Raw genomic sequence first — 126344 nt, forward strand, 5'->3', positions numbered from 1 at the left:
AGACTAATGAGCGCAGCGCTGAAAAGGGGCGGGGCTGATAAAATATTTCAGCAGTCACTCTCTCTCCACTCCACCTGTAGCTGGCGTGTATGAGTGCGCGGACTATTGATAAGGACTTGCGATTTAAAAGTAGTTGGTCATTTCACCCAAACTTTTAGATGCTGTTATTAAAATATCGTTATTGTTATTACTAATAACTTAGTTTTTTCTAAAAGTATTAATTTTCTTTCTGTTCAAACCCTGTGACGTTTCCTCCACCATAAATAATTGTTTGATCTTTCTGACATCATACATGTTTATATATTGTTTATTATGCTTGACAGCATTGCTGAAAGATACGTTTGCACAACAAAACAACTCAAAATATTGGCCATATTTGACCTACACAATTTGACCTATACAAATTAGAGCCCATAAGATAATTTTTTTGTGTTGCTGTTCTTGTTTGAGTTAGTTACAGAAAATGCAATTCAAACATTACAAAAAATGCCGTAAACAGGGTCTTTAGTTTGAGGACTGTTTAATTTTTATTTTTTACTTTGTCAGATACAGTAATAAAACAGTGAGATTGGCATGAATATGAGATCAGATGTGTGATGATCAGAACTTTCACTTCACATGTATCAGGTGACTTATATTCTCTGTATTTTAACTGTTTATAACACATATAAAAAACCTTTTCATTTGTTTTAAATTGAATCCATCTGCTGCCTGATCACCCTCAGGGAATCCATGATTTGAGAGAGAGAAAGACAGGTAACTAATGATTCTTAACACACAGGTCATTACTTATTTGAAGCACTACACTTGTATATCTCTAAACAATTGATCAAAAAAGTTCAAACGCTTAAAATTCAGTCCGAAAACTAAACGCAATATTTAAAATAAAATAATTCACTTTTTTTTTCAGAATTTGTACAACTATCATTAAAATCGTTCAATATTAAAATACCTGCAGAGAGTAACCAACCCAAACACAGCAATCTGAAATTCTCAAGCAAAAACTGAAACACAATATAAAACTATTCTGAAAGGATTATTTACAAGAGCAGTTTCTCTGCACACTATTCAGCTTCAAAATCCCCTCCAGGTCCAGCTTTACTTCTCCTTCTACACAAGAGACAGAAATAAAATAAGCAGACAGACAGTTATACAGGAGAACTAAAGACAGCATCAGAGAAATTAAAAAATGTAATTTGAGACAAATTAATTATTAACAAAATATGTTATTTACCTTATTCTCTAATTCAGTGTCACTGGAGTCTAAATGAAAACAAAAATTGACATGCTTGTATATTTAATACATTCCAGGGCATTTCATATTACAAACACAATTCTAGTCTATACCCATACACAAAAGAAATATATTTGAAATATATTTTCAGTATATATTTTGGAATATATGCAAATATTTGAAATTGGCCTAATAAACATATTTCACACTTAACATCCATATATTTTTGTTATATTTCAGAATATATTTCAATGTATTTGGAATATATGCCACATATATTTTGACACGTTTGGGGACCCATACAGAAAAAAAATACATTGAAATATATTCTGAAATATAACAAAAATATATGATGTTAAGTGTGAAATATATTTATTGGGCCAATTTCAAATATTTGCATTTATTCCAAAATATATACTGAAAATATATTTCAAATATATTTCTTTTGTGTATGGGTATACTGCAATATGGTAATTCTTTTTTTACAATGGATCAGGTCATTTTATCATCAGTCCACTTGTAAATATCTCTTCTGTGTTGCAGTGATGTTAGAAAACCGACTCACCAGAAGAGCTGAACGTCCAGTAGAGAAACTTGATCATGCCGTAAAGCAGCAGAGCAACAGCGACCATCGCCATAGAGTCTTCAATAGAAGGAGCGCTGACACCTGATATCAACACAATATCAAATCAAGAGTTGCAGAACATTCTGACTGACATAAATATTCTTTTGGAAATTAAAATATGAATCAGACTGTCATAAAGACTGTCACTTGTCGCCGCCTACTAGAGTATCACTGAAGTATCAATAATCACTGAAAATCCCCACCATTGAAATATAGACAATTGAAGTGGACGTGAAATTATTCAGGGTTAATGATTGATCATAAACACTGTCTGAAAATGATGTCAGTCTAGGACAGTATAACTCACCAATCACACTGAGTGTAGCGGTAGCTCGCCGTGTTCCTCCAGCGTGTTTGGCCACACAGGTGATGTCACCACCACGACCCAGCCTCATCTTACCCGAGTCCAGCTCCAGACGACTGCTCTGACTGAAGGTGCCGTCAGACGCCTGTCTGTGACCCGTTACACCACCCTGACCCAGAGAGCGGGACTTCCCATCAGCCCCGGTGAACTCCCAGCCCAGATCCAGAGTGTGAGGAGCAAAACCAGACGCTTCACACTGGATCAGCAGCAGCTGCCCAGGAACCAGCAGAGGAAGAGGAGAAGGGTAGATGGAGAGGGATGGAGGCTCTGGAAAGAAACGAGGCAGTGATGGTTACTAATAAATAAATAAATAAATAAATATATCAAACATCATATCCATAATAATTTATGCAAATCTGACTTGGTTAAAGCAGGTTCAGAATATACAATCATCTCACCAACTATCTCCAGGTCCACGGCTACCTGAGCCAGCAGATGTGGAAGATACACTGTGCAGATGTAAGTTCCTGAGTGTCTCACTTGAGATTCTTCCAGAATCAGAGATGCATTTCCTGTTTCATAGAGGCCTGTGATGTCAATATCGGCTCCGGTCTCTGATGTCTCTGCAAACCGATCGTTCTTGCCATCGTAAGCGAGGACCAGCCGTCCTTCACCCCGAAACTGATAACGCCACTCGACAGAGAATCCAGAGCCGTGAACTGGAGAAGACGGGTCGACCCAGAACCCACAGTCCAACAGAACCGGTTCTCCCAGTCTAGAGCGGACCAGAGCAGTTTTACTGGAGACACTGAGAATGACTTTAGGAAAGAGAGGAAAATAGGATGCATAGTGAGCAAAGAAAGTGTTTAACCATCATTAGAACAGAAAGGTTAAAAAGAATTTAGGTCTTATTTAATTAAAATATAAGATACATGAACTGCAAAATAGAATTGGAATGCAAATTAAAAAAATTACAATGCAAATAAAATTTAAAACAGCACATTGGGCCCTATCTAACACCCAGCGCAATGCAGCGCCTAGCGTGAAGCAAGTGTTTTTTGCTAGTTTCAGTCCGACGCACTTTTCATTTTCACGTCCTGCGCCATGTTGTTTAAATAGCAAATGCATTTGTGCCCATTTGTGCGCCCATGGCCGTGCTGGTCTGAAACCGAGGTGCGTTCAGGGGAATTGTTGGCGCGTTGCTATTTTGAGGCAACAGAAATAGACTGCATCATTGACCAACTGAAACCTGGTTTAAAATCAATGGCGCAATATTGTTTTTGCTATTTAATGAGCGCGTTAGTAATGTGCGCCTAGAGGCGGGTCCACAACGTGCATACACTGTCTGTTTATTAAACACACAGGGACGCACAGCAGCACACAAACATGCCAAATGCGTAAATAGCGAATCTGCCATGGCACGAGCGCAACTGGCTTTTAAAGGGAATGGGAGATGAGACTCTGATTGCTTGAACGCACGTAAATCCCAAAACACACCCATTACTCATTATGAGAATAGGGACAACCCTTTTAGACCATGCGCTGGGCGCGCCGACCATTTTTCCCGTTAAACTAACAAAAGTGGATTTGGGCACGACCTAAGTGAACTATAGACCATGCACTTAGATTGTTAAAACAGGGCCCATTATGTATAACTATGTATAATAATAATTCTTAATATTATTAATTATATAATATACATCATTATTATGTATTATGGAAATATAAGTAATATTTTTCTGCCAATATATGAGTAAATTTGTTTTTTTACCGTTTGGCTCTTTAGAAGCTGAAGGCGCTCGCATGATATTGGACAACGTCAGCTGCTCGTCAAGCCCTTGTGCCGCCACTGAGAACCAATCAGCTTGCAGGTAGACTGGACTTTGGGCGGAGTCAGTGAGAGCTGATGTCCATCTGACCATGGAGGCGTGAGGCATGAAAGGGTTAATCTCACACTTTGGTTTGTTCACAGAGCCTTTGGGTGGGTTCAGGGCGGCACTACAGAACGTGCCAGCTGGATCTGGAGAAGAACAGTACATTAAAGTTTAGTTACCATCTAATTGTTATTTTGCACTCTATAACACGTGATATTACACTATATGACATCTGTGGCTGTTGGATCTGGTCGGTGTAGAAAAGTGATTTAAATAATTTAAATACAGTACATAGGACTATATATTGTTGAACAACATAGACTATATTATAGGCTACTACTGTATCATAAACATTACAGTATTTATTTAAATTAGTATCAAGTGATCACAACATTACGTAAATCTTCTTTGCCTTGAGAATGGACTTTTTGACATCTTATAGATAGGCAAATTATAGATTATATAGACCAGAAATCAACACAAATGTTTTTAAAAGCACATGCTGCATTGACACTGACCAGTCACATAGTAAACTCTGGATGGGCTGATGTCTGCAGGAGGATGAAGATCAGACATGATCTCTTCACTGTAAGCTTCAGTTCTGATGAACATTAGAGATTTCTCTTGACTCATTGGTACTGAGAAACCTCCTCCTCTATGACCAGGCTTCTCCTGGACAAACCAGCACTCCAGAACCGGACATCCAGAACCAGAAGCTGCAAGATAAGAGAAATCATTCTTAATTATGTTTAATGATCCCACATAATTAAATGTATAGTTTCGAGTAGTTTTGAGTACCAAAATGCAGCAAAACTTACCACCAAAAAACAATGCAAATGCGATAATAGATATCTTATATATGCCCGAAATATAAGACATCGTTGCTCTTTATGTTAAAATGATAACTCTGTGCTCACAACTGCTTCTGTTAGACGTGTTTAAGATCTATCGGTTTTCCCCTCACAACAACTTGAGGTTTCACTTTCAGTGCGCATGTGCATTCATGCCTATGTTGTTTGTTTTGCGCCACATTTGTTCCAATCGAAAATATAATACTCCGTGGTCGCTTTTGATGTAAATGTCTTTTAACCACTCACTGTACCAGAATATACACTAAAACCACTAAAATATTTATCGACAACGTTCATTTTAGCCTTTCTAAGATATTATTAGTGTGTCCACTAGGTGGCAGTCCAAGCCAACAATAGTCTTCCAAAATCGGCCAAAAGTTTTTTTTAACCATATCACATGGTTTCTCGGAACAGAGTGCAGTTCAGGACAAATAGATAACTAAACCTGTATAACTAGTGTAGTTTTATGCATCATTTACATATCGTTTTTGCAAGTGGTGAAGACTGTATAGGCCTACTGCAAAACTTGCTCGAACAAAGGTTGAATGATTTTTACAAAAAGGTTACAGAGTTCAAATTAGGCTACTTTATAATATAGACAATAACTAAATCATCAAGCATTTGCAAAAAAAAATAAATAAATAAAAAATAACTGATAAACACATGAATGCTCTATAACAGTGTGATGGGGCCCCTTGAAATCTGCTGCTCTGGCCCCCCTGTACTCCCTCCCTATATTCTGTCATATAAAAGGAGACTTGCTAGCCACTTCATTTATATAACTAGCAAAGAGCTTTAGTTTTAGTACGATCTGCATAATTTCCATTCCACCACAAAATATTAGGCTAATTAAAACATCTCTTTACTGTTTTGTTCTTTAAAGTCCCCCTGTGGTGTTTGTTGTCTATTTGTCTATAAATATAAAAAACTTTTATCATTTTGGTGATCAAAGGTGAGTTTTAAGTGATAAAATCGACTGCAGGGGGACTTTAACACATAGTCCATGTTTTATGTCTTAGCTTAGCAGTGCCTGTGTTACTGTGGATAAATTAATTCCACTTTTCCACTTTTGTATCAAGTTTCTTTTGGATATCCACCAGAATGTATCTCTTAAAGTCAATGGACAGTCATTCCCATTTTCCCATATTTCTATTCTATTCCAAGCTATGATCAAAACATTAGATCTGTTGCCACTATCACATGCACTTGAAAAAGTTTTTGTCATTGAGAATGTGGATGTGACACTGGATGTGAGTTTATAATGATAGTAATACAAAAGACGAAACCTCCTTACTGACATGTAACAGTACACTGGTACAGTGTGGCTCTAAACAGTACCAAATGGCTTCAGCTTAATAGCCTAACCTTACCCGTATCCCACCTCTAAAGTGTTTTTTTGGTAAAACTTTATTTTACCGTGTCCTTGTTACACGTTACATGTAGCCTAGTTACTGTAGTAATAACTATAAATTATGCATAATTACATGCAACTAACCCTAAACCAACCCCTATTCCAAACCCTATAAGTACATGTTGTTAATTATTGTTAATTACATTTTATGTATAATTGTATAATTGTATATTGTATAATATAATTACACTGCAACACAGACACCTTAAAATAAAGTGTAACCATGTTTTGCTATAATACAACATGAACACAAAAAGTACATATTTTCTGACGTAGCCTAAGATAAGTCAAATCAGGTTAAGTCACCTTTATTTATATAGCGCTTTTTTAAATACAGATTGTTTCAAAGCAGCTTTACAGAGATAACAGGAAAATAATGCAACAAAGTTTGTTTCTGGTGTAAAGCAGATCTAGAAGAAAATAGTGTCATAGTCCAGCTTAGTTTAGTGATGGTTAATTTTTGTTGTAAAAAAGTTATTAATTTAGTTAATTTATATATTAATTTACAAGTACATACTCCTCATATAAAGTATGACCAAGTAGGCCAATGAAGACCAAGCTGACCAGTGAAATAGCTTCACCTATATGGGTGTTGGTGTAATTGAGAGGCAGTTTCTCTCTGCAGATGATGAGGTTGTGACATGTGACAGCCTGGGAAGAAATACACAATTAAGTTTAGAGTTCTAGTGGGTCTCTTCAATTTATTTATGTTAAAATTATTGTTTGAAGGCCAAAAGTAGCAAAAATAGACAATGAGCCATTTACAATATTACAATAAAAGGAAAAAGTGCTATAAAGTCATGGCATGTTTTTCTTTTTTCTACTGAGTATGTTTACGTCTCTGTTTTGTCTGCACTATCTGCGATCAGCACAGTTGAGGAGCACATGCTGTTGACAAATCAAACATTATGTACATAATAATCTATGAAAATCTGACCTGGCTATGTCAGAATCAGAGTATACCATTATCTCACCAACTATCTCCAGGTCCACGGCTACCTGAGCCAGCAGATGTGGAAGATACACTGTCTCACTTGAGATTCTTCCAGAACCAGAAGCTGCAATATAAGAGAGATTATGAGAATTGCGTTCATAAGTCACATATATAGCCTACATGACTATATGTGACCACGCCTTGACTGCTCTTTAATTTGGGCCAACATGTAATTTAGGCCATTCATGTAATGTAGGCATATAACATACATTATTAATGTAGCATCGTGCAAAGACTTTGTGATCTCTCACATTATTTAAAGTAAAAATAAATGTATAAAATCATATTTCTCTAAAACGTGAATTTTAGCCTTTCTAGTAGCTACTAGAATCCACTAGGTGGCGTTCTAAGCCAACAATAGCATTTCAAACTCTCGTGGATAAGAAGCTGGGGGGTTTTGCCATGATATCACGTGGTTTCTCGGAACAGAGTGCAGTTCAGGAGGACACAGGGGAATACCATTTCTTATTGTCTCTTGTAGTAGCTATATTCATCATATAAATTTGCACATAATTTTCCAATGTAACCTATCATTTTCCAGTGGTGAAGTCTGTGTACCTTGTGTAAATTGCTCACAAGTTGGTGGATTTGTACAAACATTTTTGAAAGAATGTCCACTGTTAGACATTTTAAGGGGTTTTTACAGTAACTTACTGGCAACAGTGTTATTCAGTGTAATTAAGATTTACAGCACCATTACTGTATTTCAGTTTTACAGTAACTATATGGTACTGTAATTGTGTAATACAGTGCATTACTGTAAAAAACAAGCTAATCACTACACTACTGTAATTATTTTTATTTGTGCTAAATATAAATTAGGCTTCATAATTTTGATATAGAATTATTTTTATTTTTATCCTACATAAGTACTACTGACATACAAATCAATTAGACAAAAATATTGCAAAATAAAAAGAATATATTTATTTAAAACATTTCATATATATCACAAAATAAACAGTCTGCCAAAGCTGGAAATGATGTGTTACAGTTTTTACACATGAATGGGTGAGTTTAGGGACAGTTTTAGTTTTTTGTGTTAATTTGAACTCATTCATTGTGTTAATGGTTTTAACAAAGTAAATATGTCAGAAAGGTTAGCACAAAGATGTGTAAACGTGTTAAATTAACACATTATGTGGTGTCCTTCACTGCACACATTGTTAAAAAACATGCATAAAATCCTAAACAAAATGCTAGCATTTGACAAAATGAACGTAGAGTCATTGGTTGTTTAGCTTATACAATTATTATAATCAAATATCAACCATGACATTCATAAAACTGCAGAATATAAATACATTTTTAAGCAGTAAAAATGGGAAATGTCCAACACAGGAAAAAACACAGTTCTTTTCACAATACAAAAAACCTGCACAAGAGAATGCCTTATTAGACATTCTACAACCCAGTGTATGAAACTCATAGTGACTGATGACGTCGATTCTCTCCAGAATATCTATTGGCTGTCGCTTCATATATGTGTTCTCACCATAGACAGTAGTCTATATAAACGGTTCACACAGGGACATTCGCCACTCGCCGGTTTACAGACAGGCATTAAAGCGTCTAAAACCAGACAAACTAATTCCTGTAGAAGGTTTTTTTTTTAATTAAAAAAAGTAAACATGCGGTCCGTTGCTCTTCTGCTCATCGGGATACACCTCGTTTATGCTGGTGAGTAGGCTAGATGGTTTGACGGTTTACTGGAATTCCATGATTTCATCCATAAAGGTAGCTACTAGTAATAAACTGAAGTTTTAACGTTGCGATTGTCACTGATATAAATGAATCCTTAATTATTATTATTATTTTTTTTTTTTAAGTCATATGTAGGCTGTCTCTGTTTGCAGAAAATGTTAGCCTATACTGTTTTTAAACAATGGGATTAAATTTTTGATGACTGGACTAACAGATTTAGTTAATTATAGCCTACTGAGAAGTTATTTTTCATATTCTAATGAACATAAATATTTGTAGTGGAAGCAATGCTTTTGAATTTGGCTTTTCATGTGGCGTGCTGTGTGTTTTAATGTTTTAAGTTAACTACAGAGAGGATTGCTACCATGATGAGCAGATTGTCTGAGAAAATATTTTTGTGCAAAAAATGCACACTAATGCCTATCTGTTTCCATTAAAATATAAATCAATTAAAAATACTTTTGGCCAGTGGAAAAGATTGAGAAAAACTTTCTCTGAAAAGTATTTTATAGCCAGCTATTTGATTTATTTATTCAAAAACAAGGCGGCAAGCATAGGCTATACTTAATGATTTTTAGCAATTTAATGTGAAACGAAAACGAAAAAAAAAAAAAATTCCGCTCTCACTCCACATGTTCTCACACAGTGAAAAATATATTGACAGTGCGCCAACAGACAAGACAGAGCAGGCTACTTTTGGTATGAAATAAAGTCTCAGCTTTCAAATTTTGAAATTTTCAAACAATAAATACAGATTTGTGGTGGTTTAATATAGGCCTCAGTGCAAGCAGCACGTGAACTGATAATCTCTTCTAGTTATAGCACGAATTAAACATGAATGAACATCAGAACTGAAAAAAGAAATCACACCATTTTTCAAGTTCAAGTCCACTGACTTTAATCTACTAACTGGTTTGGTTTGTTTTCAAATTCCAGTGAAAGGTCTCAACACTGAGATCTTAAATTAATATTTTAAACCTCACAAAATAATTGCAATGTATAGTTACAATAATACGTTTATCTTTAGTACATCTTTCAGAATCTGTAAGGTAATGCTCAAGAATGCAACACGATGCATTAAGAGCCAGGGGGAAACTTTTGAGCAAGATGATGGTGATGTTTAAATTTTTCTTATTTTGTTTTACTTACTAATATCTTATTTAGCCTAAATTAATTAATGCATAGAACGTAACTGAATGCTTTTTCAAGTGCCTCCCTACTTGAAAAACCATAGAAAAATACTTTTAAACAGAAAATAACGTAATATTTACATACATATTTACAGCGGGTCTTTTTGCACAGGATTAGTTTTACCTGAGGTAATATATCCAGACCTTTTTACGGAAGGTAAAAGTCGCCGTAATCTTTACTGACAATACGAAATCTCCAGAAATAGGAGATGGAATCTGCGGCTCCAAGGTCTGCACGAGCAACCAGCTGCTTTGATTCAACCCTTATTGTAAAAAGCACAATACAATTATGTTTGAACCGAATTAAAATATTTGTTATTTTGTAATATTGGGTAGTTTTGTATGGTGCCCATGGTTTCTCAGCCTGTATATATACTCAGAACAGAAGTATATGCTTGTGACGGCTCCCTTTACATCAGCAAGAAATGTATATGGAAAATTTATGTATGTATTTATTGATTTATGCTTACATTTCAGGAATGTATTCCCACATTGATATCCACACAGCAAGTAAGGGTGTACCAGTTCTATCAGAATTTGTGCCTGCAACAATGGTTAACGGGACACAGGTCAACTCTGAGATAAACCGAGACTGGTTTAGAGGAGCAGTGGATGAACAGTTCCAGCAAAATAACACACAAAGTCCACCAACTATGCATCAGCCATTCAAAGACAACAAAAATATTGCAATGGAACGTTTTAACCAAGCAGAAGGTAAGATTCTCAAATTGAAATGAAAATGTTTACGTTCATGTAGTCTGTGAACTTGAGCCTGCCAAGAGACACTTGCAGCAGCATGATTTATATGAACTTCAGGATGATATTAATTAAAAAAAGATTTATGATTCACACTTTACAGCCCCTAAACAATCATGTGTGACTGTACAAAACTAAACATGCAGTACAGTCACTTTCCATTCTATATTAAATGTCAACACAGAGATGAGATGAAAAAATGAATGAATGGATGTTCATTGAGACAGCAATGCATCAGCAGTCATTGATTAAATACTGTACAGATCAACGATACGAGCATGAAGGACACTGAAGCGTCCCACGGTGCTCATCACAGTCTCTGTCGTTCAGTATGCCTATGCACCAACGACCAACGGAAGTGCTCCGGAGAAAGAAAAAAAGTTGATCGGGAAGTCAATAAAACTCTTTACCGTTCCTTTAAGATGCAAAAGTCCGGACCGCAGTGTCACACGCTGTTCATCTCACACTCGTAAAGTATTCATAAACGTCTGGTCAGGCGTCTGATTGCACACTGACCCGTCAAAAGTGTGCGTTTCGACAGCCAAACGCGTGTCCTCGACGTGTGATCTGCTATTTAAAACGCACGTTCTCGACGTGCGCTTTGGGGTCACAGAACGTGTAAACAGGTAAACCAAACAGGCAGTGCAAACGTGTGTGAAGTGTCCAAACAGGCGAAAAGAACGTGCTCGTTCCCTATAGTGTTCTGAAATCGCACGTCTAAAGCGTGTGCTCACTTATTGCTTGAGTCTGTCATGCTTTTGTCCATATATGTGGTTTAGGACTCTTGTATTATCATTAAACCCAAGCAAAACAGCATGGAATTATCGGTTGCAAATTTGACAGAGGAGAGGATTATGATTGGTGAGTTTTTACAATCCAGTAGTTATCATTTAAGTAAAAAAAAAGAAAGAAAGAAAGAAAACAGACAGTTTTGCGTATGAAAACATGAAACTTTTCATTAAAATGGTCGTGGGGGTGATGACAGTGGATAAATAAAGCTATGTCTTCGGCCTAAACTTTGTAAGGTAGTTGTAAGCTACTCAAAACACACATATTAGACGGCCATTTTTGTTACGATAAACGCGCGTCAAAAACGTGCGTTTTAAATAGCAGATCACACATCGAGGACGCACGTTTTAATGCAAAACCCGCGCATTTCAGACGCGTGTTTTCCGTGACCACAAAACTTTTTTTTTTTTGGCTGTCGAAACGCATGCTTTTGACGGGTCAGTGTGCAATCAGACGTCTGACCAGGCGTTTATGAATACTTTGGCTTGCCATAGGCACGCTCAGATCTGATGATCTGAAATGGTCACGGCACCAGGTGTAACTGCTCTGTTGTCTGCGTTGTGTTTTGTGCATTGTGAAGAACGGGACAGCAGTCGGCAATTTTGCTGATCTTTTATACCTGATATAGGCTAAAACAAATGAAAGCAGCACCTCTTTTAGTGTGAGAGTTGCCCTTGTTTTATCTCTCCAGTGTATCACCAATGCAAAGAGGAGTTAAGATAAATCACGTTAAACAAGAAAATACATGTAACAGAAAACATACCTGGGATGTACACTTGTCACATGTGCTCTCATTTCCACATTTAGGCCTAGATGCAAAAATATAACTTAAACTGGATGAATTGACAAAAATAACCACACAAATAGGTAAAATAATATTATATACATAAATTAGAGTGAAAATATAGACATAAAAGCAATAATTAAAATTAAGATTAAAGGAGCTGTATGTAAGAAATGTATTTCAATTAATCATAAAATGGCCCTGATATGTCACTAGACATTAAGAAATCATGTTCATTTCAAATACTTATATCACTGACAACAGTAGTCCGGCCAGGATATTGTCATTTAAAAAGTGAAGTTGCAGCCCTCAACTGATGTTGATGTTGTCATCTTCTGTTTTGGCCTGAAGTGCCACCCTCCACCTATCTACCAATCACGAAGTCAGTAGTGTTTTGGCATCCGGGTTGCCAGCTCAGCTCTAGTTACCACAGCTGCAACTACAAACGTTCCTGCTGGATCCTGCAGCCTATCTGGCAACCTCGAGTCAGGGGGGAGGGGGAGGGGATACACCGCTCTACAGTAATTTGAAAGTGATTGCAGTACCAGTTTTGGCCACAATCTTACATACGGCTCCTTTAAAAAAGATTATCAGGAGCCCAAAATAACCTCACCTCTCCAGTGCATCACTAATGCAAAGAGGAAGAGGAGGGGACAGAACAGGAAATGATGTTAGTTTATGACATCACTACAATTAAAGGGGAAGGCACTCACCCTTCAATTAGGCAGTCATATCAGGTGTATGTAAACAAACAATTTTGTGTGAATTCTAATAAACAATATGCATTTAACCGGAAACTTTCTGTACCTGTTACATTGGCAAATATTGCGTTCACTTCCCTTCAGCAGCTGTGATAAAGTATGCAAACAGTGCGAGCGTCATTCACTAGGTGAAGTAGAAAGTGTCCGACTTCATGTTTGCATTTTCAGCTCCTCCCGCCTGTATGCTGCAACTCTCGCCGATCGGTTTCATCCAGCCACAGCCAATGTCGAAGACCTTTTTTTAAAGAGAAAGGTATAGTCGATTGCGTCATCATTGCGCTACGAAGGCTGTCCCAATTCGAAGGTCCTTCGAAGGCTCCTTCAAAATGCGGTCTGCAAATGCGTCCTTCTTTTCCCGTGAAATGAAGCCTACATCAGGGCTGCGTTCCAGTCCACTTTTAGACACGCACTTGCGAACTTCCCTAAGCACTTCCCCTCAAGGGAATCCCTGCCTCCATTTTGAAGTGCGTTCCACTTCGTGAAGTGGATGAGCGAAGTTTATATGGACAGACCCTCGTTCCCTCAATTTTGACCGAGGGAGCGAGTCTATTTCATATGTACACTTCAGGCACCTATATGTCCCACAATGCAGTACGATTGTGACGTCACCACAGATCTCGTCTAAACACCACCACAACAAACAACTCTGATATATTAATTATGTATATTTTTTTATTTAAAACAACCCAAACACGCCTATATACATTTGGATGCTGCATTAAACAAATTCCTAAAGGGAAAAAAAAAATCTATAATAAATCAACTCTATAGCTGATTCCAAGTGATCAAGGGCTTAGGACGTTCAGCCCATTGCAGTTTCCCCCAGTAGTGGGCACTCATGCCACGTAAGCAATGATGTACATCCAAGTGAACAAGACGGAGGGAAGTTAGCGAGTGAAGGGCATGACAATTTTGGACTGGAACGCAGCCCAGAGGGATCCTTGGCCGCCTTTCCTACCCCAGAATTCATTGCGCGCCGCAGATGACAGATTTTTTTTTTTTTTGAGAAAATGTCAGATTACACGTTTAAATTTAAGTATTGTAAGGGTTTCAATTTAATCGAGTAATTTAATGTATCTAATGATAAAAATGAAAAAATACAATGAAGCCTCAAATGTTGACTTTAATTATATTACCAGCATGTGATTTTATATAGTTTATTATACTTTATTATGTACATAAATGGACAATGGAGAACATTTTTAGATAGGTTTTCAACCCCGTTTTGTTTTTAAGAAGTTATAACTTTAAAAATTCCAATACAAATTGGCTCATTTGAGATTTGCAAAATCTACGCAGAAACGATCACCGGTGAACACCGCAAGATTAGAAATGTGTCCGAGTGTGGTCCGACTTGCTCTGATGTCATGCTGACGGCCGCATGTCAAAAAACTCTTGCAACGGCGAGGCGGACATGTAGGATTCTGCTGTCCAGCGCAGTTGCTCTCCTCCGACTGCGCTGATCAAAAGCACGATAGGAAACGACTTGGTTTAAACAACCATGATGTATTGATCTCTTTTAAAATGTTTGATTTTACAACTCTGATATCATGTTTTTATGCGTATAAATTATGTGTGAACTTCAAAAGTCTCTGACAGTGCTATCTCTGTGGGTTATGTGATTGTTGTCATTTTATAAAAATAAAAACATGTTTGTATTAAAGTAAAAATGATCGATAAACACATATTTTGAATGGAATTAAATAAGTACTTTGGGTTCATATAAAAGCAACAGAACTTAAATTACATTCAGTTTATTAGCAACTCCGTACATGAGCGTGAAAACCGCGATGTCCGCCTTTGATCTCGTAGGTGTCTGATCTACTGCGAGAAGAGAGAATGGTCCGTCTTTCCTGCACTTTTTCCACTCCTCCCCTCACTGCAGCAGCCTACTCTAACCCTTACATTTCAGGCGAGACGAAGCGCATCTCAAACGAGCCTAACGTTACTGCCGCTCGTCACAGCGGCTGTCAAAGTTGCTAGGCGACAAAAAAACAGAACTTATCATAGAACAACTCTCGGGACATAGCTTGAAACAATTGGTAAAGTGGCAATTTTTTTTAGTGTCATTTTCCAAATAACCAGTGGTGGAATATAACGACATTAAATGTCAGTATAAATTTAATAAATTTATAAAAGTACTATAGATTGTTATTCAACTCATCTCTTCATCTCAGAGGCAAATATTGAACTTTTTATGAAAAACTGACCTTTACATGGATATTAGATTTTGATATTAGATATGGTTTAATAAAATATAAATATAACAGTATAGAAACACTAAAAATGTCTTATAGATTTAGAGATAGGCAACATCGGTCCAGGAAGGCCGCTGACATGCAGAGTTTAATGTTAGATCATAGAATGGTTTTGCATGTTAAAATATTTTATGGTTTGATTTTGAGGATGTGAGTTAACTTCATTTATTCTTCCCTCTTTCTGAAATCATCTCAGTGACTGACAGCCCACGCGCGAGTCAGCCCAGCAAACCTGTTGGTATACAGCAGAAATCTGTCTCACAGGAAGAGGCCTTACAGGAAAAGGCCTTAAAGGAAAAGGCCTTAAAGGAAAAGGCCTTACAGGAAAAGGCCTTACAGGAAAAGGCCTTAAAGGAAAAGGCCTTACAGGAAAAGGCCTTAAAGGAAAAGGCCTTAAAGGAAAAGGCCTTACAGGAAAAGGCCTTACAGGAAAAGGCCTTAAAGGAAAAGGCCTTAAAGGAAAAGGCCTTACAGGAAGAGGCCTTACGAGAGTCTGTATTGTGCAGCCCATCCCGGTCCAGCAGCACCAGGAGGAGACCAGCTCAATAAGTCTACAGAAAAATGTTTTCTTCCAATCTGTTTTATTTACAGGGTCCCAACACCTCAGGCAACAACAACAGCACAACACATTTCAATAAAGATCTGTCTAATAATTTTCATACTTTGTATTTTTTTTAAATTGTCATTGTTGCTTTTATATGAAATTAAATATGATGAACAACACACCCAAAGTAGGCTACTTGTTATTTAATTCCATTCGAAATACATGTTGTTGTTTTTTTTTTTTTTTTTTTTTTTTTTTTTTTTTTTACTTTTAATGAATCTTTTTTTTATTTTTATTTTATATGACCAACATTAAAAAAAATAACAAGACAAGCTTCAACCCCCCCACCCACCTCCCCATACATTCATACCACAACATTCATAGTGTTATGACAAGAAAGCAAAATAGAAGGAAGCACAAAGCAAACAAAATTAATAACATAAGAAAATGAAAAATCAATAATACTGATCAAAAAATCAATAAACAAAATACAATAGAATTAGCAAAACATTTATGCCATAACACATGGCGCACCTAAGATAGTACACCTATTTATATCTCTAACTCAAGTAAGCAGACATTCCATTTATCTTCATGCTCAGTTATTCTGTTGTTGTTTGTTGCTATTATTGTTAGCATATACTGATGAAACACTCTATTCTTAAAGTGTTTTATACATAAATTTGATAAAGTTTTAGCTTTACAAATAAAAATTTTACCCATCAAAATAATCATATTCAAAAAGTGTGTGCATTTTCCCTCAAAGACACATAACAAAATATTCTGAGGTGTGATTTGCAAAACAATATCCATAGACCTTAACCATAACTGTATACTGACCCAAAACTTAGCCACATGTGGGCAAAAATAAAAGAAATGCATCAGGTCCTCCTCCTCATCCCCACAGAACCTGCAACAGGGATCCTTTTCTATCTGCCATTTGAACAGAGATTTTTTTGTTGCAATCATTTTATAAAAGCCACTGTATTAAATGTTTCCCAAAATTAAAAAAGCTAAGACATTGTTTTATGAACTTCTATTGAACTTTATCAAACGCCTTTTCAAAATCAGCAATAAACAATAAAAAATTTGAAATACATGTTTATCAATTATTTTTACTTTAATTAAATTACAGACACGTTTTTAAATATTTTTTTATAAATATGACAATAATCATATAACCCACAGAGATGTCAGAGAGTTTGGGAATATTCATACATAATGTATACTCATAAAACATGATATCAGAGTTTTAAAATCAAACATTTCGGTAGTTTAAACCAACGAGCATTAAGCTGTGTCATCAGAAAAATCGTTTCCCATCGTGCTTTTGATCAGCGCAGTCGGTGAACTTGAATAAAGGTGTTCGGAGAGGACCAGCCTGCCACAACACTAATATCCTCCAAGGAAGAGCCCATTCCGTTGGTGGAAGGAGCACGTACACCATAGAGGCGAAGTCAAACCACGCGATTCATAGGCTGCCGAGATAGCACCCAGTGTGACATTCTCTGCTTAATGACCGCAGCTCCTTTGTTTTTCCCCCCAAAGCATACAAAAAATTGCTCCGATCTACGCCACTGGGTTGAGCGGTCGACGTAGATCGAGGCCGAAAGGCTGCAACATCACTCCCAGTCACTTGAGTCAGAAGGGCCTACCCTGGCCTAGGTCACAACAAGACTTTAACCAGCCCCGGGGCAAAGTCCATTCAAGAAGGACTGAAAAGAGCCTGCAGATCCCCTATTTTTTTGAGAGAGGATAGAACCACTAAAAGGACCATCTTAAGTATTAAGAATTTTTCTGCCAGAACGACAGCTAAATCCTAAAAGCCATCTAGTCCCTTGCAGAAAACGAAAAAACCAGGGGGTGACGTCCTACAGAAACACCTCCCAAGGGCACATGCTAAGCAGATATAGCCACCACATAAACCTTTAGAGTAGCAGGGGCTAACCCTGCTGAAAAACGACTCTAGGAACAGTATTGAACTCACAGGACTATGAACTGGGTCCAGGTTGCGTTGGTTGCACAAGAGGCGAACATTTGAAAGCATACAGGCGCCTCGTCGAAGGGGCCCTAGAATTAAGAACAGTGTCGGGAATCTCAGCTGAGAGACCGGAATACATTAGCGTCCCCCGCCCAGGGGCCACACCCACAGCTGAGCTTCCATAAGTCCGGATGGGGATGCCAAATCGTACCTCGGGCCTGCGTCAGCATCTGAGGGGAGCCTCCCAAGGAGGGCTGACTAACAGACTGACCAGGTCTGAAAACCATATCCTAGTGGGCCAAAATGGGGCCACAAGCAACAGATGTCTCACGTCGACTGTTCTCACTCTGAGAGTAACCAAATCAGTGGGAAAGCATAAAGCCTGGCTCTGGGCCACTCCTAATCACTTAACAACCAGCTGAAACATTCTTGCGCTCAGGAGTAGAGCGGCTGCGGGCGATAAAAAAAAAAAAATTAAGCAGCTGCTAACAAATTCTTTCTACGCGCACACACAATATGATGTCACACTTTAACATATAATAGTCTTAACACTTTTTAAATGTCCCACTTAAAGTGTTTATCACAAATAAATTACTAAACGCTTAAAATAAATAAATGTAAATGAACAAAAAATTGTGTTACATTTACAATCCTGTGAAAAACAGGGTGCTGCAGCACCTCAGCACCCCCACTTCCCGTGGCCCCGATCATATTGTGTCTTTAATGTGTTGTGTTCTAATTACAAAAAACAACAGATGTAGTTAGTTAGACTAACATGTTAAGTTAGAGTATTTGCTACCTAAAGGAAACATAAATTGCATTTACATTTTTTCAATAAGTTGTAATTTTATAATGGATATATTATATTAATATAAAAACACTTATCTGCTTGTTTTACTCTGCTGATTATATTATACCAGTAAGTTTTTTTTATTGTACAACAAGCTCTGAAGCCTCTTTTCCCTGGACATGAAGGTACTATCTCATGAACTTGTAACATTTTCTACAGATTTTTAAACAAATAAGAAAACAAATTTTGAAACTGCTCTTTATGACTGGTGAATGAATTTATCATCTATCCACTTGTCTTTGTTCCAGTTGAATGAAGCCAAGAAGTCTTAATAAATTTCAATCTTGAAGATCCTTTTAATACTGTTATCGCAAGGTTTGTTTGGAATGTGTGTGACGGTTATGAACTGCTCTGAGACAAAAAGGTTGAGGAACCAAATGCAGTATTTATTGAACAGGGTAATCCAAAGTGTAATCCAAAGTACAGGCAGGATCAAACACAGGCAGGCAATCCATACAAACACAACTAGGCAGGGAACACGGGCAAAAGAGTAATCCACGGAACAGGCAAGAAATCCCAAAACCAAGAGACATGAAACCAGAGAGAATGCTCGGAAAAACAAGACTTCACAGGGAATGAATGTGAAAACCAGGCTATTACTAGCTGTGTCCCAATGTGAAGGCTGCATCCTCCGAAGGCCGTATTTGAAGGCCGATTGGCCGTATTTGAAGGCCGATTGCGTCACAGCGGCGCGACGAAGGACGTCCCAATTCAAAGGCTGCATCCTTGGAAGGTCGCATTTGAAGGCCGATTGCGTCACGCAGCGAAAAAGCTAGCAAAAAAGAGTTAAAGTTTATTATAAACTTCATCTTAACTCCTTCGTCACCATTGCATGGCTTCATTTGTCAGGTAGTTTTAGGCAAAACTTGTGGTAATAACGTTATTAGTTTAACGACCTATTTGTAATATTTGCACTAGTCTATCTCACTTGTGTATTATAAGAAATATCATTCACCCTATAAAGCCTAAAACAATAAGAAAAGCAGTAGATAAGGCAATGGGGTTTCACTTTTATGTGTTTTTGTAGTGCTGTCATGCAAGCTATGTGTTTTTAACCAAATTTGAGTATACAGAAATATTAAGTATATTTTGCATATATGTACATAATCTTGATGTGTCATATTTAGCAGTGTTAACAATGCACTTAAGATTGCACCCCTGTGTTAAGTACCCTTTTCTGCTTTTTTAGAACAATTCAGGGAAAAATGGGTCTGGGGAATGTAACTCCCATATATATATTATTTTGTGCCTGTATGGGAGTTACATTCCCCAGACCCATTTTTATTTATTTTATATATATATATAAGAAAATTAATACACACGTCTATGCTGAAATGTATTGTGCTGTTGTTGTTAACAAGCCATGATTAATTTGCTCTGCCTTAGGATTGCACGTGTCCTGGGACAGGAGAGGGTGTAAGTGGGAAACCCACTCCTGAAACTTGGCCCTGGTTTGTCCTCATGGATGAGGTGTTGGGACAGAGGCATTGCCTCAATCCCTGAGGACAGACCAGGGCTGAGTTCAGCAGTGTGTGACCAAGAAGAGGAGGAGCCAGGGGCAACACCAGCACCCGCACCAGCACCAGCATCAGCACCACAAAGAAGGCGGGACAGAGAGGACGAGTTTTTGGACTTGATTAGAGAAGATATGGGACTGCAGAGGTGAAGAGAGCACTGGAGAGTAGGGAGAGGATGGACAGGCTGTTTTCTCTTTTTGAAAGAATTATTGAGAAATATATATATTTATATTCTTGTTTAACTTTTTTTCACCTATATTTTTTAAAAGGAAAAAAAATCTGTACATTTATTTATTTTTATGCAACTTTAAATGTGTAAATAAAAGAGAATTCATTGCTCTGGACATTGTTTATTTTTGTAATGACAGTCATAATTTCTACATGAAACAAATTCTTCTATACCTCCCCCCCCCCCCAAATATTTACAACATACGTTAAACATATCAATATCAACATAAACATTTAAATTTACAGTACGTAAAATAAGAAAAATTATGTAGACTTTTATTCAGCTGAGTGGGAGACCCTTGTGTGCTGCTGGACCGGGATGGGCTCCACAATAGAGACCCTGGTAAGGCCTCCTGCTGGTAGGACATCATCTGGGATGGTCTCCAGAGTGTTTGACTGCATATTTTCACTATCCACTAAGTTGTCTACCAACAGGTTTGCAGGGCTGACTCATGGAATAAATATTGAGATACTTTATTACACTAAAGTACTTTTAATAACCACTAATACCGCATTGGCGAAAAACTACTAGTCATATATTTTAAACCTTAGTTAAACAATTGGTTTTTATATATTTTTTATTATCTTGCATACTCTAATGTACTTAAGATATCAAGAGTAAAAGTAAAGGAATTCTGCAAAGAAAAAAAAAAACTCCATACTTCTGTCTCCATAGCATATCAAATTAATTGTCAGGATGGCAGCATACTCTCGCACCGTTGCTTGGCGCCTGGAGCAGTAATCGGGAACACCTGGCTGGGCAATTAGGAAATCCTACGGAGGTTACATGGTGCGTCCTTCGGAGGACGCATAGGCTGCATCCCTGAAGTCTTCAGTCCTTCGAAGGATGCAGCCTTCACATTGGGACACAGCTATAGTGTGAGTTAAACAAGGTAATGAGACACAGCTGAAAACAGTGAGCGCTGATGAGTCCAGGCCAAGAATAATGGGAGATTTGTGAGGGAATGACAATATCCAGATGTGGAGTGCCCTCTGGTGGCTCTCAAGGACACTGGTCACTCTCCAGCTGGTGACCATTACAGTGAATATGCCAATGAACTCCAGGAATTTTCATTATAATTGTATAAATGCTTGTATAGTAATGACTTCATGAGTTCACGACTCTTGCTTTTCATTTTACGTACTACACACTGGTCTCTCACCACACCACTCTTACTGACATTAGAAACATGATGAGCAGTGCATCAAAGCCTATGATTCAAAAACTCTTTATGATAAACATTTTTCCACAACTCATGAGTTATACTGTATATGTCACATTTATGACACGTTTTCATTTTCAAGGTGACATAAAGTGTTTAACAAATAATATTAAACCATGCTGTATGATCCCTCTTACTGACTTCTGGGTTATTTTCCCATCCTCCTCTGTCTTTTGTATTAAAGTCCTGTGATTAAAAACACTGAGTGGCAACCACAAATGTTATTACTGAAATAAGCAGAACATATGATATAGTAATGATGAATTATTACAAATATGACTGATATTCTCTATGGCTAATATTCACATACATCACTAACCTCTTAATCATTTGTCACCTCACATAAATACCAAGCCCCTCTCCGAAACAACAGAATAGGAAATGCTTTATTGTTTACTTTTTTTTCTGACCTCTTTAACTAAAAATGACACAATGGTCAGTTTTATAAATAAAATGTAATGGGTGTGGGCCTCTTTTTATGCAATATACATTTGAATTATGCCGGTTCTCTTCATTTGACTAGTACCATGAATATCAATAACATATTCTCTTCCCTAATTCACCACATCACGTGCTTTCATTGTTGTTGTCTTGTTGTTGAGTCGGACTATACAGAGCCAGAGAGAATATTCTGTATGGAGACAGAACATATATTTGTTTAATTATGGTTATAACTTATTTGTGGGGGTGGTGTGGCGCAATGGATAAGACACATGCCTTTGGTGTGAGAGACCTGGGTTCGAATCCACTGTGAGACACCAATGTGTCCCTGAGCAAGACACTTAACCCTAGTTGCTCCAGAGGCGTGCGACCTCTGACATATATAGCAATTGTAAGTCGCTTTGGATAAAAGCGTCAGCTAAATGAATAAAAATTTAAAAAAAAATTGTCGTCTTGCTTTTATCCACTATTAGTACAAGCCTGAGAGGACTCCATCCAAATGATGGTCAAATCTTTACTGATTTTATTACATTTATTTTCACACAAAAGATGAAGCGTCCGTTTTACTCCAGAAAATCACAGTAAGAGCTGAATAAAACACAGTAACCTTACTAGTGCGCATTAAAGTCTTATCCATAAACTCTCTCTCCCTTATATTATCATCAACATACGAATTACACAAAAACACTAGTTATATTTTCACAGCCTTCTTTGATCATATTTACCAAGGGTGCCAATAATTCTGACCATGACTGTGTATATTAGAACCCTGAAGATTTTTTTTTATTATTTTTTTTAAGTTTGTTAGAGAAAATACAACTCAAATCTTACAAGAAATGCAGCAAGAGTGTGTTTAGTTTGAGAAACACTGTTTGTTAGTTTTTACTTTGTCAGATACAGTAATAAAACAAGGAGTTTGGCATGAATGTGAGATCAGATGTGTAATGATCAGAACAGTCCCTTCACACTTATCAGGTGTCTTTACATTACATATATTATCTGTATTTCATCTGTTTATAATAGGAGCAGAGCGCAAACAGCATCACACAGCTGCAGGTGATAGGTGCGTGGGGAAAAAAAGACCACATGGGCAGGCCAAGTAAAACAAAAAACAAAGAACTCCCGCATTTTTTGCTAGAACGGATAGTGTGCAGGAGTTCTTTGTTTTTTTATCTGTTTATAATACAAATAAAAAACTTTGTTTAAAAAATGTAATCTATCTGCTGCCTGATTATCCTCAGGGACTTCATGATTTAAGCGAAAGGCAGGTAACATCCAAATGGGATATCACTTATTTAAAGCACTACTAGTACATCTCTAGACAATTGAGTTTATGTGATTCATAAATCTCTGTTCATGAAAAAAGCTCAAAGCTCAGACTCACAAAACTAAAAAATGGCAACAGTCCTGCAGTATTTAAAATACAATCAATTTAATTTATTTATTTATTTATTATTATTTCCAGAATCTGTACAACCATCATTCAAACTTTTTAATATAAAAATACTTGCAGAGAGTAACCAATCCAAACACAAATACAGCAATCTGAAATTCTTAAGCAAAGACTGAAACACAATATAAAACTATTCTGAAATAATTATTTACAAGAGCAGTTTCTCTGCACACTATTCAGCTGCAAAATCCCCTCCAGGTCCAGCTTTACTTCTCCTTCTACACAAGAGACAGAAATAAAATAAGCAGACAGACAGTTATACAGGAGAACTAAAGACAGCATCGATGAATTTTAAAAATGAAATTTGAGAGTGTGATTTAAAAAAATATGTTATTTACCTTATTCTTTAATTCAGTGTCACTGGAGTCTAAATGAAAACAAAAATTAACATGCTTTGATATTTAATACATTCCAGGGCATTTCATATTACAAACACAATTCTAGTCTATATACTGCAATATGATCATTATTTTGCAAACGGATCAGGTCATTTTGTCGTCAGTTCACTTGTAAATATCTCTTCTGTGTTGCAGTGATGTTAGAAAACCGACTCACCAGAAGAGCTGAATGTCCAGTAGAGAAACTTGATCATGCCGTAAAGCAGCAGAGCAACAGCGACCATCGCCATAGAGTCTTCAATAGAAGGAGCGCTGACACCTGATATCAACACAATATCAAATCAAGAGTTGCAGAACATTCTGACTGACATAAATATTCTTTTGGAAATTAAAATATGAATCAGACTGTCATAAAGACTGTCACTTGTCTCCTACTAGAGTATCACTGAAGTATCAATAATCACTGAAAATCCCCACCATTGAAATATAGACAATTGAAGTGGACGTGAAATTATTCAGGGTTAATGATTGATCATAAACACTGTCTGAAAATGATGTCAGTCTAGGACAGTATCACTCACCAATCACACTGAGTGTAGCAGTAGCTCGCCGTGTTCCTCCAGCGTGTTTGGCTACACAGGTGATGTCACCACCACGACCCAGCCTCATCTTACCCGAGTCCAGCTCCAGACGACTGCTCTGACTGAAGGTGCCGTCAGACGCCTGTCTGTGACCCGTTACACCACCCTGACCCAGAGAGCGGGACTTCCCATCAGCCCCGGTGAACTCCCAGCCCAGATCCAGAGTGTGAGGAGCAAAACCAGATGCTTCACACTGGATCAGCAGCAGCTGCCCGGGAACCAGCAGAGGAAGAGGAGAAGGGTAGATGGAGAGAGAGGGAGGCTCTGGAAAGAAACAAGGTAGTGATGGTTACTATTACATATTATATATATATATATGTAACATAATATCCATAATAATTTATGCAAATCTGACTTGGCTATGTCAGAATCAGAGTATACCATCATCTCCCCAACTATCTCCAGGTCCACGGCTACCTGAGCCAGCAGATGTGGAAGATACACTGTGCAGATGTAAGTTCCTGAGTGTCTCACTTGAGATTCTTCCAGAATCAGAGATGCATTTCCTGTTTCATAGAGGCCTGTGATGTCAATATCAGCTCCGGTCTCTGATGTCTCTGCAAACCGATCGTTCTTGCCATCGTAAGCGAGAACCAGCCGTCCTTCACCCCGAAACTGATAACGCCACTCGACAGAGAATCCAGAGCCGTGAACTGGAGAAGACGGGTCGACCCAGAACCCACAGTCCAACAGAACCGGTTCTCCCAGTCTAGAGCGGACCACAGGAGTTTTACTGGAGACACTGAGAATGACTTTAGGAAAAAGAGGAAAATAGGAAGCATAGTGAGCAAAGAAAACGTTTAACCATCATTAGAACAGAAAGGTTAAACAGACTTTAGCTCTTATTTTAATTCGTTAAAATATAAGATACATGAACTGCAAAAATCTAATCGGAACACAAATAATTTTTAAAATGAAAATGCAAATAAAATGCAAATAAAATGTAAAATTGCATACTATGTAGAACTATGCTAAATTAATATTCTTAATATATAATTATATAATATGCATCATTATTATGTATTATACAAATATATGTATATATTACTATGTTATTGTATGTAATGTATGTAATATTTTCTTCTGCCAATATATGAGAAACTTGGGCTCTTTACCTTTTGGCTCTTTAGAAGCTGAAGGCGCTCGCATAATATTGGACAACGTCAGCTGCTCATCAAGCCCTTGTGCCGCCCGCCACTGAGAACCAATCAGCTTGCAGGTAGACTGGACTTTGGGCGGAGTCAGTGAGAGCTGATGTCCATCTGACCATGGAGGCGTGAGGCATGAAAAGGTTAATCTCACACTTTGGTTTGTTCACAGAGCCTTTGGGTGGGTTCAGGGCGGCACTACAGAACGTGCCAGCTGGATCTGGAGGAGAACAGTGCATTAAAGTTTAGTTATCATCTAATATCTGTTTTGTACTCTAGAACAGGTGCTATACAGTGCCGTCTGTGACTGTAGTGTTGGATCTGGTTGGTGTAGAAAGGAATACAGTATTTTTATTTGTCAGGACTCAGGAGTATCATACTACTATGCTATATGAAACATAACAGTAGATACAGACAACCAAGTGAGCACAACATTAAACAAAATATTCTTAGACTTGAAGATGGACTTTTGTGAGTTATTTTAGAGATTATACAGTCCACAAATGTCTTTAAAAGCATATGCTGCATTGACACTGACCAGTCACATAGTAAACTCTGGATGGGCTGATGTCTGCAGGAGGATGAAGATCAGACATGATCTCTTCACTGTAAGCTTCAGTTCTGATGAACATTAGAGATTTCTCTTGACTCATTGGCACTGAGAAACCTCCTCCATGACCGGGCTTCTCCTGGACAAACCAGCACTCCAGAACTGGACATCCAGAACCAGAAGCTGCAAGATAGGAGAGATAATGCAAGATTAGAAATATTATGAGAGTTATGTTCATTGGTCACACACACAATTTAATGTATTAAGCTGTAATCCTGATTACAAACAGGCAGCAAAAACTTACCACAAAAACACAATGTAAATGCGATGATAGATATCTTGTATATAGTCGAAATCTCAGACATCGTTGCTTTAAAAGTTTAAGTGCTATCTCTGTACGGCTGTAATTTTTGGCGTGTTAAAGATCATTCGTCGGGTTTTCCCAAAATCTTTCGTGCAGCTTCCAGCGTTTCACTTTCATTTAACTGCTTGTTTACGCGCATGCGCTTTAACAGCAGGAACAATTTTTGTGACAATTGAAAATACTCAGATGTCGTGTGACATATTTTTCATTTATCATCAAGTAAACATATTTTGACCTCTCAAAATAGAAAAAAAGCACTGAATCATACATTTCTCTAAAACGTGTATTTTAGTCTTTCTAGTCTCCACTAGATGGTGCTCTGAGCCAACAATAGTGGCATATTCCAAACTCACCATGATGGTTTTGGTTTTTACCATGATATCACGTGGTTTCTTAGAACAGAGTGCAGTTAAGGACACAGGGAAATACCATATTGTCTCTAGTATTGTATTGTGTTGATAACAGATAGCCGAACCTGTATAGCCGGTGTAGTTTTATGCATTGCGTATTTGAATATCATGTTATGAAGACTATAGCCTACAACTTACTAAACATTTATTTAAGGATTTGTACAAAAAAGTTAGTGCAAATGTGCATCACATTGCAGTCGCAACATCATACTGGAAAAGTGGGTAGCCTACATGAAAAGTGCTGTTGCCTAGTAGATGTCAGTTCCAAGCACCATACTAAATTTAAATTTGTGTTTTGCCTGTATTTATTATTAAGTTAGTTGATGGTATGTGAACATAAATTTCGGTAACACTTTACAACAAGGTCTCATGTGTTAACATTAGTTAATGTTTTAACGAACATTAACAAACACATGAGCTATATACATTTGTTACAGTATTTATCAATCTTTGTTAACATTAGATAAAAATAAAAATACAACTGGTCATTGTTTGTTCATGTTAGTTCACAGTGCATTAACTAATGTTAACAATTACAACTTTTGATTTTAATAATGTTTAAGTAGACTAAATGTTGACATTAACATGAACTAAGATTAATAAATGCTGAAGAAGTAGCTATTGTTCATTCTTAGTCCATATTAACAAATGATAACACAAACCCTTATTGTAAAGTGTTATAATATGACTAAATAACAAACAAGGTAAACTAATACAATGCACCCATGAAGTGAGTCTAATGAAGTGAGCTGTGACTTGTAACACTATTAAAAAAGATGGACATTGGTCTATATTTTGTACATGCATTTATTTCTTTAATCAAATTAATTGTTCAAAATAATTTGTATACAAACTCCAATTAACCCCTTTCCCCAACCCCACCCCCACCCCATTTCATTCTGTGCATTTTGTTTCAGAGTGGTATTGCTCAGTCTTTGTGGGTCCAGTAGAAGTAAATATGGAAATAGGGTTACAACCCTCCTCTGCTCAGACATGATGTTTAGTTTTAGGTGAAAGTTTTGAGTAAATATTATATAATAAATTAAAAGTGAGTTTTACTGTGAGTGAATGAGTGATAGATTCCTGAAGTGGCGAGTGTCTTTATGATGTAAGTGAAGTAATGCTTCCATGTATTATTCTGTATATATTTTATGAACTTTTGTAAGTATAACATCAACCTGTCCAGGGACTGCGGATGGAAATTAGCATATTTTGCTATAACCTGGCACATGACATCTCTTCTTTTTTTAGACTAATGTTTTTTGTGCATTGTCCCTGATCAAATAAAAAGAAAACCTGTTGATAAAGATGAAACCAGCATGCTTTAACCTGATCAGAAAATCAGATACAATAACCCTGAGGTGAAATGATGACTTATTTAGGCTGTTTATTGTTGTTTGTCCTTTTATGTATGTTTATGTATTTTAAAGACTTACAACTTCTGCTGTCACCTCAACACCTTCTCCTACAATGAGAATATTAGGCCTATTATTATTATTTTTTATTACTATTGCTTCTACGGTAAACTTCCTCAATGGTGTCCTCAGAAGCATGCATTTAACAGCAAATACAGAAACGATTATTTGGAACTGTCTGTAATTCCACTCTACAACTATAAGTCAACTATAATATTATAGACAATTTACCAAAAATGTTATGGACACAAGACTAGTATTTTCAAGAATAAACAATGTCTCAATGCATTCTATTAGGACACTAATTAAGAGAAGAGAATATGTATCTCATATATTAGGCCTGCTATACATCCAGAGATTCTCCGTTATCCTCTGTAGAGTCGTGGACTATCGGGGATGCTGGAGCCCAGCCTATACCCCACCGTATCGTGCCAGTCTGGGCTGGAGAAACTCTCTGTTCTTTTTTCTTTCTTTCTTTCTTTCTTTCTTTCTTTCTTTCTTTCTTTTTTTTATTGAAGAAATATCAAAACAAACAATAGGCTAAAAGTACAATACAATACATTTCAAATGCTTGGGGGAGGTAGGTTATAAACAGTATTAGAGGAATACTTTAAAGAGTGTAGCCTACATGCTTGTAAAATTCAAATAGCTTTTTGTTTCTTCGAGGGCAATATTGACTTAATATAATGCTTTACTTCATTTTTAAATGCAATAAAACGTTTTTTTCCCTGAAAATTTGCATTTATGAATGTGAAATTTAGCCATCAAAATAAAATAAAAAATATGTAAAATAAGTGCGGGGTTGTTTATCTTTGGAGTTTATAATAATACAGACGGCCAGTCCATCAGGGCTTACACACAATGTGACACAGACTCATTCTCCCTTTCATTCATATACGGACAATTTAGCATCTCCACTTTACCTAAATGCTATGCTGCATGTAATTTGTGGAGGAAAACCTGAGCCCTCTTATAGCTACATATTCCCCTAAATAATATTTTGCTTTCACTTCCATGATCAACCCAGTTAAGGAAGTACCTCGTAGTAACTTGTGACGTTGAAGGTATATGGAATATCTATTGGCTGGAATTTCAGAGGCTATTTAGCCGTTCGCTCAGAGTCAGAGTCCTCAGACACATTTCACCAGTTTACAGTCGACAACTGAGACGTCTAGAACAAATATTCCAAGTCATTTTTCTAGAACGATTCTTACTGACGAAAACTCAGGAGACAGCAAGGATGCGATCTGTTGTGCTTTTGCTCCTCGGAGCTCATCTTGCCTATGCTGGTGAGTAAATTATTTTAATATGACAGTAGAAGCTGCATTTATTTGTAAGATTGAAGTTTGGCGAATTATTCTATTACACTAAAAATACCTCCATGAACAGCCCATGTTGAGTCAAAGTAATGTGTTATTGTGTAACTTTGAACTTTGTATGACATTTACATTTTGATAAATAAGTATCCTTTACTGAAAAAATATTCTTAGCTGAAAAAATTGTTAAAGGAAAGGAATTAAAGGAAAATAGCATATAGCTGACATAACATAATTGTTGTACCAAAATCATTGTTTGTTGGTTTGAGGTTTGTTTGTGTTTTTACTAAAAATATATTTTTTAAATTAAAAAACACATAGCATTATATAGACATATAGCACGCAATAGTTTGTTGTATCAGATGCATCAGTTTCATTTCTGACCTGAGAAACGTTTTTCTACCCAGAGGCCGATGACGAACTACGTGCTAAACGGTGGTCTACTTTTAATTAAAAATATATAATATTTATAATATTTTAAGTATAATATATATTTTTTTAATCATGTATTGGAATAAAGCCCATTAATAGAGAAAATCCCAAAAAAGGAAATCCTCCCGTTTAAAAGAACCACTGGGAAAAAAAAAATCTTCTGGGAGAAATTTACTTCGGCTTTTTTGTCCACTAGATGGCAATATAAGGCCACGAATCAACCCTTCCTTCCGGCCAATAATAATAATTATTATTTTTCTGTGAAATAGCAAAGAGTATAGAAGCCCAAGAGGCGAAACTCAATAGAACGCTCCATAGCAACAGTTGCCCCCATGACGTAACGGCGCGGCCGCCATTATGGACTGAAAACTGAAGAAAAACGCCGAAAAATAATGGGACTCAATGGCACTGAAAAACTTGACATAACAAAAACATAACATAACTTTTTTTTTTCTGGCCGTCATATCTAAATATGAAAACAATTTAAAATACATTAATGAGGATGACCGACGTTAAATGACGTTAAATGACAGAAAATATACGTCTATGTGTTGGTTATGCATGGCCTAATTAACAGTTACCCTTAGGAAAATACTATTTTGGGACAAACTATTACTATAGAAGTACTATAAGACTACTATAGAAATACTATAGTGGCTCTAGGATATTATAGAGGTATTACAGAACATAACAGACTCAGAGCATAACATACTTCTGTGATGTTCTGTAATACCTCTATAATATTTTAAAGCTGCTATAGTATTTCTATAGTAGCCTAGTCTTATCGCACTTCTGTAGTATGTCCCAAATTACTATAGTATTTCTATAAGATTACTATAATATTTTGTCCCAAAATAATATAAGATTCCTATAGTACTTTTTAGTAAGGGTATGTCCCCCACCGAATCGGCTTCATTAGCCTACCACTTACGGTTTGCAAAGATATAATTATAAAATTACTGCAAAACTTTAATCTATCAATATTTATCTTCTATTATGCATTTTCCTTGTTATATGACTAACAGAAATTCATGAAATAATATAGGCTATAGGCAGACACACAGTAATAAGATATAAGTAATAAGATATTTATTCAAATGTTGATTTTGAAATTAGTGAACATCATATGATTTGGAAAAATAAATAAATAAATAAATAAAATTATAAATGAACATTTCTAAAGACAGTTAATATTTTACATAGAATATCACAAAAATATTAACAACTTGTTTTTTCAACATCTTCAGTGAAAGTGCACACAGTGAACGTTTCAATGGCAAGAACAAAAACAATCTGTGAATGTCCTATTACAGGCGGAAAGGTACAAAAAAGATGTGCAATCTAGCAAGTGCACACATGAACTATAAACACCTACTAAAATGGATTTTGCCATTGACTGGCGCTAAAGATTTCAGCAGCTTTCAGTCCATAATGGCGGACGCGCCTCCGCAGCGCCATCTACAGACTGTTACCCATAACACAACAGAGTTTCGCCTCTTGGGCTTCTATACTCTTTGGAAATAGACTAATTGGATATTACAAATCATTATTGTTGCTTTTTTCATTCCATTATTGCAGCTTTCAAATAATTCATTCAGTAATGCATTTGTCTTTTTTTACATTTAAATTTACATCTCATCTTATATCTTGAAATCTGTTTGTCTGTATATAACTTATCCACAGTGTTTACTGTATTAGATGTCTTATTATCTGTATTCTTGTGTTATATATTGGACTCAGAGCTCCTTGGCCAATAAAGCTGTTTCTGAGTCAATATTATTCTAATTAAAAGCACATTTTGCTATATTTTTAATATAATAACGGACAAGGTCTCATTAAATGTGGTAACTCTGAAAACGTTGAGTTACATTTTATTTTAGTGTCTGAGCTACAGTGTAATTTTACATTTAAGTACTGAGTAGTAATAATTAAGTAAATGTACTTACTATAGGGTTATGATTAGGGTGTGGTTTAGGGTTAGTTACAAGATATTTATCAAAATTTATAGTAATTACTATAGTAACTACATGTATACTAAAGTAAAGTGTTATCAAACTTTAAATATGAACATAATTACATGTGAAGGGGAAAGAGCTTGTATCAAATGAAATATTGCAATATAGATAATTGTTTTCAACTAGATATAGTTGTATAGCAATATAGATAATTGTTTATTATGGAATTCATTTTTTTTTTAAATAAAGGCTAATGATCAATCTTAGTATTCATGTAAATCTGAATTGTGTAATTTTTGAACAAGCTGTATGCAAGGATGTCTAATTTGAGATGGTTACTAAAATTCCCAATCTCCCTGTTTGTGTGTCTGTCCACAGGAACACACTCTCTGAAATACTTCTACACTGCTGTGTCTGGAGACATTGACTTCCCAGAGTACACTGCGGTTGGTCTGGTGGACGAAGGGCAGTTCTATTACTTTGATAGCAAGGCAATGAAAGCTGTGCCAAAGACAGAGTGGATCAGACAGAATGTGGGAGCAGATTACTGGGACAGAGAGACACAGAACATGATTGGCACCCATCAGGCCTTCAAAAACAACATCCAGGTCGCAATGCAGCGGTTTAACCAGTCAAAGGGTAAGTTGGTAACAAAACCAACATACAAAGCAAATTTGATCAAATACAGATTTTGGAAATATTTTTTCCCATTCTCAAAAGCATGTAAATGGTTAACAAGTGCGTAATTTAATGGATAATCACTTATAGATTTAAGTACAGCTAGCATTCCTTTATTCTGTTGATTGTCTGCACAGAATAATATACTTTTAGCCCAAAATAATGTGAATGCTTCAATCATTGATTTGCTCTAAATCTCAAACCAACCAACACTGATAAATAATGCAGCAATGTTGTTGATTGAGGGAAATGTCAAGGTCTGATGCTTTATTTTATTATTTTCAGTATTGATGGTGTTTATCAGTCAAACACTAATATCCATACAAATGCATTTAAAATAAGCGTACACATGTTTATTTGTTTATTTGGGTATCAGTTTAGCATGCTTAGTATGGGACAGGAGAAGAAGAGTTCATTTAGACCAGTAAATATGTGTGTGTCGATCAGTTAAAATATTTATATCCATCAGGTAAATTTAGAAGAATGAGATCAGATACTGAAGTATTTTATGTACTTAAAATTAGATTAAAGATAAACATCATTACTTTTCTGTAAGGAAAATAAATGTGCTTGAGAACTTTGTTAGAGACCCTAAACACACTTACTGTGAAAAAAACTATAAACTTACTTTTATAATTAATTTATCTTTATGACTCAGGACTGTCCAACCAGTATTCGCATTAGTATTATCTGGGGACCTTGTGTGATTTAGAAATGAACCCCCGTGTGGTGCATTCGCACGGGATAAGCGAAGCCTTTTACTCAAATTTACTGACTTGTCTCCCGGAAATTATGTCAATAGGCTATTGCTTTGAAATATCTTGTCGTTATAGGTCTAACTGTATGATATATCATAAACAGAATAATGTTCATTACCGCATGCTGCTATACATGTCATCAATCTCCATCTAATCATTTTTTTTCTTTTCGCTCTTCTGATGGTTTTCAGCTTTCTCTTTCTGCAAATTGTATAGTTGTATGGTGTATAGCGATATGACCCAAAACACTCCCACTCCACTCCACTCCACTCCAACCTCCATTCTTCATGAAAGATGGATAAAAAGGTGGATGGGAAATAAAAGCCTTGAAAAAATGATACATGACCCCGCCAAATCCTCGCCAAATCACAGATGCTGATTCACGCGGGACTAATTATCACAGAACCTCGGTGTTCTGCGAAATATGGTAGATAGTTTGCGGGGACATTTTTACTTAACAAATTACAGACATGGCCGATTCGCACAGGATTAAAATCACAGACAACCTCCGCCATTATGACAAATGACTAGAGGTCACCAGGTAATTCTTATCCCGTGTGAAGTGTTTAAGTGGTTTATGTATAAATGTTTAATGCATAGTTTCAGTCAGGATAGGTGGCTGTACTGAAGCGCATGACAAAAGAGATATATTTAAGGAGACTTTAAATATAGTAATCAAAACAATAAACAGAAGAATCAATGAGGAACATAACCACAATCACACTGACCTTAAACAAAGCTAGACAATGAACAGAGAGAAACACACCTGAACTGAACTAACACAATCAATTAGAAACCATAGTGACAAACAAGGAGAAAACTGAACTAATTAACAGACTAGAGGATGAACAAAGATGAACAGAGAAACAGATCCAAGAACAAACTCAAATCCTGACAGTTTTAACATCTGTTCAGATTTAAATAAGTATGTTATCCCATTTAAAATTATTAATTTTACTTACTAGTCTGTTCAAACTCAGATTGTCAAAAAAATTAAAATGTAACCAGACACACATCTCTCTTTGGTCTTTCTGTTAGCAGACGCTCTGACTGTTGTGTTTGATAGAACCTACAACAATGTTCTTTCACAGAAATCCGCAGAGACGGTTTAATCAATAGATACACGCCATTATGTGTATACGTTTTTGTCTATCACAGTGTAGACTTTCCATTGGATTCTGTTGTTTTTATACTGAGCTAATGATATTTCCTATAGGCTACCTTTAAAACCTAAACTTAAAGGGTTAGTTCACCCAAAAATTAAAGTTTTGTCATTTACTCTCATGTCGTTCCAGAAGAATATTTACTCTGCTTTATAAGATAACCATCTTTTGGCAAATTCTCAAATGCGTCTTTCACAGAGAATACAATCCCATAATACATTGCAAAATCCTCAGTGAAACAATCCACATAGTTCTGAAAATTATAAAACAAAATAGTTTCATAGAATTAAAAAGCGGATTATTTTACACAATATTTGTGTATGCATATTTATGTTTATTAGAGTATCACATTTGGCAATATGCTAACAACAAACTGAATGGATTGTGAGTTTCCACAGTTGAGCAGTGCTATATTAATGATGCATGTGTTTCTGTCTATGTGTAGCACATCCGAACCAGTCACTTATGAGTGTCCGTTTCATTCAGGATGCTGTCTATGTAGACTGAGATTCAGCTCACTGTGTTTTAGATCAGAGTCCAGACGGACCCTACAGCGAATCAGAGCAGGACTGTTGAGCAGCGGGACTGGTCTCGCTTATATGTGGTGTTTTAGAGGCTGTTACTGATAATCCCCACCAGAACTATTAACTACCTTAACCAGCAGGACCAGTAACTAGACCAGCACTAACCTACAGAAACAAGCCAGATCCAGCGTCTGAACTCATGCAGGTCTGAGCGGCTCTCAACAGGGTTTCACTGTATCTGAGTGCAGGAGAACGAGAGACAGAGACACAGCAGAACCTCAGAAGAGAGACAGAGACACAGCAGAACCTCAGAAGAGAGACAGAACAGAGCAGAACTTAGAGGAGAGAGACGGCTCCCGAAAGACAGACACAGAGAGACAGACAGCCGTCAGATTCACAGGAGATCAACAGATGATAATCATAATTAATGACTAACTGTCATGATGTTTGAATGGCATTTAGTTCAGACGTCACGTGAGACTCCACAGGTCCCCATTGTGTGTGCAGGGTTCAGACGCCACTGTTCCCACGGCGATAAGGGCCAAAACAAAACACTGATGCCAAAGACTAGATATATAAAGACGGTGCGCTCGTATTACTATGATTGGGAGAAAGTGCAAAGCGCAATATGGCAGAATAAGTCCCGCCTTCTAAGTAAAAGAGCCAATCGCCAGTTGGTGAAGTCATGACGTCACTGCAGCTGCCGTTAGAAGCTCCGGTTGCTATAGAAACAGTCAGTGTGTTCTGAGACGAACGCTTACGACTGCGCATCGGCTGATCCAGCCTGAAAAATGCAGTTTTTGTCATGATTTGAGCGTTTAGAAACAAAATTTATGAGACAGTTGTTGTCAGATTTCATTGGTGATTTAAAATATGAAGTTTAATCGTAAGCTTGGCGAACAGCTTTGGAGAATTTGATGTTTCTCGTGTAAAGAGAGAGGAGCTGCACTAGCGGGACTGAAGCCGCTGCTCGAGAGGCGTCTGAAAGATGGCCGCCGGTGAAATGACTCGCTGAAAGAGACTAATAATAAGCTACTCAATCAAAATAGTAAACACAAGTACAAGCCAAGAATACTTTGAATACTTAATTATACTTTTAAGTATATCTCGATCAACAAGTAGAGGCCAAATATACTTAGACTTTTCTGTCAGTATAAGTCAAGTATACTTAAGTGCAATTTGAAGTATATTTCTGAGAAGTACATAAAGTATATTTCTGAGAAGTATATAAAAAGTAGACTGTAAAACAGATTTTTAGTTTAAAAGAAGTATACTAATAGAACACTTGAATAAACTTCTTTTTCGTAAGGGAAATCATACTAGAATGTGGTAAATCATGGTAAACTATGGTAAATCATGCTAGAACATGCTAGCGACGTGGTAAATCGTGTTAACATTATGCTACCAACATGCTAATCATATTAGCATAATGCTTGCAACATGCTAATCGGGCTAACATCATGTTAATCATGCAAGCATCATGCTAGCAACATTATAATCATCCTAGCATAATGCTAGCAACATGCTAATAATGCTAGCATTGTGTTAAAAACATGCTAGCATCATGCTAGCAAAATGGTAATCATGCTAGCAAACATGCTAATCATGTTAGCATAATGTTAACAACATGCTAACTGTGTTAGCATCTTGCTCAAAACATGCTAACCGAGTGCTGAGTTTTGCCACTGCAAGCACCACTCACATGTTCTTTAGGAAATGTACATTCTAGTTTAAAGGTGTTATAAGCGATCTCACGCGTTTTTTAGGCTAAAACATTTTTTTTCACATACCGCAAACATCTCCTCACTATGCGCTAGCTGCCTGTCCCCTGAACACACTGTAAAAAAACACAGTCTCTGCAGACAGCCCACGCTCCACAAACTGCAGCAAAAACAAACTGAGCAACAAACAGAGCGACCCGCACCACGAAACATAACAAACTGTTCCAGCCAATAACCAACAAGAATGATGTGGGGGTGGGGTTCGGGGGTTAGTGCGCGGATGAGGAGGAGGGAGGGTCTAGCTAGCCTCCGTTTTGTTTGATAATAATTCAAACATCAACAAAAGGGTTATGCCAACCGAGATCGCTTATAGCACCTTTAATATTATTATTCCACCCTGAAGCTCTTAATGATTGTGATCAATGTGTCCTGTTGTTTTTGTTCTTGCTGAGCAAAACCAGTTTCTAAAATACTCTCGATCTTTTGAGCAGAAACCACAGCAAACCAATTTAACAGAAATGAATTATTAAAATATAAATGAATAATGATTTATTATACTTATTTATACAATTATTTTGATAAAAATACTCAAATACATATGATTAAATAAAATCGAATTAATAATAGATTAATTAACATAGAGGCCGTTACAGTTATTTGTGTGTTGCTTTCTTGAAAAGAAAGATAATAACTCAAGTACTGTTCTAGTACGCATCATTATTTCATGATTGGATTTACACACACAGTTTCTCACATCTTCATTTTAATACTGTGGATGAACTCCAGATGAAACGCTGTTCATTCATTTATCTGTGATTCAAGAAATCTCTCGCTTTTTCCCCACATATGTTTTAGTCAATCTCCTGCTCATCAGAAGTGTGAGTTCACACACACGTACAGTAGAGGAACACTGATGTTGATCTGCTGAACTCAGTGTGTGTAGAAGAGTCTCCTGCAGAGTTCAGCTCCAGCTCTGCTCTCACACACACCGGACTGTCATTGTTCAGTAATCCTGAGACTGAGATCGGCTGATTCTGTGTGATTCAGTGAGACTGGAGCTCAACTCTGCAGGATGATGATGATCCTCCAGGAGTAGATCAAATACTGCTGATTTACACTGTTATTGGGGTAAAGTTGAGTCACTCTTAAATCATGCGAAGAGTCTTAATAAGTATGATATCCTATTCAAGATTATTAATTTTATTGACTATTATGTTTTCTTACTGATTAGACTAACGGATTTCCAACAGCAGATTATAAAACTCTCAAAAATCCCATAGACAGAATTCAAACTCCAACTGAAACTCCAACTGTCAAAAAATTCAAATGTAACCAGACACACAAATGAAAGATTTTAATAGCATGTAACAGAGTAGATCACCTCAGAAACTCTGCTCTCCGCTGTCGGGAAAACTGTCCTTTCTACTGTCTCCATCAGTTTAATCATAGTTGTGATGTCCGCCATGTGATGCATGATAGAAACACAAGACGAGATGAATATGCAAACTCACCTCAGACTTTACTCAACAGAAGCTCGCTAAGCATACAGACATAACCAAACAAACCCAGAGCATGGATTCAAAAACAGACCTCAATAATAGAACAAAGATGTCTGCTATCCTGATATACAACAATAGTAAAGAGATACAAGAGTGTAAAAGAAGCTCAATAGATGAGCAAGGACGGGAATCGTAAAGTTTAACAATTCTGTTTCTGAGAAACGGTTCCGGTTCATTAATCGATCCATTATGTCACGTTTCGGTTTTGTTCATGTCATGTGATTCCCTGTTTGTCATGTGATCCTGCCATGCGTTCCCTTGTCTGACGTGTCATGTTGTCATTGGTTCATTGTTCACAGGTGTCCCTTTCTTGTCATTAGTCTTGTGTGTATTTAAGCCCTCGTGTTTGTCATGTGTCTTTGTCAAGTTTTGTTCCACTGTTTGGTAAGCGTCATGTCTTGTTGTGAGTTCATGCCTCGCCACGCTTTTGTTTTATGTTTGATCTTCTGTTTCTAAATAAACGGCACTTGTGTTCTCATCTACACTCGCCTCCAGTGGATCCCTTACACATTAATGATTCTTTACAAATAATTGATCCTAAGAATCAACAAACATACTAAACAAAACAATATTACTTTTGGCAACATTTCTTTTTTAATTAAAGTACCATTTATTATGACAGAACGCTCTTCCTAATGTGTGTCTTTAACAACCAGTCAGTAACTTCACTAATTTAAGTCACACAAGCCTAAAATACACACAACACAGTCACGGTTAACGGTTTTTTTTTTTTGATTGGACGTGATGAAAATCATATTAATCCGCTGCAGTGAATAAGTCAACAACTGCTGCGACTGATTCAGTCAGTGAGAGATTCAGTCAAACGGATCATTCAGAGCGGTTCATAAGAGTCATTGATTCGTGAGTCACATTACACTGATCTTTTGTTTTCGTACGTGATCGTTTGTTTGCTGTCGTGTTCGAAAACATCATGTTGTGTGTTTATTGTCTTTGTGTTATTTCACATCTCTCTCATCATAATAAATTCAGACGATAAACTCACATCTCAGTTAAATAATCATTTCTTTTGCTGTGTCGCTGTAGATTCAGCGGTTAGAAAACACTGTCGGAGTATTTCAGCACAGCGTCTGTCAGCATCAGTGGAAGACGAACCGACTGAATTCGTCCAGTTCTTTTTTGTAAGAAAAGAAACCAGTTAGAGATCTGTCTTAGAGACAGAGGAGGAAAAGTGAAGGTTCAGATGAGCTGAAGTGATGCGACAGGACGTCCTGCTGAATGAAATCATGATTGACTTTTCAAACTATCTATTTTATATGAATCACAGGAGCTTTACGACATCAAGCGTGTTTTATATTGTGTCTCTGTCGTGGTTCCTCAGAATAAGATTGTTCTTCTGTGGTAGTTTCAGTCGCTGCTGAAGCTCAGATCAGATGTGATTCGTCAGACGTCAGGCTGGAAATAAGGGCTGCTTTACTCTTATTAGAGAAGCAGAACGATGGTTGATCAGTTATTTGTTATTGATCAGAAGGTCACAGAAGATAACATCCTCCACACAATCAGATCAGTCATTCTCAGATCTCTGAACCTCCATCAGGGTTTGTCTTTCTGTTAGCAGACGCTCTGACTGTTGTGTTTGATAGAAACTACAACAATTCACTCATTTATTTCACAGAAATCTGCAGTGAGCATTTAATCAATAGATACACGTCATTATGTGTATTATGTTTTTCTCTATCACAGTGTGACTTTCCATTGGATTCTGTTGTTTTTATACTGAGCTAATGATATTTTCTATAGGCTACCTTTAAAACCTAAACTTAAAGGGGTAGTTCACCCAAAAATGAAAGTTTTGTCATTTTCTCACTCTCATGTCGTTCCAGAAGAATATTTACGCTGCCTTATAAGATAACCATTTTTTGGCCAAATTCTCACATGCGTCTTTCACAGAGAACACAATCCCATAATGCATTGCAAAATCCTCAGTGAAACAATCCACATAGTTCTGAAAATTATAAAACAAAATAGTTTCATAGAATTGAAAAGCGGATTATTTTACACAATATTTGTGTATGCATATTTATGTTTATTAGAGAATCACATTTGGCGATATGCTAACGACAAACTGAATGGATTGTGAGTTTCCACAGTTGAGCAGTGCTATATTTATGATGCGTGTGTTTCTGTCTATGTGTAGCGCATCCGAACCAGTCTCTTATGAGTGTCCGTTTCATTCAGGATGCTGTCTATGTAGACTGAGATTCAGCTCACTGTGTTTTAGATCAGAGTCCAGACGGAGCCCTACAGCGAATCAGAGCAGGACAGTTGAGCAGCGGGACTGGTCTCACTTATATGTGGTGTTTTAGAGGCTGTTACTGATAATCCCCACCAGAACTATTAACTACCTTAACCAGCAGGACCAGCAACTAGACCAGCACTAACCTACAGAAACAAGCCAGATCCAGCGTCTGAACTCATGCAGGTCTGAGCTGCTCTCAACAGGGTTTCACTGTATCTGAGTGAGGAGAACGAGAGACAGAGACACACAGAACCTCAGAAGAGAGACAGAACAGAGCAGAACTTAGAGTAGAGAGACGGCTCCTGAAAGACAGACACGGAGAGACAGACAGCCGCCAGATTCACAGGAGATCAACAGGTGACAGTCGTAATTAATGACAAACTGTCATGATGTTTGAATGGCATTTAGTTCAGATGTCATGAGACTCCACGGGTCCCCATTGTGTGTGCAGGGTTCAGACGCCACTGTTCCCACGGCAATAAGGGCCGAAACAAAACACTGATGCCAAAGACTAGATATATAAAGACGGTGCGCTCGTATTACTATGATTGGGAGAAAGTGCAAAGCGCAATATGGCGGAATAAGTCCCGCCTTCTAAGTAAAAGAGCCAATCGCCAGTTGGTGAAGGCATGACATCACTGCAGCTGCCGTTAGAAACTCCGGTTGCTATAGAAACAGTCAGTGTTCTGAGAAGAACGCTTACGACGGCGCATCGGCTGATCCAGCCTGGAAAATGCAGTTTTTGTCATGATTTGAGCGTTTAGAAACAACATTTATGAGACAGTTGTTGTCAGATTTCATTGGTGATTTAAAATATGAAGTATGAAGCATGCTAGCATGCTAGATTAAAATATGAAGCATGCTAGATTGCTAATCATGCTAGCATCTTTACTAAAAACATATTAGCAACATGCTAATCATGTTAGCACAATGCTAGTAACATGCTAATAATGCTATAATGATGCTACAAACATGCTAGCATCATGTTAGCAAAATGCTAATCATGCTAGCATGATGATAGCAACATGCTAATTGTGTTAGCATCTTGCTAAAAACATGCTAACCGAGTGCAGAGTTTTGCCACTAAAAGCACCACTCACATTTTCTTCAGGAAATGTACATTCTAGTTTAATATTATTATTCCATCCTGAAGCTCTTGATGATTGTGATCAATGTTTCCTGTTGTTTTTGTTCTTGCTGAGCAAAACCAGTTTCTAAAATGCTCTCTATCTTTTGAGCAGAAACCACAACAAACCAATTTAACACAAATTAATTAATAAAATATAAATGAATAATAATTGATTATATTTATTTATACAATTATTTTGATAAAAATACTAAAATACATATGATTAAATAAAATAAAATTAATAATAGATTAATTAATATAGAGGCTGTTAGTTTTTTTGTGTTGCTTTCTTGAAAAGAAAAACTCAAGTACTGTTCTAGTACGCATCATTATTTCATGATTGTATTTACACACAGTTTCTCACATCTTCATTTTAATACTGTGTGTAACCGTGACGTTTATGCCTAACTTAGTCCCGACTACGCCACCGGGGTTATATACCCACAGAAATAACAGCAACACAAGTGCAAATGGACAATACTTGATAGAAGACCAAAGACGTGACTTTCAAGCTCAAATAATTTTATTGACAATGAAGCATAATTCTCTGAAACAAGCACTTTCAACTATTAATAATATAAAAGAGGAATAAGAATTTAATACACATGGACATTAGGTCAATTATTAAATTTCACAACCCACCCGTCTTACAGAAAGAGAGACCAAGCCTGTGTGAAAAAGAGGAAAAGTCATTGGGCCACGGACCCGCCGCTCTAAGAGTACAAACCACACGTGCACGGTTCTCAATGCGATTAATAAAACCACTTCTAAGAAAAGTACAGTGAATAATACAAACCACTCTACACTCCCAAACCAATACACATGCAGTGCAGGAAATCTCACGCCACATGCAGTGAAGGCAAAGGCCCAGACGACCCCAGAGAAAGACACTCCCACACAGGCTGGCTCCTAAGACAAAAAGGAATATAGGTTAAAACTCCCATTTACGCATCACATACACCACAGCGGTTGGCCTAAACCAAACTCAAATGATAAAAACAATTTACAAAAATAAATCATAAACAAAACAGCAGGGCCTAGACGTCAGAGGTCCACATGTATAGGACTCCAAACAGAAAGATCTGCCAAGTAAAAACAAAAACATAAATACCAAACAAACAATATTAGTATTTGGAATACAAATCCAAATAAACCTCCTATGATGTCGTTCCTATAAATCATCATAACCATTCAAACTACATAATTGGTAGGTTAGGCTCATTGCTGACACACATACAGACACACATACCTCTGATGTACTCCAAAAGTGAATTATAAACGGTATTACAGCTCATTGCTATGGGTTAAACACGGCATCCAGCGCTCGACACTAACCCCATTCAAACGCCCACGCGCTCTCACTCTTGCATCAAGGACTTCCTCCCTGTGTGTGTAACACAGAATCAACCATGTAATATATAAAGACGTTTAGCTTGTTTACAACACAATACCACACTCACACCCAGGGCCGTTTCTAGCCTTTTTGGCACCCTAGGCAAGATTACTATTGAGCACCCCCCCCCCCCCCCCCCCCCCCCATATTATATATATTTATATATTATATATATTTATATATTATATATATAAATTATATATTGTAATTTGGCATTAACAGTTTTACTCACTTAAAAGGACTTTGTTGTTGCACTATGCTGGAGTAAAGTTAATAAATGATCGTTCTCTCCCATAGGATTTTGTGAAACTATGTTGGGTGGACCCCTGTCCCTCTAGGGGGTTTCGGGGGCATGCTCCCCCGCTAGAAAATTTTGTACATTTTAAGGTTAAATTAATGCATCAATCTGGTGCACTTTGAGAGCTAAAAATTAAGAGCTTCAACCCATGAAATGTGCACATTGAACAAAGAAAAAACATTGACTTTGACATTGACACTAAAGGGCTCAAACATCTTAGTTATGATATAGAGTCTCAGTCTACATTACATTATCACTGGTGTTTATGATTTTTAAGTATTCCTATGACGTAAAATCCATATAGCCAATAATATGTACTGTATAAATTAAAATGAATATTTCAAAAGTGTATTTTACATTATAGCCTACTATAGTATAGGAAAATTACAATACTTTTGTCCTAATTTTTTCACTTGCAAGAAATAAACCCTTGAGCTTTTATTTTGGAGAAAAACACCTGATCGCGTGAGCAAAGTGCGCACTTTTCTTTAAATCACGCAGCACAAACAGAATGCCTATATAGGCTACTTAATTAAAGTCTTGTGCTGTTTTATAAAGGCACAAAGCCATATCACGATTTCGATTTTAGTTCGTTGACAAAATATAACGCTAGAGACCTTTATGCTATAGGCTATAACTTTTACATCTCATGTGTTGGGAAAAGGGAGAAGAGCGAGTTCGGCAAAAGGCGGATTCGAACTCGCGTCGAACGCATCAAAAGCTACTATCAAGCACCTCACGCCTTACGACCTATGCCACTGTAGATATTAAGTGGTGGGCGTCTTTTTGCCAAAAAGATAGGCACTTAGTGCAAATATACGCTCCATTATCGGAAATGTAAAAAAAGAAGGATTTTCTTCCACTCGCTTGGGCGAGAAAAAAAATCTCTTGGTGTGGTGGGGGCTCTCACTGGTGCCCCCCAGCTGTTTGCGCCCTAGGCGACCGCCTAGTTTGCCTATGCCTAGAAACGGCCCTGCTCACACCTCGCTATGGCGCTTCGGGGTCACAGCACCGGAAGGAGACGGAAAAGGTCAGAACGTCAGGAGGGTGTGTCGTCTACTGACTGTTGCGCTATTTATAGTGAAATAAACACACGCCCACCCCGTACAAAATCCTTATTCACTCTGTCACATGTGGATGAACTCCAGATGAAACGCTGTTCATTCATTTATCTGTGATTCAAGAAATCTCGCTTTTTCCCACATATGTTTTAATCAATCTCCTGCTCATCAGAAGTGTGAGTTCACACACACACGTAGAGTAGAGGAACATTGATGTTGATCTGCTGAACTCAGTGTGTGTAGAAGAGTCTCCTGCAGAGTTCAGCTCCAGCTCTGCTCTCACACACACCGGACTGTCATTGTTCAGTAATCCTGAGACTGAGATCGGCTGATTCTGTGTGATTCAGTGAGACTGGAGCTCAACTCTGCAGGATGATGATGATCCTCCAGGAGTAGATCAAATACTGCTGATTTACACTGTTATTGTGGTAAAGTTGAGTCACACTTAAACCGTGTGAAGATGAAGTATGATATCCTATTTAAGATTATTAATTTTATCGACTATATGTTTTCTTACTGCTTAGACTAACGGTTTTCCAACAGCAGATTATAAAACTCTCAAAACTCCCACAGACAGAATTCAAACTCCAACTGAAACTCCAACTGTCAAAAATTCAAATGTAACCAGACACACAAATTAAAGATTTTAATATCATGTAACAGAGTAGGTCACCTCAGAAACTCTGCTCTCCGCTGTCAGGAAAACTGTCCTTTCTACTGTCTCCATCAGTTTAATCATAGTTGTGATGTCCGCCATGTGATGCATGATAGAAACACAAGACGAGATGAATATGCAAACTCGCGTCAGACTTTACTCAACAGAAGCTCGCTAAGCATTACCAAACAAACCCAGAGCATGAATTCAAAAACAGACCTCAATAATAGAACAAAGATGTCTGCTATCCTGATATACAACAATAGTAAAGAGATACAAGAGTGTAATCTTAAAGAATTTAACAATTTTGTTTCTGAGACACGGTTCCAGTTCATTAACTGATCCATTAATGATTCTTTAAAAATAATTGATCCTAGAATCAACAAACATACTAAACAAAAACAATATTCTTTTCGGCAACATTTCTTTTTGGGTAAAAGTACTATTTATTATGACAAAACACTCGTCCTGATGTGTGTCTTTAACAACCAACTGATTTAAGTCACACAACCCTAAAATACTCACATAACAGTCACATTTCACGGTTTATTTTGATTGGACATGATAAAAATATCATTAATCCGCTTCAGTGAATAAGTCAACAACTGCTGCGACTGATTCAGTCAGTGAGAGATTCAGTCAAACTGATAATTCAGAACAGTTCATAAGAGTCACTGATTCGTGAGTCAAATTACACTGATCTTTTGTTTTCGTACGTGATCGTGTGTTTGCTGTCGTGTTCGAAAACATCGCAATAGAAATCATGTTGTGTGTTTATTGTCTTTGTCTTATTTCACATCTCTCTCATCATAATAAATTCAGACGATAAACTCACATCTCAGTTAAATAATAATTTATTTTGCTGTGTCGCTGTAGATTCAGCGGTTAGAAAAAAATATTTCAGTACAGTGATATTTTTAATGAAATCGGAGAGATTTCTGTCCCTACATTGAAAGTCTCAAGCCACAAGAATTAATGAAGTTTAGTCTCGCGCGTCAAGCATGTTCGGTTGAGCTTCTGTTTATGTTCGCTGATCAATGTTTATATGTGAATAAAAGACTGAATTAAATCTGTTCATCAGTGATTATGTCTCTTCAGAAGACTTGATTAAACAGCTCGATTCATATGGATTTATTTTATGATCTCTTCATGAATGTTTTGAACCGTCAGAGTTTTGGGTGAATAGACTTTCAGTGGAGGGACAGAAATCTCTCAGATTTCATTAAAAATATCTTCATTTGTGTTTCAAAGATAAACAAAGTCTTATGAGTTTGGAATGACATGAGGGGGAGTAATTATTGGGTTTCCATATTTTCTGGGTACTTAGACATGGACAAAAAATATCCCGACATGGCCAAAAAAAAAAAACAATTACGGTAAAAAACTGTCAGCTGTCGTTGTCAAAAATTCCCTAAAAAAATACTGTCAATAGCTGCGTTTACATGGACACAATCGGAATGAAATCAATCCGACTGATGAATCCGAACAAGGTGTTTACATGAATGATAAATAAAGTAATCGGGTTGATGTGCGCGTTTATATGTCACAAGTTTTAAATCGGATCTGATGTGTTGACATGCGCACACTGCACGAATATACAGAGTTTCCCGCTTTTTCGCGCATAAATATTCTCCTCTATTGGATCTTTATTTGTTTTAAACAGCAGACGTAATATTAATTCGTCTCTGGTCATAATTTAGAGCACATTAACCGTTTTGCCGTGCTGCTTATTGATCACGCAGTAAAAATGTCCCTCCCCGCGGCCAAAACCAGACGTCTGTGGATGAGAATCCAAAACAAGGACTGGTGGGACGTTGTCCTGCTTCACTTCACAGACGCGCGAGTGAAATGAGAATTTTAGAATGACGGGAAACTTATTAATATGACACTTTATTCAACAGGAAGAACAGCTCGTTCCGCGCGTCATACGTCATTACGCTATTTAACGTCATTGCACATGCGCAGTCCTTTCAGTTTCGGTTTTCAATCCGATCAAGTGTTTACATGTTCTCTCGATCGGATTACAAAAGGGATAAACCACCCCTTTCAATCCGATCGAAATTTCATTCGGATCGAGCTCAATCGGATCAATTAAGGTGTTTACATGAAGGTTTTTTAGTCCGATTGAACCTTCAATCCGATTATAAGTGTCCATGTAAACGCAGCTAATGTTTCCAGTTTTACAGGATGCCTGTATATTTTACAATTATAACCGTATATTTAATTTAGTGATATAATGTTAATATTCTTACTCTAACTACCAAAATATGCCTTTTCACCTTTAAATGCCCTGATAACATCACAATAATACAGGAAGCACAGTAGAAAGACACATGATAGTTCTGTTCATAAAACATGGTCAACACTCGTATATTATAGACGGTGCACAGAGTCACACACAAACACGACACTAAAATAATGCAATAAACATTAACTAAATAACATCAAATGTAACACAAAACACACTAATGTACATTACTGATAACAAAAATAACAAGACACAAAATTATTTATAAAAAAAACAATCATATGTGATGTGTAACCCAGTGACTTCTGGGAATGTTCTTTTACTGTTTTCTTTACTATAAATGATATGGTAATTCATAGTTTTTACTTGCAAAAAACATACATTTGACAGTATTTTACAATAAAATTAATTTTCACTGTGTATGGTATCTATCTATTTATCTATATATATATCACTATAAACAACCTCCCTGAATAACCTAGCAACCACATGGCAACACCCTAGCAACCACCCAGAGTGCCCTAGCAACCACATAGCAACACACTAGCAACCACCCCAAGTACCTTAGTAACTACATAGCAACATCCTAGCAACCACTCATAATACTCTAGCAACTACATAACACCCTAGCAACCACTTAGCAAACATTCAGAACATCCTAGCAACCACATAGCAACCAACAAGAATGCCCTAGCTACTTCATAGGAACACCCAGGTAAACATCTAAAAACCATCCAGAACACCCTAGCAACTGCATAGCAACCATGCTGAACACCCTAGCAACTGCCTAGCAACCACAAAGAAACACATTAGTAACCACCTAGCAACCATCCAGAACATCCTAGCAATGGCTAGCACTGCCCTTGAAACCACACTTAACATCATAGCAAATACATAGCAATCTATTTATTTGTCTGTCTGAGAACACAAATGTCAGGACATGTCAAAACACCTCCAGAGCCCAGAGGGTTAAAACCTTCAAACTTCAAGCTTTTTAAAATACTGTACTTCAAACTGCTTCAAACTTCAAGCTTTTTGAACAAAAAATTACTCATCTAGTTTTTTTTTTTCTTTAATGGGACCTAAAAATGTCCCCACAATATCAAAAAATAAATTCAGGTTTTATCATCGTTGTGGGACTTTTTTTCCCCACAATGTAGGGAATACCTGAACTCCACACACACCTACACAACACACTCACACACAAACTGTTTGTCTCTCTCTGCTGTTTTAAAGCGCTGAGTCGCTCTCACTGTTGGTCATTCAGAGAGTAAAGAGTAAAACAGTGAATGTTTGTCACCTCGTCAATGACCAAACGAACACTCATTAATGTCACTGATGATGGTCTGATATTGGCTGGTGTCTCTGTGTTGTGTTGTTCTTCTACATCTCTTCGGTCTTAATCATGAATCTAGTTCCTGTTAACCCTTTCCTGCCTGTGTTTTCTCCTCTGCACTGCTGATGGATGTCGTCTACAGAGCTGTTGCTGGATTGTGGCACATTCATTTATTCTTTTACTCCGACTGAACAAAGAAAAGTTGCTCTTCTTTCTAGAATCTACTCACATGAGACGGTCAAGGGTGAAATAGGTTTAAATAAATAAATAATCCCAGATTAAAAAAGAAAAGAAAATATGAACACATGAATCACACACAGGCTGGGGATTCTGTAGAATGAACTCTTATGAACTGTTATTATGGTAAAGTTGAGTCACCCATCAACAGTGTGAAGAGTCTTGATCATTTTGCACGAGATTAACCAAACAGGTTTGTAACCAGAGTAGGTTACTTTAGAGACATCTGCTCTGAAAAACTACTCTTTCTAATGTTTCTATGAGATTACTCATGGTTCTGAGACACAGATCTGGTGCAGTGAATAATTCAACAACCACTTTAAGTCAGTGAGAGATTCAGTCTGTCAGGGGTTAACAGTTTAGGCCCCAAGGACCAGATGTTTGAAAGACACGGTGTCAGAATTATATTAAATTGGAGAAAAGTTTTACTGAAGATAGTTTGCCGTTTCATCAGCAGAAGTCAGCTTCAAGACTCACACAGGAGTTCGTAGGCCGCCCCGCTTACAGTTACAAAGATCACAGCAGTTATACCATTTCCAAGGTCTAAGCTACGTCATTGCTTACAGGTTGAATGATTCTCATTGGCTAAGAAATAGATAAACATAGTAATTTTCCACACATATACAGATAGACAGAAGCATATCTCCATAGATTATGCAGCTGACACTCGGACCCTGAAGTTAGGCACATCGTGACCTTCCAGGTCGCAGATTTGGGTGGCTGGGTGCCAGCATGTCCAGAACAACAACTCAGTCAATCTCCTGTAACGAAATACGACTCTGGGTAAATTTGAATTAGCTCAAGAATATAGGGAATTTTGGAAATATTAATAATTATGACTCATGGTCTTTTTATTCAAGTCGCATGTACATTTATTTTATCAATTATAGAGATTACCTTGTTCTGTAACTGGTCTAATCGTTATTCGTCCAGCGAATAAAGGTGAGATTATCACAGTTAAGAAGGGGTATCTCTTTACAAACTCCAAGAAAGTTTTATCTTCTGGCCACGAACATCAAACTTTCTGAGTTTATTAACCCTTTGATGCACAACATGGGTCTAAAAAGACCCGACTGAGTTTTCATTTTCTATATCTTTGCAAGAAATTTATTTAATCATTCAGTATTCCAGGTATTCCTCAATTAACTTGTTTTAGATCATTACAAATCAATATTTAAATTTTTCCTTTCTTACTTTTCGAAAAAAAAAGGTTTTTGTGTCACTACCCCTCTAATGCGCAACATGGGTCTAAAAAGACCCGTATTCATGTTTCTTTGCTGAATCTTTGAAATAAATGTATTTTATAATTTATTAATCCAGGTGTTCATTAAATATCTTGTTTTTGATTTTCAAAAATCATTATGTTTATTTTTCCTTTCTTACTTTATAAACAAACACGATTTTTGTATTTCTACATCCATTTTACACACATGGGTCAAAAATGACCCGTATAGGAACCTTTGATATGTATAAATATATTTACTGCAGAAAACTATTCATCTGCCACACATTTCACAATTCAACATGGCTGCTTTTGTATTTTTCATGCATGTAAGTTTTATTTAAAACACTTTTTTGTTACAGAAAAATATAGATATAGCCTTGTAGGCTAAGGTTACCTTGACCTTGAAAACCATTACTAGTGTGAAAGAGAAACATGTCCAATACCATTAGCTAGCTTGCGTCGACATTCCATTTTATCTAATGTTAGCTAGGTCAATAAAATAAAATTTGCAATAGAAAGTTATATATAAAAGTATATATTGTCGCTGTTGGGCAGAAACCTTGTACCGTTATTCATTTTTATTTGTGGTCATAAATCAATGCTATCGGTCACATAAGCCGGTGTGTGGTGGCGTTCTGGTGCACTATGGCTGCTGTCGCATCATCCAGGTGGATACTGCACATTGGTGGTGGTTGAGGAGATCCCCCTACAGTTGCACTACACTACAGTTCAATTTCAGTGTTATCGGTTAGGCATATATGCGTGTTATGTGTGACAAAGTGGCCAATAAACATATTTCAAGTGTTACAGTAAATGTGTTGATCTAAACAACTGTGACATTGGTTATTTTAACAAAAAGTTTTCTTTATTCTTTTGTTTTATCACGCTTGCATAGATGGGTCATTTTAGACCCATATGTGTAAACTTGATGTTTTAACACAAAACTTATAAAAAAATATTAAAATATGAATTTGTGATCATAAAATAAAATAAAAATTATATTCATAAATCATGAAATTAATAGATCATGAAATAGTAAATGCTCAAATAAAGTGATTTCAAAAGGTGAAACAAAAAAAAATGCCAAGCCATGCATGAAATAACATAGGAAATGAATACGGGTCTTTTTAGACCCATGTTGTGCATTAGAAGGGGTATCCATAGTGTGCGCATCAAAGGGTTAATTAAAACTACTCACTGTAGTCTATATATATCGAGCTTGTAGCAAGATCTTTCGTCTCATTGACTTTATAAAAGTGGGCTTTCAAATACAGAGACAGTTAAAAGGATATATGGATTTTAATACATGTAAAACTAAAGATTATATGAGCTACAAATACAAACGTACGTAAAAATACAAACAATAAAACAAACACACATTTAACCAAACAAGAAAACACATGATCAGAATAACATGAAATGAAAGAAAGAAAGAAATAGAGAAATAAAAGCTAGTAATTATTACATACAGAAACCTAGGTTCACGAGACACCTGGAAAACAGCTCTGAGAGAGATTTTAAAGTTACTTGCACGTTCGTTCTCTGTTCGTTTGAGACTGAGGCAGGAAAGCGAGGGTGGTGTCCTGTTTCTGCTGCGTCTTCCAGTGCCGCGGAAGTTTGAAAGGCTTAATGACTGTAATGTTACCGAGAAAGTTCATCTCCCGGGACGGGAGAGGTTGCAAATCTTGGTTGCAAAGACGGCAGGCTTTTACATGACGCGGGCCATGTGTCCCAGAGGCCAAGGCAATGCCTGTCCAGCTGGAGCAGCGCTGCACGTGGAGAAGGAGGAGGAGGTCAGGGACCGGAGAAGCGAGGAAGTGGGATCAGCGGGATCGATGAGAGAAGAGAGGGAGGAAACAGGGTCTCTTGCTTTTTAAAGACATCTGTTTACGCCTTCTCTTTGGAACGACAGCGAATCAGGTCTTCTGATCTGACGCGTGAGAAGTCTCTTTGTGTAAAGAAAAACACGCCTATTTTGACCATATGTCTTATGAGAGAAAGGATTCATATTTCCTCTTAAGATTGTACACACAGAACAATACATCTGATCTTACTGTAATCTCTTATGTGTGACTGGTCGAATTAAAACAGGACGGTCAGACAGATACCAATTATGACAGGTAAAGATAAATGAAACATAACGTTACATTTACATGCATAATTACACACAAATAAAGTTTGATTAAACACACAATGAAATGGTCAGTATTTCCGTTATGGCATGTGAAGACACTTGAGAAACACAGGAATTCACTGAAAAGCTCCATGAATGGTGTGTGTGTGTGTGTGTGTGTGTGTGGAATGTCACGAGGCCAGCCGAACTGGCGCTGGCAAATTGCTCCTCGTGGGGCAATTATTAACCAGTACGGACACAAGACGATGTGTCTTGCCATATGATCACTTAATGCGAAAGCAGATGTCATTGTTGCTACACTCCAATAATCCAGTTGTTCCTTAACCTGTAACCAAGAAGACTAACACACACACACCAACACGGTTCCAAGGTTGGATTTGGCCAGGCTCTAACTATAGACAGGAGTCTCGTCTCAAAACATCAAGATAACAAGTTCTTTCTCTCAAGGATAGGAAACTTTAGTCTAAATGGAAAATATAGGCTTTAACTGAGAAATGGTCCCTTAAACTATTGTCTTCAATGACCCCTATATGTTTTAACACGTTGAAGACCTTTCTCAAACACAAAACATTTCCCTATTTCATTTCTTGAAGCCGGGTTAAATGAGCAAGCACTGTTACTGCATTCAGATATCAAATACAAACATTAAAGAATACATGAAAAGAACATTTCAGTGATCACACTGGTAACTTCTATAACAAAGTAAAATCTCCAGAGAACTCATTTGATATTTAGAAGGAAAAATATTGATTAATACCTTGATTATAATCACTCATTACACATTGAAGCAGCAGTGGATTCCAATCCACTCCCTTCAAGTCAAACTGATCATTTAAAACAAAGACCAACAGATTAAAAAGAGACAGTCCATAATAACCATTTATTGTCATTATTACTGAATACACTTCTGCACATGTGATTTGTGAATGCTCTTTTGTGGAACCAGTGAAGACATCACAATATAAATCCGTGTTGTTTGTTTATTGTCTTTGTTTTATTTCTCAGCATCTTTTTCTCTCATCATAATAAATTCACGACTCGGCTAAAAAAAATGTTCAGTCAGATTTATTTGATTCTGAGTCAGACATGTTGGGACTTTCTGATTGACTGATGATTTTAATCAGATTGTATGAATTGATTAATTATACAGATACATTCAAACTGTCTCTTTTCCTCAGGTGTGCACACAATCCAGAGAATGTACGGCTGTGAGTGGGATGATGAGACTGGAGCAACAGATGGGTTCTGGCAGGAGGGTTATGATGGAGAGGACTTTCTGTATCTGGATTTTAAGGAGTTAAGATATATTTCCCCAGTGCAGCAAGCAATGCCCACAGTACAGAAGGTGAACAAGGACAGAGCCATTATTGAGACTGACAGAAATTACTTCAGCACTCTGTGCATTGAGTGGCTGCAGAAGTACCTGCAGTATGGAAAGAGCAGCCTGCAAAGAAAAGGTACATCAGTTCTTATCCAGCATTGATTATAAAGCCCTACATGTTCTGTAAAAAAAATAATATGTACACTAGACTTGTCATTGTAAAAAATAGTTTTGTCACTTGAGATATCTTACAATGCTGTAGTTTTCTTTCCTTCAGAGTTGATTGTTTTGAATATTTTAAGCAATACAGATCATGTGGTTTGTTTGTAGATATGAATTAAAACTTAGCCTTTAAATGACTTACTACAAAAGATCCAGGAAAAGCATGTTAATCTAATCCCATCAATTATGAACCGCCTAGAAAAGTATAAGCTAAAGTAGGCATTATGTGTTGTAGAGGCTAAAGCTCAGTGTTCAGGTACAGGTTACTGTACAGACTCCTTAAGTTAAGAAAACGCTTAGATTACTTGTGTGTTTATTTACTCGGTGTGACAAAGTTTCATTGAAGACCAGAGACTGCAGGAAGACTGACAGTAGCCTAATTTTGAGATAAGTAGAATCTGGATAAGCAGGTGCTTTAAAATGTACTTGTCTTGGAAGATGTCAAAAATGTTGTGTTGTCTCTCTCTCTCTCTCTCTCTCTCTCTCTCTCTCTCTCTCTCTCTCTCTCTCTCATGTCTCTCTCTCTCTCTCTCTCTCTCTCTCTCTCTCTCATGTCTCTCTCTCTCTCTCATCTCTCTCTCTCTCTCTCTCTCTCTCTCCAGTCTCTCCTCAGGTGTCTCTGTTGCAGAAGTCTTCCTCTTCTTCAGTGACGTGTCATGCTACAGGTTTTTACCCCAGTGGAGTAACAATCACCTGGATGAAAAATGGACAAGAGCATCATGAGGATGTGGATCTTGGAGAACTTCTTCCCAACGAGGACGGAACCTTCCAGAAGACGAGCACCCTCAGAGTCACACCTGATGAGTGGAAGAACAATGAGTACAGCTGTGAGGTGGAACATCAGGGAAAAACCATCAGAGAGATTCTGACAGACGGTAAGATGTTAATCATCTATGATAAGAGTGATTGTCTTGATGATTAGACCAGGATATTATAAAATGTTCATGGAAATGATTTGCTTTATGCTTACAAACTTGATCAGGAATGTGTTATATAGTGTCACAAACATTATTCTATTAGATAGTGATGTACTGCAGACATCTGATGTTTTCTTCTAATCATATTATCAGATTCTGTTCCCATTGGCATTATTGTTGGAGTTGTTGCTGCTCTGATCCTGTTGGTTGTCAGTGGTGTTGTTGGGTTTGTGGTGTATCGGAGAAGGAACGGTAAGATTTTGTCTCATATTTTATCATTATCTCTATTGTATGTTTTACACATTTGTATGCTGCACTGATGGGATAACTTACAATCTACCTCTCTGTTTTTTTTTCTGACTTTAAACCTGTTCCTCAGAACGGTAAGTTCCTCATAATCCCTTTTATCATAACACATTAATAATAGATAAGATCTGCCATTGATTACTAGTATCTATTATATACCATGTTCTTATTTAAATCTGTTAAGTAGTTTTAAGTAATGTAAGTAATGTAAATTCATATAATAAATCAAAATAAACACTGTGTGTCATATAATAGTTCTCTCTAATGTAACTAAAACTAATAAATATGACATTGTATAAATATGTAATGCCATTGCTAATTCTAGGAGCTGTCTGTTGTATTATTGTTGTAATTTTCTTTTTCTGTTGTAGAATCTTATGATGGATCATCAAATAGATCCTAAAGCACAAAGATGTAAGTGTGTTACTGTTATTTTTATTATTCATCAGTGCAACTCTCAGTCATGTAAAATTAATGAAGTGTAATATGTTTATGCCATTTTAGGAGACCAGATGAGTGCGAGAGATGAAGTTGAAAAAATTTGGCTAATCCTGCTGTCCATATTTCTTGCAGAACTACACGTAAACACACACATAGCAGGATTGATCTGTCTTATGGTTCTAGATTGATTACATGTAAAAGTAAAGTTTTTGTTTCGTCACACTTTTTGTTCATCTTTTGGTTTTTATTTATTTTATGAGCTTGTTCATTTTGATCACAGAACCTAAACTGGAAAATGTGTATATTTCTCTTTAGTGACAAAGAAATACAAATGATATACAAAAAAGAATACAAATTATTGATTTGCAAGTTTAATTGAATTGATTTGCATTTGTGATATCAGTCCTGATCATAAAAAAATAAAATAAAAATCAGAAAAGAATTTATAAGTCTGAAATGTTTATAATCAGTTTAACCACCCAGATCAGTTTGTCTCTAAGAAGATACATGTTTCTAAACAGAATTTCTGTGGGGGAAAAGGGGAAAGGCTGATAAGTTATTGAAAGCATCAAATTGTTTATTTAAATGGTCTACTGATTGGGACTTTTTTTTTCTCCATCAATTAAACTATCAATATGATTTTCAGAATTTAGATTTCATCAGAATCTATGAATTGTTGCTCCAAATGCAGTAGTTGATATGAAATGTGAATCAGAATTACTTTATTTGCCATTGCAGGGATATAGTACAATTTGTGGAATTTTAGGTAACATTTTAAAATAATGGTCCATTAATAGATAACTATGCAGTAAGTAATGCAGGACTGATGAACACTTGCAGCTATTTAGTACTGAGATATTTCCTTATTATGACTTTTTTTTTTTCACTTTAAAATAATATCTGAGCACAGATGCTCAGATATGGGACATATTTATTTAATTTAAAGAACTCAGAGTCACTCCTCATCTTATGGTTAGTTAAAATGCTGGTACAATTTGATCCCTATAAAAAAAAGAAAAAAAAGAGTCATTTAAATTGAGTTGAATAACGACTCTTGTTTCCAGTTTCCAGCTGCTTATAGCTGAATTGAACTTATTTCAAAATGAATGAACTTAACACAGTTATTGAACTGAACTGAATTTAAACTTGTCTCTTTATTTGATGAAGTTTGCATCATTGATTCTATTCCTTTCTTGTTTGTTATTGTGAAGATGTTGTGAAACAATTTCTAACGTATAAAGTGCTATAAAAATAAAGGACTTGACTTAACTGATTAAATATAATTTGTAATCATAAAATCCCAAATAGATTTTTTTTTTTAACAACTGTAACTGGTGGTTCCAGCTATCACAGAATCTGCGTTTAGTCTGCACAATAGAGATATTCTGTAATTACAGGTCCAGTAATTTTAAGAAGGGGAAAGGACACAATCGTGAAAAAGTGCATGTGTGAATGTGAATTTGTTACTACTTGTTAATAGGAACACTTTCTACCTGATATGACTTTTAAAAATTACATTAAATCAAACTTTTGACTTGAAAAAACTGAAGGCTATTGTAGCTGTTTATATGGTTAATATTAATGCATTTTGCTCTGTGTGTGTGTGTGTGTGTGTGTGTGTGTGTGTGTGTGTGTGTGTGTGTGTGTGTGTGTGTGTGTGTGTGTGTGTGTGTGTGTGTGTGTGTGTGTGTGTGTGTGTGTGTGTGTGTGTGTGTGTAAAAAATGTCAGTCCACATGAGGAAAATGCAGAATGTTTTCTGTAAGGGTTAGGTCCAAACATTCCTGCATATGTGATCTGATATACAACCTAAAACATTCAAATCTATCTCGCAACTAATGGCCCACATCAATACAATTGTTCAAGCAAGAATGATACATTCTTCATTTACATATATCTTTATGGGTTTTGTTTTAGTGAAAACATCATGTAGATCAAAATAATATTTTAACAATGCTTGAATTTAAGACTTCATGTTGTTCCATGTTGACCTTTCATAAGTAAAAATATGACTTTTTATGGCCTTAATGGTAAGTTCACAAAAGACAGATGTTGTGCTAATTGTGTTTAGAGTTTTGAAAATGTGACTACAAATTGGGCTATGTTAGCAATTGTAAAAAACTAATCACAGAAACACAACAGTATGTTTGGTACTTTCAACAATCAGTTCATTCAACAGAAAACAATGCAAGATACACACATTAAACACAAAACCTCATCTTCAAGCACTATTTACAAAACCTGATATTATTTGAATCTCCAGTATGTTATTTCACAGTTGATATAGTTCTTTAATGCTTCGCTAACTAGCAGAAGACACTAGCAGGGTTTAAATCCCAGTTGTGCAGGTGGGGCATGTTGTCACACTGCGTTACAATGAGCCCCTATTAGAAATATGCTATTCTATACTATACTTTTATGAATTCTATTGAGAAAACATGAGAAAATGGTGAAAAAAGACTGAGAGTCAATATTCAGAAATGACTGATTATTAATATGTTTTGAACTATGTTATATAGCAGTGTTTTCCTGTGTTCGTTGTCAAACTCAAAAATTTGTTTATTTTTAATTATTAAAAAATGGCATTATTTTATATGAAAAAGTTAATTGTATTTTATTGAGAGGTCTTTAGAAGTCGTGTCTTCCGGGGTCAATGGATCTCCTGAAAATAATTTCCCTTAAAAACCGAGGATTAAGCTAAATGACACTAGTTTCCAGCGTTCCCCACCGAAATCAAATACTCTATACGCTTTGTACTACACTTTTTCAAAGAATAATCTTTACAAATTTAAAAGCATTTCTTCATATTGGCTGTGTTCTGACACAATGTCATTAATCTGTACTTTTTCTTTTATAAAATGTACCTTTCTTATTTCTACAAATTATGTCTTTGACAACATGTTTCATGGACAAAAATACTGTTTGAAATATTTTTGTGTAAATAAGATCTAACACGCCTAAACAGTTTTTGCTTTAAAATTTCTTTTTTTTGTAAAAAGTTTTTGAACAGACGCTGTTTAGTAAAAATAATACTTTAGGTTAAATTTAAGCAAACTCGTTTTTACCATACAGAAGTCTTCTAGGAAGATAAATAGAAGATTCGACTTTAATAAAACTTTAAAGATTTCATTTAAACAGTCTTTTAATTTTAAACGATCTAATTTAAACTTTTAAGATTGTGCTTTAAAATGAATTAAGTAGGAATACAACTCTGGAAAGCAGACTACCTTTACATGCTGTGACATTGTGTCCCAGAGGCTCATCTGGTCTGTAACTCCTCTCGTCTCTGTGAGGGTCTGAAGCTTCATTTCACATTGTGGTTAATCACCGAAGGATCTGGGGCTGTTTTGTTTATGACAACTTAAACTATTTGCTTTTTGGATTGTTTTTTATAATTGCATAAACAACTACTTCACCTCTCTGTAAATGTAAGGTGTTTATATATATATATATATATATATAGGCTATATATATATATTCATTTAGCTAAAACTGTTCAAATTTTTTAATACATTTTAGTAACATTTTATTTATTATTCATTGATTATATATTTTATTTATAATCATTTAATAGTAAATTAAAAATAGAGATTAGTTCATTTTCTGTGATGGTCGTGTTTAGGTGTATATCATATGCAGTTACAGTACAAAAATCATTATGGCTATGGAAAGCCCCCACCATAAAAATGGAAGCCCAACATGGACAAAAATGCTGATTGAATCTTTTCATATAAATGAGATTTAAGAGGACTAAGTACAGTTTTTCTTTAAAATGTTCAACAATGTAAAGTTTTTGAACAGACATTGTTTAATAACAATTATACTTTAGGTCACCGTTAAACAAAATCATTACAGTAAAAAAGATAAATAGAAGATATAAATGTATTAAACCTTTAAAGATTTATTTTAAACAATCTTTTCATTTTAAAAGATCATATTTAAACTTTTATGATTATGCTTTGAAATAAATTTAGTAGGAACAAAACCTTCGCTCTGGAAAGGTGTTAGCAGTCCTAACATTATGCTGTGACATGATGCACAGATCCTGAAGCTAGCATTATTGTCAAGTAATGTATTTCTCAGAAGACGCTGCTCTGATCGGAAGGACCTTATAAGCAGCCTATCAATGAGACAGCCTGAGGGTTCACAGTTTCTAAATGTTTTCATTGTTGCTCTCTCTCTCTCTCTCTGAAGATATGTGGTGATTTTCTCACAGATACAACTTAAGAAATTATTGAACATTTCCCATGCGTGAGATGACTTGTGACACTTCAAATTTTGACTTATTTTACAAAACCCTGATAAATAAAAAAATATACTTTAAGTTCAAGTCAAGTTTTTCCACAGACCATTGATGTAGAATATTTGTTTTTATTAAGACTTTTTTAATTAAATTTAAATTAAAAACATCTTTGTATTATTTTTTAAAAGATCTAATTTAAACTTTTAAGATTATACTTTGAAATAAATTTAGCACTGACAAAACATTCACAATGTCTCATCCTGATCACTGAATAATCCCCTCTGACAGACTGGCAAACGCTGGTGTGAGAGGTGCTTCATTAAAATACTCTGGGATCTTTTGTATTTAACTCATTGCATTTTTGTGAACCCATTCATACGTAGAATAGACATCTATATGTTAGGAGCTACTTCTTCAACTCTCTTGAAAATGTAAGATGATTTTATTTATTCATATAACCATTCATAAATAAATGTTTAAATTGGTTCAGTAGATTTTTAGTAAGATATTTATTTTATATTATATATTTTATAATCATTTCATACATTTTCTTTTAAAAGAACAGAATGTTTTTTCATCTTTAGTTAGTGTGAAATCTTGTGAAATATACATAATTATTAGAAAAAAACTTTTTATAACTTCCACTGTCTCCAGCAATCCCCCTGAGCAAAGGAATGCGGAGGGTGGGAGGGAGCTCCATGCTGATGCCTGCATGTAACATACATCCTGATCTCAGAGCTATAACCCTTCATGACTTCCATTATATTAAAGTTCAAATATTAATCAATGGACGCCTTTTACTCACAAGGCCATAAATAATCCAAATCTCAATTACACACAAGGTCAAATGTGACAATGTCATTAAGAGGGTAAGGTCAGCACTAGGTCAAGTCAGGACAAGGTCAGGGCATAGCTAGGGCAAGGTCAAGAGGTCAACCCAGGTCAACCCATCAATCAATTATAGGGCCATCAATAATTTTTGACCCACGGTGAATCATAATTACTATAGTAGCCCAATTCCGCGCATTGCCTCCCCTGAAATTTAAGGGCTGTTACTGAAGGTTTGAGTAATGAACCCATTTTCAAAACAATTCTTCTAAGTGGTTCAGTGCTTCACCAAAGCTTAATTTGCCCATCACTGACTATGAGTGCTGATGAGTCCAGGCAGAGAATTATGGGAGATGTAGTTTGTGAGGGAATGACAATATTCTGATGTGGAGTGCCCTCTGGTGGCTCTCAAGGGCTCTCCAGCTGGTGACTGTTACAGTGACTATTATAATTTTATAAATGCTTGTATAGTATAGTTATGACTTCATGAGTTCATGACTCTTGCTTTTCATTTTACGTACTACAAACTGCTCTCTCACCACACCACTCTTACTGACATTAGAAACATGATGAGCAGGGCAGGATTAAAAGCCAATGATTCAAAAACACTTTAAGAACACATTTTTCCACAACTTATGTGTTATACTGTATATGTCACATTTATGACACGTTTTCATTTTCAAGGTGACATAAAGTGTTTAACAGGTATTTAACTAATAAAAATAAACCATGCAGGATCCCTCTTACTGACTTCTGGGTTCTTTTCCCAGCTTCCTCTGTCTTTTGTATTAAAAGTCCTGTGAAAAACACTGAGTGGCAAATGTGTTCAGGAATAAAACAAGCAGAACATATGATATAGTGATGATGAATTATTACAAATATGACTGATATTCTCTATGGCTAATATTCACCTCTTATCATTTGTCACCTCACATGAATACCAAGCCCCTCTCCAAATCAACAGAATAGGAAATGCTTTATTGTTTACTTTTTTGCTGACCTCTTTAACTAAAAAATGACACAATGGTCAGTTTTATAAATAAAATGAAATGGGTGTGGGCCTCATAATTTGAATTATGCCAGTTCTCTTCATTTGACTAGTACCATGAATATCAATAACATATTCTCTTCCATAATTCACCACATCATGTGCTTTCATTGTTGTTGTCTTGTTGTCGAGTCGGACTATAATGCCTACAGAGCCAAAATACAATTCAAATCTTACAAAAAATACAGCAAGAGTGTGTTTAGTTTGAGAAACTGTTTAGTTGAGTTTGGCATGAATGTGAGATCAGATGTGTGAGGATTGGATCAGGTGACTTTACATTACATACATTATAATACAAATAATAAACTTTGTTTAATACATTTAAACTTAATGATTTAAGCAAAAGAAAAGCTGGTAACATCCTAATGGGATATTACTTATTTAAAGCACTACTAGTACATCTCTAGACAATTGAGTTTACGTGATTCATAAATCTCTGTTCATGAAAAAAGCTCAAAGCTCAGACTCACAAAACTAAAAAATGGCAACAGTCCTGCAGTATTTAAAATACAATCAATTTACATTTTTATTATTATTATTATTTCCAGAATCTGTACAACCATCATTAAAAATATTTTTATATAAAAATACTTGCAGAGAGTAACCAACCCAAACACAAATACAGCAATCTGAAATTCTTAAGCAAAGATTGAAACACAATATAAAACTATTCTGAAAGGATTATTTACAAGAGCAGTTTCTCTGCACACTATTCAGCTTCACAATCCCCTCCAGATCCAGCTTTACTTCTCCTTCTACACAAGAGACAGATATAAAATAAGCAGACAGACAGTTATACAGGAGAACTAAAGACAGCATCTATGCATTTTAAAAATGAAATTGAGTGTGAGAAGAGTGTGAAAAAATTATTTACCTTATTCTCTTATTCAGTTTCACTGGAGTCTAAATGAAAACAAAAATTGACATGTTTGGATATTTAATACATTCCAGGGCATTTATTACAAACACAATTCTAGTCTATATACTGCAATATGGTAATAGTTTTTTACAATGGATCAGGTCATTTTATCATCAGTCCACTTGTAAATAGCTCTTCTGTGTTGCAGTGATGTTAGAAAACCGACTCACCAGAAGAGCTGAACGTCCAGTAGAGAAACTTGATCATGCCGTAAAGCAGCAGAGCAACAGCGACCATCGCCATAGAGTCTTCAATAGAAGGAGCGCTGACACCTGATATCAACACAATATCAAATCAAGAGTTGCAGAACATTCTGACTGACATAAATATTCTTTTGGAAATTAAAATATGAATCAGACTGTCATAAAGACTGTCACTTGTCTCCTACTAGAGTATCCTGCAGAAAGAATCACTGGAAATCCCCACCATTGAAATATAGACAATTGAAGTGGACGTGAAATTATTCAGGTTTAATGATTGATCATAAACACTGTTTTAAAATGATGTCAGTCTAGGACAGTATCACTCACCAATCACACTGAGTGTAGCAGAGGCTCGCCGTGTTCCTCCAGCGTGTTTGGCTACACAGGTGATGTCTCCACCACGACCCAGCCTCATCTTACCCGAGTCCAGCTCCAGACGACTGCTCTGACTGAAGGTGCCGTCAGACGCCTGTCTGTGACCCGTTACACCACCCTGACCCAGAGAGCGGGACTTCCCATCAGCCCCGGTGAACTCCCAGCTCAGATCCAGAGTGTGAGGAGCAAAACCAGACGCTTCGCACTGGATCAGCAGCAGCTGCCCGGGAACCAGCAGAGGAAGAGGAGAAGGATAGATGGACAGAGATGGAGGCTCTGGAAAGAAACAAGGAAGTGATGGTTACTATTACATATATATAACATAATATCCATAATAATTTATGCAAATCTGACTTGGCTATGTCAGAATCAGAGTATACCATCATCTCACCAACTATCTCCAGGTCCACGGCTACCTGAGCCAGCAGATGTGGAAGATACACCGTGCAGATGTAAGTTCCTGAGTGTCTCACTTGAGATTCTTCCAGAATCAGAGATGCATTTCCTGTTTCATAGAGGCCTGTGATGTCAGTATCGGCTCCGGTCTCTGATGTCTCTGCAAACCGATCGTTCTTGCCATCGTAAGCGAGAACCAGCCGTCCTTCACCCCGAAACTGATAACGCCACTCGACAGAGAATCCAGAGCCGTGAACTGGAGAAGACGGGTCGACCCAGAACCCACAGTCCAACAGAACCGGTTCTCCCAGTCTAGAGCGGACCACAGGAGTTTTACTGGAGACACTGAGAATGACTTTAGGAAAGAGATGAGAATAGGAAGCATAATGAGCAAAGAAAGTGTTTAACCATCATTAGAACAGAAGGGTTCAACAGACTTTAGCTCTTATTTTAATTAATTAAAATATAAGATACATGAACTGCAAAAATCAAATCGGAACACAAATCATTTTTAAAATGAACATGCAAATTAAATTTTAAATTGCATACTATGTAGAACTATGCTAAATTAATATTCTTAATATATAATTATATAATGCATCATTATTATGTATTATGCAAATATATGTCAATATTATTATGTTACTGAATGTAATGTATGTAATATTATTTTCTTCTGCCAATATAAGAGAAACTTGGGCTCTTTACCTTTTGGCTCTTTAGAAGCTGAAGGCCCTCGCATGATATTGGACAACGTCAGCTGATCATCAAGCCCTTGTGCTGCCACTGAGAACCAATCAGCTTGCAGGTAGACTGGACTTTGGGCGGAGTCAGTGAGAGCTGATGTCCATCTGACCATAGAGGCGTGAGGCATGAAAGGGTTAATCTCACACTTTGGTTTGTTCACAGAGCCTTTGGGTGGGTTCAGGGCGGCACTACAGAACGTGCCAGCTGGATCTGGAGGAGAACAGTATGTTAAAGTTTAGTTATCATCATATCTGTTTTGTACTCTAGAACAGGTGCTATACAGTGTCGTCTGTGACTGTAGCGTTGGATCTGGTTGGTGTAGAAAGGAGATTTAAATACAGTATTTTTATTTGTCAGGTAGTATCATACTACTATGCTATATGAAACATAACAGTAGATACAGACAACCAAGTGAGCACAACATTAAACAAAAATATTCTTTGACTTGAAGATGGACTTTTGTGTTTATTTTAGAGATTATATAAGCACATGCTGCATTGACACTGACCAGTCACATAGTAAACTCTGGACGGGCTGATGTCTGCAGGAGGATGAAGATCAGACATGATCTCTTCACTGTAAGCTTCAGTTCTGATGAACATTAGAGATTTCTCTTGACTCATTGGCACTGAGAAACCTCCTCCATGACCGGGCTTCTCCTGGACAAACCAGCACTCCAGAACTGGACATCCAGAACCAGAAGCTGCAAGATAGGAGAGATAATGTAAGATTAGAAATATTATGAGAGTTATGTTCATTGGTCACACACACAATTTAATGTATTTAGCTGTAGTCTTGATTACAAACAGGCAGCAAAAACTTACCACGAAAACACAATGTAAATGCGATGATAGATATCTTATATAGTCGAAATCTCAGACATCGTTGCTTTAAAAGTTTAAATTATATCTCTGTACGGCTGTAATTTTTGGCGTGTTAAAGATCATTCGTCGGTTTTTCCCAAAATCGTTCGTGCAGCTTCCAGCGTTTCACTTTCATTTAACTGCGTGTTTACGCGCATGCGCTTTAACCGCAGGAACCATTTTTGTGACAATTGAAAATACTCACATGTCGTGTGACAAATTTTTCATGTATCATCAAGTAAACATCTTTTGACCTCTCAAAATAGAAAAAAAGCACTGAATCATACATTTCTCTAAACCGTGTATTTTAGTCTTTCTAGTCTCCACTAGATGGCGCTCTGAGCCAACAATAGTGGCATATTCCAAACTCACCATGATGGTTTTGGTTTTTGCCATGATATCACGTGGTTTCTTAGAACAGAGTGCAGTTAAGGACACAGGGACATACCATATTGTATCTAGTATTGTGTTGACAACAGATAGCCGAACCTGTATAGCCGGTGTAGTTTTATGCATTGCGTAGGCTATTTGAATATCATATCATGAAGAATATACAACTTGCTAAAAATGTATTTAAGGATTTGTTCAAAAAATTTAGTGTGCAAATGTGCGTCACATTTCAGTCGCAGCATCATACTGGAAAAGTGGGGTACATGAAAAGTGCTGTAGCCTAGTAGATGTAAGTTCAGCACCATACTAAATTTAAATTTGAGTTTTGCTTGTATTTATTATTAAGTAATAAATGGTTTGTGAACATAATATTATGGTAACACTATAGAACAAGGTCTCATTTGTTAACATTAGTTAATGTATTAACGAACATTAACAAACACATGAGCTATACATTTGTTACAGTATTTATCAATCTTTGTTAACATTAGATAAAAATAAAAATGCAATTGGTCATTGTTTGTTCATGTTAGTTCACAGTGCATTAACTAATGTAAACAATTACAACTTTTGATTTTAATAATGTTTAAGTAGACTAAATGTTGAAATTAACATGAACTAAGATTAATAAATGCTGAAGAAGTAGCTATTGTTCATTCTTAGTCCATATTAACAAATGTTAACAAATGATAACACAAAACCTTATTGTAAAGTGTTACAATATGACTAAATAACAAACAAGGTAAACTAATACAATGCACCCATGAAGTGAGTCTGAGTTATAACTTGTAACACTATTAAAAAAGATGGACATCGGTTTATATTTTGTACATGCATTTATTTCTTTAATCAAATTAATTGTTCAAAATAATTTGTACACAAACCCCAATGAACCCCTTTCCCCAACCCCACCCCCACCCCATTTCTTTTAGTGCATTTTGGTTCAGAGTGGTATTGCTCAGTCTTTGTGGGTCGAGTAGAAGTAAATAGGGAAATAGGGTTACAACTCTCCCCTGCTCAGACATGATGTTTAGTTTTAGGTGAAAGTTTTGAGTAAATGTTATATAATAAGTTAAAAGAAAATATGTTGATAAAGATGACACCAGCATGCTTTAACCTGATCAGAAAATCAGATAATAATAACCCTGAGGTGAAATTATGACATTTTATTTAGGCTATTTATTGTTTGTTTGTCCTTTTATGTATGTTTATGTATTTTTAAGACTTACAACTTTGGCTGTCACCTCAACACCTTCTCCTACAAAACATTAGGCCTATTATTATTATTTTTATTATTATTATTATTACTACTGCTACAGTAAACGTCCTCAATGGTGTCCTCAAAAGCATGCATTTATCAACAAATACAGTAAACGATTATTTGGAACTGTCTGTAAATCCACTCTTCAACTATAAGTCAACTATAATATTCATATAGACAATTTACCAAAATGTTTATGGACACACCTGTAGACTAGTATTTTCAAGAATAAACAATGTCTCAATGCATTCTATTAGGGTACTAATTAAGAGAAAAGAATATGTCTCATATATTAGGCCTATCATACATCCAATACATCCATAGATTCTCTGTTATCCTCTGTAGGATCGCGGACTCGAGGGGATGCTGAAGCCACCTATACCCCACCGTATCGTGCCAGTCTGGGCTGGGGAAACTCTCTGGACAGATGGCCAGTCCTTTTTTCTTTCTTTTTTAATTGAAGAAATATCAAAACAAACAATACAAGTTCAATACAATACATTGCAAATGCTTGGGGGAGGAATACACAGTATTATATGAATACTTTAAAGAGTGTACATGCTTGTAAAATTTTAATAGCTTTTTGTTTCTTCGAGGGCAATATTGACTCAATATAATGCTTCACTTTATTTTTAAATGCAATAAAACATGTTTTTTCCCCTGAAAATTTGCATTTACGAATGTGAAATTTAGCCATCAAAATAAAAAAATATATAAAATAAGTGCGGGGTTGTTTATCTTTGGAGTTTACAATAATACAGATGGTCAGTCCATCAGGGCTTACACACAGTGTGACAGACTCATTCTCTCTTTCATTCATATACGGACAATTTAGAATCTTCACTTTACCTATGCTGCATGTAATTTGTGGAGGAAAACCTGAGCCCTATAATAGCTACATATTCACTTAACTAATATTTTGCTTTCACTTCCATGATCAACCCAGTTAAGGAAGTACCTCGTAGTAACTTGTGACGTTGAAGGTATATGGAATATCTATTGGCTGGAATTTCAGAGGCTATTTAGCCGTTCGCTCAGAGTTAGAGTCCTCAGACACATTTCACCAGTTTACTGGCGACAACTGAGACGTCTAGAACAAATATTCCAAGTCATTTCTCTAGACCGATTCTTACTGACGAAAACTGTTTCTCAGGAGACAGCAAGGATGCGATCTGTTGTGCTTTTGCTCCTCGGAGCTCATCTTGCTTATGCTGGTGAGTAAATTATTTTAATATGACAGTAGAAGCTGCATTTATATGTAAGATTGGAGTTTGGCGCATTATTCTATTACACTAAAAATACCTCCATGAACAGCCCATGTTGAGTCAAAGTTTCGTGTTATTGACACTTTCCAAAAATAGGTATTTACGCATGTTGCATATTTTAATATGATTTTCAAAAGCATATTAACTTTGTATGACATTTACATTTTGATAAATAAGTATCCTTTACTGAAAAAATATTCTTAGCTGAAAAAATTATTATACTTAGGCCTACTGAGAAAAAAAAAAGGGGGGGGGGGGGGGGGGTGGAATTGTTAAAGGAAAGGAATTAAAGGAAAATAGCATATAGCTGACATAACATAATTGTTGTACAAAATTCATTGTTTGTTGGTTTGAGTTTTTTTTTTTTTTTTACTCAAAATGTATTTTTTTAATAAAAAAAAACACATAGCATTATATAGAGAGATAGCATGCTATAGTTTGTTGTATCAGATGCATCAGTTTCATTTCTGACCTGAGAAACGTTTCTCTACCCAGAGGCCGATGACGAACTACTTGCTAAACCAACTAAACGGTGGTCTACTTTTAATTAAAAATATATAATATTTATAATATTTTAAGTATAATATATTTTTTTAATCATGTAGCCTATTGGAATAAAGCCCATTAATAGAGAAAATCCAAAAAAGGAAATCCTGCCGTTTAAAAGAACCAATTAACAACTGGGGGAAAAAATCTTCTGGGAGAAATTGACTTCAGCCTTTTGTCCTCTAGATGGCAATATAAGACCACGAATCAACCTTTCCTTCCGGCCAATAATAATAATAATAATAATAATAATAAAAATCTGTGAAATAGACTAATTGGATATTAAAAATCAATATTGTTACATTTTTGCTTTTTTTCATTCCATTATTGTAGCTTTCAAATAATACATTTAATAAATACATTTGTCTTTTACCCACTTGCAACTTTGGGGCGGCGGGCCTCCGGCCGCCGCGTCAGGAAGTATCGCGTGATATCAGGTCTCGCGATGTAAACAATTGCTTTACGGCCAAAATAAATCTGCTAAAATGCCGTCATTATTGCGCTCCCTCACGCTGTTCGAACCTGAATGAAGAAGACGTTTTAAAGAATGTCCCATCTGCTTTTATGTCGTTGATCTACTAGCCTCTGGTGTCTGAGAATCACCAACGAGTTTTTACAACAGTGTTGTCAAATATCTATTCCGAAGCTGTGGGGGGAGCTCTAGAGAGAAACCTGCGAGCAAAAAGCGAGAATACAGCGTAGAAATCCCGAAGCTACTGAGTGCTGCTTTAAATGTGGTAACTCTGAAAACGTTGGGTTACATTTTATTTTAGTGTCTGAGTTACAGTCTAATTTTACATTTAAGTACTGAGTAGTAATAATTAAGTAAATGTACTTACTATAGGGTTATGATTAGGGTGTGGTTTAGGATTAGTTAAAAGTAATTTAGCAAAATTTATAGTAATTACTATAGTAACTACATGTATAAATAATGTGTTATCAAACTTTGAATATGAACATAATTACATGTGAAGGGGAAAGAGCTTGTATCAAATGAAATATTGCAATATAGATAATTGTTTTCAACTAGATATAGTTGTATAGCAATATAGATAATTGTTTATTGTGGAATTCATTTTTTTTAAATAAAGGCTAATGATCAATCTTAGTATTCATGTAATTCTGAATTGTGTCAATTTTGAACAAGCTGTATGCAAGGATGTCTAATTTGAGATGATTACTGAAATTCCAGTCTCCCTGTTTGTGTCTCCGTCCACAGGAACACACTCTCTGAAATACTTCTTCACTGGTGTGTCTGGAGACATTGACTTCCCAGAGTACACTGCGGTTGGTCTGATGGATGAAGGGCAGTTCTATTACTTTGATAGCAAGGCAATGAAAGCTGTGCCAAAGACAGAGTGGATCAGACAGAATGAGGGAGCAGATTACTGGGACAGAGAGACTCAGAACATGATTGCTTACCATCAGACCTTTAAAAACAACATCCAGATCCTAAAGGAACGGTTTAACCAGTCAAAGGGTAAGTTGGTAACAAAACCAACAGACAAAGCAAATTTGATCAAATACAGATTTTGGAAATATTTTTTCCCATTCTCAAAAGCATGTAAATGGTAAATTAGTGCGTAATTTAATGGATAATCACTTATAGATTTAAGTACGGTTAGCATTCCTTTATTCTGTTGATTGTCTGCACAGAATAATATACTGTTAGCCCAAAATAATGTGAATGCTTCAATAATTCTTTTGCTCTAAATCTCGAACTCCAACCAACACTGATAAATAATGCAGCAATGTTGTTGATAGAGGGAAATGTCAAGGTCTGATGCTTTATTTTATTATTTTCAGTATTGATGGTGTTTATCAGTCAAACACCAATATCCATACAAATGCATTTAAAATAAGCGTACACATGTTTATTTTTTTATTTGGGTTTCAGTTTAGCAAGCTTATTAGTATGGGACAGGAGAAGAAGAGTTCATTTAGACCAGTAAATATGTGTGTGTACAAACAGGTTGGTAATTACTTTGCCTATGTCGATCAGTTAAAAGATTTAAATCCATCAGGTAAATTTAGAAGAATGAGATCAGATACTGAAGTATTTTATGTACTTAAAATTAAAGATAAACATCATTACTTTTCTGTAAGGAAAATAAATGTGCTTGAGAACTTTGTTAGAGACCCTAAACACACTTACTGTGAAACACTTTTATAATTAATTTATCTTTATGACTCAGGACTGTCCACCCAGTATTCGCATTAGTATTATCTGGGGACATCGTGTGATTTAGAAATTAACCCCCGTGTGGTGCATTCGCATTGGATATGATGATTTAATCACTTGCCTGTGATTTTACTCGAATTTACTGACTTGTCTCCCAGAAATGAAGTTCAATAGGCTATTGCTTTGAAATATCTTGTCGTTATAGGTCTAGCTGTATGATATATCATAAACAGAATAATGTTCATTACCACATGCTGCTATACATGTCATCAATCTCCATCTAATCATTCTTTTTCTTTTCACTCTTCTGATGGTTTTCAGCTTTCTCTTTCTGCAAATTGTATAGTTGTATGGTGTATAGTGATATGACCCAGCAACCAAAATACTATCAAAACACTCCAACTCCACTCCACTCCACTCCAAACTTCGTGAAAGATGGATAAAAAGGTGCATGGGAAATAAAAGCCTTGAAAAAATGATACATGACCCCTCCAAATCCTGGCCAAATCACAGATGCCGATTCGCACGCGACTAATATTATCACAGGACCTCGGTGTTCTGCGAAATATGGTAGATCATTTGCGGGGAAATTTTTACTTTACAAATTACAGACATGGCTGATTCGCACAGGATTAAGATCACAGACAACCTCCGCAATTATGCCAAATGACTAGAGGTCACCAGGTAATTCTTGTTCCGTGCGAAAAGGGCTTTATAGTCGGCAAGTGTTTAATGCATAGTTTCAGTCAGGATAGGTGGCTGTACAGAAAGCGCATGACGAAAGAGATATATTTAAGGAGACTTTAAATATAGTAATCAAAACAATAAACAGAAGAATCAATGAGGAACATAACCACAATCACACTGACCTTAAACAAAGCTAGACAATGAACAGAGAGAAACACACCTGAACTGAACTAACACAATCAATTAGAAACCATAGTGACTAACAAGGAGAGAACTGAACTAATTAACAGACTAGAGGATGAACAAAGATGAACAGAGAAACAGATCCAAGAACAAACTCAAAACCTGACAGTTTTAACATATGTTCAGATTTAAATAAGTATGTTATCCTGTTTAAGATTATTAATTTTACTGACTAGTCTGTTCAAACTCCAATTGTCAAAAAATTCAAATGTAACCTGACTGTTGTGTTTGATAGAACCTACAACAATTCACTAATTTATTTCATTTATGAAAGTTTTGTCATTTACTCACTCTCATGTCGTTCCAGAAGAATATTTACGCTGCTTTATAAGATAACCATCTTTTGGCCAAATTCTAAGGCAGAATCACATGCGTCTTTCACAGAGAATTCAATCCCACAATGCATTACAAAATCCTCAGTGAAACAATCCATATAGTTCTGAAAATGATAAAACAAAATAGTTTCATAGAATTAAAAACGGATTATTTTACACAATATTTGTGTATGCATATTTATGTTTATTAGAGTATCACATTTGGCAATATGCTAACGACAAACTGAATGGATTGTGAGTTTCCACAGTTGTGCAGTGCTATATTTATGATGCATGTGTTTCTGTCTATGTGTAGCGCATCCGAACCAGTCACTTATGAGTGTGCGTTTCATTCAGGATGCTGTCTATGTAGACTGAGATTCAGCTCACTGTGTTTTAGATCAGAGTCCAGACGAGCCCTACAGCGAATCAGAGCAGGACAGTTGAGCAGCGGGACTGGTCTCACTTATATGTGGTGTTTTAGAGGCTGTTACTGATAATCCCCACCAGAACTATTAACTACCTTAACCAGCAGGACCAGCAACTAGACCAGCACTAACCTACAGAAACAAGCCAGATCCAGCGTCTGAACTCATGCAGGTCTGAGCGGCTCTCAACAGGGTTTCTTTACTGTATCTGAGTGCAGGAGAACGAGAGACAGAGACACAGCAGAACCTCAGAAGAGAGACAGAACAGAGCAGAACTTAGAGCAGAGAGACGGCTCCCGAAAGACAGACACGGAGAGACAGACAGCCGCCAGATTCACAGGAGATCAACAGGTGACTGTGTCATAGTTAATGACAAACTGTCATGATGTTTGAATGGCATTTAGTTCAGATGTCATGAGACTCCACGGGTCCTCATTGTGTGTGCAGGGTTCAGACCCCACTGTTCCCACGGCGATAAGAGCCGAAACAAAACACTGATGCCAAAGACTAGATATATAAAGACGGTACGCTCGTATTACTATGATCGGGAGAAAGTGCAAAGCGCAATATGGCGGAATAAGTCCCGCCTTCTAAATAAAAGAGCCAATCGCCAGTTGGTGAAGTCATGACGTCACTGCAGCTGCTGTTAGAAGCTCCGGTTGCTATAGAAACAGTCAGTGTTCTGAGACGAACGCTTACGACTGCGCATCGGCTGATCCAGCCTGGAAAATGCAGTTTTTGTCATGATTTGAGCGTTTAGAAACAACATTTATGAGACAGTTGTTGTCAGATTTCATTGGTGATTTAAAATATGAAGTTTAATCGTAAGCTTGGCGAACAGCTTTGGAGAATTTAATGTTTCCCCGTGTAAAGAGAGAGGAGCTGCGCTTGCGGGACTGAAGCCGCTGCTCGAGAGGCGTCTGAAAGATGGCCGCCGGTGAATGACTCGCTGAAAGAGACTAATAATAAGCTACTCAATCAAAATAGTAAACACAAGTACAAGCCAAGAATACTTCGAATACTTAATTATACTTTTAAGTATATCTCGATCAACAAGTATAGGCCAAATATACTTAGACTTTTCTGTCAGTATAAGTCAAGTATACTTAAGTGCAATTTGAAGTATATTTCTGAGAAGTACATAAAGTATATTTCTGAGAAGTATATCAAAAGTAGACTGAAAGTATTCTTTCTTATTTTTAGTTTAAAAGAAGTATACTAATAGAACACTTGAATAAACTTCTTTTTCGTAAGGGAAATCATACTAGAATGTGGTAAATCATGGTAAACTATGGTAAATCATGCTAGAACATGCTAACGACGTGGTAAATCGTGTTAACATCATGCTACCAACATGCTAATCATATTAGCATAATGCTTGCAACATGCTAATCGGGCTAACATCATGTTATTCATGCTAGCAACATGCTAATCGTGCTAACATCATGTTAATCATGCTAGCATCATGCTAACAACATGCTATTCATGCTAGCAACATTATAATCATGCTAGCATAATGCTAGCAACATGCTAATAATGCTAGCATTGTGTTAAAAATATGCTAGCAAAATGGTAATCATGTTAGCATAATGCTAGCAACATGCTAACTCTGTTAACATTCTAGTTTAATATTATTATTCCACCCTGAAGCTCTTAATGATTGTGATCAATGTGTCCTGTTGTTTTTGTTCTTGCTGAGCAAAACCAGTTTCTAAAATGCTCTCGATCTTTTGAGCAGAAACCACAGCAAACCAATTTAACAGAAATGAATTATTAAAATATAAATGAATAATGATTTATTATACTTATTTATACAATTATTTTGATAAAAATACTCAAATACATATGATTAAATAAAATATAATTAATAATAGATTAATTAACATAGAGGCCGTTACAGTTATTTTTGTGTTGCTTTCTTGAAATGAAAGATAAAAACTCAAGCACTGTTCTAGTACGCATCATTATTTCATGATTGTATTTACACACACAGTTTCTCACGTCTTCATTTTAATACTGTGGATGGACTCCAGATGAAACGCTGTTCATTCATTTATCTGTGATTCAAGAAATCTCTCGCTTTTTCCCCACATATGTTTTAGTCAATCTCCTGCTCATCAGAAGTGTGAGTTCACACACACACACGTACAGTAGAGGAACACTGATGTTGATCTGCTGAACTCAGTGTGTGTAGAAGAGTCTCCTGCAGAGTTCAGCTCCAGCTCTGCTCTCTCACACACCGGACTGTCATTGTTCAGTAATCCTGAGACTGAGATCGGCTGATTCTGTGTGATTCAGTGAGACTGGAGCTCAACTCTACAGGATGATGATGATCCTCCAGGAGTAGATCAAATACTGCTGATTTACACTGTTATTGTGGTAAAGTTGAGTCACTCTTAAACCATGCGAAGAGTCTTAATAAGTATGATATCCTATTTAAGATTATTCATTTTATTGACTATATGTTTTCTTACTGATTAGACTAACGGTTTTCCAACAGCAGATTATAAAACTCTCAAAAATCCCATAGACAGAATTCAAACTCCAACTGAAACTCCAACTGTCAAAAAATTCAAATGTAACCAGACACACAAATGAAAGATTTTAATAGCATGTAACAGAGTAGGTCACCTCAGAAACTCTGCTCTCCGCTGTCGGGAAAACTGTCCTTTCTACTGTCTCCATCAGTTTAATCATAGTTGTGATGTCCGTCATATGATGCATTATAGAAACACAAGACGAGATGAATATGCAAACTCGCGTCAGAATTTACTCAACAGAAGCTCGCTAAGCATACAGACATAACCAAACAAACCCAGAGCATGGATTCAAAAACAGACCTCAATAATAGAACGAAGATGTCTGCTATCCTGATATACACAATAGTAAAGAGATACAAGAGTGTAAAAGAGGCTCAATAGATGAGCAAGGACGGGAATCGTAAAGTTTAACAATTCTGTTTCTGAGAAACGGTTCCGGTTCATTAATCGATCCATTATGTCGCGTTTCGGTTTTGTTCATGTCATGTGATTCCCTGCTTGTCATGTGATCCTGCCATGCGTTCCCTTGTCTGACGTGTCGTGTTGTCATTGGTTCATTGTTCACAGGCGTCCCTTTCTTGTCATTAGTCTTGTGTGTATTTAAGCCCTCGTGTTTGTCGTGTGTCTTTGTCCAGTTTTGTTCCACTGTTTGGTAAGCGTCATGTTTTGTTGTGAGTTCATGCCTCGCCACGCTTTTGTTTTATGTTTGATCTTCTGTTTCTAAATAAACGGCACTTGTGTTCTCATCTACACTCGCCTCCAGTGGATCCCTCACACATTAATGATTCTTTACAAATAATTGATCCTAAGAATCAACAAACATACTAAACAAAACAATATTACTTTTGGCAACATTTCTTTTTTAATTAAAGTACCATTTATTATGACAGAACGCTCTTCCTAATGTGTGTCTTTAACAGCCAGTCAGTAACTTCACTAATTTAAGTCACACAAGCCTAAAATACACACAACACAGTCACAGTTCACGTTTTTTTTTTTTTTTTTTTATTGGACGTGATGAAAATCATATTAATCCGCTGCAGTGAATAAGTCAACAACTGCTGCGACTGATTCAGTCAGTGAGAGATTCAGTCAAACGGATCATTCAGAGCGGTTCATAAGAGTCATTGATTCGTGAGTCACATTACACTGATCTTTTGTTTTCGTACGTGATCGTATGTTTGCTGTCGTGTTCGAAAACATCACGTTGTGTGTTTATTGTCTTTGTGTTATTTCACATCTCTCTCATCATAATAAATTCAGACGATAAACTCACATCTCAGTTAAATAATCATTTCTTTTGCTGTGTCGCTGTAGATTCAGCGGTCAGAAAACACTGTCAGAGTATTTCAGCACAGCGTCTGTCAGCGTCAGTGGAAGACGAACCGGCTGAATTCGTCCAGTTCTTTTTTGTAAGAAAAGAAACCAGTTAGAGATCTGTCTTAGAGACAGAGGAGGAAAAGTGAAGGTTCAGATGAGCTGAAGTGATGCGACAGGACGTCCTGCTGAATGAAATCATGATTGACTTTTCAAACAATCTATTTTATATGAATCACAGGAGCTTTACGACATCAAGCGTGTTTTATATTGTGTCTCTGTCGTGGTTCCTCAGAATAAGATTGTTCTTCTGTGGTAGTTTCAGTCGCTGCTGAAGCTCAGATCAGATGTGATTCGTCAGACGTCAGGCTGGAAATAAGGGCAGCTTTACTCTTATTAGAGAAGCAGAACGATGGTTGATCAGTTATCTGTTATTGATCAGAAGGACACAGAAGAACATCCTCCACACAATCAGATCAGTCGTTCTCAGATCTCTGAACCTCCATCAGGGTTTGTCTTTCTGTTAGCAGACGCTCTGACTGTTGTGTTTGATAGAACCTACAACAATTCACTCATTTATTTCACAGAAATCTGCAGTGATATCCATTTAATCAATAGATACACACCAATATGTGTATTACGTTTTTGTCTATCACAGTGTAGACTTTCCACTGGATTCTGTTGTTTTATCCTGAGCTAATGATATTTTCTACAGCCTACCTTTAAAACCTAAACTTAAAGGGTTAGTTCACCCAAAAATGAACGTTTTGTCATTTACTCACTCTCATGTCGTTCCAGAAGAATATTTACTCTGCTTTATAAGATAACCGTCTTTTGGCCAAATTCTAAGGCAGAATCACATGCGTCTTTCACAGAGAACACAATCCCATAATGCATTGCAAAATCCTCAGTGAAACAATCCACATAGCTCTGAAAATTATAAAACAAAATAGTTTCATAGAATTAAAAACGGATTATTTTACACAATATTTGTGTATGCATATTTATGTTTATTAGAGTATCACATTTGGCGATATGCTCACGTCAAACTGAATGGATTGTGAGTTTCCACAGTTGAGCAGAGCTATATTAATGATGCGTGTGTTTCTGTCTATGTGTAGCGCATCCGAACCAGTCACTTATGAGTGTGCGTTTCATTCAGGATGCTGTCTATGTAGACTGAGATTCAGCTCACTGTGTTTTAGATCAGAGTCCAGACGAGTCCGACAGCGAATCAGAGCAGGACAGTTGAGCAGCGGGACTGGTCTCGCTTATATGTGGTGTTTTAGAGGCTGTTACTGATAATCCCCACCAGAACTATTAACTACCATAGACAGAATTCAAACTCCAACTGAAACTCCAACTGTCAAAAAATTCACCAGACACACAAATTAAAGATTTTAATCTGTGTGTGTAGAAGAGTCTGCTTTCTACTGTCGGGAAAACTGTCCTTTCTACTCTCTCCATCAGTTTAATCATAGTTGTGATGTCCGTCATGTGATGCATGATAGAAACACAAGACGAGATGAATATGCAAACTCACGTCAGACTTTACTCAACAGAAGCTCGCTAAGCATTACCAAACAAACCCAGAGCATGGATTCAAAAACAGACCTCAATAATAGAACAAAGAATCTGCTATCCTGATATACAACAATAGTAAAGAGATACAAGAGTGTAAAAGAAAGTCAATAGAGGAGCAAGGACGGGAATCGTATTCTGTTTACAATTCTGTTTCTGAGAAACGGTTCAAATTCATTAACCGATCCATTAATGATTCTTTAAGAATAATTGATTTTCACTAGAATCAACAAACATACTCAACAAAAACAATATTATTGTGTAATAATAAATATAATAATAATAAAATTTCTTTTTGGATAAAAGTACCATTTATTATGACAGAACGCTCGTCCTGATGTGTGTCTTTAACAACCAGTCAGTAACTTCACTAATTTAAGTCACACAAGCCTAAAATACACACAACACAGTCACGGTTCACGGTTAATTTTGATTGGACATGATGAAAATCATATTAATCCGCTTCAGTGAATAAGTCAACAACTGCTGTGACTGATTCAGTCAGTGAGAGATTCAGTCAAACCGATTCTTCAGAGCGGTTCATAAGAGTCACTGATCCGTGAGTCACATTACACTGATCTTTTGTTTTCGTACGTGATCGTATGTTTGCTGTCGTGTTCGAGAACATCGCAATAGAAATCATGTTGTGTGTTTATTGTCTTTGTGTTATTTCACATCTCTCTCATCATAATAAATTCAGACGATAAACTCACATCTCAGTTAAATAATCATTTCTGTTGCTGTGTCGCTGTAGATTCAGCGGATAGAAAACACTGTCAGAGTATTACAGTACTGAGATATTTTTAATGAAATCTGAGAGATTTCTGTCCCTGCATTCAAAGTCTCTTCCTCAAGAACTAATGAAGTTTGTTCTCGCGCATCAAGCAAGTTTGGGTTGAGCTTCTGTTTATGTTCAATGTTTATATGTGAATAAAAGACTCAATTAAATCGGTTCGTCATATAAAGTGATTATGTCTCTTCAGAAGACTTGGATTAAACAGCTCGATTCATATGGATTTATTTTATGATCTCTTCATGAATGTTTTGAACTGTCAGAGTTTTGGATGAATAGACTTTCAATGAAAGGACAGAAATCTCTCAGATTTTATTAAAAATATCTTCATTTGTGTTTCAAAGATAAATTATAGTCTTATGAGTTTGGAATGACATGAGGGGGAATAATTGTTGGGTTTCCATGTTTTCTGGGTACTTTCCATAGACTGTTAAAAAATAGTTGTCAGAAATTCCCTAAAAAAATACTGTCAATGTTTCCAGTTTTACAGGATGTCTGTATATTTTACAATTATACCCGTATATTTCATTTAGTTATAATACTTTAACTACCAAAATGTACCTTTTCACCTTAAAATGCCCTGATAACATCACAATAATACAGGAGGCACAGTAGAAAGACACATGATAGTTCATCGTAAGGCCTGTTCATAAAACATGGTCAACACTCATATATTATAGACGGTGCACACAAACACACAAACACAACACTAAAATAATGCAATAAACATTAACTAAATAACATCAAATGTAACACTAAACACACTAATGTACATTACTGATAACAAAAATAACAAGACAAAATTATTTCTAAAAAACAAACAATCATATGTGATGTGTAATGCAGTGACTTCTGGGAATTTCCTTTTAGTGTTTTCTTTACTATAAATTATATAATTTATAGTTTTTCTTGCAAAAAAACATTAATTTGACAGTATTTTACAATAAAATACATTTTCACTGTGTATGGTATCTATCTATTGATCTATCTATCTATCACTATAAACAACCACCCTGAATACCCTAGCAACCACATAGCAACCACCCAGAGTACCCTAGCAACCACATAGCAACACACTAGCAACCACCCCAAGTACCTTAGTAACCACATAGCAACATCATAGCAACCACCCATAATACCTAGCCACTTCATAGGAACACCCTGGTAAACGTCTAGAAACCATCCAGGACACCCTAGCAACTGCATAGCAACCATGCAGAACACCCTAGCAACTGCCTAGCAACCACAAAGCAACACAATATTAACCATCCAGAACATCCTAGCAACGGCTAGCAATGCCCTTGAAACCAAACTGAACACCATAGAAAATACATAGCAATCTATTTATTTGTCTGTCTGTCTGAAAACAAATGCCAGGACATGTCAAAACACCTCCAGAGCCCAGAGGGTTAAAACCTTCAAACTTCAAGCTTTTTAAAATACTGTACTTCACAATTCAAAACTGCTTCAAACTTCAAGCTTTTTGAACAAAAAATTACTCATCTAGTTTACAATCTTTTTTCTTTAACAGGACCTAAAAATGTCCCCACAATATAAATTCAGGTTTTACTATCGTTGTGGGACTTTTTCCCCCCACAATGTAGGGAATACCTGAACTCCACACACACCTACACAACACACACACACACACACACACAAACTGTTTGTCTCTCTCTGCTGTTTTAAAGCGCTCAAGTCGCTCTCACTGTTGGTCACTCAGAGAGTAAATGGTAAAACAGTGAATGTTTGTCACCTCGTCAATGACCAAACGAACACTCATTAATGTCACTGATGATGGGCTGATATGATGGTGTCTCTGTGTTGTTGTTCTTCTACATCTGTTTGGTCTTAAGCATGAATCTAGTTCCTGTTAACCCTTTCCTGCGTGTGTTTTCTCCTCTGCACTGCTGATGGATGTCGTCTAGAGCTGTAGCTGGATTGTGGCACATTCATTTATTATTTTACTCCGACTGAACAAAGAAAAGTTGATCTTCTTTCTAGAATCTACTCACATGAGACGGTCAAGGGTGAAATAGGTCACAGTTTCGACAGTATCCCAGATTAAAAAAGAAAAGAAAATACGAACACATGAATCACACACAGGCTGAGGATTGTGTAGAATGAACTCTTATGAACTGTTATTATGGTAATGACTGAGTCACCATTTAACAGTGTGAAGAGTCTTGAGCATTTTGCAAGATCAACCAAAGGGAGTTTTGTAACCAGAGTAGGTTACTTTAGAGACATCTGCTCTGAAAAACGACTCTTTCTAATGTTTCTATGAGATTATTCATAATAAAAGAGAGAAAAAGAAGGGAAAAGGATGAGTAGAGGTGGGAATTGTATAAGGTTTAACAGTTCTGGTTCTGAGACAGATCTGGTGCAGTGAATAATTCAACAACCACTTTAAGTCAGTGAGAGATTCAGTCAAACTGATCATTTAAAACAAACACCAACTGATTAAAAAGAGACAGTTCATAATAACCATTTATTGTCATTATTATTGAATACACTTCTGCACAGTATGATTTATGAATGCTCTTTTGTGGAACCAGTGAAGACATCACAATATAAATCTATGTTGTTTATTGTCTTTGTTTTATTTCTCAGCATCTGTTCTTTATCTCTCATCATAATAAATTCACAACGATTTATTTATAACTTTTTTATAGAGTTGAGGCTAAAATACAAAAAAAAATATGTTCAGTCAGATTTATTTGATTCTGAGTCAGACATGTTGGGACTTTCTGATTGACTGATGATTTTAATTTGATTGTATGAATTGATTAATTATACAGATTCATTCAAACCGTCTCTTTTCCTCAGGTGTGCACACAGCCCAGGAAATGTACGGCTGTGAGTGGGATGATCAGACTGGAGAAACAGATGCGTTCCGGCAGCTTGGATATGATGGAGAGGACTTTGTGTCTCTGGATTTGAAGGAGATGAGATGGATTTCCCCCGTGCAGCAAGGAATCCCCACAGTACAGAAGTGGAACAATGACAGAGGCTTTATTGAGAGTGACAGAAATTACTTCAGCTCACAGTGCATTGAGTGGCTGAAGAAGTATGTGAACTATGGAAAGAGCAGCCTGCAAAGAAAAGGTACATCACTTCTTATCCAGCATTGATTATAAAGCCCAACATGTTCTGTTAAAAAAAAAAAAATAGTGTACACTGGAATAGTCATTGTAAAAAATAGTTTTGTCACTTGAGATATCTTACAATGCTGTAGTTTTCTTTCCTTCAGAGTTGATTGTTTAGATTATTTTAAGCAATACAGATCATGTGGTTTGTTTGTAGATATGAATTAAAATGTATTATTTAAATGACTTACTACAAAAGATCCAGGAAAAGCATGTTAATCTAATCCCGTCAATTATGAACCGGCTAGAAAAGCATAAGCTAAGTAGGCATTATGTGTTGTAGTGGCTAAAGCTCAGTGTTCAGTTACAGGTTACTGCTTAAGTTAAGAAAACCCTTAGAATACTTGTGTGTTTAGTTACTCGATGTGACAAAGTTTCATTGAAGACAGACACTACAGGAAGACTGACAGTAGCCGAATTTTGAGATCATTAGAATCTGGATAAGCAGGTGCTTTAAAATTGTCTTGTTTGGGAAGACTCAAAATTCTCTCTCTCTCTCTCTCTCTCTCTCTCTCTCTCTCTCTCTCTCTCTCTCTCTCTCTCTCTCTCTCTCTCTCTCTCTCTCTCTCTCTCTCTCTCTCTCTCTCTCTCTCTCTCTCTCTCTCTCTCTCTCTCTCTCTCTCTCTCTCTCTCTCTCTCTCTCTCTCTCTCTCTCTCTCTCTCTCTCTCTCTCTCTCTCCAGTCTCTCCTCAGGTGTCTCTGTTGCAGAAGTCTTCCTCTTCTTCAGTGACGTGTCATGCTACAGGTTTTTACCCCAGTGGAGTAACAATCACCTGGATGAAGAATGGACAAGAGCATCATGAGGACGTGGATCTCGGTGAACTTCTTCCCAACGAGGACGGAACCTTCCAGAAGACGAGCACCCTCAGAGTCACACCTGATGACAGGAAGAACGAGTTCAGCTGTGTGGTGGAACATCAGGGTGAAACCATCAGAGAGATACTGACAGACGGTAAGATCTTAATCATCTATGAAAAGAGTGATTGTCTTGATGATTAGACCAGGATATTATAAAATGTTCATGGAAATGATTTGCTTTATGCTTACAAACTTGTTCAGGAATGTGTTATATAGTGTCACAAACAATATTCTATTAAATAGTGATGTACTGCAGACATCTGATGTTTTCTCCTAATCATATTCTCAGATTCTGTTCCCATTGGCATCATTGTTGGAGTTGTTGCTGCTCTGATCCTGTTGGTTGTCAGTGGTGTTGTTGGGTTTGTGGTGTATCGGAGAAAGAAAGGTGACACATTGTCTCATATTTTATCACTATCTCCGTATTGACTACATTGTATGTTTCACACATTTGTGTGCTGCACTGATGGGTGAAATAACTCACAATCTACCTCTCTGCTTGTTTTTCAGGCTTTAAACCCGTTCCTCAGAGCCGTAAGTTCCTCATAATCTCTTTTATCATAACACGTTTATAATAGATGGGATCTGCCATTTATTACTAGTATATATTGTGTACCATGTTCTTATTTAAATCTGTTAACTAGTTTTAAGTAATGTAAGTAATGTAAATTAATATAATAAATCAAAATAGATGTTGTGTATCATATTATATTTTTCTCTAATGTAACTAAAACTAATAAATATGACGTATTAATATGTAATGACACTGCTAATTCTAGGAGCTGACTGTTGTATTATTGTTGTAATTTTCTTTTTCTGTTGTAGAATCTGATGATGGATCAAACAAATCCTAAAGCACAAAGATGTAAGTGTGTTATTTTTATTATTCATCAGTGCAACTGTCAGTCATGTAAAATTAATGAAGTGTAATATGTTGTCATTTAGGAGACCAGATGAGTGCGAGAGATGAAGTTGAAAAAATTAGCCTAATCCTGCTGTCCATCTTTCTTGCAGAACTACATGTAAACACACACATGGTGGGATTGATCTGTTTTATGGTTCTAGATTGATTACTAAAAGTCTAAAAAAAAAGTTCTAAAGATCTAAAAGTAAAGTTTTTGTTTCTTCAAACTTTGTTCATCTTTTGTTTTTTTATTCATTTTATGAACTCATTTTGATCACAGAACCTAAACTGGAAAATGTTTATATTTCTCTTTGGTGACAAAGAAATACAAATGATATACAAAACAGAATACAAATTATTGATTTGCAAGTTTAATTGAATTGATTTGGATTTGTGATATCAGACTGAAATGTTTATAATCAGTTTAACCACCCAGGTAGATCAGTCTGTGTCTAAGAAGATACATGTTTCTAAAGAGAATTTCTGTGGGGAAATTTCATTTTCATTCAATTGTCATTTAAAACATTGAATTGTTTATCTACTGAAACATTTAGATAACTTTATATAAACTTTAAAATGATCTAGAGATTGGAAATTTGTTTTTCTTTCCATCAATTAAACTATCAATATGATTTTGCATTTTATTCCTTAAATGGGGTTAATAGGTTTGTTCTGTTTGTAGATTTCATTTGTTTGTGTTTTAAATGATTTAGATGATAAGCTGTACTTATTTGATTCTCGTTAAATAATCGTATGCTGTACTATTAAACTTTTACATGAATGTCTGAACAGTACAGTAAAATATAGATATTTTCCTTTATTTGAGGTTGGTACATATAAATTAAATTGAATAAATGTTTTTGTAAATTGGTTGCCTTTAGTTGTAATGTGGTTTTGATTCTTTTAAAATAAATAAACCTCACAAAAAGGAGCAAGTGGTAAATGTCTGTCTTTCACTCTTTTACTCCAAGATAGCAAAATTCCGATTTCATCAGAATCTATCAATTGTTGCTCCAAATGCAGCAGTTGATATGAAATATGAATCAGAATTACTTTATTTTACATTGCTGAAATAAAGTACCATTTGTAGAATTTTAGGTGACATTTTAGAATAATGGTCCATTTATAGGTAACAATGCAGGACTGATGACTATACATTAACACTTCAGCTACTACTACAGTTATTTAGTACTGAGATAGTTCCTTATAGACTTTTTTTTCTGCTTTAAAATAATATCTGTGCACAGAGGATATGGGACATATTTATTAATTTAAAGAACTAAAGAGTCTTTATCTTATGGTTAGTTAAAATGCTGGTACAATATTAAAGAAAGAGTCCTTTGAATTGAATTGAGCTGAATAATGGCACTTGTCTCCAGTGCAGCTGCTTATAGCTGAATTGAACTTGTTTCAAATTTGATGAAGTTTGCATCATTGATTCTGTTCCTTTCTTGTTTATGATTGTGAAGATGTTGTGAAAAAATGTCGAATGTATAAAGTGCTATAAAAATAAAGGACTTGACTTCACTGATTAAAAATGTAATCATAAAATCCCAAATAGAAATCTTTTATGCATCTGATACACAACCTGCAACATTCAAATCTACCTAGCAACTAATGGCCCAAATTAATACTAGTTCATGCATTAGCTAGAACGACACATTCTTCATTTCCATTCATCTTTTTTTTGTTGTTGTTGTTGTTTGTTTTTGAGTGAAAACATAATGTAGATAAAAATACTATTTTAACAATGCTTAAATTAAGACTTTAACTAAAAATGTATGTTGTTCCATGGGTACTAATCTTTAGACCAGTTTTGCATCTAATATGTACATGGTCCTAAAAATTACACATCAAAATTTTTGTTATGGGTACTATCATTGTCATATTAAGACTTTCAATACAAAATGATTTTAATCCAGCAATAGTAATAATTTAGAGCAATAATTGAAGTACAGTCTCTGTTTTAAACTGTCAAATACCACTATAATGAAATTATATTTTATCTGTGTATACCTTACAAATATGCACATTAAGGCCCTGCAAAATATGAACATTAAGGCCTGGTTTCACAGACAGGGCTTAAGACAGGATTAGGCCTTAGATCAGTTCGGACATTTAAATAGCTTTTACTAACGTGCCTTATAAAAAACATTACTGGTGTGCACCTTGAGACAAAACAATGGCACTGACATGGCAAGTCCAACTTGCTTTCAGAAAAAAAACAGCTCAGGAATGCAGTCTGAGACCAGGCTTAATCCTTGTCTAAGAAACAGGAGGTAAGTTTGCTAAAAGAGTTACAGAAAAATACAATGAAATCATATAACAAAGAATGTACCAAAATGTGTCTTTGATTTGAGAACAGTTTAATTTTTACTGTGTCAGAGAAAATAATGAAACAGTGAGATTTGCATGAGTGAGAGATCATATGTGATCAGAACATTCCCTTCTTATAGCGGTGGATTAACTCGGACACGTCCTCCTTACACACCTTGATCCAGCCATCCTCCTGCATGTGGTAAACTAGAAGAGAAAACATTTCTGTCATTAATAAATGTATTCAGACTGAGGATAATGAGAATTTACACACTTCTGAAAAATCCTGAAATACTAAGACAAAAATGAGGTACTTTTTATGTTGAAACAAAATGGCACCTTACTACAGGTAAATATTACTACACACATCATTATATAACTAAATACTGTTAAAGAACATTTCTGTCTCAGATTTATTGCCAATTTGTTTATATTACTCTACTTACGGTTGACCACACCACCAGAGTAAGCGTCTCTGTGTGTGGCGTGAGCAATACCACGCCGGCCCAGCTCATACGCCTCCTCCACAGTCATATCCTCACGATATCCACTGTCCACGACTCCATACGCATAACTGTTCCCACAGCCAGTGGAAAACATCCGGCCAGAGAGACGTGTGCCATTGTCATCCACATAGTACAGGCCTGGACCCTGATGTTGAGGAAAATTATCATATGAACGAAACTGGTTACACATGAAGATTATGAGAGTTATAAAATGATGTTGATTTATTTAATTTTAATTTTATAATATTATATGCTTAGACTTAGAGCACCCTAAAAATATACAAAAAAACAACATTCGCAAAGCCTGTCATTCAAACACACTTCACCTGCTTGTCCCAGCCGCAGATCATACTCCCCATAGACAGACCCATGCCTCTGTATCCCAGCATCATGTTGCACAGGAGCTTGGAGGCTGCAGACACTGAGATCCTCTGCTTGTTGCGTAGTTTGTAAAGTCTGTTTTTTTTTTTAAAAACAAATACTTACATATTAATATATTAATGAAGTATAGCTGTAAATATATTAATCCATATAATGGGCGTCTGCATATTTGAATTTCTTCAGATAAAATGACAGTAATAATGGAAGAAAAATTTACTAATTTCGTTATAAGCTCATTTGGCATTATCAATTTTATAATTCAATTCAAACTTATTTATTCAATAAATATTGCTTTAAATCAGCTTTTCAGAAAATGCTTGTTTTAATGTTATAATTTAGGAAATATTCTGTTATCAGTCAGAGATGAGGGTATCAAAGTAATGTCCATATATGGCAGTGACATATTCAGTTAAGCAGACACAATAAACATGTTATGCAGCAATTAACTTAACTTGCGCTCGAAATTATAATACTGTCAATAAGGATAATAATATGCAATAAAAGGATCATATTTGATTATTTTATAAAGAACAGATCAAAATGTTGTCCTTTATGCACTCTCAAGTCAAATCAAGACAAAACATTGATCATCATATATGTCCAGACTACAATCATGATGTTTGGTCATGTTGACATAGAACCAATAATATTTGACGTTAGTTGACATTTGAGTTCATATTAGTCTGTGTATATATGTATATGTATACATTGATCAATGTTTTGATTTGATTTGAGAGATTTAAATTTCGATCTGTTCATTATACAAAGTGATGCTTCATACCTTTATGTCCTTTTTGAAGTTTCAAGTTTTTTGATCCCATTGACTTTCATTGTATGGACAATCAAGGGCGTAACTTTGGGTCTACCATTGGGGGGGTTAAACTCGCTGCATATTTATTAATTTATTTATTGAATAATTTTCTTGTGTAAAAGGTAATTTGCCGTTCCTGTTTTAGAAATACATTGTGATACTTTTACTGATTTAGGCTACTTAACGTAAATGCAGTTGTTCACTTGACTATTTATGCCATAATGACACAGTGTTTAAGCACTAGCCAGCAGTGGCAGCTTCCAATTAATTGATTTTTTGTGTGTTCAATATCTTATAAAAAAAAAACTAAAAAAAAAAAAAAACTTAAAGATTAATCAATTGCATCACTGTATTGGCACCTACATGCAGCAAATGTATTATGCACAATTCAACTCTCAATATTACAATATAGGGTGGCACACTGGAGTGCAGCTTGCACCTTTATTCTGAACAGATTTCACATATTGGTGGGCATCACCAAAACTCACCATCCACTAACAAAATCTTTAAGTTTATCTGTTAAAATGTATTTTATTAACATCACATTTTAAAAACTTAACATCAAATAACAGCATTAAAAACTTTCAAAGAGAGAAAATGAAAGTGCAATTATATTATCACTTTGCATGAAATAAGACTCAAAAGTAGATAAAAAAAATTGTGTTTGCATTTAGCCTCTGATAACATCAAATTCAGAAACTGGGAAAGTGTGGACTAGTTGTGCTTTGATTCATTTTGTCACTTTGCAAACTGCAAAAAGAACAAAAAAATTATAAAAAAAATAAAAATAATGATAATAATCTCAAATTGAGCCGGAGGTGGTAAATTCCTAATAATTTACGTATTTTTGTTTTTAGGTATTTTAAGATAACTTACCTAAAATACGTTGCGCATACAACTAACGCGATCGTTATAAAGGTGTTTAAACAACAAAACACATCCACTTGCACATATTTGACAATCGGAATATCAGATATATCCTGCTATAGCTAACAAATTTGTGAAATTTTGAATAAAAAGAAATAAAAGCAGATCATCAGTCATTCATTCAGCGCTATTGTGGCTGCGGTGTGACAAGCAATGAATGACGCGTCTCCATGGGAACCATAAAGTGATAGCCTAGCTACTACTTTTAAACTTACGTGTAAAAAGGTTCAGCAAGGCTTACATTTAAATGTGTCTTTGTTTTGTTTTGAGTGTATGGTCAATAAATAAAGGAATTAAAAAGATGGGCACAAAACCTGTTTGTCGCGCCCCATTTGTCATGTCTCTATTCCCCCCCAGCAGTGGGCCGCGCACGCGCCCGCGCCTCACACTTTGAGAAACGCACCTCCGTTTGGTCAGGATTTTTCCTCTTTTTGGCTGGTGTCGACCATAGACTGTAAAAAATGGTGTCGACCAACAATGAAAAATCGTTGTCTGGCTGCCTTTCAGTGTCCTTTTTCATCTTTCCATCCGTTAGCATGCACCGTCAGCTTTCTCCAACCATTCATCCCAGCGACTGCGCAATATAGTGAACAAACTTGGTAGAGAAAGCGGGTTGGGTAATACCAAGTAGTCGGCGGTGCGGTGGGCGGGAAGTACATTACAGATTATTTAAAATATGATACTATCTTTCTTGCTGGCAAATGAAATAAAGAAAACGAACAAAAGTATTCATTCGGAATATTTCATATTTATTTTAATATGGGGGGGGGGTTATATTAGCTGGATCAGATTTTTGGGGGGGTCATAACCCCCGTAACCCCCGTGCAAATTACGCGCATGTGGACAATGAAAGTCAACAAAAACAACAAAAAAATCTTCAAAACATGTTGTTTTTGTGTTCAGCAAAAGAAAGACAGTCATACAGGTTTGGAACAACATGAGGCTGAGTAAATGATGACAGAATTGACATTTTTGGGTACTATAGCCTACTAATACACTGATAAGTCATTTTTAAATTAATTAAAAATATATATTATTAATTTTTTAATCTGTTCTTCAAACAATCTTTAAACAATGCTTTCGTTTAGACTGAATACATTTCCTAAATAAATTGCCCCTTTTGAATTTTTGTTTATAGACTTTGATTTTCTATTTACAACCAGTATTAATACTGTTCAGAGGTCAAAATTGATTGACCATTTTTCAATATCCTTTAATTCGCTGCATATTAAATGTGTTGTTTTATTTTATTTTTAAGAAATAACATGTCCACTTCTAAAATGTTACATATAGCCTAAGCACCGATAAGTAGGCATTTATTATTTGCAACATATTTAGGCTTACACAATAATTTATGCTTTTTTAATATTATTCTGAAATTTCTTTAATTTGGCTTTAAACGTTTATTTATTAAAGCATATAAAATAGCCAACAGTAATATGTCAAAAGATGTCATTTATGTTTTTTGTGTTGCATTTTTAAAAAAAGTTCTGTTCTGTTGTTCAAGTTCTGCTGTGTTTACTAAAACAGATCTTTGTGTTTATAAAACATTAAATATTGAGCAGATCATGTGATCAGAACATTCCCTTCTTATAGCGGTGGATTAACTCTGACACGTCCTCCTTACACACCTGAATGCTATAGTTTAGACTGAATACATTTTCTGATACTGCTGAACACAAACACAAACTGGTAACTTCATCCTGTGAGCAGATGCTCATCCCCTTCAGAAGCATGCTGAGACAGACCTGCACTCTTTAGCCAGCAGTCTCTCCCAGTACTGACAGTCTGCAGCGCTGCCCGACATGGTGCCCAGCAGGTAAGGGTTGATCTCAATCACTTTATTGGCCTCCTTTGATGCTGCAACACATTGGTAGAAAAATCATGATATGGCAGATAAATACATGACTGACATGATGTTCACAATTTTTGTGTTTTATTCTGAATCCTATTATCAACATGAATTACATGTATTATGATGTTGACTTAAGGAAGTGTTTCATACTCTTCAATGATGTATGGATGCTCTTACCAATGTATTTTCCAGCTGATGCTCTGGAGTCAACAGCCACAATGACTCCATGACGGAACTTAAATGCCAGGGTTGTGGTGCCATGATTCAGATCTATGGAAACGCCATCCTCACAACTGCATGATTTCAGAAACTTAGAGGGCTGATGGGAACACAAAATATGTTACTATAATCACATTGGAAAAAAATATTTAACGTGTTTGCTAATGCTGAGAGTGTGCCCCCTATGTTTCAATAAGCAAAAAGGACATACTCTTGCCGTATAACCAAATCCAAAATCTTTAAAATGCCATTTTAATTAGGCTAACTTACCTCTAACTGCTACACAAATGCTGAAAGTAGTCTACAAGACTAGAAAAATGAGGGAAAGTTATATGTATCAAGGGATTTAAAAAAAAAAAAATCTGTTCAACATGGTCAGGCTAGGTACCATTTTCTCACTAAATGTTTGTTTTTATGTTGCCTTAACTTAACGTTATAACGCGCCTCTAAGACTAATCAACTGATTTGGATAATAAAGTTACTTACATCAACTCCAACAGGTACCGCGAATTCCTGGCATTTGGTCCCAAAACTATAGTGATTTGACCCGTCGAGAAAATGCGTTTGCTTAAAGCCAAACTGTGACGCGGAATTATATTTATACCCACTTACATCCAAAAGAGCCATTCTTTTTTTATAAAGAAAGAACAATTAAAGTAATTAAAATAGTAAAAGCGAAATGAAGTGTACGTATTTTACACGAAGGAAATACGATTCCTCTACGGAAGACAATGATTTCGAAACCGAAAGATAGAAGCTGTTTAACATAGTTTCGATTACAATCAGAATCGGCCTTTATATATATTGAAAAACACACACATACACTTATCTCCGAATAGTATCTGTAAATTATGTACTTCTATTTGCTTCTGTTGTTAAAGAGTATTTGATATAAACATGATAATTGTGTTATTCTATGAGGAAAAAGTAATGCACATTGATGGCTGACCAATAGGAGCACGAGTCTTTTAGCGTCATCAGTATCTATATAGATTCATCAGATGCAGGTTAAACAAGTGTAAGGTAGGGAAACAAGTCTGGACACACCCTATTCCAAAACGGTTGTTGAGTTCAATGCCTGAAATTGCAGTGCAAACTATATTATAAAAATAGTTGATTTTTCACGTCAACTAGGGCCTACATAAATTGCCCCTTTTGAATTTATGTTTAAAGACTTTACTTTGATTTTCTATTTACAACCAATACTAATGCTGTTCAGAGGACAACATCCTTTAATTCACTGCATAATTGTGTTGTTTTATTTTATTTTTAAGAAACAACATGTCCACTTCCAAAATGTTACATATAAGCACCGATAAGTAGGCATTTATTATTTTCAACATATTTAGGCTTACACATGCTTTTTCATTAGGCCTATTATTCTGAAAATTCTTTAATTTGTCTTTAAACGTTTATTTATTGAAGCATATAAAATAACCAACCGTAATATTTCACAAAATGTCATTTCTATGTTTTTGTGTTGCATTTTTTTTTAAATCAAGTTCTTTTGTGTTTACTAAAACAGATCTTTGTGTTTATAAAACATTTTTTAAAATATTGAGCAGTTCATGTGCTGGAAATTGTATTTTATTGATGATTATCTCTGCACTCTCTGCCACTTGCACAGTCCACTACAAGCCATGGAATTAAGAGAATAAACATCAGACATTAAAAAAAAATCATTTACAGCGAAATCTAACATCAAAACAGTAACTGAGTTGAAAGGATCCCTCTTCCAGATCACATTACAACATCACAGTGTATTTCTTGGCTCAACTGGATCCAGTTTCCATCATTTGAACTGTCTCATGCACCAACTCCAGCTCCAGCTGAGTCACAGTTTTAGTTAGAACTGGTGTTGTACCCGGCTTATACTTATACTTTGCCTCTCTGTGAGAGAAAGACAGATATAGATCAATATATTACCAAGGCATTAGGTAGAATTAACACAAACCTTTGAATATGCACAAGTGCACATATTAAAGTAAAAATTTTGTAATTACATTAAAAGTAATAATGTGTGACCTGTGATGTGTTGTCTTACCTCTTATAGTTATATGGGGACTCTTTGTGAGGTCTGATATAGTCCACCCCCTCTTTTGTAACAACACACAGATCTATGTTGTTGCCTGATCCCAGGTCACTCATGATGCCTGCATGGACGGCATCACTTACCAGTGCCTTGGCCTCCTCCAGCTAAAGGTAAGACAGAAATATTTCAGGCAAAAAGGACAAGTAAGGTCCTAGATGTCTTTTGCAAGCTTTTGCAGATAATCTTTTGCTGTAAATTTCAAGGACATATAATTAAGTAAATTTGTGACAATATTGAATAAAGTGAGTAATTTTAACTTAAAACCTTTCAGTTTATAGAATAACTGTTATCTATGAAAAAAATAACTAATAACATAAACAAACCTATACAAATGTTGAGTTGTCATACATGGTAAACGTCAAGTCACATTTACAGCCCAGTCAGATGGAGAGCTAAATTGTTCTCTAATCTGTGAGACATGACCTTTATATTTAGAAGCAAAACACAGACCTCAACACTTGGTACACACACCAAAAAAAGATAAATGTGACAATCAATGGCTACTTTTTGTGTAAAACAAACTCCAGGTACTGCCAAACTAGTTATAGAATTTGACAAAAAAGCTAAACTTATAAATGCAACCTTATTAATTATTCATGCCCCAGCCCAGTACATGCTGGGAACATCTGAGTTGTGTAAACTTTAGTAGATTTTAATATATTCAAATTTGTGCATACATAGCGCAAGGTACTACAGTACTTTGGAATCAATACTTGAGAACTCACTACAAACAATCCAAACTAATACTTATAAGTTAGAACTGTCATTTCTACATATATGCTTAATAAGTTCATCCTGAAACTAAATTATTCAATAAAGGAAATAATTTTTTTCTGTTGAATTTACTATTACAGCACCTTGAGCTACAAGAACACAGAAGTTAAGACATCTATAGAAACCTATAGAAACTGTTAAAAAAGGCAACTTACATCCATGTTTGCTTTAAATCTGTCCTCCAGTATCCCCATTGCAGCCAGATTACCAGATCCTAAAAACACAGAAACATATAGCGATCATTAATTCTCTTGAGAACTGATCACATATGTGCAAAAATATTTTGCAGGAATTTCCATTGTGAAAGCAGAACACGTTATAACATTCAAAGATCAGCTGATGAACCTTTCAGCGATCAGTTCTTAAAAGAGCCTTTACTTTTTTCCAAAGGACAAAACACTTTTTGTTAGAACTTTTGTGCAATGGAAAGGTTCCATGGATGTTAATTGTTTAAGAGTGTAATACACTAATTTTTATCTAAAAGAAGTGCATAATCATCTGAATTAACACATTCCTCACCTATAAGATATATCATTTTTTATCATCAATTGGATGTCACATACATACCCATGGCTAGATATGGCACCTTGTCCATGCTCCCATAAGGGCCAACAGTGTACAGGTGACTGCCAGTACAGTCAACACCACCTAAAATTAGATGAGCTCCAATCATACCTCGATACCTGAGAAACAGAAGCACAAGCAATTAAACATTATTGTGTAAAGAGTGACCACACATAAAACAGCCTTATGTTTCTATAGTACAAACACACATACATGATCACACAGTGTATTTGTGATAACAGGTGAAGATAATAATACACCACCAAGTCTGCACACACCTGAAGAGCATGTCTTGTAGTATGTTGACTGCCATGATGACTCTAGGGTTCCTGCCGCTGTTCATGGAGAAGATGGTGAGGTTTGATGACAGCATATCTGTCGTCTTCTCTGTGTCCGCTGCTGTTCCTGCTCCACAACAACTAACACAAATAAAATGGTTACAATTTTACAATAAGGTCTCATAAGGTTATAAGGTTACAATAAGCTACAATATTGATAATATAATAGGTAAAACATTAATTAATGAATTAACTATAAACTAACAATGATCAATATATTTTTGCAGCATTTATTAACCTTAGTTAATAAAAAAAGGTTCACGGTCATATTTTTGTTCATAATCCATTATGACCTTATAAATGTTTTAGTATATGTTGAGATTAACATTAACTAAGATGAATAAATGCTATAGAAGTATTTTTCATTGCTAGGTCATGTTAACTAATGTTAATAAATGAAACCCTATTGTAAAGTGTTACTAATAAAATAAAAATGTGACTGATTTATATGCATTTTTATTATTATTTGCTTTATAAATAATGTACATTTGACATTAAAAAAATTAAAAGCCCATAGATGTTAAACCCTTTTTATAACTGGTGGAATGGATCTTTAATCCCTACTGTTACTTACTATATGTTAGGTGCAATGTAGTGAATCTTGGCACACTTTTTATCAGCAACTACCTCTGCAGAAGTGGCTCTCGTGTCTGCTCCCAGAACTACACCATCCTACACACACACACACACACACACACACACACACACACACACACACACACACACACACACACACACACACACACACACACACACACACACACACACACACACACACACACACACACACACTAGTTTAGTTTGTCAGAAATATCAATATGAAATTATTACATTCTCGTAAAAAAAAGGTACAAAACTGTCACTGGGGAGGTCACCTTTCAAAAGGGAATTGTACCTAAAGAGTGCATATTAGGGTAAGTCTGGGTGATCCCCCACCTTAATTTCTTCTAGATAACACAAAATCTCATCTCAGCACTTTTGATGAGTTGCTACACTATTTTTAATTTTGTCATTACATTTGATTATCAACATTTGTGAGATTTAGTCACCTGAAAAAAGTGATGACTGTATTATGTTGAATATCAAAGTTTTTGGCCATAGTCGTTAATCAGAGATTTGTGGACACATTAATGTTTTTAGATTTGTGGAATAAAAGTTATAGTTTTTATTTTGAAGTAAAAAGATTAAATTAGACCCTTGGGGTAAGATGACCCGATTTGGCACAGAAGGCCCCAAGTGGGATGTTAGTGTTATTATTTTAAAATACCCCCTTTAATACCCCAGTTAGAGGGCCAATAGTAGAGTAAGATGGCATCTTTGAATAATTTAGCATTTTGTTCTATAACAACTAAAATAGCAAATGTTTCTATTTATTTCCTATAATAACACATTGGCTGATGCATCATCATCCTGGACATGTTAATGCATCTGCTTATATCTAAATGTGTTGGGATTTAAAAGTAAATGCATATTGTACAAGTACAATGGCATCTTCCCCTATGTTACCCTACCTCAAAGGAACATATTGGTACCAAAAGTGTACATATATTCTAAATGTTTTATATGGAACCTTTTTTACAGTGCATCCCAGTGACAGCTTTTGTACCATTTTTTATTTTTATTTTTTGTATATGCTTTGATTTCTAATGACCTTATAAACCACTCCAGCAATGGTGGTGCCTGTTTTCATGGGTTTCGGAGCCTTGATCTTCCCCTCTTCTGAGCCATTCTCCAGTACAATATTTCTATATGGAGGAGGAGGAGATTTGTGTAGCTACACGATAGTGCAATGAATCGAGCAGGTCATGTCAGGATACACTTTTAAAAAGTTTTACAGAATTTATTGGATGTGTGAATATTGCATTAAACTCGATTGTAGAAAACACTGTGCGTTTTCATTCTGAGGAAAAAGACCGAATTAGGTCTGAACATACTTTCACTTTTGTTCCGACACCATGAAACAATGATAATGATAATGCCAAGTATATTTTTTACATTTTACGCACAGTAGGCCTATTATCATATTATAACTGTGTGAAGCCTAATTTCTTCTTACCTTGTTGAATTTTCGAAGTTAAACCCAGGCAGAGCAGGGTCGAGGACGCAAGAAAGTGCCATGTCCAAAATCTACTCGGGAAATGTTGGCTTCGTGTAATGCGCCTCGCGAACACTAGGTTTGCTGTTCAGGTGAGCGTGTACATTCAGTCGAGCGACTCGTAGGCGAGACGATTATCCACAATCTGTATGTCGAGTTTATAATAATGGAGAGGCATAATTCATACTCACAAGTAAAAGGTGTCAGCACTGGCGTAAGTTGGCTATTTATCGTGTTTATAAATGACTTAAGCCTTTGCAGCTTGTTGTTTGAAAAGCTGACGCGAAATTGACTTTTAAATAGGCTAACGTTACACGTCGGAGGCAAGTGATGTTTATTTGATCGTTTGAGACAATGTTATGGAATAATCGTTTAAATATATAATGTTATTTATTGGTGTAGTTGTAAATCTGCAGTTTAAGTAGTCTTTAATGTATCTCAAAGTTACTTTCGCTTTCGTGAGTGGATATTGTGACATCATTCGTCATGGTGATCGAGGGACATCTTAAAATATATCAACTTCAATTTGGAGAGATCTAAAGTTTTAATTATGGATTGTCGCAAATTCCCACTTAGCTAAGGCCTAACTTTACTTACTTAAAGCAATAGTAGAACATGTTGTAGGGTCAGTTTCCCCTCCCGATTCATTTTGCCATTTGACCATAGATGTCACTAAATCTCACCTGAACATTATTGAGTGAACCTTTTATATTTTTATTTAACTGCATTTGTGAGAATTATTAGACCTGAACAGTTAATGAGGTTAAAAGCTAATACATTTATAATTTTCATATATGTCGCATTTTATATTAATGATAATTTCTTCATTACTTAACTAATTCATGATTTCATTATTAATTGGTTAGACCACCATTCTTGCTGTTAAGTTCAATGGAGGAGTTATCATTGGGTCTGACTCCAGAGCTTCTATGGGAGAGTGAGTATTTTCCAACAATTTGTCCTATTACACACAATTACAGCTCTCTTAACTACTATATAACTTTTATCCACAGGTCTTATGTGTCATCCAAAACCATCAACAAGCTGATCCAGGTGCATGATAAAATATTCTGCTGCATAGCTGGATCATTGGCAGATGCACAAGCTGTTACCAAAATGGCCAAATTCCAGCTGTCTTTTCACAGGTCTGTTCATTTCTGTAGCAAGCAAGGCTGAGCTATTACGTTTTGTCCGTGGCTGTAAAATCTCTATATGTCTTTAGTATTCAGATGGAATCTCCTCCCTTGGTGAAAGCTGCAGCATCCATTATGAGGGAACTTTGCTATAACAATAAGGAAGAGCTGCAGGCAGGCTTCATCACAGCGGGCTGGGACAGGAAAAAGGGACCACAGGTGATGCTCTGCTAAACACAAACTAAGACTATAGACAAGGACAAAGGATATGAATAAAGTTAAGCATCACAGTCACATGTGGCTCTCAAATGCTCACAAATTTTCTGTTGGCATGCAAATAAATAAAAATAATAAAGAGAGAAATATAATACTAACAACACAGTTTTCATTGAGAAATATTAGTTGGTGTGGAAATAGTTAGAACTATTGTTACACAATGGCAATGTAAAGCAACAGAAAGCATTTTAGTAAAGCACAGCAAAACTATTGATTTTATTGTCTGTTTATTAAGTGTTATACAAACCTGTATGTATAACATTCTCTTTTGCAAATGTTTTGCCTTTGCACAGATATATGTAGTGTCTTTGGGAGGAATGCTACTCAGTCAGCCTTTCACCATCGGTGGATCTGGCAGCACATACATCTATGGTTATGTGGATGCCAAATTTAAACCTGACATGAGTTTAGAAGAGGCTACACAGTTTTCCACAAATGGTACAGTAGAATTGCAATAGGAAGTTTATTGACATTTATATATTGTGAATAAAACGTTTTAAGAGTTAATGGCTAATGTTTGTGTCTTCGCAGCTTTGGCTCTGGCTATGGGACGGGACAATGTTAGTGGTGGTGTGGTTCACCTGGTTGTCATCACTGAAGCAGGAGCCAAGCATATAGTTGTTCCAGGAGATAAACTACCCAAGTTCCACGATGAATAGAACACACAACTATGACAAAACTAGACAGTTCGACAAATATCACTACTTTGTGATTGTGTGCAGATTTATGATTTTGCTGAAGCTTATTTTCCACACACCCATTGTTATTCATAATAAATATGAAAAGTGTAATGTTTAGTGTGATGTCTCTTCTTACATACATTGCATGTCAGTTTCAGATTCATTTTGGTTGTCGAAATATGGACATTCAATCATAAGAATATCCACACAAACTATACAAAATAGCAAAGAGTGCTTTCAGAAAAAGTGGATGCAATTATTTATTATGCCTCAATCTTTCCTGACTGTAACACTTGAAAGGCCCCATCTATTTATTTGGGGACCTATTCAAGATTATTTTTCAATCTTTGACCAAATATTTTGAAGAAAACACTAAAAACAAATGATTTTGTGTTTAAGTAAATACAACAGAGCAGATCTAGTACCTTTAGTTCAAGCCTTAAATTGAAAATATTAAGCATTAAACATTTGCATTCAATTTGTGTAGAAATACTAATTTAGACCTATGCAAATAATAGGGTTGTTTATGATATTTACAATGGTTCCTCAGTTGTCAATACCCATATCAAAGCCATAAAATTAAGAAAACATCGACTTCATTTGATGGCACTGGTGTTTCCAGCATGCACCGGTGCATAAATAATTAATATGGTTGCATTTCTTCACTGTGAGTTTTATTTATTTAATGTTTTTATTGTTTTCAGCTGTAGTAAGTTGTGGTTTTGGGACATCTGACTTTTCTTTTACATTCAAAATATCCCATTTGTACTCAAAAATTATCCACTGATTGTTACCCATTAAAGTGTATGAAGTGAAGGGTCTGTGTGTGCAAAAAAGATGCCTCACTTAAGGGCTCCAGACCCATATGCGAAAAAGTATAGTAAAAGAAAAGCTGTGGAGAATTACTTTAAGTTCAGTAAATTAGCAGTCTAAATATTGTATAGGCTACAGTTAATTTTTCAAGTATCTTGACTTTTTAATGTGGTCGTTAAAATGACAGTAGGCTACAACAGTCATAGGCTTGCTTCAGTGTGTGAGCTGAGCACAAAGGGAAGTAACTTTCTTTCACTTTCTGTTAGACAGAAAATGGAGGAATAATGCTGTAGGCACCTTAAAATACTGCAGGACTAGCAGTACTACACAACAAAGTATATTTTTTTGGAATTCAATTGATTCGCACTATTAAGAGCTTCGTTTGAGTTGTGCAGAGCTATCGAGTCTCGAGTCTCCTCTGGCGTCAAGCGAAGGCAGGTTTGCACAGGACAGGTAGCCTAGTTGCTTTCCATCCATTCAAAATGTCGGAGGAAATGTTTCCAGAACCAGGATGGCTATCTGAAGAAGTCAAAACCGGGGTAAGCTATCACCTCATGCGCTTAAAAGACTCGAACGTGTAGCTTATTTCAAGCTGCATAAACATAAAGTTCACATTTTAAAACTTTTTACGATAAAAAGATTAGCTTAAATGCTTCAGCAAGCGTTAACCTTTATTCATTCTGTAAGGTTAGCGTCATAAAAAAATCACGGCTTATATCATTTTTTAACATGAATGCAATTTAGCTTCCTTTTCTTTATTTCTTTCTCTCTTTTTTTATTTTAGACGACAATCATCGCGGTTACTTTTGACGGTGGAGTTGTTCTTGGCTCAGATTCCCGAGTGTCAGCGGGGTAAGATACTTTTGTACTGTAGTTTATGCAAAGCTGTAACCTATTAAATTTCCAAAACGTTCCACAGAAAGTTAAAAAAACATCACACAATAATAGACAACGTATGATATGCTCATTGGAATCTTTCCAACTCGATGCTTTAAAAAATATAGACATACAGAGCTGTCATTATTTAAGACATAGATAATCATAGTCATTTATTCAGTGAATATTTGAAATAAGAATCCTCGAACCAAGAACATTAAAATGCTGTTTCTTTGGGAATTGTTTTCAGGGAGACAGTGGTGAATCGTGTGATGAACAAGCTCTCCCCCCTCCATGACAAGATCTACTGTGCTCTGTCTGGATCAGCAGCGGATGCTCAAACCATTGCTGAGATAGTCAACTACCAACTGGATGTGCACAGGTATTTATCACCAATGTCCTGTTAATCTCTGAGTCTATAACTTTAGATCATGAACTTACTGTTTGGCACATTGACAACCAGTACCAAAGCAACGTGCTTCAGAGATTTTCCAGTGTCTCATAAATGTGATGAATAATGTATCCTGACAGTATTGAAGTGGAAGATGACCCACTCGTATGCTCTGCTGCTACTCTGGTGAAGAATATTTCATACAAATATAAAGAGGAACTATCAGCACATCTTATTGTTGCAGGGTGGGACAGAAAAGCAGGAGGACAGGTTAGATCATTTTGGTTATATTACAAAATGATATATTGTAAACGTTATGTATAGCAGGTCATTTTGAATTAAATTATACATGTTAAATATCATAATGTTTTTACTATTGTATATGTGGTCATGTATGCCTCATTCCAAACAGGTCTATGCAACACTTAATGGTTTGCTGACCAGACAGCCTTTTGCTATTGGTGGCTCAGGGAGTTTTTACATTAATGGGTTTGTGGACGCAGAGTACCGAAAAAACATGACAAAGAGGGAATGCCAAGAGTTTGTAGTAAATGGTAAGTTTGTGCAGTAAACAAACACATATATGAGAAATGTCATGTGCTGCATCCCAATTTGCCCACTACTACTACTGAAATGTTTTAAAAGTGTGTGCTGTTTTTTTTGTTTTTTTGCATCCTGTCACGGTTTAAACTGCCCTGTCAATCATCTTGTCACAGTTAAAATCTTTCACATTCAATTAAACTGAATTTCCTACCGTATCTGAGAAAAAATTTAGTATCACGATAATCTGGCAGTCATGAGTCTTACATGTGGAGAAATCTTATAATGTGTTTGCATGATGATTGTCTTCATTATAGTGTAGAAAGTGAAGGGTCTGTGTGTGCGAAAAAGATGCTTCACAGTGACAAAACTTTAGGGCCCAAGACCCAAATGCGAAAAAGTATAGGCCTAGTAAATTGGTGCAATGGAGGATTAGTGCATTGAAAAGTTAGGGACCAAACTTATGTCCTGCAAGATGGCTAATTTTGATCGGTTTCTGGGTCACAAGCTGGAGGTCGGAGGAGCAAAGAAGCATCAATTTGAGTATTGAGAAACACCCAGAGTGTGCAGACCTGTACTTCAAATTCTAACCAGAAAAAGTAGACCATCCGGGTATCTTTGGAGTACTCACTAATTAAATGTGAATAATATTAGGACGGATAGTATGTGAATTGGGACGCAGTAATGTTAATAAGGAAAGAGAAGGTATCATGTTATTAGTGATTATTAAAATTATTAAAGTGCTAATTTTAGAGATGCAGATGGTAGATCAGTTAGTTTAAATAAATGACTAAGTAAATATGGTAAATAAGGTAGAAATAGCAGAGGTATGGGAAATACTATACCACACTAAACATGTTAGAAACAGGTGCATTGCATAAAGTTTAACCGGAAATGACCAGCAATTGATAAGTATGCACTGTAGATGTTCAACTGGCACAATACAGTTTTATATGTGGCCTTTGTGCTTAGAATTCTCCCTTTATCGATGTGCTGGATTCAACTCTAACATTAGTGCTGCCAAGACTGATTGTAGATGGACAGCCTTTTATTTTTCTCATAAAATCTCAATAGTATTCAATGACTGTAAATATATTGATGAAGATCAGGCCAGGAACTGACAGGATTTATGCCACTTTCATAATCATAATCTCTCTAAATCAATGTCTCTCTCTCTCTCTCTCTCCCTCTCTATAGCTCTCTCTCTGGCGATGGGTCGGGATGGCTCAAGTGGAGGCGTTGCGTATGTTGTTACCATTGATCAAGATGGAGCAGAAGAGAAGTGCGTTTTAGGAAATGAACTGCCTAAATTTTTTGATCAGTGAATTTAAGTGAATTCTTTGCTCTGAAATTAAGAACATCAACATGTATAATATTAACCTGCTTTCATAGAGCATGCGATTGCAGAGTTGTTTCTATCAATTGTTTTGTTGAACCACTGTGTTAACAGCTGTATTCACTTTGTCTCAAAGTTTGATAATAAACCATATTAGAAATGTATGCTTTCAAGTTAATTCTGACACCAAAATGATTTGAGTCAAAAAATGATATATTAGCAATAATAGAAATACTTATGGACCTGTCTAAACAGAAAACTGAGCACAGCCTATAATGACTCCTTTGCTATGACTCATCATTTGCTAGGCAGAAATGAACAAGGCAGGTTGTAGAGCATGTTCTGTTATGGCTTCTCGGAAAAGGGAATATTTGTTGCATCTTAAAAAAAAAACGTACAGTAACAAATATACATTATGAATAATACTAATGATAAAATATTTATTGATTTGTTTTGACTATATACAGCTGAAGTATTTTTTTGATAATCCTTAGGTTTACCTAACTGCATACTCTGAAGGTAATTAGGCTACAAATCCTGAGGAACAACTGACTCGAGTTAAAAAAAAAAAAAAAAAAAAAAAGCTCGACAGAGGAAAGGTTAAAATGTGAACGCTATTTTTGTACAGCACTGAACAGACTTTTTTGGTTTAATGTTGAAGGAAACCCCCTTCCCGAGAAACTGAAAGTAAAATAATGTCGGTGTCCTAAAATGCCCCGGCGCCGTGTGAAGAGAAGACAACATCGCACTCCGTAGGAACGGGACTCCCAGCGTTAAAGAGAAGAAAATAACTTATTATTTTATTATCTTACGCGCTCGGGCTATACAGCGTTACCACGGCAACCGACTAACGTTACACGTGCAGCATGCAGAAAGTTTTGGTGTTCGCGTGTATTTTATGTGTTGATATAATAATAGTTTACACTCTGGACCTCGGAGCAAATTTGCTGAAGTCTCGTACAAGAAATCTCGACCATAATCTATTACGCCAATGGGCTGAATCTGGACTGCGATGCACACTGCTGTACGCAGGGTCTATGTTATCTAAAGATGCTGCTGGTCCATTAATAAGGAGATGGATTACAGTCCACTGTTTTATCGCTTCGGTGTATGAAACCGGACGGTTGGCGTTGTTTGACAACTATCGCCTTGATAAATTTAATATGTGGCTTGTCGGAACCGTCGCTGCTGCTTTAGCTTGTCTTTTTTGGGAGGTAATGCTGCCTGACACGAACGGAGAGAGTAACGGTAAAGAGCGCAAACAGAGGGCTCGAGTCCTCTTCATCCGGGTCATCCGCTTCTACAAACCAGACTACATATTATTGTTTGGAGCTTTTGTCTTTCTGGCCCTAGCTGTGCTATGTGAGTATTCCGTTGTATTACTTAACTTTGCATTTAAAATAAAAGTGTAATTTAATGTAAACCTGCTTTGTAACGTTAATTTTACGTGTTTCAGGTGAGATGTTCATCCCACTGTACACAGGAGAGGTGATTGACATCTTGGGTTCTCATTACCAGTGGGACAACTTTAGATCAGCTATCATTCTCATGGGATTATTCTCATTGGGAAGGTATTGCAGAATATGAGTTTTGTATTACAACGACAACAAAAAGCCCATTTAAGTGTCTCATTGAACTCTGTTTTTTGTTATTCTCAGTTCTTTCAGTGCAGGTTGTCGTGGAGGCCTGTTCATGTGTGCAATCAACAGCTTCACTTGCAGAGTCAAGGTGCAACTGTTTGGGTCCCTTGTCAGGCAGGACATTGGCTTCTTTGAGACCATAAAGACAGGTAGATCCAGTATGATTGCTGGTACAGTCGTCATCTGTGTGATACCCTTTTTATATCGACTCATAGTCATTAATTCCACTAAATCTGTCTTGCAGGTGATATCACATCTAGACTATCCACAGACACTACTTTGATGGGCCGGGCTGTGGCCCTGAATGTCAACGTCCTTCTACGGACAATGATTAAGACCCTAGGCATGCTGTATCTGATGGTGAGCCTCTCCTGGAAGCTTACATTACTAATGCTGATGGAGACACCACTGACAGGCTTACTGCAGAACATATATGACACGCATTATCAGGTATGGGGTTAACAAAAGTACCATGATGAATGAAGGTTAATAGTTTTTTTGCCTATGAGAATCATATCATATCATATTATATATCAAGTTTTCATGCCCTTTTTAGAGGCTGTCAAAAGAAGTTCAGGACTCCATAGCACAATCCAATGAGACTGCTGGGGAGGCGGTGTCAGGCATCAGGACGGTAAAGAGTTTCAGGACAGAACTTGGTGAAGCCCATCGCTATGATGTCCGCCTGATGGAAACCCATAATCTAAAGACTCGACGGGACACAGTCAGGGCGATTTACCTGCTAGTTAGGCGGGTTAGTAAGAGTTTACTTCTAATTTTAATGTGCATATGTGTTTATTTTCTTTGAAGCAAACTTCTATATATCGAACTGCATACTGCATTGCTATGGATCTTTTCTGATTTGCAGATGGCAGAAGTGGGAATGAAGGTGGCCATGCTTTACTATGGGAGACTCTTCATCCAGTATGGACAGATGAGCACAGGGAATCTTGTCTCTTTCATCCTTTATCAGCAAGACCTTGGAGACAACATCAGGGTGTGTCTATGTTTATAAAAAAAAAAAAAAAAAGGTTTTTGTGGTGACACAGAGGGTAGAGAAAAGTTGTATCACCTAAATCAGCAGTCCTCACAAAAGCATGTTTAAGTTAAAAGAATTTATAAATATTTATCCATCTCTATTACAGACTTTGATCTATATCTTTGGAGACATGCTGAACTCAGTAGGTGCGGCCGGTAAGGTGTTTGAGTACCTGGACCGAAAGTCTGAAGTCAGTATTGATGGCAGTTTGCAGCCCAGTGATCTGAAAGGACACGTCAGCTTTCAAAACCTCACCTTCTCGTATCCCAGAAGACCCGACCACAATGTGTTAAAGGTACAACTTTTGCTCTGATGAATCACTTCACTTAGTCTTTGTCAAGGTTGATAAGGCAATTCACATGAACCTGTCCTAAAATATATTTTATTTCTTATATTTTTATTAAAAAAAAATTCATAGCGTTTATAAACTGCATGAGTACATAAGTTTGCAAATATGTTGTGTACAAGCTAATTCTCTCTAATACAAATGCAGTTGTTATTTATGAGCTATATATGATTCATAGAAGGTTTATCATATACTTGTAATATTTTAAAATAATTATTTTCAATAATTTATCTTAATTAAGTCTAACTTTTCATCTGTTTTCAGAACTTCTCTCTGGAGTTGAAGCCCGGTCAGATGACGGCTCTGGTGGGAATGTCAGGTGGGGGGAAGAGCACCTGTGTGAGTCTGCTGGAGAGATTCTACCAGCCTCAACAGGGACACATTCTGTTAGATGGACAACCACTGCAGAACTACCAACACAACTACTTGCACAGCAAGGTGAATACTTTCTAAGAACAAACACTTTACTGTTGTACTAATGTAGTTTAATTCCATACCACCTCTGTTCATACAAGTCTACTCTAAAGAACCATATAAAACCAACCAATGCAATGCAAGAACATATACTGTAAATAATCCCTCTCAGATAGCAATGGTGGGTCAGGAGCCTGTTCTTTTCTCTGGCACCATTCGAGACAACATTGCCTATGGTCTGCCTGGCTGCTCAATGGAGAGAGTAAAGGAGGCCGCCAGCAAAGCCAATGCCCATGCCTTCATCAGCAAACTGGAAAATGGCTATGACACAGGTAAAGAAACTGCTATCACTTACCACTTTAATTCTCATATTTGTGTCAGTGTCTAGGTCAACTGTTATTGGTCAGTTCTGATGGGACATAAGAAAAATCCTAATTATTTTCCAATATCTGTGAACAACAGAATTCATAGCTTTTATTATACATCCAAAAAGGCTTTGCTTGAAAAAACTTTGCTGGTCCACTTGTTAGACCAGCCCTAACCAGCATAAACCATGCTGGACTAGCATGCAAATACACTTCGTATAAGATGGGCTTTACGTTTAAAGTCATTTTAGAATTACTGATTATCAGCCATTCTGTATAGTTTTCTTTTGGATTTCTGTAATCACTCAATTTATGATTGGAGAAGAAGGTTTTAGATTTAAGCATGCAAAGGTGTTTTATTAAATGCGAAGTACACAGCCATTAAACAGTGCTTTCTCTGTCAGATGTGGGAGAGCGTGGTAACCTGCTCTCGGGAGGCGAGAAGCAGCGAATCGCCATCGCCAGAGCTCTCATCAGACAACCTCAGGTGCTCATACTGGACGAAGTGACTAGCTCTTTGGACACTGAAAGTGAACAAATGGTAAATAAAATTGCTATTCATTATGAACACAAACACATATTAAACACATAAGCCTTCACAAGTCCCTTTTTCCTTTAGTGCTGCTATCAAAAGATTTCTTATGTGTTTTATTATTCCACAGGTTCAACAGGCCCTGGCGTGCTGCCCCACTCAGACCTTGCTTGTGATTGCTCATAGGCTGAAGACCATTGAGAGGGCGGATCAGATTGTGTTGATTGACAGCGGGGAGATGGTGGAGTTGGGCACACATGAGGAACTCATGAACAAGAAAGGAAGTTACTATAAACTGAGAGAAAGGCTCTTTACTGATGATAACACAGTCGAAGACAAAGAGAAATCGGACACAGTAAAAATCGAATAGCCTGTCGTAGAAATATTGTACATTGTAATAAACAAACATGCCACTGTAATTAGATACCTGTAAGGGCAAAAGTTGTGAAACTGGCCTGTACATAAACCCAGTGATGATCATCAGTCAAAATGTTTTATCAACAAACACTTAAAAAGTTGTAATATTTAAATGTGAATAAATAATGGGTTCTTGCTAATCTGCTTGTGACTGATTTTAATAGTAGTTTAATTCAAAGTTTAATTTGAGATTGCAGTGTCTTATGGGTGCCTGGTATGAATGAATATACTGTATCTGCTCATGTGATGTGCTTAGATAACTTTAAACTATTATACTATATGGATTACATCTAGTGATATAATGACTTGTTTTGTATTTGTTAAAAAGGAATACTGTTCAGAGTTAGTATGAGTACAGAATCATGGTCATAAATGGGGCACAATTGGTTGTGAGTTTCACAAAGTGCCCAAGCTGCCAGTCCGGTTTACTGGCGCTCTGCCTGGTAGCGCCTTTTTGTTATTGTGTTAGTTAACCCGATTTGAATGTGCAGATGCAAAACACACACACACACACACACATGCAGGTTGGATTTTCATGTTTTATGGGGACATTCCATAGACATCATCATTTTTATACTGTACAAACTATATTCTAATCCTATAGCCATCACAGAAAACCTTTTTTTTTTTTGCATTTAAAAAAAACATCACTTGGTATGATTGATAAGCTGTTTTGCTCATATAGGAGCAAAAATCTCCCTGCATGGACAAGGATTTTGGATATTGGCAACTTTTTGAGGATATTTTGTCCCCGTAACGTACAGTAGTATACCTGAACCACACTCAAAAAATAAATATTACCATTTTAAAGTTTTTAATAAGTGTTTGTGCCCAAACACAATATTTATATAATAATATACAAATCTAAAGAACATAAACCCAACTACCCAATCAGTCTGACCTCATTTCATTATTCATTTCATTATACCCAATCAGTCTGACCTCATTTCACCTCATTCATTCTTATTTAATTTCGTTATCACATTATTAAAGCTAACAATGCTCCATAAAATTGAAGTTTCATTGCTGTTATGACCCTTATGTTGAGCAAAGCACATTGCTATAGATCGATATGCAGGTGAGAACCAAATAGCTGTGTGGTAGCTTTGTCACACACATTTTATTTTATTTTATTTGGAGCTGTGCAGCTACCACGAGATCAACTATCAAACAAGCTAACCCTGTTTTGCCAGAAAGTTCCTATTGTTGTTTCACCTGGTACACATTTGTGTGTTTGGCTTGGTGTCTGGCTGTACCTCGCTCATGCCATAATCCCCCACCCCCTCATGACAGCGGGACAGATATGACAAGATATGGTCTCCATTTTATAACGCTGCCAGCGCTTTACCTGCCTCAAAATGGCTGTCTCCATTTTTCGATTATGCTTTTAGCCTGTGTATCTTTTTTCCTAAACTATGAAAGCATGTTCCTTGTGGTGAATCTGGTTTAGATTCAAATTACATTACATTGTAGGTTCAGTATATTTTTTGAGTAGACTTTGTCACTATTAAGCTTTATCATGAAATGTTATTTAAAATGGAATATGTATTACCTTACTGCATAAAAAATATTTTACAAATCAAATTTCTATTACTTTACACACCAGGAAGGCAGAAAGATAAAGACAGTCATTTTCTCACTTAACATCGGGATTCTATAAACTGATTGAAAGGGTTTTGGCCATGAACGAGTTAAGTGTTTGCAGAATTGTACATGCCAGACTGAAGGTGCACAATTGGTTTCGGGAAATCACATGACTTTCATGAAATGCCAAGGTTGCCAGTCCAGTTTATCGGCGCTCTTATTGGCAGCACCATTTTGTGATAGCCGGCCATTTTGTGATCTGAAATAATAATTTGCAAAGTTCAGGTGAAAGTGAAAGGATATCATCACATTCTCTCCAGTAAAGAGATTGAGGGCATGCATATGCACATATTCTTTCCTTTTCTTGAAACGTAGCAATTTTTAATGCTTATTGCTAAAGCAATATTACAACAATACCACTATTTAATGATTCTCTATATATAACCAGTATTTGCTTTTACTTTTTTTCTAATTTGTTGTTGTGATAAATCAATTTAATTTCCCCTACATATTCAGAGTGCTGCTATAATTATAGATCACATTTGGGTTGATAGTTTTGTTGGAAAGTCCCTATTGTTCTTCTTTTAGTAGTGGTTATGCCTCACTCATGCCGTGTCCACATTGTGATGTTGTTTTATCACCCCCTATTGGAAAATATACTGTAAAAAATAAATGGTACAGTGATATCTTGGCTTTCATTAAGCCTACAAGGAACTTCCTCAAAATGACTGCCATAACATTGCACAATGAATAACTGTTGCTGACATACATGCAGATTATCTATCTTTAGAGTCTCTAATCTGTCAGTTGTGGCACATGTATTTACCATTTTTATTTATCGATTTTTCTGTTGGAATAAGAAAGCATTACTTGAACTTCTTTTGAAATACATAACAGATAATACTGATTATCAGGATTTATTGCTTCAATGGAAGCTGGGCTAAATAACTTTTTTTCAAATATTATGAAACTTCCAGCTATTAGTTTTTTCTTTTCAACTATTTGCCTTTTGATGAAATATGTTAAAGAGTAACTGACAGGACTCAAAAAGGAAGAAGGAAGAGTGATGAGATATTATAATATGGCTGACAAGCTTTTAGTTACTTATTAGTTTTGCCACAAACATGCTACAGAAAAAAACGAAACAACAGACAACAGCCGAAACAAATGATACAATAGCTTATTTTAACTAAACAGAGCATAATTTTTAGTGTGCCGTGCAAGACTGCCCTAGTGAAAGAAAGTGTACTTTATTGTATTTAAATATATTTCCTTTTTCAATAGTACATTGCAAATATACTAACAAAAATATTTTAATATATTAAAAGTATATTAGCATCATGCCTATTTACCTATTTTCACAATACAACTTTTAACACTTTAAAATAATTGTATTATAGTATATTTTCAAAAATATATATTTTAGAAAAATATACTTGAAGTGAAAATTCTGTTGATTTTTTAAAAGTGTATTTATTTGCATATCATTGTAACAATACATTGAAAGTATACTTTCAAAATACATTATAAATAATAGTATAATGTACAAAGTATAGCTAAGTAATATTTGTTTATTAATCTGCATTTGTTATTGAAGACAAAGTGTGCAATTTGGAATAAGCCAATGGTATTTCTGAGCATATACTTTTTACTCAAATATAATAATAAACTTATGGTATATTGCTTGTATGTTTCGAAGACACTCGTAATGATTTTGTAATGTACTTGTGACACAAATAAAGTACACTTAAACATTACTAATGAAGCATGTAATTACGCAGGCATATACTTAAAGTATATAAAGTATACTTGAAGTTGTTCCAATTAAGCACACAAAAGTACACTAAATACACTTAAAGTTATGCTTTACTATTTTCTACTATTTACAACATTTAATTACAACTAAAATATACTTAGAACAAAATCAAAATAGCACACTTTAAGGTAACTAATCATTAACTCACTTGAAGTACTGAATTAGTCTTGCTGCAAGTAGCAGTTTTTTTCACCAGGTTGTGTTTAACACATCTATTTCTTTTGTACTTCTCAACGAGCTTTATTGTGTCATATATACTAACATTTCAAAAATAATAAAATTATATCGCTCCACACACCAGGAAGGCAGAGATAAAGACAGTAATTTTTCACTTAACACAAGAACATAATAAAATAATTGAAAGGGTAAATTATTCAACTACTAGACTAAAATATTTAAAATTCTGAACAGACACCTTTGACATCCTCACTCTCAGAAAAAAAGGTACAAAAGCTGTCACTGTGGCGGTACCTTTTCAAAAGGTACACCTTTGTACCTAAAGAGTGCATATAAGTCCCTCAAAGGTACATATTGGTACCAAAAGTGTACATACCTAAATGGTACATATTAGAACCCTTTTGAAAGGTACTGTCCCAGTGACAGCTTTTGTACCTTTTTTTCTGAGAGTGCAGATGTTAACATAGTGCCGGCCCAGATCCGGCCCACATCTGGTACACATGGATTCCACATGGCCCAGATCCTATGTTGCTGTCTGGGATAGATCTTTTGAGCATTTTTAACTTTTAGCCATTTTTGGAATGGCGGTCATTGTTGACCTTTCATTGGCTAGCCTTTATACTTTGTTAGCGAGACTTAAATATGTCTCACAACCTTCTTTTATATGTGGCTCAAATAAGTGTTTACTTCACAAACTAGCCAGTTGAGCATACCTTTTATATTTTTCGCAAAATGTTAAATTTCATAAAATCAGTGTTCTGTTGATTGATATGAAATAAAAAATAAATAAATAAATAAAGAACGAAAGCGATTGGCTATGAATGAGTCAAGTGTTTGCAGAGTTTTTACATGCCAGTGAAACTGCACAACTGGTTTTGTGAAATCATGTGACTTTCATGAAATGCCTAGTCCAGTTTATCTGAGCTCTTGTTGGCAGTACCATTTTATGATTGCTGGCCATTTTGTGATCTGAAATAATTATTTGCTAAGTTCATGTGATAGTGAAAGGATCTCATCGCATTCTCTTCAGTAAGGAGAGAGAGGGTTCCTTTCACACCTGTATATTTAGCAGTTTTTAATGCTTATTGCTAAATCAATTTTAAAACTATACCAATGGTTTAATGGTTGCTTAAAATACAACAACCAGTATTTTCTTTCACTTTCTTTCTAGTTTGTTGTTGTGATACATCAACTTAATTTCCCCTAAATTTTCAAAATGCTGCTGTGTTTATTGATCACCTTTGGGTTTAGATTGGCCTGTTGTTTTGATGGAAAGTCCCTGTTGTTCTTGGTTGTTCAGGCCTGTTTATCTCGCTGCCTGGTTATGCCTGACTCATGGTGCGTCCATGTTATGTTTTATCACCCCCTATTGGAAAATATAAATCCGGCAAGAAATGGTATGTTTTGGCCTCCGAAGGTGTTGCCTCAAAATGACTGCCATTGCACTGCACAATTATTAATTGTTGCCAACAGGCATATTGTATTAGGACATCAATTGTAACGCCATTTGTTTGTTTTTTGTCTCTCAAATCTCTCTGTTGGGATTTCTTGCATTTCTTGAACTCTTTTGAACTATGTAACAGATACTACTGAACATCAGGATTTAAAGCAAGCTGAGTTCACTTTTTTTAAAATATTGTGAAACTTCAAACTATTATTATTTTCTGCTCCACTATTTGGCTTTGAATAAACTATTTTTGTAATTTTTTTATTAACTGAAAATAAATCTATTGTGGTAAATTGAATACATTTTTTATTTGTATATTTTCCAATATATTTGAAAATGAACAAAGACATTTGCTCTTACTGAAATGAACAAATATATTTGCTTTTACTGTTTCAACCCCCCTCTTTCTTATCCCAAGGACCATTTGGAATTCCTAAAGGACTGTAGGCCAAGATGTGTGTACTTCGGGGGTCTATGAATGGTCACACCTTTAGTATGGTGGGGGAAATTGTAATTATCTGATTGGTCAGTTTGAATCTCTCACATTTGGGTTTTAGTCACATGGTCAAGGAAAGGATAAAATATTGTAACTCTTTTCTCTGTCTCTTCTTATTCTCTGGGTCCCTTTCTTGAGGCTCTCTCTCTTTGCATCTTTTCTTAATATCTCCCTCACTCACTCTCTCTCTCTCTCTCTCTCTCTCTCTGGTAACATTTTACATAAATGCTGGCTACAATTTATGGTATAGATTATCATAATCTCATACATCTATTTTTTGTGACTATTTTAAGTGTAACCATAACCATTTAAAGTCATTAAACCTTTTCAGTTACAAATAATGTGCTAACTAGTTTTGATTTTTGATCATATTGCAATACAGTATTGTCACTCTATAGCAACGCTCTCCCACATATTAAGCTATTGTAACTGCGCTTATTTCCCTAGACAATAAATGTTCAGTTTTCTACCGTCTTGCTGACAATGTTTCTTTAGTCATTCGGCAGTCTTGCAGCCTGAACCCCTGCAGTGCAGGACACAAAATGGAAGGAAGAAGAGTGACGAGATATTATAAAATGGCTGACAGGCTTTTTGGTACTTTTTTTCGGTTTAGCCACAAACACGTTCTGGAAAAAATGAAACAACAGACAACAGCCAAAACAAATGATACAATAGCTCACCTTAAGTTAACACTACAAAGCATCATTTTAGTGTGTCGTGCACGATTGTTTGTTTAAAGCATCTATTTTTTGTCTCCTTAATTGGGTCCTGACAAAGCACTTTAGTTTTCCCGCGTGTTCTTCTTTTGGTTTGATTGTATAATCACGCCACCAGTGGTTGAATATCACATGCCAAGCATAATGACAACACCCTGGAAAGTCCCGAGCCGGCACTCTTTCGCTTTCTTTTCTACTGTAGTTTGTTGGTGATGCCACGCCAACGCCAAGCTTACAGTCCTGTGATTGTGATTGTGGGGGAGGGAAGGATCTGATAGATGGAACAAATGCAAACTAACCTCTCCCTTGTAAAAATGTATGACCTTTAACACTGAAGTTATTTTGAACCTAATCAATGATTATTAAGTTTTACTGCCACTGGATCAGTCCATATAAAAAGTATTGTTAAAAAATGATTACAAGTGATATTGGATGACACGACATGCAGGGAAACTTGGGGAAATTCTGATCATTTTTAGTAATAAAGAGGTTTGCATGGATCTGACAGAACCTGTTTCAATGAGTCATCACAAATAATAATATAATTTAAAAAATGGTTCATTTCCAAAAATTATCTGTGATACTGAAAGTAAGCAAACCACTGGGCTGGGCTTTTAACATAGTCCTGACTGATATGCTACCAACACAATGGAGAACTTACATATTCTACTACATTACAAAACAAACTAAAAACAATGTCTGGACAGCTAAGCGCATAAAACTAACTGTAAATAATATTTTTAAATATTAAATATTTCTGCACTACCCTCAATGTGATTCACCCTGACATACATATACTCTCTAAATTCTATTATGCACTATCAACAAAACAATTATATAAGGTAATGAAATTGTTAGAATTCAAATAAGCTTTTATTATATATAACCAACATTTAATAGTAGGCTAAAGGTTTATGAGCAGACCACACAAGGCACTGCATGTGCCAGTTTGGTTTGGTTAATGGACTGATAATCCCCCAAAGTTCCCAAAGGGGTAATTTGAGGGGTGTGTAGCTTTATGGTTACATCAACAGAAATGTGGTAAACTGCGCATTCACTATAAGAAAGCTCTTTTAGTCTGGGAAGTCCCTTCTCCTCCAGTAATAGTTTTTTAAGGGTTTGACTGATAAAGAGCTCCCCCAAAAGACTAATACATGCATTTCACTCCTAACCGACTAACGGACAAAGTTTTTGTCAGTAGATTAGATAGGATATTACATATTTTGGTCCACTTTCCTTTTATATTCATTTTTATATAGCTTAATAGTGTTGTCAAAAAATATCATCATTCAAATGTTTTTTTTTTTCATATAGCCTATGCTACAAAACGCTACTTGTTTCCTGATATTCCGAACATGATCCTTCCTCGCTCACATGGCAACTTCTTACGACGAATCACGCGCCCAATCAAAAGTAATAAAACAGATTTAAGGCGCCAAATATGCTAGTTGACCTGATTTCTAATGCACAGACATTGGCGCCATCTTGTGAACACAAATGCACAGTTTCTCAACGAGATAGCATGATATGGCGTTTCTATATAAAAAAAAAAAAAAAAAAAAACCTATTGGAGATCACTTATAAACTATATCAAAAGTTAACATTGTAAAATATATTTATTTTATTATTATTGGTATATTACAATCAAACGTATTGCTGAAACTGTTTGTCTAACCTGAATCTTGCAGCACATGTGGTCTGACTGAGGTGTGATGGTTTGTGGGCTATGGGTTATGTGTTATGAGAGCAGAAACATGCAACAGTAGTGATGTGGTTATGTTAAGGTCATATGGTAACTATGGGATTGAGGGCACGCTCTAGTGGGTTCTTTACTGTTCTGTTTGATCTCCTAGAATTTCATATAGCCATAGGGTAATTCCGTGTCAACTTAACCAGAGGTCCTATAATTTTTTTATATATATATATTTTCAATACATTTCAAAATAACAATTTTCACCTGAAATTTGGAGCCAGATAACAGGGGGTAAAAGTGACTTTAGGAAGATGACAGCATCATTATTTTATATTTTACACAGAAATTGGTAGGTCTATTATTTAAATCTGTTCAATCTTCGTTGCATTATATGCCAACGGTGACAGTTCAAAAAGTGGGAAAAGCACTTCTTGTGTTGTTTGCCCATAGTTTGCATGCCTGTAACTCAAGAACTATTAAAGATATCTTATTATCCTTTTCTGGTTCTTATCAAACTTTCTTTTGGTATCTTCATTTTAAAGGCCCTATATTGTTCAGTCCCAGAGATATAGAGATCTTGAAGGGATAGTTCACCCAAAAATGAAAATTAGCCCATGACGTACTCACCCTGAAGCCAGGTGTATATGAAATTCTTCTTCAGCCGAATACAATCGGAGTTAAATTAAAAAATGGCTGTAGTGTCCTGGCTCTTCCAAGCCTTATAATGGGAGTCAATGGGTATATTTTTTTGGGAAATCCATCAAATCCTATCCATCCGTGATAAAAGTGCTCAAAACAGCTTTGGGGGGTTAATAAAGACCCTCTGAAGTGAAGCGATGTGTTCGTGTAAGAAAAATATCCATATTTAAAACTTTATCGACAAAAATAACTTTCAGCAGAAGGCCGTACGCAAGTCGCATTGCTTCGCTTTCCCCAAGCGCATTCTTCAACCACCACCAATGTGCGGCATCCACCTGGATGATGTGACGGCAGATTGTGCCAGAACACCCACCACACACCAGGTTATTGGTGGTGGAGAGGAGACAAAGCCAATCAGTATATGGGGATTATTAGGAGGCCATGATGGACAAAGGCCAATTGGCAAATTTGGCCAGGATGCCGGGGTTAAACCCCTACTCTTTTTCCGAAGGACATCCTGGGACATTTAATGACCACAGAGAGTCAGGACCTCTGTTTAACGTCTCATCCGAAGGACGGTGCTCTTTGTAAGTATAGTGTCCCCATCACTTTACTGGAGCGTTAGGACCCACACAGACCACAGGGTGAGCGCCCCCTGCTGGCCTCACTAACACCTCTTCTAGCAGCAACCTAGTTTTCCCAGGAGGTTTCCCATCCAGGTATACTGACCAGGCTCAACCCTGCTTAGCTTCAGTGGGCAACCAGTCTAGGGCAACAGGGCTGCTGGTTATACAAAGTGGTGTGTAGTTACAAGATTCTATTTATAGTTGTGGGAATATTGTACATTGTTTCATGAATTCTGTTAGCGATTGAGAACAATTTTAAGATATAAAATTGCTAAAAACTCATAACATATTAAGTGTTATAAAGTGTAGGCTATATGTCATGTTCTGTTAATGTCAGTTTCATTTTCATGGAGTTTGTTTCTCTTCAGTTACCTCTTTCCTTTGTTCTAGTTTCCCGCCAGTCCTTAGTTGTCATGCATTTAAAGAGCACAGCTGTTAGTTAATTAGTTCCTCTTTCTTCTTTGGTTCTTAGTCGGGTATTGTCGTGTTATGTTCGTGTCTACATGCTGTTACATTGCCATTTTGCCTACAGATTTACTTGAGTTTGTTTACAGTTTTTCTCAATTGTATACTCACAAATACTGGTACAATGACCACGACATGTAACTCATTTACCAACCCCTTGAACCAATTCTGCTAAACTACAAGCACAATTCCTGCTTTACACTTAAAATGCAGTTCTAAAACACACTTTTTTCAAAACGCTACACACAATTCTCTGCTTTTGGCACAATTTTCATGCAGAAAATCTCGTTTTCACGAGGAACACACTGCCATTCAGATATGCACACTGACTCATCACATGGGCAAACACCCGTCACACAGTTTTACAATTAGCAATCAGAGCTTTAGCATAAAGGGCAACAGGTGAGTCTTCAATGGAGCAATGGATGACAACATTGGATTATTATTTTTTTACTGTAACTATAAAGTCAATTTTTCTGCTGTTTTGTATGTAGACCACTGTATACAACTTTGTGTTGGTTGGGATGTACACTGTGTGCATTGTTTTTGTGGGAAAAATAAAATATATTTGTTACCGTGTATTTGTGTGTTCTGAGTATAAAAACAATATTCTCAAATATTTTACAACACACTTATGTATGTACTGTCTGTAGTAAGTGTAACACTGAACCAAAAAAAAAAAAGGCCTAAGTTATGATGAATGGAGAAGAAGAGTTTTCCATTCATCATAGTGTTTTACATTGAGCACATCAGTGTTCAACTGGTTCTTATAAATGTCTATTCATATGATGGTTTGTGTGTGTCATTTGAAAACAAAATACCATTTTGAGAAGAAATAACATTGTTTTGAATGTAAAGTTTCATTTTGCAGGAGAATTGAGGGGTTTTGCCCATTGAGTGTGTGTGTTTTTTGATTTGTGTGTAGAGTTCTGAGAATATGAGGCATGCTTTCAGAAAATGTGTAAACAATCGAGAAAAACTATAGTGGTGGGTGAGAGAAACGAAGCGTTCGAAACGCCACACGCTGGTGACCCCTGCTGGTCAGAACTCTGTAAATGCAACAAAAACTCAGACCAAACATGCATAAAAACACCTTTTACAAAACCCATTGCAAATGTTTTATTAAAAGTAAAATCTTTCAAATTGATTTAACTAATCATCTATTAAGATTAAATATCAAGTGTCTGTAGCCTATAATATGTGTTCTTTTAAATTTTCAGGGCTTCTCAGCTAAACAGGCCAATAAGAGCGTGCACAATAAGACTTTGTTGTTAATAAGACTTAACAACTATTATTCCTTTTAATTATACTAATGTATAATTAAATGACTACAAATGTATAAAACTGATTAAAGATCAGGTAAAACCATAGACTATTCAAAACAGTTAAGACGTAACAAAGCCTCGTTTATAGAAATCGCATAACTTTAGAAGTTAGCCATATTGATACATGCTTCGAACCACTGATTCAAAAAAGATTCGTAAATGAAGCAGTGTTTCAAAATAGCCCATCACTATATAATAAATACACACATAAGCCCCATTGTGAACCCGAAAATGTTGAGTACACCTAAGTTTTATTGCAGAAATGTGAAGTATGGGTCCCCAGCATAAAGAAACTGATGGATGCTCATTTGCATATGTTGAGCAATTTGCATAATTAGCATTATTAGCTTAATTGTCCATTTTGACCACATATTTTGCACTGTATGACTAATTTCTACAATATGGTTTTAGAGGTTTTAGAGGATGCTGATTTCATTTCTGGCACTTTAGGTTATTTTCATGGTAAACACAATAATATCACATTTCAGAATCACAAGAGCTCTTACTCTTTGATGTGAATGTTGATAACCTAAATTTGTTTACATTTCTTGAGGTCCAGTCATGTTTTTAAGCAAATAAGCTGTTGCAGCTAGCTGTTGTAGTTGTAATAAGTATGTTGTAAAGCAAGGGAGCATAGTGTAGTTTAAAGTCAAAATTCACCTTGCAAAATTTTTTTTTCTTATATCGCCTTAATATTCATACAAAAGTCAGTCAAGGGATTTAATGTTGACATTTTAATTTTCTCATTACTCATGTTTTCACATTAATATAAAAGGTGGACAGAGTTATAATGACAGTATTGTTCAATACATTGTGAATTTCTAGTCAGATCCACTTTGTGGGTGAATCTGGTGTTCTAAAATTAGTTCCCATTATTTTAAAATTTCGGATTCTTCTTTTTTAAAAATTCAGAGTTTTGGTTTGATAAGGAAAGGATTAAAAACAGTCGATATTCAGTGTTATTGCTGCTTTCTCAAGTTGTTATGGAGGATTATTTAACCATTCGATTCTAGGGTTAAGTACTTTTAAAACAAAAAGAGATAGTTTGATCAGGTCGAAATGTCAGAAAAGAAGTGTCCGTTTGCACCATGCAGTGGCAAAGATGGCGACTTTAAAATATCTTAGTCCAAGGGAATCGCTACTATGATAATTAAGAGCGAAACATTATTGTTACTGATGGTGCTTCATCAGCTTTTGTGCTATGTCACAAATCTTGCTACAGCTCATATACTTCTCGCTCTAGAAATGTGAGCAAACACAAAGTCAGACTCAAGTCAGAGCCAGCCCGGAAAGCAAATCATTCGCTCTCAACTCTCTGCTGTTGAGAATTCAAAACAGTGCTTGTTCTGTGGTTTTATTTGTGAAGAAAAAGACTCTTAAAATCCTAACAAGTGGAATCCAGTTAAAAAATTTCAGACTTTAGATAGGCCAGGCCTTCCATCCTTCAAAGATGTGATTTTGTCTAAATGTGATGAACGGCAGGATGATTGGGCAGAAGTTGTGAATGGCATCATGGACCTACCTGCACTGGCTGGAATATATTTCGGACAGTGATGGCATCGTGTGTGGGGTGTGCAGATCGGCTGTCAAAAGTAAACTGCTGTGCCCAACCACCGACAGTTTGTTTTTAAAAGATAAGGGATTTTCAAATTGGAAAAAAGCAACAGAGAAAATCAAAGACCATGAGAAATCTAAAACTCATTTAGATGCAACCCAAAGATTGGCAGCGTTGAAAAACACTCCAATAAATGCACTACTCTCTGAAGCTAAGGCAATGGAGCAGAGAACAGCGCGGAAAATCCTCGAACTTATTTTCAGCTGCGTAAGATTCTTGAGGCGCCAGGGGCTTCCACTGAGAGGGGATGCCAATCGGGATGGAGTCTTATGGCAGCTAATGCAGGAGCGAGTGCGCGATGATCCTGACCTCAATAAGTGGCTGAAAAGGAGAGACAACTGGATGTCAAACAACATCCAAAATGAGATTCTGGAGCTATTTGCGCATGACATATTGAGAACAATTGGAGCAACAGCATCAAAAACTGACTTTTTTGGGTTAACTGCAGATGGGACAACAGACATCAGTGGCAAAGAACAATTTTCAATCAGTCTGCAGTTTAGCAATGACCACCTAGAAGTTCAAAATTTCTATCTTGGCTTTTACAACGCCCCTGACACAACGGCTGAAATCTTATTCCTGTGCATAAAGGATGTCCTGGTGCGCCTCCATTTGCCATCGGAGTGACTGAAGGGCTACTGCTTTGATGGAGCCAATAACATGTCAGGGAGGTTCAATGGGGTGCAAGCTAAACTGAAGGAAGTACGACTCTGTTTTTGTCCACTGCGCAAATCACTCACTGGATCTGGTGCTGCAAGAGTGGCTCGTGAAGTGCGTCTTGTTGCTGATACGCTAAACTTTGTGCGTGAAGTCACTGTTATAATCAACGATTCAGCAAAGAGAAAAGCATTGTATCAGTCCCTATTTGGAGCCGGAGACGTTGTGAACTTGCTTGGCCTCTGCCCAACTCGGTGGTGCGTCAGAGTTGTGTCACTGTCACGTTTGCTGGCCTGCTACGGAGAGATGATACAGACTTTCAGAACCTTGGAGAGTGACAAGGCTGTGGAGGGGGACACCCGTGCCAAAATTGCAGGATTGCTAACAAAGGCCACAAATATGCGCACAGTGTTTGGCTTGTTTGCCTGCGTAACCCTGTTTACCCCATGTGAAGCAGTGGCACGATCACTTCAAGGAACCAAAGTCACAGCTCTAGGATCCATGGAAGCTGGCAAACTCCTTTGCAAACAACTGGGCACACTGCGACAGGATGAAACCATCACTGACCTTGTGGCCAAGACCAAGCAATATGCAGAGCATTACGGCCTGAAGCCGCCACACCAGTGCGCAGCAGCAAGACACCTGCACGCTTTCGCTATACACAAGTGGAGGAGGCCAATGACCAAGAGTGCAGCGAAGTGGAGGGTAAATGTTTGTAATAAAAAATACACAATTGGTCTTTTCAGTTGTAGTAGGCTAAGGTTATTTATGTTATATTTCTGTATTCAGTGTATCCGAACGTGTGGAAAAGGGAGATGTTTGAGGCGCTGGACCTGGTGCGCTCAGAAGTGGAGAGGCGTTTTGACCAGGTCAGAATCCAAGTTGCTGCAGGGTGAGAGCAGGCGATCATTGAGGCAGCTCAAGGAAAAAAAAAGTTAATGTGACTTCCCTGAAACTCACCGGTTTTACAAGAGAGTGACTAAGTCATGAGTTGGACATACTGCGGGATATCTGTACAGGGCGTGAAGTTAACACAATTCGGGATTTTGTGTCCATTCTCCAAACCACACAACCACAAACCCGTTCCATGCTGTCAGAGGTGGAAAAGCTCATCAAACTATGCCTGTGCCTGCCCATATCTGTCGCTGCATCAGAGCGCTCCTTCTCGGCTTTGCGCAGGTTGAAAACCTGGCTGTGTAACACCATGTCACAGGAGAGACTAATGCACTTGACCATTATGAATGCCCACAGTGATCTCCTGGATGAAATCGATGTCTCGACTCTGATAAAAAAGTCGAACAACTGAAAGAAGATCCACCTTTGGAAATGCATAAAAAATGTTTTGGTTAAATGCACTTTTTGAGTAACGTATGTGTCTACTAGCATGTTCATAGCTTTAAATGTTTTGACTGTCAATGCTATTTCAATAGGGCTCTATATGTTCGTTCAGTGGCTTGATATTATGAATTTTCATGTTACAAACAATATGAAATGTTGTGAAAATAAAATACAGCTCTCCCTCGTTCATTTCAGGGGTTCTATTTAATTACCATTTGTGCATTTCATTCATTGCGCCTTGACACCAGTTCAAAACTGAGTCCCAAAAGTCTGCGTAAGAAGCATAACACGTACAGACTCCATGTAGGCCTATGATTCGCTCTTTTGTTGTTCTGTTTTCTTTCAGGATCAAAAATACAACAAATGAAAGCGTTTATTTGTATTTCCGACTGATGAGCATATACATTCATACATTCATAAATCAATTTTGTATTTTATTATTAGATATTTTATTCTAATGTGATCAGTGACTCAAGCACTGATGGACCAAAGTGCGCGTATTTCGACATTTGCTGTAAAAACTTGAAATATAAATTCTCAGAAAATGCATTTAATACCAATATATTGAAACGTCTGTTTATGTAGCCTACTCCATTAATAAAGGAGTCCAGACATTGGAAAAATATCAGTCCACATTCGTTTTATATATGTCTACTTTTAAACAGAACAATTCAAAACGACAATTCAAAAAGAAAACAGACTGTTCTCTGCTTATGTAATCCGTATGAAATGTGCATTTCTCTCTGGCGCGTTCACTACTGCGATGCGAAGATCGTGAGTCAGCATCATCAACTTTTTCAGCAAACGACACAGAAAACACTTATTTATTAATAAACAATTAAAATGTCTGCTTGCTATATTTGACATATTCATAATCATAACTTTTGCCGGTTCTTTGTGACAGCTTTTAGGTGCTTTTATTGGCAGCGCCAGCGCCACCCATTTACGTACGCGTCACCACCGCATCAAAAACATGATTGCGTGATGAAAACATGATGAAAAACACCACCTAAACATAGCCTAACTGGTTAGAAAGAAAACACAGAACAAACAGAGTAGGCTAATGCGCATACGTCCATCTCGCAAATGTACACTCTTCTTCTACCATATTCTCCCATTAGCCACTTTTCCACTGGCCAGCGCGAGCGCAGAGCTGCATTTAGTCTTTATTTACAAACTTGGACACCACACGCGGCTATTGACTGACCACGAACAGATAATAACTTACTTGCACTTTTCATTCGTTAATGTCTCGCGGTCTTGCTGTTTTTTCCCCCGTTTTTTTTTTGTTTGTTTTTTTGAACAATTACATTTTGGGCTAAAAGTGTGTTGTAACGCAAGCGTTACTGAACAACATGTACCGAGTAAAATATTACTGAAAATTGATTAGTAATGCCTTACACTACTGCGTTACAGCAAAAAGTAATATGTTACTGTAATGCATTACTTTTGTAACGCGTTACTCCCAACACTGCACAACACTGCTTCTCAGAGCCGATGTTTTTAAGCACGACCAGATGAACCAAGCTCAGCAAGGCCCTGAGCTCACGCCCTGCTCCGGGGAAGTGACCAGCCTCTGTCCGACTTTAGAGCGCTCCGTGGATAGACTGAAGGAGTGCTCAGTGGAGCTCGCTTGAACTCCAGACACACGGCCACTTTTTCTGCGCGTTTATGACCCTGCTCTGCGTAAATGCATTGCCTCTTTTGACGCGTTTTGACATAGATTTCATTGAAGGTAAATTGGAGCGGCCACACTGAGCTGTGCGTAACGCCCACAGACGTGAAGTGAACGAGACATAGGCTGTCCGGTACTGTCTGAAATGGTTAACTCTGTGGCGATGCATGTGCAAAACAGATTTAACTAATCATAAAGTCAATCAGGATACATAACACAGCCTACTATAGGCCTACACTACCCCCCCCTCCCCCCTCAAGAATCCTGCCCCCCTCTCACAATATAGTTCCCACGTCCCTGCCTGCAGCTGATGCTAAGTATCACTCCAAGTGTTACAATGCTTTCATGAAGGTACCTATTGACTCAAGCGCAACTGCTAGTAAACCAATTGACAGCTGCCTAGCTTCGGTCATAGACCACATGAGTGCAAACAAGTCAGTGACTTGGACTGTCTCCGAATTACATGATGTTTTTGTAGCTAATTCTGGGAGTTTGTGTTGGAAGCAAATGCTAGCCAACCTGTGTGATTATTATGGTGATGCCGTTATTGTACTGAGAGTTGAAGGATGCCAGACGATTGTTGGCTTTAGGCAGTACATTGGTAAATCACTCAAATTAGTAGGACAAACTGGCTTCTCCAATGACGACGATGATGATGTCAACAAGGTTGTCAGAAAAGTGCGGGCAGAGATCCAAAATATTCCATTGCCTCATGAATACGACCTTGGCAGCTTTAGGCATGAAAGGGTCATTCAAGATCTAAGTCCAACTCTCCTAAGACTTGTCTCCAGTCAGGGAAGAAATGGTGACCAAACCAGCACTCACACTTACTCAATGCATCCAGCAGCACATCAGTAAAAGCTGGAATCAGACAACTTTGGGGCTAGCTGTAAAACTTCATCATAAGCATGGTAGTTCAGAACTGGTTTGGAACCTAAATGAGCATGGTCTTGTTGTAACATGTGATGAGGTCCTCCGGTTCTGGAAGTCAGCTGCCAAATATGTCTCAGATGATGCAGATACAGTAAGTACCTGCGGGTATTAGGACTGGAGACGTGCATTGGCCCTATTCACAGTTGGGGTGATCATTTTGGTCTTGTAGTCTTCACACCCAATGGTTGCCGCACAACACATGCCATGGCCACTCAGTTTGTGCAAAATCCTGCAGGGATCCTGTTCCCTGTTGTGGCGACTCCATACAGTGGGATTACATCACTAAAAGTACCCCGTCTGACAAAGCTCCAAGCTGCGAAATTCTGTCCGGTAGCTAACAGCAGTCTTGCCACTGAACATTATACAGGCCCTAAGAAGCTTACTACACCCGTGCCAAGAACAGCTACTGTCCAAGAGAGCACCCAAGAGAGGGTTTCTAGAGCACAGAGGAGGGATGCTGCTTGGCTTTGTCAGCTCCATACTACTCCTCTTCCCCTGGACTGGTCGGCCTACAATGTTGTGCAAGATCATCACAGTGATGAAGGTGTGTCTAAAATTAAGACTATGGTTCCTATTTTAACGATCTGAAACGCAACTTCATTATTCATAGGTGTGGTTTGGGCGTAACGTGAAATAAACCAATCAGAGCATCATCTCACATTCCCTTTAAGAGCAGACGCGCTTTTTCCTTGGCGTATTGCTATTATAACGGCAGATTTGCCAGGCGCGCACCAGGAGCGGTTCACAGCCGAGGAGAGCAACGCTCTCGTCACGGCCGTAAAAGAGAGAGAAGTGATATTGGGGATGGAGAAACACACCCAAATTAGCTTCGGTTAAACAGGCATATAATAATGTGGGTAAATGTGTAAGCTAGATGTATGCTTTTATAATAAATTGTCTATCTATCTATCTATCTATCTATCTATCTATCTATCTATCGTTTGTAATAATATGATTTGCAAAAATGAAAACTGCTGCTTCTGTGTAGATTAGAGAATCAAAGTGTATGTGCGTTGTGCACGCTATACATTATGGTCAAGCATGCGCCCTTAAAATAGCATAATGAACAACGCGCAACGCGCCACTGACTTTAGACTAGGTTCTTTCTGGCCAGTGGCGCAATTGTTTTATGGAACAGTAAAATAGCACCAGGGATTGTTTGCGCCGGAACACGCCTCCTTTTTTGTGCTGAACCGCCCAGGGAGCACAAGTTCATTCCCTAGTTTAGCAACGTGCTTCTGTGGAGGGAAAAGCGCGCTTTGCGCGGGTGCAAAATAGGAATGAAACATGCGTCTGTGTACAAAGTCAATTGCGCTGGGTGCAAGATAGGGCCCTATAAGTGTCTTTGGACCATTGCTCGACTCACCTCCTGCTCATCCTGATACAGTGCTCCGTACCATTACATACCTGGACACATCACTCAAGCGGCTTGGCATGAGCTACAGTCATATAACATTTGACATGCAG

At 36.4% G+C, this 126344-nt stretch overlaps 10 protein-coding genes and 1 pseudogene across 16 annotated transcripts; 6 read left to right on the top strand and 5 right to left on the bottom strand.

Annotated features, from left to right (window-relative positions):
- Positions 1 to 290: 290 nt before the first annotated feature.
- LOC308697544 (tapasin-like) lies at positions 291 to 5220 on the bottom strand. Its single transcript, XM_081376858.1, has 8 exons — positions 4856 to 5220; positions 4556 to 4753; positions 3935 to 4183; positions 2622 to 2981; positions 2167 to 2490; positions 1800 to 1901; positions 1235 to 1263; positions 291 to 1110 (listed from the first exon to the last, which is right to left on the bottom strand). Exons 1-8 carry the CDS (start codon positions 4914 to 4916, stop codon positions 1099 to 1101), a joined length of 1335 nt encoding a protein of 444 aa, XP_081232984.1. The 5' UTR covers positions 4917 to 5220; the 3' UTR covers positions 291 to 1098.
- A 3583-nt stretch (positions 5221 to 8803) lies between these two features.
- Positions 8804 to 16264, top strand: LOC308697553 (uncharacterized protein). Of its 2 annotated transcripts, none has more exons than XM_081376871.1 (3): positions 8804 to 8973; positions 10665 to 10901; positions 15732 to 16264. In XM_081376871.1, the coding sequence occupies exons 1-3, from the start codon at positions 8925 to 8927 to the stop codon at positions 16082 to 16084; spliced, it is 639 nt and encodes a 212-aa protein (XP_081232997.1). In that variant the 5' UTR covers positions 8804 to 8924; the 3' UTR covers positions 16085 to 16264. The 2 variants fall into 2 exon arrangements, with proteins under 2 accessions (XP_081232997.1, XP_081232998.1); XM_081376872.1 differs by having other exon boundaries at positions 8804 to 9030; positions 15732 to 16263.
- Positions 16265 to 23838: 7574 nt separating this feature from the next.
- LOC308697545 (tapasin-like) lies at positions 23839 to 65564 on the bottom strand (the record flags this gene model as incomplete). Its single annotated transcript, XM_081376859.1, is given in 9 exon segments — positions 23839 to 23990; positions 24111 to 24139; positions 63131 to 63232; positions 63491 to 63814; positions 63930 to 64289; positions 64643 to 64891; positions 65190 to 65384; positions 65506 to 65546; positions 65548 to 65564. Coding segments are annotated over 9 exon segments (1329 nt in total). The 3' UTR covers positions 23839 to 23978.
- On the bottom strand, positions 24811 to 26916 carry LOC308697548 (tapasin-like; annotated as a pseudogene). The gene is made up of 5 exons (XR_014032256.1): positions 26754 to 26916; positions 26438 to 26632; positions 25867 to 26119; positions 25133 to 25503; positions 24811 to 25015 (listed from the first exon to the last, which is right to left on the bottom strand). The product of XR_014032256.1 is annotated as a tapasin-like (transcript).
- LOC308697546 (BOLA class I histocompatibility antigen, alpha chain BL3-7-like) lies at positions 29739 to 57469 on the top strand. Of its 3 annotated transcripts, none has more exons than XM_081376861.1 (7): positions 29739 to 29927; positions 32720 to 32980; positions 53896 to 54174; positions 54863 to 55135; positions 55331 to 55429; positions 55855 to 55897; positions 55988 to 57469. In XM_081376861.1, the coding sequence occupies exons 1-6, from the start codon at positions 29879 to 29881 to the stop codon at positions 55884 to 55886; spliced, it is 993 nt and encodes a 330-aa protein (XP_081232987.1). In that variant the 5' UTR covers positions 29739 to 29878; the 3' UTR covers positions 55887 to 55897; positions 55988 to 57469. The 3 variants fall into 3 exon arrangements, with proteins under 3 accessions (XP_081232987.1, XP_081232988.1, XP_081232986.1); XM_081376862.1 differs by having other exon boundaries at positions 29766 to 29927; positions 55880 to 55897; XM_081376860.1 differs by lacking the exons at positions 55855 to 55897; positions 55988 to 57469 and having other exon boundaries at positions 29767 to 29927; positions 55331 to 55512.
- Positions 65565 to 66158: 594 nt separating the features above from the next.
- Positions 66159 to 85554, top strand: LOC308697547 (BOLA class I histocompatibility antigen, alpha chain BL3-7). 2 transcript variants are annotated; one of them, XM_081376863.1, is made up of 9 exons: positions 66159 to 66223; positions 67541 to 68409; positions 70226 to 70486; positions 81918 to 82196; positions 82920 to 83189; positions 83385 to 83483; positions 83606 to 83629; positions 83921 to 83960; positions 84041 to 85554. In XM_081376863.1, the coding sequence occupies exons 2-8, from the start codon at positions 68361 to 68363 to the stop codon at positions 83947 to 83949; spliced, it is 1011 nt and encodes a 336-aa protein (XP_081232989.1). In that variant the 5' UTR covers positions 66159 to 66223; positions 67541 to 68360; the 3' UTR covers positions 83950 to 83960; positions 84041 to 85554. The 2 variants fall into 2 exon arrangements, with proteins under 2 accessions (XP_081232989.1, XP_081232990.1); XM_081376864.1 differs by lacking the exon at positions 66159 to 66223 and having other exon boundaries at positions 68215 to 68409; positions 84110 to 85553.
- Positions 85555 to 86344: 790 nt separating this feature from the next.
- On the bottom strand, positions 86345 to 91902 carry psmb8a (proteasome 20S subunit beta 8A). Its single transcript, XM_081376867.1, has 6 exons — positions 91501 to 91902; positions 90973 to 91114; positions 90689 to 90800; positions 87148 to 87277; positions 86762 to 86966; positions 86345 to 86522 (listed from the first exon to the last, which is right to left on the bottom strand). Exons 1-6 carry the CDS (start codon positions 91639 to 91641, stop codon positions 86434 to 86436), a joined length of 819 nt encoding a protein of 272 aa, XP_081232993.1. The 5' UTR covers positions 91642 to 91902; the 3' UTR covers positions 86345 to 86433.
- LOC308697549 (proteasome subunit beta type-7-like) lies at positions 91761 to 97536 on the bottom strand. Of its 2 annotated transcripts, none has more exons than XM_081376865.1 (8): positions 96839 to 97536; positions 96434 to 96527; positions 95357 to 95454; positions 94723 to 94863; positions 94448 to 94563; positions 94036 to 94094; positions 93059 to 93210; positions 91761 to 92904 (listed from the first exon to the last, which is right to left on the bottom strand). In XM_081376865.1, the coding sequence occupies exons 1-8, from the start codon at positions 96898 to 96900 to the stop codon at positions 92787 to 92789; spliced, it is 840 nt and encodes a 279-aa protein (XP_081232991.1). In that variant the 5' UTR covers positions 96901 to 97536; the 3' UTR covers positions 91761 to 92786. The 2 variants fall into 2 exon arrangements, with proteins under 2 accessions (XP_081232991.1, XP_081232992.1); XM_081376866.1 differs by having other exon boundaries at positions 92286 to 92904; positions 96434 to 96556; positions 96839 to 96940.
- Positions 96967 to 99075, top strand: psmb12 (proteasome 20S subunit beta 12). Its single transcript, XM_081376870.1, has 6 exons — positions 96967 to 97091; positions 97744 to 97814; positions 97891 to 98022; positions 98100 to 98229; positions 98580 to 98724; positions 98818 to 99075. Exons 1-6 carry the CDS (start codon positions 97044 to 97046, stop codon positions 98943 to 98945), a joined length of 654 nt encoding a protein of 217 aa, XP_081232996.1. The 5' UTR covers positions 96967 to 97043; the 3' UTR covers positions 98946 to 99075.
- Positions 99076 to 99774: 699 nt separating this feature from the next.
- psmb9a (proteasome 20S subunit beta 9a) lies at positions 99775 to 103245 on the top strand. Its single transcript, XM_081376102.1, has 6 exons — positions 99775 to 100318; positions 100564 to 100631; positions 100906 to 101037; positions 101187 to 101316; positions 101459 to 101600; positions 102784 to 103245. The coding sequence occupies exons 1-6, from the start codon at positions 100262 to 100264 to the stop codon at positions 102909 to 102911; spliced, it is 657 nt and encodes a 218-aa protein (XP_081232228.1). The 5' UTR covers positions 99775 to 100261; the 3' UTR covers positions 102912 to 103245.
- On the top strand, positions 103229 to 108568 carry tap2a (transporter associated with antigen processing, subunit type a). The gene is made up of 11 exons (XM_081376101.1): positions 103229 to 104284; positions 104379 to 104493; positions 104581 to 104711; positions 104807 to 105012; positions 105119 to 105316; positions 105431 to 105559; positions 105708 to 105896; positions 106212 to 106385; positions 106534 to 106693; positions 107131 to 107267; positions 107389 to 108568. Exons 1-11 carry the CDS (start codon positions 103789 to 103791, stop codon positions 107626 to 107628), a joined length of 2175 nt encoding a protein of 724 aa, XP_081232227.1. The 5' UTR covers positions 103229 to 103788; the 3' UTR covers positions 107629 to 108568.
- Positions 108569 to 126344: the final 17776 nt, after the last annotated feature.

This window comes from Scardinius erythrophthalmus (assembly GCF_964197995.2).
Source record: "Scardinius erythrophthalmus genome assembly, chromosome: 10".
Classification (NCBI taxonomy): domain Eukaryota; kingdom Metazoa; phylum Chordata; class Actinopteri; order Cypriniformes; family Leuciscidae; genus Scardinius; species Scardinius erythrophthalmus.

Excerpts from the sequence above, each read along its gene's own strand:
- LOC308697544 (XM_081376858.1), bottom strand. The coding sequence starts at position 4,916 with ATGTCTTATATTTCGGGCATATATAAGATATCTATTATCGCATTTGCA. Across the intron at positions 2,982-3,934 it reads AGCTTCTAAAGAGCCAAACG|TCATTCTCAGTGTCTCCAGT; the intron begins GTAAAAAAACAA and ends TCTTTCCTAAAG. Across the intron at positions 2,491-2,621 it reads CGTGGACCTGGAGATAGTTG|AGCCTCCATCCCTCTCCATC; the intron begins GTGAGATGATTG and ends GTTTCTTTCCAG.
- LOC308697553 (XM_081376871.1), top strand. The coding sequence starts at position 8,925 with ATGCGGTCCGTTGCTCTTCTGCTCATCGGGATACACCTCGTTTATGCT. Across the intron at positions 8,974-10,664 it reads GATACACCTCGTTTATGCTG|GAATGTATTCCCACATTGAT; the intron begins GTGAGTAGGCTA and ends CTTACATTTCAG. Across the intron at positions 10,902-15,731 it reads ACGTTTTAACCAAGCAGAAG|TGACTGACAGCCCACGCGCG; the intron begins GTAAGATTCTCA and ends AAATCATCTCAG.
- LOC308697546 (XM_081376860.1), top strand. The coding sequence starts at position 29,879 with ATGCGATCTGTTGTGCTTTTGCTCCTCGGAGCTCATCTTGCCTATGCT. Across the intron at positions 54,175-54,862 it reads GAGCAGCCTGCAAAGAAAAG|TCTCTCCTCAGGTGTCTCTG; the intron begins GTACATCAGTTC and ends CTCTCTCTCCAG. Across the intron at positions 55,136-55,330 it reads CAGAGAGATTCTGACAGACG|ATTCTGTTCCCATTGGCATT; the intron begins GTAAGATGTTAA and ends TCATATTATCAG.
- LOC308697547 (XM_081376863.1), top strand. The coding sequence starts at position 68,361 with ATGCGATCTGTTGTGCTTTTGCTCCTCGGAGCTCATCTTGCTTATGCT. Across the intron at positions 68,410-70,225 it reads AGCTCATCTTGCTTATGCTG|GAACACACTCTCTGAAATAC; the intron begins GTGAGTAAATTA and ends CTCCGTCCACAG. Across the intron at positions 82,197-82,919 it reads GAGCAGCCTGCAAAGAAAAG|TCTCTCCTCAGGTGTCTCTG; the intron begins GTACATCACTTC and ends CTCTCTCTCCAG.
- psmb8a (XM_081376867.1), bottom strand. The coding sequence starts at position 91,641 with ATGGCTCTTTTGGATGTAAGTGGGTATAAATATAATTCCGCGTCACAG. Across the intron at positions 91,115-91,500 it reads CGGTACCTGTTGGAGTTGAT|CCCTCTAAGTTTCTGAAATC; the intron begins GTAAGTAACTTT and ends TGTTCCCATCAG. Across the intron at positions 86,523-86,761 it reads CTCTGGTGGTGTGGTCAACC|TTTACCACATGCAGGAGGAT; the intron begins GTAAGTAGAGTA and ends TTTCTCTTCTAG.
- LOC308697549 (XM_081376865.1), bottom strand. The coding sequence starts at position 96,900 with ATGGCACTTTCTTGCGTCCTCGACCCTGCTCTGCCTGGGTTTAACTTC. Across the intron at positions 94,095-94,447 it reads GGTGCCATATCTAGCCATGG|GATCTGGTAATCTGGCTGCA; the intron begins GTATGTATGTGA and ends CTGTGTTTTTAG. Across the intron at positions 92,905-93,058 it reads TCCCCATATAACTATAAGAG|AGAGGCAAAGTATAAGTATA; the intron begins GTAAGACAACAC and ends TTTCTCTCACAG.
- psmb12 (XM_081376870.1), top strand. The coding sequence starts at position 97,044 with ATGGAGAGGCATAATTCATACTCACAAGTAAAAGGTGTCAGCACTGGC. Across the intron at positions 97,815-97,890 it reads TCCAGAGCTTCTATGGGAGA|GTCTTATGTGTCATCCAAAA; the intron begins GTGAGTATTTTC and ends TTTTATCCACAG. Across the intron at positions 98,725-98,817 it reads TACACAGTTTTCCACAAATG|CTTTGGCTCTGGCTATGGGA; the intron begins GTACAGTAGAAT and ends GTGTCTTCGCAG.
- psmb9a (XM_081376102.1), top strand. The coding sequence starts at position 100,262 with ATGTCGGAGGAAATGTTTCCAGAACCAGGATGGCTATCTGAAGAAGTC. Across the intron at positions 101,317-101,458 it reads ACAGAAAAGCAGGAGGACAG|GTCTATGCAACACTTAATGG; the intron begins GTTAGATCATTT and ends CATTCCAAACAG. Across the intron at positions 101,601-102,783 it reads CCAAGAGTTTGTAGTAAATG|CTCTCTCTCTGGCGATGGGT; the intron begins GTAAGTTTGTGC and ends CCCTCTCTATAG.
- tap2a (XM_081376101.1), top strand. The coding sequence starts at position 103,789 with ATGCAGAAAGTTTTGGTGTTCGCGTGTATTTTATGTGTTGATATAATA. Across the intron at positions 104,712-104,806 it reads CTTTGAGACCATAAAGACAG|GTGATATCACATCTAGACTA; the intron begins GTAGATCCAGTA and ends TCTGTCTTGCAG. Across the intron at positions 106,386-106,533 it reads ACAACTACTTGCACAGCAAG|ATAGCAATGGTGGGTCAGGA; the intron begins GTGAATACTTTC and ends AATCCCTCTCAG.